Source organism: Ursus americanus, chromosome 23 (assembly GCF_024610735.1).
Source record: "Ursus americanus isolate L20-20 chromosome 23, mUrsAme1.1.p, whole genome shotgun sequence".
NCBI classification, from domain to species: domain Eukaryota; kingdom Metazoa; phylum Chordata; class Mammalia; order Carnivora; family Ursidae; genus Ursus; species Ursus americanus.
The window spans coordinates 4,930,866-5,042,168 of NC_142149.1; the positions used below are offsets into that span (position 1 = coordinate 4,930,866).

At 56.2% G+C, this 111,303-nt stretch overlaps 6 protein-coding genes, 1 long non-coding RNA gene and 1 other non-coding gene across 18 annotated transcripts; 4 read left to right on the forward strand and 4 right to left on the reverse strand.

Moving 5' to 3' along the window:
- Positions 1–18,428: 18,428 nt before the first annotated feature.
- Positions 18,429–33,949, forward strand: ST6GALNAC2 (ST6 N-acetylgalactosaminide alpha-2,6-sialyltransferase 2). 2 transcript variants are annotated; one of them, XM_045814019.2, is made up of 9 exons: positions 18,438–18,655; positions 22,503–22,563; positions 26,089–26,263; positions 26,900–27,068; positions 27,511–27,649; positions 29,001–29,104; positions 30,871–30,954; positions 32,037–32,136; positions 33,150–33,949. In XM_045814019.2, exons 1-9 carry the CDS (start codon positions 18,531–18,533, stop codon positions 33,315–33,317), a joined length of 1,125 nt encoding a protein of 374 aa, XP_045669975.1. In that variant the 5' UTR covers positions 18,438–18,530; the 3' UTR covers positions 33,318–33,949. The 2 variants fall into 2 exon arrangements, with proteins under 2 accessions (XP_045669976.2, XP_045669975.1); XM_045814020.2 differs by lacking the exons at positions 30,871–30,954; positions 32,037–32,136; positions 33,150–33,949 and adding an exon at positions 29,241–29,690 and having other exon boundaries at positions 18,429–18,655.
- Positions 29,810–30,870, forward strand: LOC123802969 (testis-specific serine/proline-rich protein). Its single transcript, XM_045814021.2, has one exon. The coding sequence runs from the start codon at positions 30,001–30,003 to the stop codon at positions 30,868–30,870; it is 870 nt and encodes a 289-aa protein (XP_045669977.1). The 5' UTR covers positions 29,810–30,000.
- Positions 33,950–35,303: 1,354 nt separating the features above from the next.
- Positions 35,304–39,906, reverse strand: LOC123802970 (uncharacterized). 6 transcript variants are annotated; one of them, XR_006782723.2, is made up of 7 exons: positions 39,832–39,906; positions 39,252–39,334; positions 37,204–37,305; positions 37,029–37,071; positions 36,439–36,585; positions 36,123–36,222; positions 35,304–35,722 (listed from the first exon to the last, which is right to left on the reverse strand). It is a non-coding gene; the product is annotated as an uncharacterized LOC123802970 (long non-coding RNA). The 6 variants fall into 6 exon arrangements; XR_006782721.2 differs by lacking the exon at positions 36,123–36,222; XR_006782719.2 differs by having other exon boundaries at positions 35,304–36,222.
- LOC123803269 (small nucleolar RNA R38) lies at positions 37,420–37,501 on the reverse strand. The gene has a single exon (XR_006782804.1). It is a non-coding gene; the product is annotated as a small nucleolar RNA R38 (small nucleolar RNA).
- A 3,696-nt stretch (positions 39,907–43,602) lies between the features above and the next one.
- Positions 43,603–54,384, reverse strand: PRCD (photoreceptor disc component). Of its 2 annotated transcripts, XM_087854071.1 has the most exons (4): positions 54,219–54,384; positions 53,876–53,944; positions 51,281–51,373; positions 43,603–46,834 (listed from the first exon to the last, which is right to left on the reverse strand). In XM_087854071.1, exons 1-4 carry the CDS (start codon positions 54,290–54,292, stop codon positions 46,720–46,722), a joined length of 351 nt encoding a protein of 116 aa, XP_087710197.1. In that variant the 5' UTR covers positions 54,293–54,384; the 3' UTR covers positions 43,603–46,719. The 2 variants fall into 2 exon arrangements, 1 of the variants encoding a protein (XP_087710197.1); XR_015721235.1 differs by lacking the exons at positions 53,876–53,944; positions 54,219–54,384 and adding an exon at positions 51,771–52,029.
- A 2,265-nt stretch (positions 54,385–56,649) lies between these two features.
- Positions 56,650–66,255, forward strand: CYGB (cytoglobin). 2 transcript variants are annotated; one of them, XM_045814435.2, is made up of 4 exons: positions 56,650–56,970; positions 61,752–61,983; positions 62,300–62,473; positions 64,902–66,255. In XM_045814435.2, the coding sequence occupies exons 1-3, from the start codon at positions 56,828–56,830 to the stop codon at positions 62,465–62,467; spliced, it is 543 nt and encodes a 180-aa protein (XP_045670391.1). In that variant the 5' UTR covers positions 56,650–56,827; the 3' UTR covers positions 62,468–62,473; positions 64,902–66,255. The 2 variants fall into 2 exon arrangements, with proteins under 2 accessions (XP_045670391.1, XP_045670390.1); XM_045814434.2 differs by having other exon boundaries at positions 56,733–56,970; positions 62,300–62,463.
- Positions 66,256–75,805: 9,550 nt separating this feature from the next.
- Positions 75,806–100,543, forward strand: RHBDF2 (rhomboid 5 homolog 2). 3 transcript variants are annotated; one of them, XM_045814271.2, is made up of 19 exons: positions 75,806–76,092; positions 87,922–88,111; positions 91,015–91,179; positions 91,928–92,055; positions 92,571–92,766; positions 92,857–93,060; positions 94,031–94,159; positions 94,519–94,637; positions 94,775–94,969; positions 95,958–96,069; positions 96,288–96,362; positions 96,534–96,695; positions 97,044–97,153; positions 97,306–97,369; positions 97,479–97,573; positions 97,809–97,884; positions 98,032–98,132; positions 98,331–98,484; positions 99,178–100,543. In XM_045814271.2, the coding sequence occupies exons 3-19, from the start codon at positions 91,036–91,038 to the stop codon at positions 99,595–99,597; spliced, it is 2,484 nt and encodes an 827-aa protein (XP_045670227.2). In that variant the 5' UTR covers positions 75,806–76,092; positions 87,922–88,111; positions 91,015–91,035; the 3' UTR covers positions 99,598–100,543. The 3 variants fall into 3 exon arrangements, with proteins under 3 accessions (XP_045670227.2, XP_045670228.2, XP_045670229.2); XM_045814272.2 differs by lacking the exon at positions 75,806–76,092 and adding an exon at positions 76,686–76,773; XM_045814273.2 differs by lacking the exon at positions 75,806–76,092 and adding an exon at positions 84,212–84,649.
- A 728-nt stretch (positions 100,544–101,271) lies between these two features.
- On the reverse strand, positions 101,272–102,557 carry AANAT (aralkylamine N-acetyltransferase). The gene is made up of 3 exons (XM_045813952.2): positions 102,380–102,557; positions 101,940–102,094; positions 101,272–101,577 (listed from the first exon to the last, which is right to left on the reverse strand). The coding sequence occupies exons 1-3, from the start codon at positions 102,540–102,542 to the stop codon at positions 101,272–101,274; spliced, it is 624 nt and encodes a 207-aa protein (XP_045669908.2). The 5' UTR covers positions 102,543–102,557.
- Positions 102,558–111,303: the final 8,746 nt, after the last annotated feature.

A 111,303-nucleotide genomic window follows, 5' to 3' on the forward strand; every position in this document is an offset into this window, starting at 1 on the left:
GGCTCAGGGCGTGATCCCAGCGTTATGGGATCGAGCCCCACATCAGGTTCCTCCGCTATGAGCCTGCTTCTTCCTCTCCCACTCCCCCTGCTTGTGTTCCCTCTCTCGCTGGTTGTCTGTATCTCTGTCGAATAAATAAATAAAATCTTTAAAAAAAAATCAACTGAGTAAATTTGAAGATCTAATTGGCTTTATTTAACAACCATGAATGGGGAAGCATCTCCTCTGACAAATAGAAAGGATCTCCCAGGAACTATACAAAATAAAGGCTCTTACAGGTGGAAGATGGCTGGGGGAGGGGCAGTTTCTAACAAAAGTGTGGATTGTTTCAGGAAAAGTCATCTTCCTTTGGGGGAAGCGAGGGGTCTATCATGCAGACCACCTCATGAGTGCTGATGGGTAATTCCAGATTGACTGGTTAAAGGCCACAATCCCAAAGGCTAAAACTGCAATTACATTAGATATTAAGTCTTGGTTTGCTGACATGTGGTTTAGCGCAAATGACTGTATCTTGAGCCTGTTGTCTCTTTTTCCCTTTAACAGACACTTAATCCTCAAAAAATATTAAAGTCAGCAAGGATGGGGGAAAAATGGAATACAAAGATAAGCAACTGAAAAAAAAATGGACAAAGTGGTAAACTCTTAAAAAGAAAGGAAAGGAAAAGAAATGGAACCTAATTGTATTAAAATGTTATTTATAACCACACAGATGCGGTGGGGGGCACAGGACTATATTTCAACTCAATGTCCTCAGAATAAAGACAAAAAGAATTGCAAATAAATACTGAATTCTGCTTGGTAGGTTTGTTTTACATGGTGCTGTGGCTTAGTACTTCCGAAACCACTTTTGGTGTATTATAGGATTAAGTGAATAGGTAAATATATTAAGGATAATGGAAACCAATTTTCTCATTATCAGAAAAGAAAGTTATATATCCAAAATGAAACGCAACAGCACTTCACTTATTTCAGTGCTACAGGTCAGCTGATCTGTGACCCACAGCAGACCTCTTCTCTTCTTCTGGGAAGATTACCTGACAGTTTTAAAGGATTCTAATATCTTGGGGGCGCCTGGGGGGCTCAGTCAGTTAAGTGTCCAACTCTTTTTTTTTTTTAAATGGGATGATCGAATTTCTTTCTTTTCTTTTTTTTTTTTTTTTTTTTTTTTAAAGATTTTTATTTATTTATTCGACAGAGATAGAGACAGCCAGCGAGAGAGGGAACACAAGCAGGGGGAGTGGGAGAGAAAGAAGCAGGCTCATAGCGGAAGAGCCTGATGTGGGGCTCGATCCCGTAGCGCCGGGATCACGCCCTGAGCCAAAGGCAGACGCCCAACCGCTGTGCCACCCAGGCGCCCCTCTTTTTTTTTTTTTTTTAAGATTTTATTTATTTATTCGACAGAGATAGAGACAGCCAGCGAGAGAGGGAACACAAGCAGGAGGAGTGGGAGAGGAAGAAGCAGGCTCATAGCGGAGGAGCCTGATGTGGGGCTCGATCCCACAACGCCAGGATCACGCCCTGAGCCGAAGGCAGACGCTTAACCGCTGTGCCACCCAGGCGCCCCAAGTGTCCAACTCTTGATTTCAGCTCAGGTCATGATCTCAGATTCCTGAGATGGAGCCCCACGTTGGGCTCTGCGCTGTGTGTGGGACCTGCTTGGGATTCTCTCTCCCTCGCCCCCTGCCCCCCGCCCCCCGCACATGCTCGTGCAGGCGCTCTCTCGCTCTCTCAGGAAGGAAGGAAGGAAGGAAGGAAGGAAGGAAGGAAGGAAGGAAGGAAGGAGAGAAGAAAGGAAGAAAGGAAGAAAGAAAGAAAAGAAGGAATTCTTGACATGCCTTTGGGGCAAAAGAAGGTGTTTTTATTAAGCACGGGACAGGACCCATGGGCAGAGAGAGCAGCACTGGGGTTGTGAGGAATGGCTGATTATATGCTTTTTAATTAGTGGGGGTTAGGGATAGCATGAGTCTTTAAGGAATTTAGAGCAAGGCTTCCAGGACCTTGAGGGGCTAGCTGCTGTTAAGATAATGTTCCTGATGATGCGGGAAAGAACCTTAGGGTTCAAAGCCAACAGCCAAGAAAGAATCTTGGAGATGTCTCCGGTGCAAAAAAGGTGCTTTTATTAAAGCATGGGGACAGGACCCTTGGGCAGAAAGAGCTGCCCTGGGGTCATGAGGAGAGGCCCATTATATACTTCCAAGTTGGGAGGCAGTTAGGGATAGCATAAATCTCTAAGAAATTTTGGAAGCAAGGTTTCCAGGACCTTGAGGGGGGCTAGCCATTGTTGGGAAAATGTCATTTATTACCGTCTAATAAAATCTTAGTCATGAGACCCTTCAGATGTATATCGGTGGGTCATATGCTTGGGGGGGTTAGAGATAAAGGAAATTTCCAAAGGAATTTTTATACATTAAAGTAGACTTACAGGATGGGGAGGAGGGGGTCAGGCTAGGATTACCTTTTGCCCTTGGCAAATTATTAACATCAAGGCAGCTGAGTCGCTAGACGAAGGTCACTCTGCCTGCTTCAAGGACTGGTCAAGGCGCTGTAGATAGCAAGGAAGCTTAATAATTTTTCTTCTGCCTTTGTTTCCCACGTAACGAGACCCTTCAGATGTGTATCAGTGGGCCATATGTCTGGAGGATGACATATGCTAACATACATCTTGGGGGGTGGGAAGGGAGTAGAGAAAGAAAGTTTCAAAGGGATTTTTATTGCTTTTTTTTTTTTTTAAGTAGGCTCCACACCCAGCGTGGGGCTCAAACTCATGACCCTGAGATCAAGAGTCACATGCTCTACTGACTGAGCCAGCCAGGCACCCCTCAAAGGGATTTTTAAAGAAGACTTACGGGACCCTGGAGGTCAGGCTAGGTCTCCTTTGCCTCCAGCATAGTATTTACGTGAAGGCAGTTGAGCTCCCGGAGGAAGGTCACTCTGCCGCCTCAAGTACTTGTCAATGGGCTGCAAATTGTAAGGAGATTTAACTGTTCTGCATTTCTTTTGCCTTTGTTCCCACATCCCTAGTATGAGAAGATGCGGGAGAGATGTGAACACGCGTATAGATAAGTATGAACACGGGAGTTCATGTAAAAACGGCTGTATGTTCTGTTACAGCTCAAAGTGGGGCTGAGAATCGTGACCACTGTTCCCTTCTCTATTTGGAAAACAGAACTTCTCTTGTTTTGTTCTTTAAAAAGGAAATGAAAGTTATATGTATGGAAAGGGGCAAGACGACAGTGATCAACGAACCTCGTATGTTGGACTGGAATTGGAGGCGTCAGTACGCACGTGTGAGGTGAGATACAGTGTTATACGTAAGGGGACATGTATATGTGCCCCCCCACATGCATGCACACGTGCACACACACACACACTTTCCTCGCTCTCTCAGCTGTGAGGGCCGAGAAGCAATGACACTCCGGTAACAATGACCACATGCAGGGACTGGATCATGGGTTCCTTTTTTTTTTTTTTTTTTAAGATTTTATTTATTTATTCGACAGAGATAGAGACAGCCAGAGAGAGAGGGAACACAAGCAGGGGGAGTGGGAGAGGAAGAAGCAGGCTCATAGCGGAGGAGCCTGACGTGGGACTCGATCCCAGAACGCCAGGATCACGCCCTGAGCCGAAGGCAGACGCTTAACCGCTGTGCCACCCAGGCGCCCCTGGATCATGGGTTCCTAAACAGTGTTTTCCACAAGAAGGAACCAGGGCCTTTTGGGAAAATGGCTGCTTCCACAGCTGGGGTAAGGAAGGACAAAATGAACCTGGAACATCATATGATCTCAGAAAGTAAGAAGTGCTTAAACTGTGGGGAACGCATCAAAAGACCATAGAAACCAGCCTGAAGGAGCTCCCCCTGGCTACACACAGGACAATCTGAGACTGAAAACAAATAACGATAAGGGATTTTTTTTTTTTTTTAAGTAAGCTCTATGCCCAACTCAGGCTTGAACTCACGACCCTGAGATTGAGAACCACGTCCTCTACTGACTGAGTCAACCAGGCGCCCCAAAACAAATAATGATAATAACGAATTTCAATACATTCAATAAAACAGGAATCAGCGGGTCTATAGCGCTATAAAGAAGCAAATAATGGGGGAGAAAGAAATGCTTTCTCTTACAGTAGAATCCTACCCGAGTGGGGGGTGGCTGAGCTGAGCGGGTTCAGCTGTGGAGGGCGTGGGAAACTTCACCACCCAGAGCCAGCCTTTGGAAGGGAAGTCTCTGATGGTCACCGTTGCTTCAGCCCTCCCAGTGCGGCCGAGAGACGGCAGGGCGCTCTGCAACGTTTTGCTCATTGCAATGACCATGATGGAGACATGAGAAAATGCTTGCAAAATGAGTACAGGAGAGAGCCTTCTAATCTTCCCATAGATTGCAGTGGATTATCTGCTTTATAGAGCCCCCCCTTTTTTTAAAAGATTTTATTTATTTATTTGACAGAGAGAAAGAGCCAGGGAGAGAGGGAACACAAGCAAGGGGGAGTGGGAGAGGAAGAGTCAGGCTCCCAGCAGAGGAGCCCAATGTGGGCTTTATAGAGCCCCCCCTTTTTTTAAAAGATTTTATTTATTTATTTGACAGAGAGAAAGAGCCAGGGAGAGAGGGAACACAAGCAGGGGGAGTGGGAGAGGAAGAGTCAGGCTCCCAGCAGAGGAGCCCGATGTGGGGCTCGATCCCAGAACGCCGGGATCACGCCCTGAGCCGAAGGCAGACACCCAACGACTGAGCCACCCAGGTACCCCTTTATAGAACCCTCCTACAACTAAACAGCTATATCCTGGATGGACAACGTCTTTTTTTTTTTTTAAGATTTTATTTATTCATTTGAGAAAGAGACAGAGAGAGCAAAAGCAGGGGGAGAGGCAGAGGGAGAGGGAGAAGCAGACTCCCCAGTGAACTGGGAGCCAGACATGGGGCTCCATCCCAGGACCTGGAGATCATGACCTGAGCCGAAGGGAGATGCTTAACCATCTGAACCACCCAGGTGCCCCACAGACAACATCTTTGTAAGGCATTGCTGGGCTCATAGTGAGGGAGGTCTCCATTCCTATGCTACCCATGCTGCTCCTCCCACCTCCCTCAAATCTGAGCTGAAACCAGAGCTGGGAATAGAAAGCGTCCAGCTTTCTGAGAAATACAGACTTGCTTCAAGGACAAATGTCAAGAACAAGACTGCAATCTATAGAAAGACTAAGCCTTGAGCCAGTAGCTGGGGTTGGGGGTCTGAACCTGACATTCTTGTATGAAGGTGAGACCTTAGAAGGCTACCAGCTGAAGCAAATACAAATCCTCTTTGGTAACAGTCACCTCAAATTTCGGCCCCCAGGATTCCCTTACATTAAGATCAACAAAGCCCAAGTCTCCTCTCTCCCAAGGATTTCTGGAGGATATCGGAGTAAGCAGATACAGAATATAAGGTGCATATGTACAAAATCTTTAAAGGAATTTTAAAAGGTAATTCCCAAAAAAAGTAAGCAAGAGACTGTAAAAATGATCAGACTGATTTGATTAAGAACTAAATGGAACCTTCTAGAAATTAAAAAAAAAGAAAAGATCATTAGAGAAAATAACTCCACAAATGAGTGAAACAGCAGATTATAACAGTTCAAGAGAAGAATTAGGGGTGCCAGGCCATACAGCACGCGACTCTTGATCTCCAGGTCATGAGTTCAAGCCCCATGTTGGACGTAGAGCTTACTTAAGAAAATAACAATCAGGGGCGCCTGGGTGGCACAGCAGTTAAGCATCTGCCTTCGGCTCAGGGCGTGAGCCCGGCGTTCTGGGATCGAGCCCCACATCAGGCTCCTCCACTATGAGCCTGCTTCTCCCTCTCCCACTCCCCCTGCTTGTGTTCCCTCTCTCGCTGGCTGTCTCTATCTCTGTCAAATAAATAAATAAAATCTTTAAAAAAAAAAAAGATGATCCTGGGGCCCCGGCCGGCTCAGTCAGTGGACCATGGGACTCTTGATCTCAGGGTCGTGACCTCGAACACCACGTTGGGTAGAGAGATTACTTAAATAAAGAAAAAGAGTCTTCAGGTCACTTGGGGGGCTCAGTTGCTTGAACACCTGACTCTCGATCTCAGCTCAGGTCTTTATCTCAGGGTCATGAGTTCAGGCCCCATGTTGAGCTCTGCACTGGGCATGGAGCCTACTTAAAGTAAAAAAAAAAAAAAAAAAAATCTGAAAAAAAAAAGATTATTCTACATTTCAGGTAGGAAGGGGGGAAGAAACAAGCAAAAACCATGATCATTTACCGTTCGTCAGCTACAGTCCTTTGTATGACCTGTGTGTCCACGGAACACACAAGCCCGTGGGAAGGGGGAATAAGGCACATGCTTCTGAGAAATGTTAACAGTCTTAAGCCTGGAAAAAAGGTGAAGTCTCTTTATCTAGCATTTCTTTTTTTTTTTTTTTAAGATTGTATTTATTTATTTATTTGACAGAGAGATAGCCAGCGAGAGAGGGAACACAAGCAGGGGGAGTGGGAGAGGGAGAAGCAGGCTCCCAGCGGAGGAGCCCAGTGTGGGACTCGATCCCGGAACGCCGGGATCACGCCCTGAGCGGAAGGCAGAGGCTTAACGACTGTGCCACCCAGGCGCCCTATCTAGCATTTCTGATGCAATCATTGAGCAATCTCCTGATGGACAGTCAGAAGCAGAATTCTGACCAGGCGTGAATAACAGACTATTGTAGGGGACCCACCCAAATCCCCTGCCCAGGACCAGTTGGGCCACGCCCAGGCTGTTGGCGGACACCTGTGCCCTTCTCTGGAGGATCACCCTTGGCACATGGGACCCTTTTTATCTGACAAGCTTGGGACCCTCCACCCCATTCCTGGAGGCCAGTGCCTCACTGAGGGAGTACAAAGGCCTGCCCCCGGCTTAGGTCGGGACAATTCTGCGGTGTCATCTACACTTGGGTCCCCACGTCTAGACTTTACCTGAGACCTCATCTTGATTTTCCCTTTCCTCTCCTTCTTCCAGTTATTTCCTGAAGAGCCTCTACTGATAAACCACATGCCCCCAAATCCCTGCCTCAGGCTCTGCTTCTGGGAAGCCAACCAGAGACAGAGCCCTTTCTGGGCAGTCTGGAACCCGCACAGCTGACTCTAATTCTGGGGAGAGGTCTAACACCTTTAAGCAGAGATTACTTTGTTATAACCGCTCTTACAATATTATCTGGTCGCTCTTTCTTGCTATAATGACTCTCAACCAGAAATACATTTCGAATTGGCTTCCTTTTTTAAATTTTTTAATTTTTAATTTTTTAATTTTTTAAAAGATTTTATTTTATTTATTTGACAGAGAGAGAGAGACAGCCAGCAAGAGAGAGAACACAAGCAGGGGGAGTGGGAGAGGAAGAAGCACGCTCCCAGTGGAAGAGCCTGATGTGGGGCTCAATCCCAGAACTCCAGGATCAGCCCTGAGCGGAAGGCAGACAGACGCTTAACGACTGAGCCACCCAGGTGCCCCAGCTTCCTTTTTTTTTTAAAGATTTTATTTATGTATTAGAGAGAGAGCATGCATGCAAGCAGGGGGAGGGGCACGGGGAGAGGGAAAGAATCTCAAGCAAACTCCCCACTGAGCATAGAGTCCCACTCAGACTGGACCCTGAGATAGTGACCTGAGCGGAAATCAAGACTTGGACGCCTCACCAGCTGAGCCACCTGGGTGCCCCTCGAACTGGCTTTCTTGAAAGCCTAGGTCTCTCACAAATTTAAATTAAATGTTGACAGGAACACGCGGCTTCACGAGAGAAGTTGTCATGTAAATACCCCCAAGTTCACACTTCCAAACCCTAAGCCTCTTCCCACCAGGCGTGAACCGGGCAGGACTCAAAGCCTGGGCCAAGAATGGAGCTGTTTCCCAATGGGTGGAGCCACGGTTTGTCCTTTCAAGGGTGCAGCTCACGGTCCTGCACAAATCCCAGTCTCCCCCGCTCCCCGGTCTTTCTGGAACCCCCCGCCCCGCCCAATGTAACGCTCTTCCTCCTTCTCATCTTTCCTCGGGCTCATGTTGCTAAGTCAATAGATTTAGGGGATTTGAAAGGTGAAGCTACAGCCCTTAGCACTGCACACGATCTTCTACTTTGTCCACTCTGTTCCACCCCGTTGCTACAGGGATCAAGAGAGATTAGGAAGCAGGATGGAGGTTCCTGCTAGTGAAGGGAGGCATGAGGTTTACCTAGGAGAGGATGGTGGCTATGGGGGCTTCTCCCCATGGACGGCCTCACACATCCTGTTGACCTGCACAGAAAGGAAAGGTTCACGTCACACTTGTTTCCCAGGAGGAAAGTACCCCTTACCACACTTGAGGATTTGTACTTATCCACAAAATGGTTTGCAAATCAGTTCATACTAAAACATGGCAGTCTCGGGGCGCCCGGGGGCTCCGTCGGTGCAGCGTCTGCCTTCGGCTCAGGTCATGATCCCTGGGTCCTGGGATGAGTCCCACGTCGGGCCCCCCGCTCAGTGGGGAGTCTGCTTCTCCCTCTCCCTCTTCCCACCCAGCCCCACCCCCCCACCCCTGCTCGTGTTCTCCCTCTCTCTTCTTTCAAATAAATAAATAAAATCTTAAAAAAACAAAACCCAAACACCATGGCATTCTCTGGATCATCACCGTCTGGGCAGTCACACACAGGGCAGCGGCGTGCTGGCTGCCTGGGGACCGGGAAACCACAGGCTTGCTTTTGTCTTTCTTTTCTTTTCTTTTCTTTTCTTTTCTTTTCTTTTCTTTTCTTTTCTTTTCTTTTCTTTTCTCTTTTCTTTTTCTTTCTTTCTTTCTTTCTTTCTCTCTCTCTCTTTCTTTCTTTCTCTTTTTGCCATGACCCCCCCCTTCACTCACACTCACACACACACACTCACACACACACACACTCACACACACACAATCTCAGCACATAGCACACGCAGGGTGATGCATGACAGTTTCCACCATTAGCGGACGGTAACTGCAGGGAAAAACAAGGCCCGGCATGCCCTCTCACTCCGTGTGGGCACCGCTCCTTCCGAATGAAAGACAAACTTGGCAGAGCCAAAGCCGTGTCACAGACGGGGAAGTTCTCGCCCCCGGATGCCTCGGACTCATCTAGGGCTGCTTGCCGTCTTGGGGCAGCCCCAACCTGCAGCGACTGTCGGTATCTCAGAGTTACGGGCCAATGCAATCAGAAAAGTCACTTCAGGTGATACGATTGGGGCCCGAAAGAGAGGCTCGGCGAAGAGGCATTTGGGGCGAGGGAACAGGGAGGTTTCTGACTCGACCGACGCGATTTCGCCGAGCTGAACATCGTCCACCAGAGCGCGGGGCTGGGTGCAGACGCAGGTGAGCTCCCGCTGCGGGCATGGATGAACTTGGAGATACGCGCAGGAGCCCCTTCCCTCTGCCCTCCTGTCTCCCAGCCTCCAGTGGGGCAACGCGAGGGTCCATGTTCGGGGAACTCTCTCTTCCTTTTAAGTAGCCTGTTCTGGCCCTTGGGAGCTTCTTGGTCCCTGGAACTTCAGAGTGTGGCCGGGAGGGGCCTCCGTGCCCGGCTCTGCGGAGCCCTTCTCACCTGCAAACCCCGCTCCCTTGCTGTCAGGTCCGAAACCCTTTATCATTTACCCTCAAGGCACCTTTGCGCCGTCTTTTCCGGGGGTCGGCTTCTCCCCGGGATCTCTCCCCCACGCCTGTCGGCTTTATAAGTCACAGCTTAAAAATAGGTGCGTTTTTTGTTTTGTTTTTGTTTTGTTTTGTTTACCCTGTGTAAATTATTTGGATTTCAACAGAGACTACCTTCTTTTTTCAGATTGTCTAGTGAATTTTTAAATTTAAAAATCATGGGTTTGGGGTTTTGTTTTTCATCCCAGAATTTTTTTAAAAGTTGTTTAAAGTTGTTTAAAGCTATTCTAATTAAACCTCCCGGAAAGGATTCGTGTTTCCCTGGAGTTCGAGCTCCCATCAGCCCCTCCCTCCCTCGACGGCAGTGGGTGGCACTGGCGGTTCAACCGGACCTTCCTCCCTGGCTTGTGCAATCCTTCTTCCGAACGAGCCACTCTCCTTTGGCTTGCTTGGAGCTCTGTATTTTCTCAGCGACCAGGCCAGGCGTCGAGGATCTGAGAAGTGAGGTAAGAATAAGTTTCCACATTTGTGGGCAAGATCTGAACAAACAGCATAGCACAAGCCCTGTCTTGAAGCCCGGGCAGGAAGTGCTCACAGCTCGAGGGGCTCTCAGCAGCTCTACCCCAGCGCGGCTGCCTGGGAAGCTGCCCTCCAGTCCTTCCAAAATCTGAAGGTTTAAAGGCTCATGATTTTATGGACCAGCAACTGGGGCTGGGGTCAGCTTCCCTCCGCTCTGGCCCGGGGTGACCCATGCAGGTGCCAACATCCAGGGGCTGGACTGGGGCTGTGGTCTATGATGGCCTCACTCCCTCTGGGAAGTCCTGGCGGCTCTGGCTCCTGGCTGGGCGTCTCCATCCTCTTCCATGCAGCCTCTCATCCTCGAGGAGGCTAGAGCGAGCTCCTGGACCCGGTGGCAGAGGACCCAAGAGGACAGAAACAGAAGCAACGAGGTCACCTGAGGCCGATTGTCAGAAGGCACACAACGTCATTTGGGCCACATTCTATTAGCCAAAGAAAGTCACAAGCCCAATCTGGAGTCAAGGCATGGGAAAATAGACTTGGCCTCTTGCTGGGAGGGGGGTGTGAGTTCTAGGATGGCAGGACCTGTGGCAGCCATCTCTGCTGGCCCCACGCCTGGTGACACAGGTTCGCACGCCTAACACTGCTCTCACTGTCCAGGGCCTGGCGGGCTGGGCAGACACAAAGCTTCAAGAAGGGCCTATTCTTTCTCACTGTCTGGCGTCAGTCCCCAGCAGTCCACACAGGGCATGACAGCCCACGTTTGCATGGTGCTTCCTCCATTTCTCGAACTGCAGGCATATTTAGTGAGTGTAGCAATCTTTATTGGGACTATTGTCATTCCCATGTTACAAATGAGGACACTGAGGCATAAGGAAAAAGTTTAGGGAACTTGTCCCAGCCCACACAGCAGAACTGAGGTTGTGGCTTTGCAAGCCACCCTCTGGAGCGTTCTACTCCATCACCTTCTGAAGGTCTGCGTCCCAGGCACGCAGAGTATCCTCTTCCTTGACACTCCTCCCTCCTTCCTCGCCTAATCCCAGGAATTCTGGAGGATAGGGGCTGGAGCACACATCCCTGCCTCTCTCTCCCCAGCTACACTCTGAAGTCACAGAGCAGCCAGGGAGGCCAGCAGGTGGAGGCTTGGCGAGGACATCCGAACCCCAGGGTTCGCTGGGGAAGGAAGCAGCTAAGCATTGGGCTGGTTTCAGGGCTGAGGTGCCGACCGACCGTCACCAGGGACCAGCAGCAGAGAGAACTTGACTGATCTTGCACTCTGGGAGAAAGTGCAGCCCACAGGGCTTCCCCAAGAGGACTCAGCTGGGGGGCGGGGGGTGATGGAGCAGGCATGCGCAGTTTCAAGGTACTGACTAAAGGCCACAGGTTCCCACTTCCCTCACCACGCACCTCCGTAAACACACACAATTTCAACATATTCTCATGTACTGAGCCCAGCTAACAGAGGGCACGCTCACAATGAATACAGCGAAGTCATGTTGCTAGGCAGCTGAGACGGTGGCCAAATCTTGCCGCTGGAACTGTCCTTTAGGGACAACTGTGTCTCGGCTACCAGGTATTTGCCAACACTCCCGTGGACTTTTATATTAATCACATCAGCAGCTAGCTGAGTGCAAGGGGAATTTGGGAGGACAAGATGGGAGGCAGGGAGGTGAATTAGAAGACAATTATAATCCATATGGCTATTGGCCACTTACAATCGAGGTGGAAAAATTAGTGCGGATTTGCAAAATATTCAGCATCAAGATGGCAAATGGGTTTGATATGGATTCCAAACTAATAAAAAAGATTCACTGCAGGGGCGCCTGGCTGGCTCAGTCGGTGAAGCGTCTGCCTTGGGCTCAGGTCATGATCTCGGGGTCCTGGGATGGAGCCCCATGGCAAGCTGCCGGCTCAGTGGGGAGCCTGCTTCTCCTTCTCCCTCTGCCCCTCCCCCACAACTCATGTTTTTGCTTGCTCTGCTCTGTCTCTCAAATTAAAAAAAAATTTCTTAAAAGTCACTGTGAACAGTTTTAAGCATCACAGACAGAAAAATAATCACCATGATCTATTTTGAAATAGTTAAAATAATTTTTTAATTAAATTAAAATTAAATAAATTAAATTAAAATTAAATAAATACAATATTATGGCAGCACAATGAAGAATAACGATAAAATGGGGCACTTGGCTGGCTCAGTCTGTACGGCATCCGAGTCTTGATCCCAAGGTCATGAGTTCAAGCTCCACTTTGGACGTGGAGCCTACTTAAAAAAAAAAAAAAAAAAGATGAATGTTTAAAAAAAAAGATTAATGACAAAATCATTTTAAGTTCTGTAATTTTCACATTTTGGTTTCCTATTGTTACCAAGACCAATTATAATTGCACAAAATTTTATCAGTTGCACTGTGTGATACAAGTGGGTAAATTAGCTATTGTTAAAACTAATTTCTCATTTCATATAAAATAACATTTTTTTTCAAGAAATTGACATTTTCAAGAGGTTGAAAAAAAAAACCTTCTCATTAATGGGTCTATAGAAAAATATTAAAAAAGAAATCTTTTAACTCTTGAAAAGCATTAGGCTCTAATTGTTTGAGTCACAAATGCTAATCCACAGTCTGACTGATCCGGAACATCCCAGCTGATTCAAAATGCGGCCATCAAATGGGCTTTCTTTTTGAGAGCTCGGTCCCACTCAGCTTCAAGTCAGTGCCTCCGTTTGTCTTTTTATAAATTCTTGAAATACAACTGGGACAATTTTCATCATGGCTTTTTTTTTTTCATAAAACAGTTAATCATCTCAAAGTGCTTTTGATTGAAATGACAAAACCAGCCTCTGATACGTAATTAGAATATCTAATAAATTTTGATTAGAAACTTGCTTGAAATTCATGCCACTTCAGAGACTGAAAAAATAAAAATTGATTTTAGTAAAAACATATTTTTACAAAGATGCTTACACAGGATTGTTTCAGAACACAGAGTACTTAAAGTTTTGAGGTGTTCCTGGTTTTATAAAGCCATAATCCATCCACATCTTAAGTGTAAAGTATGTAAATACACTTTTCAAGATTTTTTCAAGATTTTTATTTCTTTGTCAGAGAGAGAGTGGGCACGCACACAAGCAGGGGGAGAAGCAGACTCCCTGCTGAGCAAGAAGCCCGATTTGGGACTTGATCCCAGGACCCTGGGATCAGTGACCTGAGCCAAAGGCAGACGCTTCACCAACTGAACCACCCAGGCGTCCCTACTTTCCAAATTTTAATTCAACTTAATGATGACCTTGTGTCTCTAAAAAAAACTAAGGATATTTCACATGTAGACAAAAGAAAAAAAATAACATCTTATTTTTGAAAATTTCAAACATACACAAAAGTAGAAGAGTATAAGGAACTCCCACTGCACAGCTCATATGAGTAAAAATCAATGTAATTATTAATATAATTATCAACTCACAGCCAATCCTCATCATCTGCAGCCCCCATGCCCTCCTCACTTACAGCTCAGATTGGATTATTTTAAGCAAGTCCCAGGCACCACTGTTCATATGAACTGCGACTATTTCAGTGTGTTTTACTAACAGGTAAGAACTCTTTAAAAATCACCACAATACTATTATCACATCTAAAAAAGTGAACAATTCCTTAGACTCACCAAATATCCAGTTTGTATTTCAAATTTCTTTGAATCAACAATAGAATTTTAAGATAACAAATCAACGATGAAGCCAACATTAAGTCAAAAAGCATTGCAAGAGGGGTGTGTGGGTGTCGCAGTGAAGCGTGATCTCGTGTTCAGGTCGTGATCTCGGGGTGGTGAGATGGAGCCCCATGTCCGGCTCCGTGCTCAGCGTGGAGTCTGCTTGAGAGTCTCTCCCTCTCCCTTGGCCCCTCCCACTCCTTCTCTCTCTCTCTCTCTCTCTCTCAAATAAATAAATAAATCCTTTCAAAAAATCATTGCAAGATTAAAGTCACATATAGACTGAAAGTGAGAGATGGAAAAGCATTTGCCATGAAATGGAAATGAGAAAAAGAAGTCAGGCTAGAAATACTTAGGTTGGACAAAATACTTCTTTTTTTTTAAGGTTTTATTTATTTATTTGATAGAAAGAGAGAGCACAAGCAGGGGGAGCGGCAGGCAGAGGGAGAGGGAGAAGCAGGCTCCCCGCCGAGCAGGGAGCCCCAGGCAGGGCTCGATCCCAGCACCCTGGGATCATGACCTGAGCCGAAGGCAGACGCTTCACTGACTGAGCCGCCCAGGTGCCCCTCAGACAAAATGGACTTTAAACAGACTGTATTGGGGCGCCTGGGCGGCTCTGTCGGTTGGGCATCCAAATTTTGGTTTTGGCTCAGGTCATGTTTTCAGTGTCCTGGGAGTGAGCCCCATGTCCGGCTCTGCACTCAGCCGGGAGTCTGCTAGAGATTCTCTCTCCCTCTCCCTCTGCTTCTCCCCCTGCTCGCACATGCTCTCTAAAATGGATAAATAAATCTTTAAAAAAAATAAAAACAAATATAACAAAGACTATAACAAGAGACAAAGAAGGACCTTATATAACAAAGAAGGGATCGACCCAGCAAGAGGATGTAACGATTGCATAAACCATCGTAAGAGCCTGACTTCCGGGGTGCCTGGCTAAGTCCATAGAGCATGCAACTCTTGATCTTGGGGTCATGAGTTCAAGCCCTACATTTGGCCTAGAGCTTACTTAAAAGAAGAAGAAGAAGGAGAAGGAGAAGAAGGATTTCAGCATGACAATATGAGGAACTGCGCAGACCCAGTCTCCGGTACGGGTAAAATGTATGAAAAGACAACCATTTACGGTATCTAGAAGTGGTCCTAAGGGCATCCACAAGTGAAGAAACATCTATTCAGGAAAATCCACTACAATTCTAGAAGCGCATGTGGTATTTGAGCCCAAACTGTTCCCTCTGTCCCTACCGTCACTCCAGATTGGTGCAGCCAAGAACACAGGGCCCCTCTCCCCTCAGCTCCGTGTCAGAGGGTTTCTTCCAGGGAGGAACGGGACATCAGCATCCTGCACCAGCCCCCTGCTGCTGAGGCTAAGTTCTGGGCGAGTGTGGCCAAGAGGTGGGGACTCCCTTCTTCTGTTCCACCCCCACTCGTGGAAATGGAGACTCTGCTTTGAGCGTGATGTCATGTTGAGCGTGGCGGTCCCCTGCCCTGGCTTGTGAAGGTGGCGGTTTCACACCAGGAGAGGCAAGCTGCCTCCCATCCTTCACATGTTCAACGCCTAAATGTGTCACTCAGAGAGAAGCACACCATTGTCCCCACCCCAGCTCCCGAGCCCTGGCTCAGAGATTTGGCGGGGGGACAGAAGCAGGCTATACCATACAGAGGTCCTCATTTCTTCCCAAAGGAACTGACTTTCTCTGCAAAGAGGGTGGAGAAGCTCAAGCCCAAGGGCGCTCTCAGAAACAGTGCAGGTTGTGTGAAAGGGAACTAACCGGGAGGAGACTGGTAGATGTGATGAAGGTACCCGTTCAGGTGTAAGCCTGCTGGTTTGCAGGACAGCACCAGGGAGAGCGACGCCTGAATAGGTACCCTAGCCTCAGATGCCACTCCTCTGGAGGAGCGGGAGTCTATCGAGCAACTTCTGCCCCAGGGCGTTATTGTAAACCATAGAGCCATCGTCGGATGGCAACGCATGGAGCTTAACAGCTGGATATGGTCAGGGAAAGCCGTGTAGCGAACTCAGCCCAGGTCGCTGCCAACCTAGGGTGACATACACCCCAAACCACACTTCCCTGCGGGGCAACATCAAAGGTTTAACACTTCATGGGAGTCGGGGGGCAGGGTGGGGGGAGACTTCACTAAAATACACCAGCCAGTCATTAAATAAGCAAATAAGCCTGAGATGGGGAGTGGGGGTCCGGTGCCCAGAGCTGCTACAATGTATTATCTAAAATGTTCTGTTTCCAGCAAAAACGTATGAGACAAGCAAAGCAGGAAAACAGGACTCTCCTCTCACACTAGAAAAAGACGGCCGAGGGGACTGCCTGTGACCGTGGCCGGATGTTGGATTTAACAAAGACCTAAAGTAACTACAAGGACACTGTCAAATTCAAATTCAGAGGGCGATGTAGCAGCATTAGAATGGAAAACGTCTGTTCCCTCGGGAATGGAGAAGGCCCGTGGTGGCGTCAACGAAGGGACAGTTTCAGGGGTGCGGCAGGTAACCACAGAGACAGCATGGACTTTCCCTAGCCAGAGCGGAGCAGGAGGATGGCTGGAGTTAACCAAGGACCAGGAAATGGCAGGTGGAGAGAGCCCGGCTGAAGCTGAACGTGCCGTGGCACCATTCGACTCTGGAAGGAGATACTCCCGGCAGCTGTCAGCCAGGCCAGGGCGCGGGTAGCAGGGAGGAGGGCACGCCGCACAGACAGATCTCAGAGCGTGAACCCAGGTGAGGGTTTTGCTGGGCAGAAAGCCAGAAACACAGGGGAATCAGGGTTATGATGAGAGAGTAGCTCAGATGATGACCCCCAGGGGTCATAATCTTTCCTGCCTGGACAGGAAATAAAGTTTCGGGGCTGACATGCTGGGAGACACACAGGGGCAGAGAGATGGAGGCCGGGTGAAGTTGTAGATGAGGAATGAGAATGCTGGGTGGACGGATGGGAGGCCTTGGTCCGAGCGGGGTTTTAAAGGCATAGGAAGTAGACTGGAGTCATTAACACAGGGGGTGGGGGCCAGCTCCCACACAGGAGAGGAACCCCCCCCCCAACACACACACCTTAAGGCTGGAGTGCAGACAGGTGGAGGCTGGGCTGTGGTGGGAGCCAAGTTTATGGGTTTAAAGATGGAAAGTTGGAGAAATGAATAGTTGGCATTGAATGACACTTTAGCCCAGATGGACCTAACAGATATATACAGAACATTCCATCCAAAAACAGGGGAATACACATTCTTTTCAAGTGCACAGGGCACATTCTCCAGGATAGATCACACGTAAGCCCACAGAACAAGTCTCAGTAAACTTGGAAAGATTGGAAAAAAAAAAGAGAGAGAGAAATTATTAGTGATTCCCTTTTTCTCCATGAAGTAGGAGAGGCATTTAGTTAGGGCAAGGGTGGACATGGGATTCGCAGGCTCAGAGAGAGGGCTGATGTTTTATTAACCCCTGAAGAAAGGGGGTAAGGTGCTGATCAAGGGATAAGTAACATCTACAGGGATTTTGATGAGTAACACCCACGAAGATGGAACCGGAAGCCTGGAAACCACTGATTCTGAGTAGTGTCTGTCAGGAGGGTAGCAAGGTGCAGGTCACTCTGCGGCAGTCTTGGCGCGAAGGGAAGAACCAACCATCCCACCGTGGGAGCCTCCTGGGAGGCCCACAGAGGAGGACGGGAAGGAGCTGAACCTAAATGACCCATCCCGCAGGCCCAGGCCCCGGCCTCCGGGAAGTCTCGCAGTGGGACACACCCCCAGTTGCTGCACCCAGACTTGCTCGCACAGGTGAAGAACAGGTGAGGGCAGAACGTTCCTGGAAGGGACCGGCTCCCTCTCATCCTTGAAGTTCCTGACAGCTGGGGGCTGGGGTATTTCACAGGCTTTCGAGGTCTAAGACCCCGGACGCTGCCTGCTGGAGAGTACACCGTCCCACCTACTGCTCACTCCCTCGAGGGCTCTGCTTCAAGAGCCCAGGGGCCAGAGGTGCCCCGCCCTTCTAGGTGACCCCCTACCTGGTGACACCAGAGGCCCTGCCAGACGGTTCAGGTGGTCTTTCTGCCGCTGAGAGCTCCAGGCAGGCCTGGGTTTGTAAACGGAATGCAATGTGATTGAGGGCCCTGGCGGCCCAGGACGGTTACCGAACGAGGGGCGGAGTGGTCTCAGCTCCCCCCACCCATGCCAACCCGGCGGGAGCCCTATCTACCCCCTCGCCTGCCACCTCCAACCCAGGGTGGGCTCGGGCCCCTCATTTCGCCCCTCATTCGCCCCAAAGCCCCGGGCGCGGGCGGGGAGCGAGCACTGCGCGGCCCACCCGGCAGGTGGCGGCGTCTCCCAGCGCCCCGCCCCCCTCGCCAGGCCCCCCGGTCGGTGCGTGCCTGCCCTTGACCGCCCGGGGAACAGCGCCCAGCCCAAACCCCGGCCACGGGTGCCCGCCGCGCACGTGCCCGGGGCAGACGGCAGCGCCGGAGGGGCGCGGGCTGGTCCGCGAGCCGGGGGGCGACACGCCCGCCCCCGGGACCCGCCAACGCGGCCCCCGAGGGTGCTGCGAGTCCGGGCAGGAGGGGAGCGGCAGGGCGGGGAGGCGCCGCGGGGGCTGGAGGAGGGCAGGGCCGGGGTGGGGGGGGCAGGGCGGCCGCCTCTGGGAGGCCGGCCCGGCCCACCCGGGCCTCTCCCCTCCGCCCGGGACGGCGGCGGACGGGGCGCCCGCGGGCCAGGGCTGCATGGGGCTCCCGCGCGGCCAGCTCCTCTGGCTGCTGCTCCTGCTCGCGGCCGCCTGCTCGGGGATCCTCTTCAGTCTGTACTCCTCGGCAGTGGCGCGGTACCCGGGGCCCCGGTCCGGAGCCAGGTAGGGGCTGCGGCGCGGTCCGACCAGGGGGTGGCTCCGGAGACGCGCAGGGGACGCGCGGGGCGCCCAGCCCGTGCCCCTCAGTCCACCGGCCGCGTCGGCCTCCCTGGGGTGGCTCGCAGCGGGGACTCGGGCCGCGGCCCTTTGTCCCCAGAGCCTCCACCCGGGCGACCAACCTGCGCCGCCCGGGCCCCACAGCCTCTGCCGGGGTCCGAGAGGGACCTCGCCCCTTGCGCACCGGCCACCCGCTCCCCCCCAAAGCCTCGTGGGTTCATTCCCTCCGGCCGCGATTCGAAACACTTTCTGTTGTCCAGATTTGGCTGGGTCGTCTGAGTCAGATAAAAACAGCCCCGTTTTTGTCAGGAACTCTCCCTCCCTAACGTCACGTTTCTCTGACTCTGCTTTTGAGGGGAGGGACCCAAGACTCCGGGTTCCAACTTTGCCGGGATCCTCAGCTCGACTGCGGCGGGTCGCCTTTCCCGCCCGCTCCGTGTGTGCCCTCCCCGCGCCCGGCTCCCCGCTCTTGCCCACGCGCTGTTTGCTCTGTTCGTTTTGATAAGCGCCGTGTGGGCGCGATCCGGCGAAGCCGCGGACTCCCCCCGGCACCGGGGCAGATCCTGGGCTCCATCCAGGTTCCCCTCCTCGAGCCTCGTTCTGGCTCCCCTCCCTCCCGCTCGCCCAGCGCACCTTCCTTGCATTTGTGCCCTGCGAGGATAAGCCAACGAGCCTGTGTGTGATAGGAGATGGTGCCAGTTTTACTGAGGAAGCCTCAAAAGAATTTGGTTTTCCGCCTGGGAGGCGGATCGAGCTGTGCGGGAGTCTGGATTTGGGAGGCCGCAAGGGCCCCCACAGGCTCCCCCACCGGCCTCGGGACCTGCTCTCCTTCGGAGCGCTTTCCCAACTGCGGGCTCCTCGCCAAACCTTGCTCCAGGCATAACAGGATGAAAGGAAAGCTAGTTATCTGTTCTCAGGAAACGTGGTCAAAAGGCATCTAAAGTTGCAAAACAATCCGAAACACCTGCAACTCATTATGAGCCCGGCGCCTCTGGAACAAAGGTGCTCTAGGCCCTGGTGCCGAGGTCCTTGTCTCCTCGTAGTCAGAAATTGCATAAGGCGAGGCACTGAAAGGTGGAGGATGTTAAGAAAGAGAATCCTTTGTAAATTGTATGTAAGGATGTTTTGAAACACGTTTCAACATCCTGTGAAAGTATCTAATAAACTTTAAATATGAGGTTGTTGAATTTCCATTATGCCTCAACAAAGTTTGTAGAAGTCTTTCATCTTTTAAAAAGCGAGTACAAGCCAAGAACTTGTCCGTTTTCTTGTTGTTCCCCTGATGTTTGCGATGTAGCTGAACCCCCGGGGTTGGCCTGGAGGGCCTCCCTGTAGGAGGTGGGCATTTAGCGTGGGGAGAGGCTGGGTGGGAAGTCCAGCGGTCTGGGGCAGCGGGGAGCAGGCTATGTGACCCCCTTCCCACCTGGGGTGGGAAAGCGGATGGCCTGGCCAGCTGGAGAGCCCGGGGAGGGGTGGGGGCAGCATTGGGACCTGGTCTTACCGCACCTGAGTGCTCTCATTGCAGGCTAGAGAGTGGAACCCAGCCCAGGGATTTACCCACGGCAGAAGAATCTGGGTCAGGAGTTACCAGGCATTGGGCTATCTAGACTTGTGTTTAAAAAAACAAAACAAAAAGTCTTTTTTATGGGTGGGGGAGGGGGCCGTGGTGAGGATAGCTATAGGCCACCGCTTAGCTGCCAGTATCTGTTGTCAACATTATTTTGTAAAAGAAAGGACATCCGAGGGCCCAGAATTTCTAAGCAAATGGTCCAAATTGCGGAGATTTTGTTTTATGAGCAATGGGCTGCGGTGGTCCCTCCTTATCTGCTGTTCGGCTTGTCACGCCAGGTCTGGGAGCAGATGAGCCTCCCCTGACAGAGGTCAGCAGGGAGCCTAATGATAAGTCACAATGCAGCCATCACCCGCCCTCCATCTAGTCACCTGGCCTATTTTATCATCGCCCACTGTCACAAGAAGGGTGATATTTACAGAGTAAGATATTTGCAGAGACCACACTCAGGTGGTATTGTTATGATCGTCCTGTTATAGATTATTGTCGTTGTCTCTTACTGTGCCTCATTTATAAGTTACGCATGCATGTAGAGGAAAAAACAGTGTGTGTACAGGGTTCAGTATATCCATGTTTCAGCAACCACTGCGGGTCTTGGAGCTCCCCCCGCCCCCCAGGATAGGGGAGGTCTACTCTACAAGGTCCTTATCTGTTCTCAGGCCGGTGAAACTTCCGGAAGGGGCACAGGTGGGCTGGCTCCCTTCCCCACTCCTTCCAGGCTCTCCGGGAAGGTGTGGCTAGAAGCCTTGGGATTCCCAAGAAGGAGGGCTGGGAGAAGTCGCTGAGCACGAGGGGCGCTCTGGAGATAACAGGACTCCCTGAGGCTGGGGTGCTCAGCGCAGCAAAACAGAACTGGGGTGGGGGGCTCTGCAGCCCCTTCCCTGACACTCTATCCCTCCTGTCTCCAAGCTACCCTGGCCGGCAGCTCCCTCATCTGGTTCTCAAGCCTGGCTCACAGTAGAATCACCTGGGGAGGAGGCCTAGACCAGTCAGATCAGAACTGCAGGGGGGGTGGTGAGGCCCTGGGCGCAGGTGTTTTTCAAAAGCTCCCTGGGGGTTTTCACCGCCCCTGAGGCTGAGTACTGGGGTCCCAGTTCCTCTTCAAAGGAGGTCCTGTTGTGCTGAGGAGAGGAACTACAGGATGGGGGGGAGGAGAAGGTGGCCATCTGAGGGGGAAAGGGAGGGATGGGGGAAGGGATCATCCCTGCTTTTCCCCGTCTGCCCCTCCATGGTCCTATGGAAACACGCTCCCTTGTGGCCCAGCTGGCTCCGCACGTCAGAAGCAAGTAACAAGAGGCCTTTGTTTCCTTGCAAACTACCTGCTGATGCAAAATCCTCCCCACCTGCTTCCTTGTGTGTGTGTGGGGGGGGGGGGACAGGAGTCTAGGAGAAGCCTGACACCCTTTTGAATAGGCAAAGGCCCCTATTCCTTCTATTCTGTTTGCTCCCTCCCCTGATGCAGGGGTGGCCTGGGCGGTGGGAGGAGGACTGAAGCAGTAACATCAGCCCCATCCTCTCTCCCGAAGGGACACTGTCACAGTGGTTGTCACAACAAGGTCCTTTCCCTTCTTCCTTTAGGGAGCAATAGCTAACATTTAGCGGACACTTTTTGTACAAGATAATATTGAGTCTCTGTGTGGACCCTCCCAGCAATTGGAGATGTGATATGATGAACAATGATAATTAATCACTTGATTATATCTGCTGTCCAGATGCAGACACTGAGGCTCTGAGAAGTGACTTCCCTACATCACGGGATGCAAACCTAGGGAATGAGGCTTCAGACCTGTGTCCTCCACGGGGAGGAGCCGGGGCAGCAGGACGACAGACCCCAAGGGGAAGGGGGTCCACATCATCTGGGACCACCGCCTGCCTCCCGGGCCTTGGCAGGGAGCTCCCTCAGATGGCAGCAGGGGGCTGGCAAGCTTGCCTGGTGTATGTTTTCATCCTTGAACCGGATCTCACTGTTCCGTAAACGCCACATTTCTGCCGCTTGCCTTGGGATTTCTTGGATTTCCGGGTTTAGAGAGCTGAGCAAAACATAATAATGTGACAATATTTTTTTCCTAAAGAGGGAGACAAGGGCAAAAATCAGAGCCTGGTAAGATCGCAGGAATGCCATCTTTAACTTTGACAGGATCTGTCAGCCCCTGGAGCTAAGAGTCAGCCAGAAGGTTCCGAGGCACAGGTCCAACCCCTGCTTTCCTTCTGCTTCTCCCCCAGGAATGCCACATCGTCTCGAGCATTTGTCGGACACAAGGCATCAAATGCTGGAACGAGAAAGGTATGATGGTCGACTATTCCGGCAGTTTCGAGCATCTCCAAGTTAGTGGGGAGGAGGGGACAAAGAAGAGAAACGAGAACATTCTCATGAGACTGCTGCACGGGAGCTCTCTGGGTCCCCAAACGAAGCTTCCAGCTGAGCAGTCAGCCAGACCCAGTCACCAGGGTTCCCTGTACCCCAGGAGCAGAGATGGGGTGTAGCCAGGGGAAGAGTTCTTGGGAAGTCTTGTAATATATCTTTAAAAGGCCTGTGAATTTGACATTCTACTCAAAATGCCTTTTTTTTTTAAAGATTTTTTTTTTAAAAGATTTTATTTATTTATTCGACAGAGATAGAGGCAGCCAGCGAGAGAGGGAACACAAGCAGGGGGAGTGGGAGAGGAAGAAGCAGGCTCACAGTGGAGGAGCCCGATGTGGGGCTCGATCCCACAACGCCGGGATCACGCCCTGAGCTGAAGGCAGACGCCTAACCTCTGAACCACCCAGGCGCCCCTAAGATTTTGTTTTTAAGTAATCTCTACACTCACCGTAGGGCTCAAACTCATGACCCTGGGATCAAGAGTCCCACGCTCCTCGGACTGAGCCGGCCAGGTGCCCCTCAAAATGCCTTCTTACTATAAAATGCACACATTTTTTTTTTTTAAGATTTTATTTATTTATTCAACAGAGACAGAGACAGCCAGCGAGAGAGGGAACACAAGCAGGGGGAGTGGGAGAGGAAGAAGCAGGCTCATAGCGGAGGAGCCTGATGTGGGGCTCGATCCCATAACGCCGGGATCACGCCCTGAGCCGAAGGCAGACGCTTAATGACTGTGCCACCCAGGCACCCCAAAATGCACACATTTAAACTGCTCTCCATGGAGGAAACAAGCAAGCCTTGGAGAAATGCTCCATGCTTGCCCAGGGGGTTGAGAACCTTCTAGGCTCTGCTCCATCACGAATCATGCTGCCTCGAACACTTCACGCATGTTCTCTCACGAAAACCACACGGCATTCCTGTCGTGTAGCTTTTACAGATGGACACAGTGAGGCACAGAGAGGTCAGGTCCCAGCTCATTCGGGTTTAAGAGTTGCGATCACGCCCAAGAGACCAACCTGGGACTTGTTAGCTGAGGCCTCGGGGGAAAAGATTCCACGGCATGTAGAACGTCGTGACAGCTGAGCAGTTATGAGACGGAGCAAGTAGCCCTGGGCAGGTGACGGGGGTCCCCGTCCTGAGAACAGAGGCAGGGTGGACATGGCCTGCACGGCCAAAGAGAAGCCTCAAGCATATGCTTATGGGTCATCTTTAAGTTTCCTAAAGCCCTGTGCACCTTGAACTGCTTGATGCAAACTGACATATCCCCACTGGGTTTAAAAAAAAAAAAAAAGGATTTGAGGTGGCTTTTGGATACATATAATAGGCAAAAATATAAAATAGAATAAAAGGAAGCACACGCTGGCCAAAGGAAAAATAAAGGTAGAATAAGACAATGTCATGTAAAGACATGCATGAAAGATGGGCCACAGGTATAAGGGATAAGCCATCTATCTGGCTCTGAGCTTCCTGGTGGCCACAGTGAAGAAGGAAATTTGCCATTGTATCCATGAGATAATAGCAAGCTAGCTGCCCAAGTGAAGCACAGCCTTTCCCAATTCAAAGACTGAAGAGTTTTCTCCTGGCACCTCTTATAGAAGGCCCTGGAAAACATCCCAAAGATGAACTGAGAGGTAGTGAAGTTAGTAGTCAGTTCTGCTGCAATGCTTGCTTTGAAAAGGTGAATTTGTTCCAATAAGCTTGGTATCTTAGGAAACAATTTGAGCATAACACACACTTTGTGTTTGCTTATGGGTGACTCTGTCGGTGAGAACGCTACGGTTAAATGCAGAGAACCGCACCCAACCCAAAGGAGCCACAGAGGAATACACAGAAGGCGCGCGCGCCCTTCAGATGCGCCCTTCATTGCGTTGGAGCCCTCTTTCCACTACTTCACAGTAACTCAGAGCTGCCACCTTCTGATGCCCACTCGCACAAGCGAACAAGTCTTCTCCAAGGTCAAGGGCCGTGTGCTCAGTAGAACGTCGTAGATCTTTTTTTTTTTTTTTTTTAAGATTTTATTTATTTATTCGACAGAGATAGAGACAGCCAGCGAGAGAGGGAACACAAGCAGGGGGAGTGGGAGAGGAAGAAGCAGGCTCATAGCGGAGGAGCCTGATGCGGGGCTCGATCCCATAATGCCAGGATCACGCTCTGAGCCGAAGGCAGACGCCCAACGACTGCGCCACCCAGGCGCCCCGAACATCGTAGATCTTAACCAGGGGATGTGTGAGACCGTGCCCCCAACTTTGTTAGGCCCCTTGTTTGACCGCTTGTCCATCACTGACAAAGCTTCTGAGTATCGTGCCACTCCTCCCATTTCCCCAAAAGCCCCGTGGCTTTGACTGCACCCGTTCTGCATAGTGTGATGGTTTTCAGGCAGCCATAGGTAACGTTATAGCAGAAATTACTGTCCAGCTCTTTCCCGCATTGGTCAAACCAGCAGCCTAACAACGAGCCCCCTTCAGGGGGAAGGGTAGCCCCAGCCAGGCCGAAGGCAGAGCGGGATTCGGACATTGGGGGTTGCAGGCAGGTGGGGTGGGAGCCTCTTCAGTACCCTCCTTCCAGGTCCCTGCATGCAGAGGCCCTGTAGAGTTTCCTAAGGGCTTCTGAAACAACAAATTAGCACAAACCGGGGTGTTGAAAATAAGAGAAATTGATTTTCTCACAGTTCTGGACTCCAGAAATCCGAAATCAAGAGGTCAGCAGGGCCACCATCCTGAAAGTTCCAGGGAAGAATCCTTCCAGTTTCTGGTGGCTCCAGAGGGTCTTGGCTTATGGCCGGGCCACTCCAGTCTCTGTGTCTGTCTTCACATGGCTTTATAAGGACACCAGTCGTTTCATTAGGGCTCACCCTAAACTAGTATGACGTCATCCTAATCAATTACATCTGCGAAGACCGTATTCCCAAATAAGGTCACACTCTGAGGTTCTGGGCAGACAGAAGGGTGGGGGGGACACTAGTCAACCCAGTACAGGTACCACCTGGACGAAAGTGACCACAAGCTTCCCAGCAGCCTGTCCCACACAAATCTTACAGTTAGGACGGCCAGAGCTAGGATTTGGATCTAGGCTGATGGATTCCAAAGCCCAGGCTGGAGTTCCTCCGCCAAGGGGCAGGCAGATCTTACCCATTCGGTGGGCAAACGCCCCAAAGTTTCCCTAAGTGTGAAGTGAAGGACTAGGAGGCCAGAGCCATCAGGCCCTGGATAGGTGGCATCCCGGAGAGAAAGGGCTGGGCAGGGTCAGTCCAGAAAGCTCTCTGACCCCCACCATGCTGCTGTGCCGTACGCCGGCTCATCTGACAGGTCTGGGGGTGGACCAAGTCTAGAGGGGAAAAGCAGATCTTCCCTCCCAACCCTGCTGCCGGGTCTGCAGGCTCCTAGGACGGTTCCCATCAGCCACAGCCCCCAGATAATGGAGCTCGGCATTCTTATCTCCTGCCCACAGAGCCTGCACTGCCAACACCCACTTTATTTGGCCATCCAGAAGCACCCCCACTTCCGCGCCCTGTTCAATCTCTCCACTCCAGTGCTGCTCTCGGGGGCCCTCTTCACTCAGGAGCTCTGGGACAGACTGAGCCAGCACAAAGCCCCCTATGGCTGGCAGGGGCTCTCCCGCCAAGGTAATCTGAAGCGGCTGCTTCCGGCCCAGCCCTCTGGCCCCAGATAATTCCTTCCTCCTGTTTTTGGCCCAGGTGCCAGCCCTGCCCTCGCAGCACCTTATGGGGACCCCCCCCACTCCCCCACTCCTTTCCTCCCAGAAAGGTCTCAGGGCTCGACTCCCCCAGTATGTGACTGCTGCCATACCTACCAGCCCCTACAAGCCCCAGGGGTCAGGAAAGGGCCTTGTCGTGCCCGCTGGCCAGCGCTCACCTCCCGGGGCCAGTGTCCAAAGGTGGCCGAGAACAGGGGCTGGGGGCCCTCAGACAGCCTGCGCATGGCTCCCGCTGCGGAAACCGCCCAGAGCCCCCCATGTTCAGTCTGCCCCCCACCCCGCATGCCTCAGATGACTTTATTGTGGAACACAGTCTTGAGAGGACTAGTTTCTCGAGTTCTTGAGGTGACTGGGGTACAGCCAAATCCTCTCCCCCCACTTCAGGCTGCATGGCCTAACTGACATGTTGCACTCCCCCCGCCCTCCGTGCCTTGGATGGGGCCGGTGTCAGGCCTCTGGCGGGTGGTGTGCCGGACAGTCTCGGGACAGCCCCGACCCACGTGACAGCCCCGTCACGGCGCCCTGCCTTCTCTGGCACCCACAGACATCAGCTCCACCCTGAGCCTCCTGAATGGCTCCGAGAGCTCCAAGCTGCTGGCCGCCTCCAGGAAGCCACTTTCCAAGTGCATTCGGTGTGCCGTGGTGGGGAACGGAGGCATTCTGAATGGTTCCCGCCAGGGCCTGCACATCGATGCCCATGACTACGTGTTCAGGTATGCGGTGCGGGAGCCAGGGAGGAGGAGGGGGCCGCGCTGGGAAGAGAGCTAGTCCCCAGCCAGCCCCTGGGGAGCACTCCCAGGGAGGATCACGGGCCGGGGCAGCCCCGGCCTTAGGCAGCTCCGCCGTCGGGACGGGCAGGCGGGTCTGGACAAAGGCGTACATGCAGACAGACCCTGAAGATGGGAGCGTGGGTGCCGCATGCCAGTGGGGAGGGAGCACCCAGAGCCAGATGTGCCCATTTCACAGGCCATCCCTTGAGGCCTGGAGGAGTGGGGATGGGCTGGATGGGGCTGGCCACCAGCACTGGTGCTGCCCTGGGAAGGGGCACAGTCTGCACAGAGGCCTGGGGGCAGGCGCGGCAGAACCCCAGGGATGGAAATACAAACACAGTGTGGTGTGACCATCGGGAGGCTGACGGGCCTCTGTTTGGACCAGACTCAACGGGGCTGTGATCAAAGGCTTCGAGAAGGATGTGGGCACCAAGACCTCCTTCTACGGTTTCACTGTGAACACAATGAAGAACTCCCTCATCTCCTATGGGAACTTCGGCTTCACCTCCGTGCCAAAAGGCCAGGTGAGGCTTCTGACGGGCCTGCCACTGTCGCCGACGGTCGGTGCCACTGTTCTCAGAATCCCCTCTGGGAGGCGAACCATCACCCCAGTCCAGTAGATGGAGAGCTTGTGCCAGGGTCCTGGGTATGTGTGAGGGGGCCACTGAGGAGGGGGATCTGGGCAGGGACACCCCCAAAGTTTCTGGCAGCACAGGACTGCCCTGGAGTAGAGCACGAACAGCTAATACTTACTGGAAGCTTACGGGGTGCCAGGCTCTTTACGTGATGCCACGTCCACCCCATTTCACTGGTGCGGAGACTGAGGCTGGGTGCCCTTCCTTCAGCAAGGACTCCCACCCCAGAGCTCACGCAGCGTGTCTGTCCAAGACCACCGCGCAGCTAAAGTCAGAAACCTCCAGGCCCTTCTGGGGCTGGCACTAGGGCTGCCACCCGTTTCCCTGAGCTGCCTTCCCGATCCCACAGCAGCCTGTGAGGGAGGCTGGAGTTCGAAGGCACGGAGCCGCGCGCCCAGCCAGGGAGCAGGGGAGCTGGAATTCAAGGCCTCCTACTGCCTCGGGCTTCTTCAGTCACAGTCGGTTGCAGGAACACTGCTCCTCCCTTTGAGAGCCGTCTGGGTGCCACATAAAGAGGGGATCCCAGGATAAGGGCTCTGTGGTGCTCCATAGGACTGGGCTGAGTTTCTAGAAGCTTCCTCCTCTGAGCAGGAATTCGGGAGTGTCCTAGCCGCAGCAGGACCTCTCTTAGCTCATGACAGAACAAAATAAGCAGACTTCTGGCCACACTACCTGTATGAGTTATCACTACGTTAATAAATTACCCCAGACTTAGTGGCTTTAAACAACAAACATTTATTATCTTACGGTTTCAGTGGGTCAGGAATTCGGGAACAGCTTAGCAGAATGCTCTCAGCTCAGGATCTGGGGTGTCTGCCAAGATCAACAGGGGCTACAGGCACTTGAAGGCTTGATGGGGGCCAGAGTTGAGACGGCGCCTCTCTCGGCTACTAGAGTGTTCTCAGGTCGTGGCAGCTAACTTCCCCCAGCGCGGGGGAGGGGGGGTGTCCCAGGGAGCTTTATGGCCTCGTCTCCAAGGTCACACGCCATCCCTTCCACTTCCCTCTATTCATGAGTCGGTCAAGGGGATGGCGAGTAAGCCTCACATCTTGAAGAGTTACCGGAAGATCTGTGACCACGGAGTACCACCATGGTACCTGCGAGTGGGGGTTACAGGCAGAAGCAGAAATTCTCCCGTGAGGACCGGAGGCAGGACTGGGTGGAGGGCTGAGCCGGAGCTGGACGTGGTCTTATGCGGGGGGCCGGGGGGACTGGCTCAGTGTCTCTGTTGCCCCAACAGGACCTGCGCTATATCTTCATCCCCTCTGACATCCGGGACTATGTGATGCTGAGATCCGCCATTCTGGGTGTGCCTGTCCCTGAGGGCCCTGATAAAGGGGACAGGTGAGCAGCCGAGCGGGTGTGGGGTACGGGGGTGCTGGGCCCATTGTCAAGTAGGGAAAGTGGGTGAGGACAGCAAGAAAATCCCCAAGAATTCAACAGACTGTTGGGGAATTATGTTCTTTTTTCCTACCCCCAGAGAAGCCCAGGTAACCCTCCTGGTCCCCGGGAACCTGCCTGTGAGGTGGGCTGCAGCCCCAAAGGGCCGCTTTTCCGAGCAGAGAGACAGACCTGACTCCTCAGCTGCGGGCTGCTGTCCCCATAACCCACGCAGCCCCCCGCCCCCCGCCGGCAGCACTGGCCAGCCACACTTGTCCGCTCCTGACTCTGTGGGCCTACTGAGCACACTGCGTCTGGAAGTGAAGTGCGGGGGCTGGTATCCATGCCACTCCCCCTGGTGGGCACCCTCCCAGGGCTGTGCCCGTGAAATGGAGAGCAGGTGACATGGGCCCAGTGTCCTGCAAAGAGAGAACAAAGGGCACTCTGTTTTCTCCCCCACCTTCCTGGGCAGCAGGCCGCTGTCCAGCTCTTTTGAACCATGTCCTGGCCTCAGCCAAACCTCCCTGTGGTGCTGAGACAATTTCTTGTCCCAAAGTCAAGTCCTTAGAAATCATGCCACCTCGGCAGCCACGAAGAACAGCGTCCCCATCTCAGGGCTCCCGGACCATGCCGCCCACCCCGAAAGAGCAGACTCGGAGGTCCTTAGGGGCTAAGCCCTCAAAGGTCAGGCCCACTTACTCTGGCCACCCCGCACCCCTCCCCCCCCGTGACGATCCAACAATCGCTCGTGACGCTGCGGCTGGTCATGAGGGTGGGCTTTGTGACACGGGTGGGACTGGGCTCTTGGGGGGGCTGGCTCAGAGACATCAATTGGGTGGTCGTAAGCCTCCCCAACACCAATGAGCTCCCCCTCCCATACCCCCAATCCGTCCCCTACCCAGTCCCCCTCCCAGTCCCGGTCCAACCACATCGCCCCTTCCAACCAGCAGGCCTACTCCAGCTCCGGTGGCTCAGCCCCTTCTCCATCCCCCACCCGGGGGTCTTCCTCCCGGCCCCCCTCCCACCCTGCCACCCCATCTGCCTCACAGCCCTCTTCCCGGGCTTCCTCCCTGAACCCCAGCCCTCATATCCAACATGTGCCCCGAGGGTCTTCCCAAAACCCCACCCCACCCACTTCCAAATCTCCTTCCCAATCTGGCTTGAAATCCCTCTCTCGAAACTCCTCCCAAACTCCTCCTGTGCCTATCCCCCGGTCCCCTGCCCACAGCCCCGCCACCTCGGCCTCCTACATTGGGCCCATTCGTGGCATCCCCTCCTACATCGCCCCCTATGTGCCCCGCTTCCTGAAGGAACCCCCCTTCTTCCAGCCCCCCACTGCACCCCTGCCCCAGAACCAGTGCTTCCCCTGCTCCTTCCCCTGCCCAGCCCGGGAGCCCCCTCCTATCCCTGAGTCTCTCTACTTCCCCCTGCTCCCACCTCCTCCCCACCACCCCCGGGTCAACTGCTCCTACCCGACTCCTCCCGCCCTGTTCACACCCCCCTCCTCGCTCACCTACACCCCGCCCACCGACGTCCTGGTGAGCGGGAAGCCACACGTGGTGCCCACAGTGCTGCCGGCCACCTTCTACACGCCCTTCTCCCGCTACTACACCCAGCCCCGCCCATACCGCACGCACCGCCGCAGGCCCAGTGCCTTTCCCCTCACCTCGCTCCCCAACTTGCCATACGACGGCCCAGGTCGCTCTGTCCACTTCTTTCATGGGTCCTAGGCCTCAGACCTATTTCGGACCAGAAGCCTCTGCCAGGAAATTCAAGCTACTACATCCAGACTTCATCAGCTACCTGAGGGAGAGGTAGGTGTGTGCTGGGGGGGAGGGTGTGGGTGCACAAAGAACAGCTTCCCCCCTCCATCCCCCCTGCACATCAACCCATCCCTGCAGGCCCTTTATGGCCTAAACACAGGCAGTCCAAGGTGACCACAGGGAGGAACCTGGGACTAACAGCCCGATCTCACCCCCTCCTTCCCTCCCTCAGTCCCTCTCCCCTACCAGTGGTTCCGATGGGGGGGGGGCGGTGTCCCCTGCCCCTCTCTGGAGACATTCTGCTTGTCACTAGGTAAGCACCACTAGCAAGTAGAGACAGGGAAGCTGTTGAGCACCCTACGATACGCAGAACGCCACTGCAACGAAGAATTATTTGGGCCAATACATCATAGTGTTGTGGCTGGGAAGCCCTGCTGTCGCCCCCCGGCCGGCATCCCCAGAGAGCAGGTGCAGGTGGCGAGTGGATCTGGGGAGGCAGACTGGAGCCAGCGCTCAGCCCCATTCAGCAGGGGGAGAAGCAGGCTCAGAGAGGCTAGGCGGCTTGTCTGGCAAAGCTTCGATGTGAATCCGGGCTGAGGTCAGGCCTGTGGCCGCCATACTGCGGCCTCACGTCTGGATTCTCAGAGTGTGCACACACGCTTTTCTCACCAATGACTCCAGGCCCAGGACCGGGGTGCCCCGCCCCTCATGTCCCTCATAAGGGAGTCCTGCTGGGCTGAAGTCCGGGGAAAGAAAGAAACATAGGGCTCAGGCTAAACAGGCCACCTGTCCCCTACTGTGGTTACTTAGCCCAGGGGTGAAGGCAGGGTGTTGCAGGGAGGACAGGGGAGTCAGGCTGGGTTCACGCTTCCAGAGTGGGAGAGGGAAGGATTACAGCTGTGGTTCTTCTGCACCGGTCTGCTCCTCTTTCTCACCCCACTCTGTCACCCAGACTTCTGCATTTGCTTCATTTGGGTTTTTTCCTAAATGGGGGATGACTGCACTAGAAGAGCCCGGAAGTTCTGAACGGTTTTCTAGGTGATCTGAACTGGGAGCTGGAAAGCGTGAGGGCACAACCATCGAGTGAGACCTATGCCTCTTTCTTGAGTTTTGATGCCGCTTTTCATCTCCAGGTTTTTGAAATCGAAGTTGATTAACACAAATTTTAGAGACCTCTATATGCCTAGTACTGGGGCGCTCATGCTGCTGACGGCTTTGCACACCTGCGACCAGGTAAGAAGCTTTCCCTTTCAGGAGCCCACAGCAGCAGAGGACGGGTGTGGGTGGAACCTCATTTGATCCAGGATAACCCCAAAGGAGGTCTGTCACCCCCGGGCCTGGGACTCGGCCTCTCCCCTGTGGGGAAGGGATTCTCCAGCTGCAAGAGCAAAGGCTGGCCTCTGGAAGGGGCGGGAGGGGGTGCCACTCCTGAGCTAACTCCATGCGGGCTCTGCAGGGACCTTTCCAGGACAGGTGCTGGGCCGGCCTTGCCTTCCTCCAGCAGCCACCTGCCGGGCACCTCTGTCCCTTCACCCTTGTGGTATTTAAGGCACAAGTTATCACACTGTTCTTGTGAAAGCAAAATCGCAACAGGAGTGGATAAGGATATCCTTTTAGGAGCACATTCTAGAACTGAGCTGGGCAGGAGGTTTAGCCTTCCACACACAACCTTTGAAATCACTGCCTGGGACGTTGCCAGTGCTGCCCCCAGGAACCCAGCAGAGGCTGAGAAGCAGTTTTCAAAGGGCAGTGACCCACACTAAAGCCAGCACAAGAGCTGGAGGCCAAGGGCCGCTCCACGACGCTGCTCTATTCCTTTTCCCTGTTTCTTTAAAGCAGCAGCCTCTTGACCGTGCTCCCGTTAGAACGAGCCACAAGTAGTAGTGGGTGTTTGTCTCCACCTCGAGCTTAACTATGGAGATCACGGCTTTGATCCCGAATCATAGACCTGACTTTAAAACCCAGCCTGGCCACTCCCTAGCTCCTGACTGAAAACATGTCTGGTTACCTCTCTGAGCGCTTCCCCACGTGTACAACGGGGATATGCCTGAGATTATCGTACGGCTGAGAGAACTGTACAAGAGCGCAGTGCCTGCTGTGAGCACGAGCTCCAACTGCAGTTTATCTGTGTCCTGGACACGGCATCTGAGGAAGGTGGGGGGGGGGCCCTTCCCGAGTCACATTCCTTCACAAATCCGTCTGCACAGAGCTCAGTAAAGGCTAACTCGGTGACTATCCTTGTCCAGGTTAGTGCCTATGGATTCATCACAAGCAACTACTGGAAATTTTCTGACCACTATTTCGAGCGAATAAAGACACCACTGATATTCTATGTCAACCACGACCTGTCCCTGGAAGCCACCCTGTGGAAGGACCTGCACAAGGCTGGCATCCTTCGATTGTACCAGCGTTGACAAGCCCTTTGCTCTCGCACAGCCATGGACCTGTGGCCCTGGCCCCTCACGTGACCTAAGTGGCCTCTGGTCTTTTCAGCCTCTGAGAAGGGCTCCAGCTCCCCTCCACCCACCCCTTCTTCTCTAGAGAACATTAAGAGGTGGATCTGTGACTGTCACTGAAGCTTGTTCATTGTGGGACACCCCATCTTGTTCTTGGTTTCTCCAAGGAAACTCCCGTCTGGGTTGGAGACAGACATCCCGACCTTGGGTGAAGAAAAGACTGCTCTGCTGGATGTTTTAAAACTGCAGGTGACACAAGAAGAGATTGTGACCCTCACCAGCAAAGGGCAAACACACTTCAGAGCAGAGGCTCTCAAAGCCAGCAGTCGGTACTGAACTTGAGGATGCGGGTGCAGCGACTGCAGACATCGCCAGGGACCAGGGTCAAGCAGCAACGCGGTGCACACACTCCCCAGCCAGACCCTCCCACACGCATGTTCCGGCTCCCAGCGACTCCACGACAACGGACTCTAACTCACGCCTAAACCACCTGAGGACATGACCACTTTCCTTCTGCCCCATGATGAAGCGGGAGCACAAAAGACCGAATGTAATTTGAACTAGGTACTTGCATAAATGATGGGATGACCCTTGTGTCTTTTGTGTGTGTCGGGGAGGGGGCTGCGGTGGTACACCGTGGTCTAGCAGGCAGACCACTCAGAAAATTCAAGAACCTCGGGCCAGCCCTGGTAATTTGACAGGGGTCAACTGCAGAGGGCTGCTGGCCTGAGGAAGTCCCACTGGATGGATTAGCACCTGGCCACTGAAAAGAGGACACGATCAGGTAATGAACGCTCAGCTTCATGTCGTGGCTTCAGTAAATCCGGACTTAGCTGACAGGCAGTTTCACTTTAGACAGAGCACAGGGGCTTCTATTGGAAGGGTTAAGTCTCAACTAACCAAGTCATCACCATTATAGCCCTTAAGCCCTGGGGTTTACTGGCCTCATGACTAGTAGCTCAACGGCCTAATCGGCTCTACTGTGCAAGAGCCTTCTCGAGCTGGCACTGATCACCATGGGCTAATTCGCCGAGGCCCAGGACCTGGCCTCTGGCTCCATGGTTTTGGAAGGCAGGTCCTGTCAGCATGTTTAACAAGAGCGGTGAACTGTCACCAGAATCAAAATTCTATTTGAGAAATCAGGTATGTGATAGACCTGGGCTTTCATGACGGAGGCAGCTCCTGGAAACATCCCCTTCCTGCGGCTGTCGAGCAGTTTAGACTGGAGGGGAGTAGCAAGCAGACAAGCCTCTCCCTTTAGCTTGGCAACATCAAACTGTCCCTTGGTCTCAAGGACAGCAGTGTCCCAAGTATGTTTCTCTGGATAGAATTATGGTCCGGGAAGAACACCGTCAAACGTGGGAAACCTGGTACCCAGTGCCAGTCCATTGTGCCATCTGATAGTGACCTTTACTAGTAAAGAAAGCCAATTGTCCTGGTAAGCCAGCATAGCCTAAGTCAGGACGCCTAGCCCCCTTGTGTCCAGGACACTTTACCTGTCCCTGTTCCCTTCACATCTGTAGCTATCAGAACCTGTCCATCCGTTAGATTTGAGAAATGGTAACGTGACGTTTGTAGGTAGTAACCCATTAAGAGGGGCAGAAAATCAATTTAGTGGGAAACTTATATCTGACTGCATCTTGTGAAACTTGAGGGACCCCGGTGGCTCAGGCTGTTGACTGTCCCACTCTTAGGGAGAGAAAGGAGACTCCCCACTGAACACAGGGCCCAGAAGTGTCTGACTGGATGTGATTTCAGCTGGTGATCTCAGGGTTATGAAAGCGAACCCCCCACCGAGCGTGGAGTCCGCTTGTGACTTTCCTTCTGCCCTCTAAAAAAACCAACAGTATTCTGTGAAACCTTCATTTATAGAAGAACGTGTTGGCTTAGTCACAGAGTAAAATCCCAGTATGAGGGTCTCAACATGAAATCCAGTTACAAAAATCCATTTTTAAAAACTTTTATTTGTGCTTCAAAATTTAAGCCCAAGATACATTAACTTCATAGGAAATGCACTCAGAAACCTCTTTCTCAGCGGAGCACCTGCCTCCCCTCGGTCTCCCCCAAACAGAGCACGTACACATTAATCATTCTTCGCTCACAATCACCGGCTTCTTGCCAATACACCAGTTACCCCCAGATCATCTCAACGGCGGCATTCTGGATGTTCTTAGTTATGCCCTGACCTGACTAACCGCCAGGTAGTTTTCAGGATAAACTGCCACTCAAATTCTTTGGCTCCTTTTTGAAAACCAAGTCCTAAGAATTCTTAAATCATTCTCCCTTTGGGGGATTACTTTACAGGCATTAACAATTAGCAACAGAGGCCGTGCTGCTCCACCTGGCATCGCTGAAGAGAGAACCTGCAAGACCAAAGGAGAGTCCTTTGATGGATCAGCCAGCAGGGGGTTCAAAACTGAAAGCCAAATTTAAAGAAAAGGCAATCAGAGCAGCACTCATTCTAACCCAACATTAGGCCCATGCTGTTGAGGGGACCATCGGGCACAGACCGCTTCAAAACCTGAGCCTGCCCTCAAGAGCCAAGGCTCAAAGCGAGCAGGGTCTGGCAAGGGGCCAGGGAGGAACCACCACGAAGCACTGGGGACATTCTCATTCAACCACTTTGTGGAGGTAAAACTTCTGAAGTCAAACCTAAAGGTCTCCGTGAGTCCCGTGGAGCAGTCAGATCTACTTGCAGCAACGATAACGCAAGAAGTCGACTTCCCCACTCGCTAACACACCCTTTTACTTTGTTTTACTTACTTTGTTTTACTCACAGGCTGTAAGCTGCTGGGGCTAGTCTTCAGGCTTATTAAATCGCACCCCAAATTTAGCTTCCTTGGTAACTGAACAATTATGTGACCTTAAATACAAAAAGCCCATACATACCTCCCAGTTTCAACAGAAAAAGGCAATCTGCCCACTCCAAGCCTGGCATTTAAATGGGAACAAAGCCAGGCACCCTCCCGGCCCAATACCATGGGCTACTTTCTTGTTCACAGGCCACCCTACTCAGCCCTCAGCCACCCCGGGAGCAGCCCCACGCCAATCATGTTGTCCAGACACAATCTGAGCTCACCCTAGGAGGGCTCCCTGGTGGTGTAGACAAAGCACGTGGAAACCGAACAGCTCTGCTGGTGCCACGGCAGCCCTTCTTTCCTGAATGTCACAATGAGGTGCCGAGGCAGGTCACAGTCCTGCCACAGCTGGCAGACTTCCGACATTCCTGTCGGTTTCAAAGAGTGCATTCACTTCCTTGAAATATGGGACAAGCACTCTTTCACATTCCACAGTAAGAACATGACCCCAAACTGGGCTACGTGCCCATTTCTGCCCCCTCTTATATCCTGTACCCTCAGGACCATTGATCAAGGGGCCTAGAGCACGACAGGGCAGCCACACCATCGGTTTTCAAGTTGCAGAGGGATATGCACTCGACTGGGGTTTCAGCAGGGTGGACACAATTCCCTCTAGAGTCCATTCAATGTGATCCCTGATAAAGCCTGAGCTTTTAAGAGCCAAACCCCAGTGCCTCAGAATAGATTGTTTCCCCTCAGCTGAGATGTTCAGACAGGGATAACTAACCATCACAGGCGTGTGGGGCTTTCTGGGGACACGAAAGATGGAAACGAAGACTACAAGCAACAGGGGAGGAGTTCTCTCACTTACTTCAGGCAAAGCAGATCAGTTCTGCCTCCCACACTGCAGACATCTAGCAAAGAAAACAAACCCATGTTAAAATCTCCCTGCCACTCAGCACAATCCTAAACCCGGGGCAGGAGCAGCAAAACAAACACCCCCCCCCCCCCGCCGCCGCCCATCTACTTGGAAGGGTTCTACTTACACACACAAGTCTCCGCTTTGGGCCCAGGGCAGCCAGCTCATCGCTGCCACCTGCTTCTGCAGGATCCTTTTCTATTCTCAGAAACCAAGGCTGAGACTGTACCTGGCCAGGAGAAATTGCAAAACAAAAAAAAATCTACTCAAGATACACACACGTAACTCTCAAGTAGCTCACTTTCAAATCTGGCCTAAATTTTCTAAAAAGCGAACTTGGGAACTGAGTTTCAGACATCCGTATTCCACAGAAAGGCCTTTCTTTGCCTTCAGACAGGGATAACTTTAGATCATCATGGACTCAGCCCCCGCCAATCGGCCAGCCCATAGGGCTGACACTTGTAGCACAGGAAGACCACTCTGTCCTTACAAAATTCTGCTTTACTTCGCTCGTAAGAATTCTCAACCTCGTCTACTTTATTAAAATAACTTTCCTTCAAAGGTAAAAACTGCTGATACCTAGTGCCTAGATGTACCCAGAATCCCAACTTGACGGACGCTCCCCGCCCTTTTAAAGACAGAGTCTACCTCGGCACAACGTGCCTGATAGCTGAGTACGTATGGGGTGTACACTCCGGCGTCAGCAGAATGTGTGGTTACCCCTTCGGGGCATCCCCAAGGGGAACATGCTGCCAGGAGACACCATCACACAAGGTCACTTCTCCTTCATTTGCCTCTGCATACAAAATGACCCACAGAGCTAGATCAGTTTTTTAAGTAGAGGATTATAGATCTGCCCCAGGAGCTACTTGTAAATAGCCACTGCTATAATCCTGCTATAATAAAAATCCCCAGGCTACAAGTAGATCAGGTCATCTAACTGTTCCTATATGCCTGCCCTTGGGATGGCCACACAACTCCTGGGCCTCCCTCCAGGGTCATTCTCATCCATGGCTGGAGGTGTACTTCTAACACCCTGTAGGTGCCCTGGATGTATAGCCAGGTCTGGAAAGCAGTAACCCTATTTTACAAAGAAATAAGGTGGGGTTAACAGGCTGGGACTAGAGCCCAGATCTCTCAAGTTAGTCTAAAACAAAGTTTCAACCTCAGCTCTCACATCCTGGGTGGGGAGGTCTTTGTGGTGGGGGCTGAGTTGTGGATTGTAGGACACTTAGCAGCACCCATCAGATCCCATTAGCACGCTCCACCCCAGTGGAGAACGACTGGGTTAATCTTAATTCAATTATTTTTCAATGAAACTGAAAAAAGATAATTTGCCACAAAATTTGCCCTATTTTTATGGTTCTTTAAAAAACAAGAAACAGCTGTATAACTCTAAGCCTCAGTTTGTTTACTCAGTAGCAAAGGAGAAAATATCTACTCCACTTAAGATTGTTGTAACAAATATTGTTTGGGAGACTGCTTGGCAAGGAGGCTAGCAGAGTTCCACACTCCTTCCCTTACCTGGGCAGGAACAATTCTGGGAGACTCACATCCTTGAAATCTGACAGACAGACACTAAAGGGACCCTAATCTCTGCAATTCTGCCAAAGAGCTAAAAAACTCTTCCCACAGAATTTTCATCAAAAAAAAATCCTTACACTCAACATCTTAAGATGAGGGTTTTCACGTGACTTTTTTCAAAGTCTACAGTCAACACCTTTAATCTCTAAGGGAAATGTGGGTAATATACTTCATTCTAATAGAAATGATGTCAAGATGTTATTCTCAAGATTGATATTTAAAGAGCTGAGCCTCAAGGCATCAGAACTCTTCACAAAAGATGTCCTTTCAGACAAGGATAACTTTAATCATCCACAAATATTTCTAAATCCCAGCCAGCCAAAACCCATTTCCTAAGTCTCCCTTCCGGGCAACCCTTTTGATTCCAAACAGTGACACCTAGTGGCCCCAAATCACACTGGCACAGACCCTGCTCACTTCCGGATTCTGGGTCCATTTTTCTCACCCTAACTAGATTTATGCATCCACGAGTTCATAAAACTAAACTTAAGACCAGAATAAAGTGAGGCGGGCGTATGTGGCAGGCCTTCCCACCATCTCGACTTTCTCACTTCTGGTGACCACCCAGGTCCTACTGGCACCCATTCTTACTCATTTCAGGGATCCATTCGTTACTTCCAAGCTTCAGCCTGCAGGTCTGGTGCTCTCTGTCTTCGCAGATGCCAAAGAAAAGCCTGTGGGGAATGAAAAACTGAGCTTGTAAGGTGGGTTGTGGAATTACGGCCTTCCAAAATCGACAACCCCATTTACGACTACCTATAGGATTAAATAAAAACTACTGATTAGGGCCGTCCTCAAGGCACTCCGGGAGGGACTTGACTTGGACGTTAACACTTGATTTAAGAACTGGCACCCGCAGCCTGCCCCGTGGGCGGGCCTCGGAAGACCCGCAGGGCGCACGGTGGTTGTGCGACGCACGAGGCTGCACAGGCTGGAAGACGCTTTCCCCGCCCCAGGAGGGGGACCTTTGACTCCAAAGGAGGGTCTGAGCGCTCTCCCTTCAATCATCAACACTCGCGCCGTTCAGTGATCCAGTATTTCAACTAAGCCTCCCAACCACCCTACGAGGGAGACCGGTTTATCGTCACCGTTCCGCCTCTGAGGAACGGGAGGCCGAATGCACTAGCTCCGGCTCCAGTAAGCCCTCGTTTCCCCACCTCCACAGCCTTACCACAGCCAAAGGCCCGAGACTGCTTGTCCCGTTTGGTCCTGCCAGAAGCCGCCATGCCTCCCAGCCGCGCGGCCTGCATCGAAAAGAAGGTGGAGCCGCGCCTGCGCACACGTGTTCTCAGCAGTCTCGCGAGAGCTCTCGCGATGTTGAGAAAGGGCTCATGGGAAATGTAGTGCAAACAACCGCCGCTGGGAACGGCCGCATCCTCAGCGCAGCTCTGGAGTTGGGGGTAAAATGGTGGCCGCCACTAGGGACAGTAGAGAGCCCGGGGTGGGAGGACTGATCTCGGAAGAAAACGAAAATGGACGGTTGCTTCAGCTATACTCATTTATCTGCTGAGTCCACAGATAGTCCCTGGCCGAGACTGGGGTGGCGCAGAAAGTTCAAGGGGGCCTCACGAAGGGAACGGATGAGGAAACCGAGCCCTGGCCGGATTGCATTCTTAATTGTTCCGCAGATTTCACTTGGGGCGGGGAGGGGTCATCTGGGTGGTGGGTAGCGTTAGAGAAAGGGCGGAAGATTCCCGGGGGACTGTCAGGCGTCCCGCTCCGCTGCCCTTCAAGTTGGGGCGAGGGCGGAGAGGCCCGGGCGGCAGGGGGCGCCCGCGAGCTGCGTCTCCGAACGACTCTGCGCCTACCCGCCGGTGGCTTTAATTCCCACCAGGGAAAAAATAAACTCAGAGAAGAGCAGGGGATGGTGTGTAGCAACCACCGCTCCTTCTGACCGTTATTCTTCAGGCAAACACTCACTAGTCAGAGCCAGAATTTACACCTATTTGGAAACTAGTTTAAATTTGCAAGACCGGAAAGCCTTTTCTGCATTAGCCTCCCCCCATTCTCATCAACCTTTTAGCGATGATCTCAGTGGCATTTAGTCTGGATTGTGTTATTCTGTATGTGGTCATAGGTCCCAGGTGCTTATTACCAATGCCACATTTGTTTATGTTTGCCTACCTTAATTTGATTGTAAGCTCTTCAAGGCAGGAGACGTCTGTCTCTCTTTTTTAAAGATTTATTTATTTATTTTAGAGCGCGCACAGCAGGAGGAGGGAATCTCAAGCCGACTCCCTGTTGATCGCGGAGCCCACCCCAGGGCTCCATGCCACTACTCCTCATGAACTGAGGGGAAATCAAGAGTCCACCCAGGTGCCCCAGGAATCATCTCTTTTAATTATTTTTATTTTCTTTTTAATTCCGTCATAGTGCCTGGTTGGTATTCTGCTGCCTCTGCTCGCAGACCATACTCAACAGATAATCATGGACTCACTTAGCAGTAACTTCTATCTTGTAAAATTGGCCCTTAAGTTTCTCTGTCTTGAAGACACTGTTTTGTGTAAACCCGAAAGGGGGAATGGGTTCTCTCCCTGTACACCAAGTTCCTTTCATTTCAGACTTGGAGAGGGAGTTTTTTGTTTTGTTAAGATTTTATTTATTTATTTGAGAGAGAGAGGGAGAGGGAGGGCACCTAAGGAGAGGGAGAAGCAGACTCCCCACTGAACAGGGAGCCCGATGCAGGGCTCCATCCCAGGACCCTGAGATCATGACCTGACCTGAAGGCAGATGCTTCGCCGACTGAGCCACCCAGGCGCCCTTGGAGAGGGAGTTTAAGTGTGGAAGTTCCAAAAGCTGCGGGTATGCAGACGAGCGACCCACTGCAGGTGAACAATAGCGAGAGTGGATACCTCGTAGTGCTATGTGCCGTCCACTCGTGGAGCACGGGACATGCCTTGATTGGTTTAATGTGCACCGCGGCCCTGTGAAGGGCACCATCACTACCCTCATTTCACAGATGAGGGAATGCAAGCATTGAGCGATGAAGTAACTTTCCCAAATTCACGCAAGTGGTGATTGCTGGAGTTGGGGTGTGAGCCCAGCCCACAGAGTCCGTGCTTTCACCACTAAGCTGTACTGCACCGTGTGTATCTATACGTCAGTCTTATTATAGGGCTTCTGGTTGCAGGAGAGAGGAGCAAAGAGGGGTTTTGTGCATTTGCAGGGGTGGTTAGGGATGAAATCACTAGGGGGAATGATGGGCACCTATTCCGTGGTTTTGAGCCACTTTATGGCAGGAAGGGTGAGGAGGAGAGGCTGCAGGGGCTGATGGGTGCAAGACTGTGGGGCTCTGGGCTCTAGCAAGGCCGTCTTGAGTCCTGGACTGGTTGCCACCTCGTGCGTCCACAGTGTAGACTTCACACCCGACAGGACACAGCAGAAGAGCAGCAGGCTCCCAGCAGATGGGGTGTCGCGGGCGCTGGGCAGCAGCCAAGAGGCCAGAGCAAAATGCAATGAGAGGGCTTGTGCCTGTGCCCCTGTTGGGCACGCTGCCTGGGCAGGCCAGAAATCCATGGGAAAGATGGGGCGCCTGGGCAGCTCAGGCGGCTAAGCGTCTCCCTTCAGCTCAGGTCATGATCTCAGGGTTCTGGGATGGAGCCCCAAATTGGGCTCCTTGCTCAGCAGGGAGTCTGCTTCTCCATCTCCCTCTGCCCCTCCCCTCCTGCTCCTGTGTGCACGCACTTGTGCTCTCGCTCTCTCTCCCTCAAATAAAAAATCTTAAAAAAAAAAAAAATCAGTGGGAAAGATGACAAAGAACGCACCAGATTTCTGAATGAGCAGGCAGGGGTTCAGAGCTGTCAAGACCAAAGCGTTAAATGTTGTGATTTCTTTCTTTTATTTTTAAGTAGGATCCACACCCAACATTGGGCTTGAACTCACGAGATGAAGAGTCTCGTGCTCCACTGACTAAGCCAGCCAGGCGCCCCGAGGTCTGGGATGCTTGAGTTTTACGTGCAGGGGAATTACGATGTAGCCGTTATTCAAGGCTAGTATGGATCTGTGTTTACTGATATGGGCAGAATCACACAGTCTAGTGGTCAGCGACAGAAGTAGAACACAGGCTGAGCAGGGCCAAGGTCCTCGGTGCGGTTCAAGGGCCTTGGCTCTGAGCACAGAGGTGAATCTAGTCATTTGGCCGGCTGTGTTCGGGTGGTTAAGCTCATTGGTTTCCATGCACTGATAGGATTTCAGATATGGTATCTGAAACCCACATTAACAGGAAACCGGGATATTTGGAATATTGAGGTTAATTTCTTAACCTGGAAAGGAAGCTCTACTCTCATTAATAAGAACAGGAAAGTGGGTAGGGATATCCCAAGCAGTTGGCTGCTTGCATCGGAACAGTTGACCGGTGATTCACAGGGGGTTCATCTCCGTGGCAGCCCACAGCCGCTCTTCCTCTGTCTCACAAACAGAACAAAGCTACCGGCTTACTCTGTCCTCACTGGAGGCAGGCTCCTCCCCAGCCCTAAGGGCGAATCTTGATGAGTCTGCACCAGACCCTTAGGATCAATCTGTTCCTTCTGCCAGGAATTCAGAAAAGGGTTTGTGATGCAATCATGCCAAGTTTGGGAAAACTTTTCTTGTTTTTTAAAAACAACAGCTTCTCTTCTGGCTTTGGCATGCTGTGAAGATAGTATGCTTGAGGCGGTGGCAGCCTTCTTGCATCCGTGAGGCTTGGTCCAAAGCCAGAGCCTAAGGTCTGACGTGGCAGAGCGGAAACGAAGGAAAGAGAGTCTTCATGATGAACTGCCGAAATACCAGTCCTGGAGCCCCGTGCCTTCAGACCTTTTGTTTTGACTCAGAGACACGTATTTTTAATATTTTAACATTTCTGAATGCGAGGAGCGTCTTACAAGCAAAGGCATGTTAGTTTCAGTAAAACACAGAATGAGAGGGTTTTTTTTTTTTAAAACATTTATTTATTTTAGAGACGGGAGAAGGGGTGGAAGGAGAGGGAGAGAGAATCCCAAGCAGACTCCCCGCTGAGTGCAGACCCCCCCCCAACTCTGGGCTCAGACGACCCTGAGATCATGATCCCAGCCAAAACCAAGAGTCGGGTGCTTAACCGACTGCACCACCAGGTGCCCCAGAATGTGAGATTTAAAAAAGAAATCTCCTTACTATTTGAAGCACCCTAAGTTGGGTGTTCTGTTAGAGTCACAGTCATCCTAAATGATACGATCCACATGTCCCAAATCCTTTTCGTGTCATTATAATTCTGAAAGAACAGGTCATGGTAAAATAAAACGAATGAGCTGACATGGGCACGTCACCTTTCTGAAAACACAGAAGCTACTGTCTATTAAGTATTTGCTCCCGGCCAGGCTCTGCTCGAAGCACCTTCCTTTTAAAAACCAACGTACTGAGGCCGGACTGACATACAAAAAAGCTGTAGCGGCTCAGACTAGATGGGTCTGAGCACATCGCACGTACTGTCCCTTCGTTCTCCCATCTGCCCTCTTACGATCACCCCCCTTTTGCAACCAAAGAAGCCAAAGGGCAGCAAGGTGAAAGTGATCAGTAAGTGGGAGCATTGAGATCTGACCTCAGACAGTCCAGCCTCAAAGCCTGTGATGCTCACCGCTGTGCAGAGTTTCCCGGAAGAACACACGATGACAGTGGGACACATTTTGCTTCACTCCGGCGCCTGACTTCAGCCAGCCAGAAAGCCCAGCATAAAAGCACGAAGGGTTTTGTTTTCTTCCCCCCGCCCCCCGCCCCGGGATTTCTCAGGACCACAAAAGCTTGCTACAAATGGTGTTCAGCAGAAACCTGGGATCGTGGAACACGGCTTTAACCTTCTGGAGTAGGAGAAATGTCCCAAGGCATAGCCCATTTGCTGAGAAGCGGCGACCTTGGCATTGCACGGGGTGGTTCCCTGTGTTTGGCCTGCTCTGCAGAGCTGTTGCCTCTTGTAAAATTATTGCTTAATGGGTTCTTCAAAAATAAGTGAATGTGAAGAACACATAATATCCTGTTGACCTCTTCTGCTCGTTTCGGGACACGTCGCTCCACTCCCAGGAACCCTGCCTTCCCACGAGTGTTGCCCAGCCTTTGCTCATATTGTTTGCTCCCTTTGCCTTGAAATTTCCTACGCCTCCTCCCCTCCTCTGCTGAGCAAATTCCAGCTCCTATGTCAATACTTCCTCGGCAAAGTCTCACCTGCGAAGGCGCCGGGGTCCCGAGCTCTCGGCTGGGTGTTCTGCCGCAGGCTGGTGAAGCCCACGCTCAGCGCCCAGGCAGGCTCGGAGCGGGTCCCAGCCCAGCTGATTCTAGCCGAGTAACGCTGCACGACCACCGCCCCTCCGTCCCAGCCTCTCTTCTTATCTGGACGTTTAGAACCGCGCACGCACAGCACCTCCACGGGCCCGGCACGAGGGAGCACTTCATACACAGAACCCTTGTTATTTGAGCACACTTCTTAGGGGACTCACTGTCTTCTGATGATTTGTTTTCACATCTGGCTTTTCCACTAGACTGTGAGCAAGACAAGAATCAGGTCTTCATTCTTGGTTTTGTTTTTTTTTTTTTAAACTCTTCCCGTCATCTGTATTGAGGTATAATTTACATACAATAAAATGCATGCATTTCACATATACGACTCCATAGTCCAATCAGTGATAGGCCCATCTAACCACAACCCGAGTCAGGATTTAGAACATCTCTGTCACCCTGAGGGGCACCTTCCTGCTATTTCCCAGTGTCCATATCCAGCCCTGGCCCCAGGCAACCACTGATCTGCTTTCTGCCATTACAGATTAGTTCTGCCTGTTCTAGAAACTCCTTTAATTGGATTCGTACAGTAGGTGCTTTTCGGGGTCTGGCTTCTCTCAGTGCCCCATGTTGTGGTTCACACAGTGGCTCATTTCCTTTTAATTGCTGAATAGTACTCTGCAGTGTGAATACGCTGCCCCCTTTCCTACCCCCTCACCCATGGACGGTATTTGGGTTGTTTCCAGTTTGGAGCCATTATTAATAACACTGCCGCGAACTTCTCTGTACAAATCTTTGCGTGGACCTATGGGTTCGTTCCTCTTGGATAACTGCCTAAGAAACTGCCAGACTAGTTTCCCAGCAGTGTATTAGTACAGGGCTACGGTTGTTCACCAACGCCTCTTACGGTCTGTCTGTCAGCCTTTCTGGGGAGTGTGCAGTATGTCTCGTTGTGGTTTTCATTCACATTTCCTTGATAACTTAGGATGTCGTGTATCTTTTTAGGGGTTTATTGGCCATATGTATACTTTCTTCCGAAGTGTCTATTAAAATCCTCCCCCCTTTTTGTTGAGCTGTCTTCCTATTACTGAGTTGTAAAAGTTCTTTATATATTCTGGATACTGGTCCTTTCTCAGATTTTTGCTTGGCAGATATTTTCTTCCAGGCTTTCCAAGAATTTCGATAAAGTCCAATTTATCTTTTTCTTTTATGGTTACTGCTTTTTGTATTCTCTCAAAAGGACTCTTCTTTCTCCACCCATCACCTTCGTGGCGTCTGTTTTGGGGACCCCATTGATCTGTGCGTCTATCCTTGGGAACGGCACGCTGTCCTGAGCTCTGGTCTCGTCTCCTCACCTGAACGAGACCACTGTAGTCTGCTGGGGTTCCCCGCCCCACGCCACAGGCAGGGACCTGTGTGAGGCAGACGCTGAGGGGGCCAGGGGTCACCATCTTGTGTGGTGCCTGTTGTCAAATGTCTGTTCTTCTATCTTGCCCAGTTTTCTGGTTCTTTGTGGCAGGAAGCCTTACTTCATTTCTGTACCCACAGGGGCTCCACCCACGCTTGCCAAGGGGGCGAGTCACTGTCAGCACCTCTAAACACAGTCCATTGTAGCCTGTTTCGCCCGGGAGAATCTGGAAGGGCCCCCAGAGGTCAAATGGTCCATCCCCTTCATTTTACCAGACCACTCTTCTTCTGAGGGTAGTCAACGGGTCCCACCCATCCTCAGCACCAGCCCACTTGGGTTCCACATTGCCGGTTAAATGGGAGACTGAGGTCCAGAGAAGGAAAGGTCATGTGACCAGGCAGCAGCCGAGCGGGCACACCCGGGCTTCCTTGGCTAGGATCTTTCTGTTGTTCTTGCTGGCAGGTCAGGCACCATCCCTTCCATCGCCGTCTGACTCCAGCACCTACCACAGAGTGTGTCTGTCGTCTCAGGCTCCCGATACACGCACCTTAAATAAATGACCAAGGAAGAAATGAAATCATTTCTTTGAAATGCTCCGTTCTCCTGGCTTCTGCAAACGTTATTAAACCTGTGTGTGCCCGTGTGTGTGTGTGTGTGTGTGTGCATTCGCATGGACACAGGACCGGGGCCATTCCTATCCAGGCCCAGAGGCCATAATCTATCAGAAAATCTTTATATTTGGTTTTAATTTTCTCAGCCACCCTCTCATCTTAATTCCCACTAGGGGGCACGTGTATCCCACAGAGAGGGTCCCTGGTCGTCCTTAGGTACAAGGACTGGTTTCCAGCTGAAGTCAGCAGGTCCCTCTTGGAGCCACCTCCTTGAAACCCTGCACCCTCCCCCTGTAAAAACAAACAACAAAGCCTTCCTCCTCAAGCTGCCCCCCTCCGGCTGGGCTGCTGGCTACCACCCTCTCCTACCCCCAGGGCTCTGCCCCTGAGAGCCGAGTGACCATGGCGACAAGCTCGATGATGTCTGTCACCCCGGCTAGGGGCCACTGCTTCCTCCCTGAGGGGCAGGACAGATCGTGGAAAGGCAGCTCTCCTCACCCCCCTCAGTCGGCAGGCCAGGACTGGCCTTTCGGGTCCCAGAGTCTGGTCTGGCCTCGAATGTCAGTTCCTGCAGCGTGAGCAGCGGGAAAATCAGCGGGCGGGGTCCACAGCTCTCATTCCTGAGCCCTGGTGGACCGGTCACACCCAGGACGTCCTCGAGCCCCAGCTCTAGACTCAAGTCCTCTGTGCCCCGACACCTTCCCAGGCTTTGGCACCGCATTGCCCGCGCACACGTCCTGGCTTCACTACTCGCTGTGGGTGACCTTGAGCAAGCTCTGCGAACTTGACTCTCCTTATTGGGTAAATGAGGATGACGACAGTTCCTGCCCCATCAATGCGACAATGCGTATAAGTAAAGCACTTGGCACAGCCCTAGCACAGAAGCGTTTGAGACACATTAGCCATTATTAATAATATTAGTAGTATCATTATATGACTGTAAACCTTGGCCATTTCCCTTCTTTCGAGGCTCATGAAGAAGCGTTCCTTCCCTCTAGCTCAAGGTCTCAGGCTTCTTCCTAACTGAGGTCCCGCAAAGGGTCCCTTGGGAACCCGTGGGACCAGTCCTTGTGCCGCGACGCCCGCCTCATCTTGGACCAGGGCCTCTGCTAGACGCCCGCGCCCGGGACCATCCTGCCCGCATCCCCACAACCACACGTTTGGGCTGGGTGGGGGTACTCCCCGTGGTGGCATCTGCCCCCTAGGGTGACATAGGACAGCGGCGGCTGATGCAGCTGCTCTGTCTGCTTTCCCTGCTCCCCCCCCGACCCCCACGCCCACCCCCACCATCTCATTTGCTCTCTGGCCATGTTCCAATCTCCAGGAGAGACTGGCAGCTACCCCGAGTCTCAGCCACAAAAGTAACAGACAACAGCACCTCCCTGCTCCCGGCTGCCGCCCTTGGCCACCCTGCCGCTCAGAGCAGCCTTTTCCCTGTCACTCAGGCTCCAAGCAGCAGAGACATTAGCATTCAGACAGAGGAGGGAAAAACATCAGGGCCATCACCTCCTGTCTTCTCTAGGAGCTGAGATCCGTGCGGGGAAGCAGAGCCAGTTGGAGGGAAGGTGTCCGGGTCAGGCTTCCCACTGGAGGTTGGGACAGGGTTGCAGGCACCCAGAGGCAACAGTGGTGTGCCTGGTCCAGTCCGCGGGGCTGCCAGGTCCTACCAGGTGCCCAGTGCTGGGCTGGGCTCTGGCTTGTTTCAGAACTGCCCATCGCCCCGTTGTTGTGCATGTGGAAAGACAGGGCAGGAAGGGCCACGGGGTGAGGGGGGGAAGGGCTAGCTGTTCTGAACCTACTCTTGTCGCAAAGTGACGTGTTATTCAGTAGTTAACACCGTCCCCCGGGCTCAGATATACTGAGCGCTTACTAAGGGCGCTAAGCACTTTAGACACGTTATCTAATTTAACCCTTACAACAACTCCGACAGGTTTGCTGTTATCCTCCTCTTAGGAGAAACCCCAGGGAGGGACGTTCAGTAACAGCCCAAGGCCACAGAACTGGGAGGTGATGGTGGAGTCAGGATTCAGATCCGGTGCTCTGAGCCCGGACTCCTCGCTCTTAGATTCTGCGTTCATATTTCCTGAGAGCCAGCACCCCCCAGGCTAGGGATGCACCAGCTCTCAGTCTCTCTGCTGTCTCTCTGGTTGCCCTTAATCCCTTTCCTCCTATTATGGTCAGTCTGCCAAGCCCCTGGGCTTTCCTGCTCCCATTCCCAAGCAGCAGCTCTTTCCAAGGAAGTGGGGTGGGGGGAAGGATGCAGCCTCTTGGCGACATTGGGTGCACCCCCTACGAAGGGAGCTAGTGGCTGAGGAAGGAGCGCCCCGGCCCCGGCCCCAGCAGCCTTCTCTAGAGGAGCGCTAGGCTGAGGGTGGGCACTCCCCGCAGCAGGAGAGGAGCTGCAAATGTGCAGGGCGTGCAGAGAGCCCAGGGGTGGGAGAGCCCCGGGGAATAAGAGAGAGCGTGGGCTGGGTGTGTGGGGAAGGTGTAAACACAATCTGCTCCCACCGAAGCCAGCCTGCTCCCTGGGGGAGAGGGCCCCTCCCTCCCAGCCCACATGGTACCCCAGCTGGTAGGGCCCGGGCAGCCGCCAAGGCCAGCCAACACACTCCCCCCATCCCCTCGCCTTCCCCCCCTTCATCGGGGACCGATGCCTGGAGGAGCCACCATCCCCTGAGAACAGCACCGCGAAGGGGTGTCACTTTGTGGAGGTGTGTCTGGGCCGGCCGCCAGCTCCTGTCCAGCCAGGTGACCTTGGCCTGACAATTCCTCAGACCAGTGCAAGGAGACAGGCCACCTGGAAATGGCAGAGAGCAGAGCCGAGGCCGAAGTGACAGGAACATGGCAAATAGATTAGAGGATGAACACACAGGTAGGCTCGGAGACGCAGACTGGAGCCCCAGGAGTGGTGCCCTCTGGCCCTCAGTTTGACAGCCCTGTCACCAGGAAGGCCGTTGCCACACAGGAGGAAGACAGGCTGACAGGAGCTGAGACAGGTGGTCACGAACTTCTGGCCCGTGTCAAGTGGGCAGTGGTGCTCTGCCGTGGTTCCGGCCCAGAGCTCCTTCCCCTGGCGGGACCCTTCCTCTGCCTCCACCCCACCCTACTTCTAGAAGCTTCCACAGCACCGCCAGTCTCCCTGCACGATCAGCAGCCTCTCCCCCATGGCTTCAGTGTGGGTCCCTACTGTCTGCGGCATCTCACCCTTTCCTTCCCTCCTTCAGATGTGAAGTCAAGGCGACGACGGAAGGGCTGCTGTCTAAAGAACTCCCCGTCTCCTGCTGCCTGATGGCAGGGGCCAGCCAGACGGAGACCTCCCCCCCCGCCCGCCCAGCCGTGGGGGCTGGATGGCGAGGAAGGGGGGCTGCACGTGCGGGAGGGGGCGGGGGGGGGCTTTGCAAGATGAATGGCTTCCAGACAGTCGGGAGCAGCTGCCTGCCAGTCTGTGCCTGGATCCCAGGGAGCAGAAGCGGAAATCTGCTTTGATCTCTGCTCTGGATCGGGCAGGATTGTGAAGAGAGAAATGGCAGAGCAGCTGGGGGCAGAGGAGGCCGCCGCGGTGCTGAGCAGTCAGCGCATTGACAAAACAAGTGTCATGCTTCTTCCCTTCCCACATGCTACTGCCCCTTTGGAACACACGCACGCATGCACACACGCGTGCCCGGAAGACACATTCGGGAGACAGGCTGGGAGATGCTTCGCTCCAGCTGCAGGCAGACATGTCACAGATCCAGCTGGCATTTCTTGCTGATAATTTCAGCAGAGCGGCCAGTGACAGGGGGAGTTCTGGGGACCGGGGAGAGGCACGTGCCACAGGAAGTGAGTGCCACCCTGGCACCCCGATGCCACACAGCCTAGGACCACAAGCTTTGGGGCTGCCAGGCCAGGGGAACCCCTCTTCTCACAGAGCAGCTGCAAACTTCCAGGAGAGACGACTGGGCCCTGGTGGTTAAGAGTGTGGGCAGCTCTGTGGCCTCCGTGCGAGGCTGGGGGGGAGTCCCCGTTAACTAGCTGGATGACACTGGACAAATTCATTAGCCTCTCTGTGTTTCCTCATTTCCAAAATGTGGGTAATAATATGCCCAGGCTCCTTGGGTTATTGCAAGGATTAAGTTAGGGAATGAATGAAAAGCCCTATCAGCAATTCCTGGGCTCGGCCCTGGGGCTCCCCGCTCCCTACCTGCTCCTCCTCTAGCCTGGGCTGCTGGGGCTGCCCCACAGTAGACCCCACCGGGTGCCTCTCTGGGCCTGCCTCGGATCATCATCAGGACCTCAGAGGAAGGGAGCCCAGCCCAGAGCAATGAGCGTCAGGAGGCCCCACCACCAGCGCCGGGGGCAAAGTGAGGACAGGTGGGTCCAGGTGCTCAAAGGGAGGGGTCTACCTTCTCGATGGCTGCTTTTCCCCATTCTCCTGCTTGCTGCTGCTGCTTCCACCACAGCATCCTTTGTGGGTGGGGGGCAAGCCAGGATGTAAACTAAAACGGAAAACCAAACCAGATTGGCACTTCCTCCCGTGCCAAGGCAGGGGCTTGCATTGCAGAATGGATGTTCCAGAATACCACCTTTCCCTCAGAAGTCCGTGGGAACTACCCTCGGGCCCCCAGCATGACCACCACCTCATCCCCAGGCCCAGAAAATGCTGTCGAGATCACACGTCATTCCCTTGAAACTAGTCCTTGCTCCGTGGCTGGGACCATAACAGGTTCAAGGTAGGAGCTGATGAAGTCCACCCCCCCTTATGCTCACCCTCCACCGATGACCACAGAGCTGAAGCCGGCCTGCTTTGCTCCCACGCGGCCAGGCCTTGCAGAGTCTTCCTTCCTGGTCCCCAGCCCAGCCCTCTACCCTCCAAGGCTCACAGCCCTGCCCTACCTGCCTCGGCCAGCTGGTCTCAGTTCCTGGGGCTGAGCTCCGCCTGAAGAGGGGAGGACTTACTGCAGAGGCTCTTTCTCCCTAAACAGAAAAGCATGAGAGTCAGAGGATCGAAGGAGATGTCCTTCCCGAGCTTCCAGACTTCCTCTTCCTTCCGCCCCAGGCCTAGCGAGTCACCCCACTAATGAGGGGTAGGGGCAGCTGGGAAATCAGCTGGAATTTGTGACTGTGGAATCGGAGAGCAGAAATTTCACCCAGGCCAGCCTGTCAAGGCGGGAGGTGTTAGCCGCTTGGCTGATTTTTCCAGTTAACTGGGTCCCGAGGAGTTAACAGGAAACTGCTTCCTTCTGGCTAGACCACACGAGGCCAGGCCAGATAGTCCAGATGCGGCTCTCTCCTCCTGATGGGGGTCTGGGCCCATTTCATGTGGAAGAGACAGACTGCCTGAAGTCAGGGACCTGTCTGTCCCCATCGGCCACAAATCGGATGGATGACCTTGAGCAAGTCACTTAGGCCTCCCTCCCCATCCCTCAGTTTCCTCCACCATTAACGGGAGATAGAAACATTTGTCTTGCCAACCCTCTGGGACTGTTACAACCTCCAAGCGAGTTAATACAGGAGACATGCCAGGGGAAGACTAGAACACTGGTCAAGAGCCAAGCGACAGCAGGAGAATAGCCAGCGTTTACTGAACACCTACTTCAGGCCAAGCGCTTTATGCAGATCTCACCTTGAACCTTACAAACACCCTGCACGGTCTGTTGCTAATCCTAGTTTACATATAAATAAAAAGATCAGGTAACTTTCCCCAAGTCTCTCAGTCAGTAAGTGGGGAAGTGGGGAGTCAGGACGGGGACTCTGGCTGTACACCCCCAGACCCAAACTCAACCTGGAGGACCAGACATTGGAGGGCCTGCTCTGCGTGCGGCCCGGGACTCACCATTTCCCCTGGCAGCCCAGTTCACCAGCAGGACTCCTTGGGCACTAGTGTGACCATCTCAGCTAGCCTAGACGCCAAGGAAGGCCACGGCAGAAATGCCTGTTGCCAACACGTGCCCAGGGCTGCCCAGTAGGCCGTCTGACATTCAGAGCCTGAGGAACCCCAGCACCGAGGAGGAGTTAGGGGCCGTGCGCGGACAGAGACTCCCGTTCTCGTGCCTTGCTGGCCTCCGTGTGGCTGAGGGGCACTGCAGGGAGGGTCCCACACCCCAACAGAAAGAGACGGTGGGGTGTCCCAGCAGGCGAGCGTGCTGAGTGCTTAGCCATCTGAGCCCTGTGGGGAGACTCCCTCCGGCTGGGGCCCCCCGAACCCAAGGGCATCATGTTCTCTGTTTCACTAGGAGTGAGAGAAGGCTAGCAGATCTTTTGCAGGAGAGAATGTCACTTCTCACAGGACTCCCACACTAGGTGGGCCCAGAGGCACAAAAGAACATGCAAAACAGTACGTTCTTAATAAATATTCGTCGATTTTTCCATGTTTTGTTGGGCGCAGGAGCCCCTATCATCAAAGAACACTGGTCACCTAGGGAAGGAAAAATCCAGAAGTTCCCCAAACTTCACCCCTTGTAAAGGCCACATGGTCTCAGCCTAGGGAAGAGTTAACTTTCTGGCCACTGGAGACAGCGTCCTGCCCGCAGGAGCTGCCCAGCCAATGGCACTCGGTGCTGATGATGTCATGCTCGTCCTGAGCCTCCTATTGGGGACTGGATGGCGAATCCTGCCAGCTGCTCCGGCAGAGGAGCCGCTGAGGCTGAGCGGGGGCAGCGGGAGCGGGGGAAGGGAAGGCGAGCCAAGCAACCAGCGCGGCTTCTGCCCCATCCCTCTCTCCAGTGCCCCTGCGCCTTCCGATAGGACCCTGGGGACCACCCCACAAGGCAGAGCAGCTGTGGTCCAGGGGAGAGGCTGGGGGCTCCCACTGCCACCCGGAGAAAACATTCAGCCTGCCCACCAGGCGCACAGGGGACAGGGTGGCTGGGGCGAGGGGCCAGCCTCCAGCGGGCACCCACACGCTCCTGTACGTCCCCAGGCATGGACAGGGACAGGGAGAGCGTCAGCTTCCTCGGACGCACCCTCCCTCCTCCACCCCTGACTCTCCTCTGCCTTACCTGCCTGAGGACTGGAGGTCTGTTTCCAGTCCGCTGCCCATACCGGCCCCGTCTGCTCCGCTGGGCTCTCTGCGGGCGGGAGGAACAGGCAGCAAGAGCTGTGGGCAGCGCCCAGGCCCAGACCCACCTGTCCTGCGGGACCTAGCCACGTTGGGCTGGGGTCCTGGGGGCCTCAGTGAAGAGCTGTAAGCTCCCCCTGCTCTCAAGGACTCCCTGCAAATCCGCCCCCCACAGCCTCCCAGGAGGCCCAGGCAGCCCCAGCCCACCTTCAGCTTGGCTCCCGCCCGGCAGAGTAGTTTCTCCCCCCTCCCCACCCAAGCCCACGGCCCAGTCAGTTTCTCACGGTTGGACCCGGTTGGCGAACCGGCGGCGCCAGAGCATGGCCAAGGTGCTGAGCAGGAAGAGGGTGGTGCACATGGCTCAGCGCCCCCATCCCCTCCCGGACTGGGTCTGCAGAAGAAGGCCAGAATGGCCCTGCCAGCTCTCACAAGCCACTGCAGTCTGTCCTGAGGTTCCTGCTGGCACGGGATTAGGAGGCTCAAGCTGATTAGTGGGGTCAGCAGACCTGACCTTGTGCAGACTGATTAACCTCGCTGGGCCCAGGTTGTCCCCCGCAGTGGCAGGATAAATCAAGCTGTCTGTTCTGGATGTCGATGTGACTGAGACCTGGGCCTGACCCCCAAGGGGCTTCTAGTCTAGACACATGCCCTGGCCAGTTACATGAAAGACCACAATAGAGAGACGTAGGTGTTGGAAATCACCTGCAGGGCACTTTGGAAGCCGCAAGCCTCAGGGAACACTTGGAAGAAGAGCTGGGGACATCAGGATTTGCAGGTGCTCAAGGAGGGTTGGGTCCCCAGGCAGAAGATTCTGCTGGGGGCTGCAGACGTGAAAGCACAGGACATGTCACAATGATGTCATGGGGAGGCATGGGGAGGGGAGGGGAGGAAGGGGGAAGAATATTAGATGATGAAGCCATAAAGACAAGGGAGGCCAGGGAGTGAAGGGTTGGCTAAGCCATTCAGTTCCCCCTTCTGGACAATCCTCTCCAGATGTTACTGATGACATACCCCCTTCCTTAAGAGACTGAATTGAAGTGTGCCTCGTGAAATAGGGACACGCACCCGCCTCTACAGTATACGCTGTACTCCTGGGCAGATACAGTCCTGCACCATGAACACACATAAGACTTGTAAAGGATGAGGTAAGACTAAACAGAAAGATTTCTCCTGCTTGCTTGCCCAGTGGAAACCTCCGGGCAGCCACTTGGAAGGGCACCGCTCTGGGGTTGCGTGTCTGATCAGAGGGCTTCAGGGAGGTGGGCGGGGGCGGAGTGCCCTGTCCTGGCCCAGGCAACCTGTGGTGCAGGCATGGGTCTGAGCATCCACCCTCTTCTATTCCCCAGAAGAAGGCACTAGATTTTCCTTCCCTCAAAGGAGATGGAGGCAGCATCAAGGGGGCTCCCGCCCAGGATTGCAGGGAGGTACCCAAATCCTGAGCTCCAGGGAGGACCAGAGCTGGGGCACCACCTGGGCTCTCTACTGTGAAATATGATTTTCAACATACCTACACCAAGGCTTAAGAGGAGAGCCCACCTCTCCTAATACTTGCAGTGGGACACAAAGTCTTGAGAAGGGCGGGATCACCAAGGAGAACTGGACACTGGCCTCGGGCTGGGGCTGGGAGTCAGAGGTGGGACCCTGCTGTCCCAGGTCTGAACAGTTGCTATGCAGGGTGGGGACCCTCTGGCTCTGAGGTCCAGCCCCCACCTCCAGTTCCGCAGCGCTTACACCTGGAGAAGCAGGGCCAGCGGGACAAGAATTTGTCCTCCTCCGTTCGCGGAACCGCTGCCTAATCGCAGCCTTGGCAGCTGAGATGTCTCCAGGGCCTGGGCCTCCCCAAGATTTCTTGACACCTTCCCCCCAGGACCTCTTTGCCCGGCCGGCTGCCTCTCCTATGGACTTTCCTCCACCAGGGCCGGAATTCGGGGCAGCGCCTGTTTTTTGCCTGCCTGTGTCATTAATAAGCCACCCAGGGACTTTTTTCCGACGCCATGTGCATGTACCGAGTGGGGGGGGGGCTGGCCGGAAGGAAAGGGGGCCGGAGGCCTCCGGCGCTGAGGTTCGACAGCCGGCCCCCATCCCAGTAGCCGGGGATTCCAATAGGGAATTGGAGCAGGGAGGTGACCCCAGTCCTAAAGCCCCCGGAGCCTGGGGTCCGGAGCTCTGAGAGAGCTCTTGGGAGAAGCCGGGAGTGAGCGTGAGCTCAGCCGGGACCCCCGCACCAACCGCGGGGCTGCGTCCGCCCCCTCGGGCGGGCGGCCACGCCGCAAACGCCTGGGAGTGTTTGACTTTGAGTCAGTTCCCCGCCGCGTGAAGGGTGCACACACGCACACGGCCCGACACCGCCCGCAGCGGGAGCCGGGACACGGTGCCCCCCCGACCCGCGCCCGCCCGGGCGCACTCCTGTGCGGCCCGCACAGCGGGGCGCCGCGTGACCGCCCCCTCCCCCCGAAGCCCCCCAGCACTCCCACCACACCTACGCCCCAGCCCCGCCCGGCGGTCAAGGTCCGCGGTGGCCTGGAGGGCGCCAGCCGCGTCGCCCCCACCCCGCCCAGCCTTCACCTTGCCGGAATTGGCTCACCGACGCGGGGTTGGGGGTTCGGAGCGGTTTTATTTTTTTGAATATTTTTCCAGCAGACCACATCCCCGCCCCCCGCTCGCGGTCCCCCGCCCCCCGCACATATACCCTGCACACACACACACACACACACACACACACACACACACACCCGGCGCGCACAGACAGACACGCTCCCTCCCTCCGGCGCGCTCTACCCCTCGCTCGCCAGCCCGCCCGCCCGCCGCGCACGCAGCCGGCCCCGGCTCCCCGCGCCCGGCGCCCCGCGCCCCGCCGCCGCCGAGCGAAGCCGGGCTGGGCTTGCAGCTGCTCATGGAGAAAGTGCCGGGCGAGATGGAGATTGAGCGCAGGGAGCGGAGCGAGGAGCTGTCCGAGGCGGAGAGGAAGGCGGTGCAGGCTACGTGGGCCCGGCTCTATGCCAACTGCGAGGACGTGGGGGTGGCCATCCTGGTGAGGTAGGTGTCACTCCGGCCCGGCCGAGCCCGGGGGAGGGAGGGCGGTAGCGGCTCCGGGCAGGGGCGGGTTCGGCCCGGGTCCGAGCTCCGGCGCCACCTTTCCAGCTGAAATTGGGGCCGGGCCTGCCCGGGTGCAGGCAGTGTGGGGCGCCTTGGGGCGGGCGAAGCCCTGGCTGAGCCAGTCCTGGCTCTGGGCGTGGGGCTAGGAACTAAGAGCCAGACACAGAAGGAGGGCACCTCGGTCCCCCTCCTCTCCCGGGCTTCAGAACTCCTGGCTCAGCCAGGCATGCCTTCCTCACCAGCGGCCCCAGCCACCCAACCCAACTGTCACAGACACATTTCAATGTGTGTGCTTCAACTGGGGACTCCCCATTTTAAAGGCAGGAAAACTGAGGCTCAGCCAAGAAGGGCGACAAAGAGGAGCAGACCCCTCTCCAGCTCAGCCCCTTTCTGTGTTCAAAGCCTCTTGGAAGGCTAGAGCCAGGGGCCAGAGAATAGAGGTCAGAAGGAGGAGGCCACTGGGGTCCGCTTTCCCAGCTGGCCCCTTCCTGCCCCTGGGCGGGCAGGGAGCTCCCAGGTGAGGCACAGGTGAGTAGAGAAGCAAATGGTCCCTGGGGTTCAATGCCTGCTGAGCTGAGGAGGGAAAGGAAGAAGTGTCAGGAGTCAGGGCTCCACCCTGGAACCAACACTTGAGGAGGAAAGGCCGTGTGTCTTGCGCTCAGGGGTTACTTGGGTCCCACGAGCCCCCAAAGTGACACTCTTTTACACATCTGCACACTGGTGGACACATTCCGTTGCTCTATAGTTAATGTCCCCAACCCCCACGAGCTGGTAACTGACTACAGCCACAGAATGATGCTCTCTTCCCACACACGCTGGTCCCTGGGGCCCCAGACCCACACTCACCACCCACCCTCTGTCAGCGGCAGAGGAGGGCGGCCGGGTCTCCGGACAGAGCGGGGCAGCCTTATTCTTTGGAGATGGGGTAAGCCCTTGCTTGTGGAAGGGAGAGTTGAGCTGCACGCCTGTCTCCCAGTCCTGGCCCCCAGCTCTGGCTCCTCTGTCTCCCTGATTCTCTCTCCTTTCTGCCTCCCCCGAGCCTGGGACCTACCCAGCTCCATATCGATATGCCCTGATGCCAACTTGGAAACAGATTTTGGAGGAAAAAGAGCAAGAAGCACTCTTGAGTTGGAGGAGGCTTCCTGAGGAAGGCAGCTCTTTGGGCAGCCCCGAGACCCAGAAACATCGCCGGGGGGGCGATGGTGGGGAGGCTAAGAGGGGGTTTCAGATCCTGAAGCCATCAGATATTCTGAGACAGCCCTGCACGTGGGAGCACCCACACCAGCACAGGTGGGTAGTGGAGTCCCATATGCGCCCGACTGCAGTCCCGGAGGGCAGCTCGTGGCCGTGTGTGTCGGCACACGCGAGCCCACCAGGCCTCAGGATGCACCCCGGTGCGCACATGGGTCACCGAGAGGAAGGGAGGTGGAGTCCTTGGAGATTTGCTGTCCCGACACCCTGCCATTTGTCAGGGAGGACGTGGAGGAGATGTGTCCAAGATCCAGCTCCTGGGGTACCACCCAGCCTCCGCGGGAATGGGGGGTGCAGAGGAAGGAACTGAACACTAAGGCCACGGCTGTTTCTGTCAGGATGTCAGGAGAGTCTGACATCTTGACAAGATCTTTCTCTCTGTGCCCCTGCAGTTCCCCATTCCTGACTCTTAGGGAGGCTGGGTTTGGGCGGGTGGCGGGGGCGGGGGGCATTTACCAATGTGCTCAGTGAGAGTTCCATAATGAATCCGAGAAGGCCTGAGATAGCAGGTAGGTCTGGCCTGCTGGTCAGCCCAGGCCACACTCCACCGGACCGACCTCTGTGTTGATGGGAGCCCAGGGCTGGCTCAGCTCCTCCCAGCCAGACCCCAGCCCCACCAGCCTCCCCTCCTGGGTCTCTTCCTGCTCCCTGCCTTCTGACCTGCCAGGTGGGGGAGGCTTGGTTAAAGGGGGGAAAGGGCAAGATCGGGTGTCCCAAAGGCCCCTCCCCAGATCCTGTGCCCCTCGGTTCTGTCACACCCCCCTCCCCAACTCACGCATATCCACAAGGACAGGCCCCAGTGAGAGCCTGAGACACTAGTCCTCTGGCCCATAGCTCCCACGTCCTCTCTCCCTGCTGGGCTAAAGCCAGCCAGTGCGCTCTAACCCCCCCCACCCCCAGGAGTTCACAGCTAGGAAGGTGGTGGCAGCAGCGGGCTGTGGTGGTGGTGGTGGTGGTGGAGAAGCTGTCTTGTCTTCGTCTTCCTTCGGGTCTGAGCCAGACCCCACACCTGCACTCCAACCAAGAGGGAACACCCATGCTCCGGGAAGCCTCCCCTCCCGGTTGTAACTCTGCCTCCCCCCTCACACTCAGACGAGCCTATTTCAGGCTCTGCTGGAAGCCCAGATGCCTCTGGGAGCTGAGAAACTCCCCAAGGCTGGCTGCCGAGGCTTCTCCCTGGCAGGCGGCACAGGCCCGGACCGGGAGCGTGGCAAGTGCCTGTGGAGCGGCCAGGGACAGAGGCCAGGATGAAGGAGCAGAGCACGCGGACCCCAGACTCCCCCAGTGCAGCAGTGGGCCTCCGTGGGACTGTCACTCCTCCGGGCCATCGCCTGGCCCTGGGTGTTGGGGCAGGAGACTCACTGAGTCCCAGGCCCCCGTCTCCCTGGCATAGCAGTCTCTCCAAGGCAGGATGGGGGGCGGGGGAGAGTCCCTCCTTCCCGGCCCTGCCACCCGCTCCGCAGGGCAGCTTTGGGCATCGATTCCTAAAACAGAACGTGGAGATAAAAACAGTCCCAACCTCAGGAAGCTGTTGCAGGATTCATGAGACCCCCTAGTAAGTGCTCAGTAGGTCTTCCCTTTAGCTCCTCATCGGTAAAGTGGGTATAATGCCTGCTTTGTCGTAACAATTCAATGAAATTACAAGTGGAGATGTTTTGCACATGGCAGCGCACCAGGCAAACAGCGATCATGGTTTTTACGGCACTGTGAGACGCCCAGAGCTTAAGCTACTTATTTAAGTCCAGACTGGGTTCGTCACATTTGTCCTTCATACAGGGCCCCTCCAGAACAACCCAATGTATTTTCGGACTCATTGCCTCATTTGTCCTCACCAGTATATCTGTGAAGTACCGAGCGGGAGGAACCCCTCTCACACTTGTGCAGACAGGAGGTTGTGAAATGGTTTGCCCAAGGTCACCCTTGGTCTCCACATGGACCGTGTCCTGGTCACTCCCCGGCCAGCAGCAGCTTTGTCGCCTGAAGGGATGGCCGGGGCCAGTTGCTCTCTCTGCATCTGTTCCAGCTCTCTGGCCAAAGGGCTGGTTTGGCCCATTATTAGTTTTCTCTGATCACAAAGGGGGGCACCTCAGACACCTGACAAACAGGTTGTCCCAAGACGTTCCATGCATGTTCTGAAGTTCTGATCGAATCTCTGCCTGCACCTCCCGCAACGTCTAGCTCTGGCTGGGAGAGGGAGTGCAAAGGTCATGAACGTCATCCTGCAGACCACAGGGCCCTGGGCTGAGGTGGTGGGTCAGAGGGTGTGTGAGAGCCAGGCCCCGCTCTTGGGCTGTGGGACCCAGTCCAACAGGCAGAAAGGGAAGAAGCAGTCAAAGGTGGTGGGGGGAACCCCTAATGGCCTTAAGGGGAAAGCAGTCACCCCAGGCTGGCCTGGGCGCTCAGGGGAGGCAAGTCCAACCTGAGAAAGAGTGAGGAAGACATCCCACCCACTGCGTGGAAAGAAAGAAAGGCTGGCCGGCTCAAGGAGTGTTTTACCAGCTAGAGGAAGGTGGCTGAGTTGGGACAGTTTGTAGGAAGCCTAGAATCCCTGCTTAAGGATTTTGACTTTGTCCAGTAGGCAATGGGGGGCCACTGAATGTTTTTGAGAATGAGAGTGACCTAATGAAAGTGATATCTGGGGGGGGGGGGGATTAGACAATCTCAGATCAACTGGAGAGAGGAGGAGAGAGCTAAAAAGACCTGCGGTCTGCCCCAGGATGTGCACAGGCTTCTTGGAGAAGCAAGATGTGCAGATGTGACGTAATGACAGAACCACACTAGGAGGGTAAGACCGGTCTGTAGCTCTAATTAAATCAGCCAATCAACATGTGCTACAGGCTGAGGAGGGAACAGACGGAGCCGGCAGGAGGACTGAGTCGCATTTCTTCCCTCCTTGCACTGGGTGACCTGAGCTGGGTCACTCGGGCTTTACTTTGCAAAGAGAGCGCTAACTTGATGGCGATAAAGGCTGGCATTTACTGAGCACCCCGTGTTCACACTGTGCTGAGGACCCCACCCGTGGTTTCTCAGTTCATCCTCATGGCAAGCTGGGAACAACCATGCCCATTGCATGGATGAGGATACTGAGCCTCAGAAAAGCAAAGTCTCTTGCCCAAGGTCGCACTGGCCCGAGATTCTAGAACTAGAGCTCCTACCCTCTCTGCTGGGACTGGAGCAGGGCTGGAAGGGTATGTAGGGTTTGGAAAGAAAGCCAGAGCAAGAAAGACAGAAGCCTGGGAGACAGAGCTGACAGTCTATGCAAGTGTGGCCGACGGAAATGGCCAGGACCTGGGTGGGGGGCTGCATGTAAGCCAGCTCGGCCAGAGGGGAGGTCTGTGTCTGAGGGACAGCTACACAAGGTGGTGAAAACACTTCTGGGTCCTGCCCCTCCAATCTGCACCCCCATCAACCTGGCCGCCTCTGGTGGGCCACGGCAGCCCCTGCTGCAGCGCTCACCCCCCTCCCCCCAGGTTCTTCGTGAACTTCCCGTCGGCCAAGCAGTACTTCAGCCAGTTCAAGCACATGACGGAGCCCCTGGAGATGGAGCGGAGCCCCCAGCTGCGGAAACACGCCTGCCGGGTCATGGGGGCCCTCAACACTGTGGTGGAAAACCTACACGACCCCGAGAAGGTATCCTCTGTGCTGGCCCTCGTGGGCAAAGCCCATGCCCTCAAGCATAAGGTGGAGCCCGTGTACTTCAAGGTATGTGGCTGGGTGGGCGTGGCCAGTCCACCACGGCCCTGCTGTGCTCTGGGAGCACTCCTGGGGCAACAGCGGTGACCACTGGACCGCCCAGCCTCTTCCCCCAGCGTGGCTGTGACAGGAAGGGGCGGCAGGATCGGGTGGGGGCTGGGTCTTGAAGCTGTCTGGTCCCCCAAGCTGCCAGGCTGTCATGTCGTGAATGATCCCCTTGGCCAAACTCTGGATAGAAGGGGTGCTGGGGGTCCTGGAGGTCTCGGGGGTGGGGCAGGGCACCCAGGCCCAGGAGTTTACTTTCCCCTCCTCCCTTTGCCCCCAGATCCTCTCTGGGGTGATTCTGGAGGTGATCGCCGAGGAATTTGCCAATGACTTCCCACCGGAGACGCAGAGAGCCTGGGCCAAGCTGCGTGGCCTCATCTACAGCCACGTGACCGCTGCCTACAAGGAAGTGGGCTGGGTACAGCAGGTCCCCAACGCCACCACGTGAGGAGGGGTGAGGGTGGGCCGGGCAGCCTCCCTGCCGTGTCCTCCCCTGCCCCCTGGTCTCCCACCTCTCCTGGGGCACAGGAGCTGAGTGCTGGGGTGGGAACACTTCCGGAGGCTGGGTCTGGGGTTTGACACGTTGAAGAACAGACACAATGGGAAAGGGCCGGGCCCCTACTACAGGCTGCTCAGAGCAGTGAGCCCCACACAAATTCTTCTAGAACAAGAGAGCACTCAGAGCCCCCCAAGCCCAAGGTCGCCCAGGGCAGAGAGGCTCTAAAAGGTTCCTGGCGGGAAGGCTAGCTCATTGGGCCCAGAGGCAGGCCAGGCTAAGTCCCGCCACTTCCTCCCTGGGTACCAATCACATGGGGCTGTTTTTCATCTCATGCCGACCAGTGCTCCGTCCTGCCTCTGCCTCAGTAGGGCTGGAGCCAGGAGAATCACGAGGATGTGTGCACACAGACGCACATGCCCCAGCCCACCAGGGGCCTGTGTGGGTATCACTACCACACATGCCATCAGCGGTGTTTACTTCTAGACTCACCCTGGAGGCCAGGTTCCCAGTTCTGGGGTGAGGGCCGGGGAGATGGGCTCGAGGAGGGTGGCCAGCCTCAGTGACTCCAGCTCACTCAGAGCACGAGGGGAGGGCTGGCCCCCAGACATGGTGGCTGGGAACACTCCGGCCTGCCTGGGCCCCCAAGGGGCAGGCAGCTCTGGGAGCTCAATGGAGGGGCGGAGGCAGAGCCGGAGTAGGAAGGAGGGAGAGGAGCGTAGGCGGGAATGGGAAGCAGGGGTCAGCCAGCGGCTCAGGACACGCGTTGTAGAGAAACATTCCCAGCAGTTTCCCATGGAAAAGGCGCGTCTCCTCCCTGGGCTCCAAGCTGGCCCATGGAGCCTGCCGGACCTCCGGCTCACAGGGCCTCCGGGCCCAGCTCTGGAGGAGGTCCCCTGAGGGCGACCTGGGGAGGCTGGGCCTTCTGACCTTTCTGCTGCTGACCACACCGGCCCCAGCTTGCTCTGGCCCCCTTCCCCCACATCGGCACCACCCCAGGAGAATAGAAACCTCGGGAACTTCTGGCTACAGCCAGGCAGGGACTCCAGATGTGCACAGCTGGGCCCCCGCCTGCCCCAGATCCCCGGGGGGACGGGAAGCAGGCAGAAGATCTTTACCTGCCAGAGGAGGTGCTGGCAGAGCCGGGAGAGCTGCCGGAAGTGGACAGAAGGGCCAGAGAGGGTCAATGGGGGGAAGGGGCTTGCCCTCCCACGCCTCTCCCCGGGCCAGCTCAGCTCTGGCTGCCAGAGATGAGTTTTGTTTACAGCCAGGAGACAAGACTTCCTGCTTCTAGAGAAAAGGGCTTTTTTACAGGGGCCTAGAGGGACTGGAGAGGGAGCAGGAGAGAGAGCTGGCCAGCGCCAAGTCCCAGTGAATCAGAAACACATGGACAGCGTTTCCCGACATGAAGCCCTGTCCCCTCCCCTGTCTTGCCCCAGCGGGACCCCTGGGACTTACATCTCACCAAATCCCAAACATTAAGAAGCCACCAGAATTTCAGTCTGCCCATTTGTGCTCCTGGTGGAGTGAATGGGCTGGATACAGAGGGGACTGGCTGCAGCCCTGCACCCATCTGGGCCTGGGCTCCTCGAATTTGGGTCTCCCCCCTGCCCACGGCCATGAAGTCATGGGGATTATCACCTCGTCCCTTTGCACATTTGGGCCCCCACCCCAGTCTCCTGAGGGCACGGGTGTGGACCCCAAGAAGGCGTGTCTTCCTGAGCCCAGGGCCTATAGACCCAACCTACTGCCAAGGTCCAAATGGGTTCAGATGGTGGGAGGGCATTACAGAGCAGAGTTCTAGAAGGCCTCTGTCTGGCTTCTCTTATCAGGGAAGCAGTGGTGGGCCAGAGGCCACTGTTTATTGAACTGTCTCTGCTTAAGGGTGTGTGTGCTTTTTTTTTTTTTTTTTGTGGGTGGGGAGTCGGGAGATTAGGGGGCATGATGGTGAGTGCAAAGGGGCTGTGTGTGCAGAGAATGCCTATGGGTCGCAAGAAGGGTACCCAGACAGGCCAACCAGAGAGGACACAGGTCTCAGAATTAATAGAAAAAGAGCTGATGTTTGAAAGGTTCTTTGCAGTTTGTGAAATGCGTTCACACAGTTGATCGTACTCCATTCTCAGACCTTAGTCACATGTTGGAGAGAAAGATCTGGGGTTCAGGTGGGCCACCTGGTTTGTCTGAGGTCACACAGCAGGTTCCTAGCCAAAGGGGGCTAGAACTTGGGTCTAGTGGGCTGCTTCCAGCTGCAGCGGGCTAGGTCTCCTGGCAGATAGTGTCCTGCTTTGTCGTCATCCCCTGACCCCTCTCCCCTAACCCCCACATTCCCTGGCCCCACCCCGTGCCCCTTGTAACCTCTTATCTCCATCTCCTATCTCGTCCACAGCCCACCGGCCACGCTGCCCTCTTCGGGGCCATAGGACCCCCTCTCTCCTCCCCCCTCCCAGGCAGCACCTTGAGCAGAAGGCCGAGTTCTGAAGACTCTCCTTGACCCTCCATTTCTGGGTGCCAAGGAAGCTGGAGGAATCCCTGACTCGTCTTCCCAGAAAGAGGCAGCCTCTGCCATGGCCACAGTCCCCACTGGAGCCGCCAGGAGGCGGCGCTGGCTGCCTGGATGCTGACCCCAGCTCAGTGGCCTGTGGGGGTGGGGGACGCTTCCTCCTTGAAGAGCTGGGCCCACTCTTCTTAGCTTTTCTACTCTCTGTCAGAGACCTAGCTGAGCAGCTGGCCGGGGTCTGGGGCAGGTCTGAGTCTCTGCAGACATAAGCTAGCCCCGTTTCTATCTGCCCGACCAGCATGAGGGTCCCCCACATCCCCTATCTAAAGCATCACGCATACTCATCTACCATATATACAGATATATTCTATATACAATCTATATAAAAAAATATATATATATATACATACATATCTATACTGTGTATCTACGGGGCCCAGAGGCACATACGAAGCCTTGGTTTTGCCCATCTGTGTGGGGGGCAGGGAGGGGTCCTGGTCATGCTTCTGGGCAGAGGACAGAGTATTCTGGCGGAGATGGGGGTCCCACCTCAGCACAGAGAGAATCTACGCCTGTGGGCAGGGTGAGGGGTGACCCGAGGGCCTGGGTGGGCAGGGTGGGGGTGACCCAGCTTGCCGGCAGAGTTCAGCCCATTCTCTGACCAGCTCCACACATTCCTGCTTTCCACTTCTAAGTAAAAAGGATTTGGCTCCCCCCCATCCCCCCCCCACCAAAGGATGTGGCTCCCTGACTTGCTCTAGCATGGGCAAGGGCAGACAGAGGGGCCAGCAGTGTGGGACTGGAGGACTGCACTGGGGGAGGGGCCCTGGTACAGAAACCTCGAATGCCAGCCCCATCTGCCTTTGCTGCTAGGAGCCCAGCGGGAGTGGGGCTCCACGCTGCTGTCAGTGATGACAGGCCAGATGCCTCCACCCCATCCTGGAGCTCTGCGGGCCAAGGGCCGACCGCCTTCTCTCCCTCCCTCCCGCCCCCCGCCCGGCTGCTGGCTGGCAGTCGGTCTTGTCCACCCATCTGGGTCAGAGTTGCTGGGGACCGCCCCCCATGTGTGCCCCTTCGTCACGTGTGCCATCCTCAAGGATGTCTGGCTAGTGTGGCTTCTGTGCCTGTGTCCCCTCCTGTCCCCTCCTCGTGCAGCCATGCGTGTAACTGCCTGTCCTTTTGTAGTTTCTGATGTTTGTAACCAGACCCAGCCGTGTCATTAAACAGACTCGCTCTTCCCGCGTCTGCGCCACTCATTCTGTCTTTTCCTGCCAGCTGCCGCTCGCCTCTGCCTCCCCTCTTTAGCTCAGGGCTCAAGCCTTTTCTTGAGAGCCACCCAAGGGCCCCCTCACCTGTGCCTCAGCCGTGGCTGGCCGTGGCTCCTCGGGGTTGGGGCTTACAACCGGAGTGGACGCCCTGGCCTGTTCACGCAGAAACACCGGGCTAGAGACTGGAAGCTGGGCTGGGGGGAGGGGGCTGGGGGGGGCAGGGAGGGTGTTTGTGCTTGTTTTTAAAAAGTCAAGGGGCTTTTAATCTTTTGGTCTGGAAATCTCCTCCCTGGGGAGGATAGGAAGGTGGGGGAGGAATCAGGGAGAGATGTTCAGGAAAATGGGCCCTGCTGGTCTGATGCTTCAGGGAGAGCGCCCGGGATTGGGCACCCACCTGCCAGACCTGAGCACTGGGCATCCCACATGGTGAGGGGAGCGAAGTTTCCAGAAGCGCCCGGCCGAGGGTGTTTGAGAAAGGAAGTCTGCTTGTACCACCTGAAACCTCCAGCACCTTCCCTGAGCTCTCAACTGCCAGACCCCCTTCCCAAGCCCTGGGTCCCGCACCCCCCAGCCTCAGGCCAGCCTGCCCCGCCCCCACGTGCAATGGAGGCCCTAGCCAGAGCATCAACGTCCCAAGGAGGGACCAGGAGGTCACCACACCCGGGCGGGCCACAGGAGAAGCAGGAAGCAGCCTCCGCTCTGGGGAGGACTCCGGGCTGCCTGGGAAGATTCAGTGGACGTGCGGGCAGTCTCGGCTCTCAGACCGTGAACTCCTCGGATGCCGGCTACACCTTCAGCTCCTGGGCCTGCACAGCAGAGGTGCTCAAGAGAAATCCAAAGAATAAATGAATACCACTCATAGAAAGCAAGCCCAGCACCTGGGGCCAAGAGGGAGCTGTGTGAACGAGGCATAAGCGCACAGTGGAGAGGACAGCAACTTCTCGGCCTTTCCACGGAGGCGGTGCTGCAGGATAGAGCGCTGGACTCTGGAGCCAGACTGCCTTCTAACGCTGTGTGACTTTGGGCAAGTCGTTTAGGCTTTCTGAGCTGCACGGTCACCTCTAATTTAAAATAGGAGCGAAAAATAATAAAGTAAAATAAATAAAATAGGAGTGAACAAGGCAGGTATCAGGAGGAGGAGGAGGAAAGCCAGCCACAGTACTGGGGACGTGGGCATGCTCCAGACAGAGTGACTTGACTGTCAGGCCATCGGAAGCAGCAAATAGAGGGAGGAGAAAGGGTGGGCTGGCCAAGACCAGTCTTGAGAGAGGAGGGGCAGAGATGGAAAGAGGAAGGCAGTGAATGAAGGAGGGAAATGCAGGAAGCAGGGCAAAGGACAGGGAGATGGAAGGGGGTGGGGGAGGGGGCTGCCCCCATCCTAGGCTGGTGGCCCGGGTGAGCTCAGGCTGAGCTGGAGCCAGAGGGCTGGGGACTGCAGGAGCTGTGAGAGGAAAGGGGGCATCTGTAGGCGGGGTGGGAGGAGCCTCTGGGAAGAAAGACACCCCCCTTCAATTTAGCTGGCTTAATGGCAAAGGAGCCTCTCAAGCGGGCAAAACTGGAATCATTCTGGAATGTGGCCCTTGGGAAAGTTTATCTCTGCTCCCCACCCTCCGACAGGGGATACAGGCAATTATCGACTCCCCCAGTCCTGGGCCAGAGATGCTGCTGGGTGGGGATGGGGTGGGGGAGGGACAAGTCCGACCATGGCCAGCTGGGCAGGGTCCACGTGTCCCCAGTGGGCTATCCCCAGGGTGGGGGAGCAAGGTCTGGGCTTTCGTGCTTTACACTCAGGGATAGCCTTGTCGCTGAAAAGCTAAGCAACTGGGCCAGGTCCCCCTGGCTTGCTTGGGCTGTGAGTGATGGGGTGTCAGGAATGGGGGCTGCCCAGGCTGCGGCTCCTCCCTGGCCAAGCTGTCCGGGCCATGCAGCCCCACAGCGCCCCCTGCTGGCCCCTGGGCGGGACCCTCAATGGGAGGCTGAGGACCGTGCCAGCAGCCACCTTCCCTTCCTCCTTCCCTTACCTGTGGGCCCACCTTCCCTCCTCGCTTTCAAGGACGTATCCTGAGGCAAAAAGGGGAAATATGAGCCCCCATACCTATTTATGAAGATATCCTCCCATATTCTGAACCAAGGAAAAAGTTAAGAGATGCTCTATTTAAAAACCAGACTGTATATGAGCGCCATGCCCGGGTTGTTGGTTCCACTCTGTCAACACTTACAAACTCGCTCATTTCTGGCGGCTCCCGCTGTCCCTCAGCTTGTGCCATCACTCCAACCTCCGCCTCGTGGCCACACGGCCTTCTCCGAGTCGGCCTAAACCCAAGATGATCTCATCTCGAGATCTTGAACTCAATTACATACTCAAAGGCCTTTCTCCAATAAGGCAGGTCCCCAGTGGACATGAATTTGGGGGCCTCCACTCAGCCTGCTACGCCCGTAAAGGGAGGAAGGAGCCACGGAACAAGCAGGGACCCACCGTGACCGCGCGCCCACAGCCTGCTGCTGCTCCTATCAACCAGACGCTGGCGGGGCCTTGCTGGTCTGGCCGGGCCCTGCTCCAGGAACTGTCCATCCTGCGGGGAGGAAGCACTTGGTAACGAATGTATGAACAGTGGGGTCATTTCAGACCAGTGAGGACAGAGTCTTGGGGGCAGGAGGGAGCACCTCTAGGTGGGCCTCTTCTGTTCTCCTCCAACACCCTCAGAGATGCACCTCATAACCCCATTTTATGACCCAAGAGCTGGAAGCAGTTAATGACTGGCCCACAGTCACGGGGCAAAGCAGGAACCCCAGGCTGACCCCACGGTCTGAGCCCCGCGCCCCAACTCCTACCATTAGCAGAGAGATGCAGAGTGAAACACACAGAGCAGAAAAAAAGGAGTCCTCACCCCTGGCTTGGCCTCCTAGCCACTCTCCTGCTTTCACAGTCTGTCTCTACTCAGCACCGGGCAGTGCTCTCTCCAATCTTGTCGGCCCCAGCACAGACCTTCCAATGGCCGCCAGGTCCCAGATAGCCCTCTGGGGTCTAGAAGGCCCTAACTATAAAAGGAGCAGCTGATACTGGGGGAGGTTGATGAAGCCCAGAAGGGAGCTGGGATCTGAGACTGTGGGGAGAGGTGGCAAGGCCCCACAGAGGTTCAGGGAGAGAGTGTGTCTGCAGACCTAATGTTCTGTTTCTCATTCCTGAACCGAGATCAGGGCTGATGGTGGGGGCCCAGGTGTTCCGAGGGGGAGGAGTGGTGAGATCCAGGCTCTGCATTCACTTCTACGTCCCCTCTGGGCGTAGAAAAGACTTCGGGAGCCTGAGGAAGAAAAGTTCCTCTGAAGAGCTTTTGTGGAGCACCTGGGTGGCTCAGTCGGCAAAGCGTCTGCCTTCGGCTCAGGTCATGATGCCGGGGTCCAGGAATCAGGCCCCTATCAGTCTCCCTGCTTGGTGGGGATCCTGCTTCTCCTCCTTCTGCCCCTCACTCACGCTCTCTCTCAAAGAAAGAAATAAAATCTTAAAAATAAAAAAAAGAACAGCTTTTTCATTTCTCGGGACAGAGGGCGGGCAGCACTATTTCAGACTGGTGTCCAGAGACCCGTGCTGGTCCGGACTCCCCCTGCCTTACTGCGTGACCCTGGGCTAAGCCCCAGTTACGGCAGCCCAAGACGCGGCCAGGGGACCGCTGGGGCCCACGGGCTCTCGAACTGTTCCTTTTTGTGCTGAGCCCAGAGTCTCCCCTGGGAGTTATTTCCAGGCGCCCCAAGGATCTGAAAGCCTAGAGGTGACTGGCACCTGCCCCGCAAGTGCAGCAGAGAAAGTGCCTGGGGAGCCCGAGACAGCTTGTTGGTGGCAGCAAGCAAGGAAGCTTTCAGAGATTAATAGCATCATGTAAAAAAGACTCTGGAAGGGACTTCCACTGGCCAAACTGGAGTAGGCTCTGTGCCCAGCATGGAGCCCAACGCAGAGCTTGTGTTTGCAACCCTGAGATCAAGACCTGAGCTGAAATCAAGAGTACAACCAGCATTCTTCTGTAAAGCAGAGCGTTCCTTCCCCCAAAGTGGGGCTATTTGGTTACTTTGAAACACAGTTCCTACTGATAATACAGGATAGATGCTTGAGATTTTCCCTTTCTTCACCCTCCCCCTTTCTAAAAAGTAATCTCTACACCCAATGTGGTGCTTGAACTCACAACCCTGAGATCAAGAGTCACACGTTCTACCGACGGAGCCAGCCAGGCACCCGCCACCAATTTTCAAAGTAAGATACTGGTTTAACAAATGCCCCTCGGTCGGGGGGGGGGGGTCCCAAGAGTTTCTCTGATTTCTTCCATGTAAGTTTCTCAGGAGCACACGACTTTTCATGATTCCCGTGTATTTCAATCATCTACAATCATTTTTCTTTTCTTTTCTTTTTTAAAAAGATTTATTTATTTATTTATTTATTTATTTGAGAGAGAGAGAGAGAGAGCATGATCAGAGGAAGGGGCAGAGAGAGAGGGAGAGAATCTCCAGGGGACTCAAGCGTGGAGTCTCAAGGCTCAATCCCATGACCCCAAGATCATGACTTTAGCCAAAATTGAGTCTGACACCTAACTGAGCCACCCAGGAGCCCCTACAATCATTTTTCTTTTTGATGCTCAGACTGTTTCAGTTTGGCCAGTGGGAGTCCCTTCCAGTTGGTTCCTGGGCCCTTTTTACATGATGCTATTAATCTCTGAAAGTTTCCTTGCTTTCTGCCACAAACAAGATGTCTCAGGCTCCCCAGGCACTTTCTCTGCCCCAGACCCAGAGCCCACTGTTTCTCAGGGGAGCCCTGGTTCCTTTGGTGGTGCCTTCTGTTTAGACACTGAGATCTGGACGCTAGGGGTCATCATAGTTGTAATTTGCCTTTTCTCCCAATTATTGGTGGGCTTGGGGATCAGGTATATTCACTGACCATTTTCACTAATACTTTGAATGATCTGTTCTTATTCTTTATCCAATATTCCTCTTATGTTATAATTTTTTAAAGTTTTTTAAAGATTTTATTTATTGGAGAGAGAGAGCAGAGAGAGAGAGAGCGCGAGAGCACGAGAGAGGGGAGGAGGGGCAAAAGGAGAAGCAGGCTCCCCAGTGAGCAGGGAGCCCAATGCGGGGCTCGATCCCAGGACACTTAACCGACTGAGCCACCCAGGTGTCCCTTAAAGATTTTATTTTTAAGTAATTTCTACACCCAATGTGGGGCTCGAACTCACAACCCGAGATCAAGCGTCACATGCTTCCCTGACTGAGCCAGCCAGGTGCCCCTCTTATTTTGTAATTTTAAAATTGATGGGTAGGACCTCTTTTTTAGTTTCTGGATATTGATCCTTTGTCAGTTACAACTACTGGAAGTCGTTTCTCCCATTTGCTTGGCTTCTCACTTTGTGGAGGGCATCTGTTATGGTACAGATGTCTACAGCTTTCATATCATCAGATCTGTCAATCTTTTTGTTTATGGCTTCTGGATGGTGCTTCTAGGGTGGGGGGTCTTCCTAGGGAGGCCTCAGCTCCTCAAGGTTAACTAAATTGCCTGCTAAATTATAACTCATCAAACAGCCAGTTAGGATGCCCCAGAGGAGGTCTGATAGTGGATCAAGAGCAGCAGGTGCAAGGAGCAGACTGCTGGGAGGGAAGCAGAGATTTCAAGGTCACCATGGGGAGAGGAGACAGCACCAGGAAGAGATGGAGCTGAAAAGCATCTTAGGGCCCCAAGAGCCTGACCACATCAGCCTCTGGACACTGGACGCCCCAACGTTTCATCTGGGTGGTAGGAAGCTCTTAGGGTACCTGGGGTCTTGTAGCTCATGAGCACCCAAATAGAGGGTCTCTGGTGCCCCTTCCTGAGCGTGACCTTCTTAAAGGAGGGCGGGATGGCAGAGCGAATTTACATAGGCTTTTGCATCTTACTAATGCCGATAAGCCCTCTTAAGAGTGAGCTTGTGGCCTTAATGGCTGTGGTATTCAGGTGGGGCTGCCAGGTTTTCTGGTGAGAAAGCAGGCAGAGGGAGCAAAGATGAATCATGCCTTCTCCAGGTTCCCTAGACCAGGTGGGGCTCGTTGGTGAAGTACCCCTTATCACCACTAGGTGGCAGCTCTGCACCGTCAATACCAGCTGCCAGGGCCCAACCAGATACTGGCTCCCTTCTCTCAAAAATCCCTCAACTTCACCTGCCCAAGCTCTCTTTCTTGACTTTGCCCCACCTAGAGCCCGTGGGTGGGGAGGTAAACCCAGAACATAAATGGAGAGGACATCTGAGGCCCTGGGTCAGCCAAATTCTGGACAGAGGGGATGACTTTCTGATCCCTCTTCTTCACTCAGGTCCCCAGCCTCTTTCCCTTACCTCTGACCTGGACCTTTGCAGTCGCCTCTTCCGTAGCCGGGCTACCTTTGCCAAACCTGTCTGTCCGAAGCACAGACAGAATGATGCTTCTGAAATACGGGTATGGTCCACGATGGCTGGAAAGAAAATGGGCCTTGGGTGCAGTAACCAGCTCTGCTCTCCAGCAGCTGTGTGGCCTTGGGCACAGCCCTAAACCTCTCTGAACCTCGACAAGAAAGTCAGCATCTCTTCATTCAATAGAGCTTCATTATGTGTTCTAAATTTCTTTGAATCTCAGCTAATAAAGAGACCCCTAATATTTGACTCCCCTGGACAAACAGAGGGACATCCTTCAAAGGTATATTATCAGAACCTTTTTGAGTTTGCTAACTTATGACTTCAGATCCCTTTGCCCTTTTCTTCTGGGGGTCACAATGTCTCACCTTCTTGATCTGAATGTTGTGACGGGGTCTCGGGATTGCTCGGACATGAAAGAAAGCCTATCATTCTCCTGTGTTGGGAAGCTGGTCGTGGTTGCTCTCTTCCCCAGCCTTCCTGCAAAGCAGTGTTTACAAAGGACAAAGGGTTCTCATTTTAAAACTCTGAGCGTGTGGTCTTTATTCCACAAAGCCTGTTTCCTCATCTATAAAGCTTGGCTTGCCTACCCTGCAGGATTGCGGTCAAGATTAAAAATGTAACCATGTTTATGAAAGCACTTTTCAAAGAGTAAAATAGTAGATGCAATTTTCCAGTTTAAAAACACCCCACTGCTTACGGAAGAATAAAAACACCTCTCCTGACCTAGCAGAGCCTCCAGCACACGCCTCCTGCCTCCCCACACTTGTTGCCCATCAGCCTCCCAGCACGTCCTGGGATGCAGCCAAACCAGTGTCCAGAAGCTCCCGACCATAACCAGGGATTCCTCACTCCTGTGTCTTTGTTCTTGTCCTTCCCACCAGCAATTCCTTTCCTCATCCCTCCCTGTCAAGACCCTCCTGACACCTTTAGGCTAATTTTGTTTAAAGATTTTATTTATTTATTCAAGAGAGCGAGAAAGAGGGGAGTGCGGGGGTGGGGGAGCTGCAGAGGGAGAAGCAGACTCCTCGCTGAGCAGGAAGCCCGATGTGGGGCTCGATCCCAGGACCCTGGGATCATAACCTGAGCCGAAGGCAGACGCTTCCCCTCCTGAGCCACGCAGGCGCCCCCCCCCAAGCTAATTTTAGAAAAGGTTTAGACTGTGTTTTCTGTAAGTGATAAAAGTAATACAGGCACATGGTATGAAATGAAAAGCAAGTGTCCGACCCGCTCCTCTCCACTACTCTCCCATGCAGGGTCACCCCACACACGCACTTCCGGAATGTTTGTGGATCTACCAGAAAACGCATGGAGGTTCTCGTTAAATGCAGGTAAATGGAGTTATGTTGCACATGCATCTTTGTTCTTTTCACTTCACGTATCCCGGATGTATTCCGCACCAGCACACAGGGTTGCCTAACTGCTTTTAACAACTGTGTAACGTGACCGCAAACTCTACCCCTGGTCTGTTTGACGCCCTTCCACCCTCCGGCGGCACAGGGGTCTGGAGCTGCCGCCAAGGCCACGATCAGCATCCCTGCACCTTCATCGGTGGGCAGTGTGCTGTGTTCCTGGGGGACAAATCCCTGACGTCCATCACCACCCTGAGTCCCTCTCCTCCTGGGGGCTCCTACAGTTTTCCTTGGCATGCCAGGGCTGACCCCATGGCTCAGGTTTCTGGAGCATTGCTGGAGTCTAAAGTCAGATTGTGACTTGGCTCAAACCCCAGCTGCTCCACTTCATCCTCCGCTGCCTCGGTCTTCCCATCCCTAAACTGGAGATGATCATAGCGGTACTGCTGCTGAGTTGTCACAAGAGTTGAGATAACACATTACAGCCCTTCCATCAGGCTGCCCTCACCCTTCCTCTTATAGCCGCTGTGTACTTCCACCTCCACACTGAGCCCCAGCTCTTTGCACACAGGCCCTGGTATTGTTCCTCTCTGTGCCCACAGCCCCCAGGGATGTGGTGGGTGCACAATAAGTGGTCCTTGCATTTGCTCCTGGGGAGCAACCCTCCAGCTTTGGCCCTTTCCCCACCCCCAAATCCTGGGGGATGGGGAGGAGGAGGGATGCCTTCCTCTGGATAACCCCCAGCAGTCGGGAGCCCCTCCTCCTCTTTTCACTTCTTAACCTCCCACCCCCATTCCACTCAGGAGCTCTGTAAGGGGCCAGGGTCTTGGCCGTCCCCTGAGACCAACAGGACTGCCTGATTCTGGTCCCACAGGTCCAGACCCCTCCCCCCAAACAGAGTCTCCCTTCAAACTCTGCTCCTCCAGGCAAAGGTGGAAGGGCAAGATAAGAGCCTCCGGGGCTGAGAAAGGGGCATGCAGACCTTGGAGTTCCTCCCAGCTCCACTGGCCACAGTTTTGTCTAGGCCAAAGGGGGAGGCCAAGCCAAGTCCTCTTCCTGCTGAGGAGGAAGAAGAGTCCACCTGGGGAGCGAGACTTGGGCCGAGGGGCCGGCCGGAAGGGCAGAAGGATGGAGTGGCCCAGTGCCAGCAGGGGTTAGCCGGCACACCACACTGGGCACCCACCCAGTCCACACCCAGCCCACACCCACCCTGGAGGGAATTGGGCGGATCCTGTCATTGCCTTTAGGAGGGTGGAGATTCACCAATTTTGGCCGTGGCCACAGCGCTGTTGCAGGTAGGACCCCACAAGTATGGGTGCCTGAGGGGCAAGGGAGAGCAACCCCAGGGGAGCCGCTTAGCTAGGGAGAGGCTGGACCACAGGGAGATCAAGAATCAGAGGCCAGCTTCTCTGGGCTGAGAGGGAGTAGAAATTGGCTCAGAACTGATGAGAAATGGGGTCCTGGTGTGACGATAGGAACAGTAGTCCCCACAGTAACCATAGCAGCTGTCAGCAGCTGTTAGCACATGCCAGGTGCCCCCCAGGGGCTGCTTCCAAGAGGCAGTGCTGATAATGACGCCCATTTACAGATGAGGAAGCAAGGCTGAGGGAGGTTGCAGGATTTGTCCAAGGCCACACAGATAGCAGGCGGCAGGGTCAGGATCTGAGCTTAGGGCCTCCGGCTGTTGGCCCCCACCCTTATGATAATAACCCCACTAGTTAACACTTGGTGGTGCAGCCTTTCACAGGTTCTGTTCGCTGCATCCCCACTGCCAACCACGTGAGAAGCCCGGGCAGGCTTTGCAACTTTGCAAATTAAAAACAGGCTCAGAGGGGCCGGGGCCAGGGCCTGGGCCGAGGGCCCGTGTCCTGGAGGCGGGCCCCACCGAATCTCCAGATCCTGAGCGCTTTCTTCTCCTGCTACAGGCGCCCGCGTGAGCCGAGGTTCTGCCCCATCAGGAAGGGTGTGTGTCGCCGGGCCAGAGACAACGTGAGTTTTCACTGGGTGGCCCTTAAGGAGATGGCCGTGACTCCTCCAGAGACCCCGGCCACCCACGCAGGTACCCAGCGCGGGCTTCTCCCAGGGACCCGCACTCCTGCCCCGGGCGGCGGGGGGATGGGGGCGGGGGAAGTTGAGCCAGACTGGGCCTAGGAGGGCGCCTCCGTCCCCAGGAAGATGAGGAGGGCCAAGATCAGAGGCTTTCCTGAGGCGGGAGCGGCGGCAGGATTTGGAGTAATTGAGATGCTCCAAATGCGTTTCAAGGAACTTACGGACTAAAGGTTCGAGGAAGAGGCCTACTTGGCCTTAGAATGAGGGAGCTGGCGGGAGCGGATGGGAGGTGGTCGTCATCGGAGTGACTTTTCTGGGGGGGGCGGTGACGTGATGTCAGTGCAGACCTAGGTCATGCGCTTTGTCCGGGAAGGAGAGGACGGCGCCCGGAAGGCACCACCTCCGGCGGAAAACAGGGTTCTGCCCAGGTGGGAACCCCCCCCGACCCCCCAGGGAGTGGAGCCCCCAGCGACCCGCGCAAGTCCGGGGCGCCTCGGCGTTCCGCGCCTTCCTGAGCCCTGGCCCCGCCCCCCGGGCCCGGGCCCGCCCCCCGCCGCCCGGCCCCGCCCCCGCCGCCCGCGCGCAGGTAGGGAAGAGGCGGAGCGCCGGGGCCCCGCCCCCAAGAGCCACCGCCCAGCCGCCGGCCCGCGCCGCTCGGAGCTGCGTCCAGGGGACGTGGGGCCGCAGGGAGGTGAGCGCGGGGCAAAGGGCGGAGCTCGGCACGCGGCTGCAGGGCCACAGGCGCCATAGGGGTCCGCGGGGTCGGGCCCGAGCCTCGCCTGGGGCGGCGGTGCGCGGCGGGCGAGGGTGTCCGCCCTGCCGGAGCGCTCGGGCCCCACGTGGGCCGCGCCGGAGGCCAGAGGTCGGGGCTGGACTCGGACGGGGCTGCTGGACCGGGTCTGCCGGTCCCTGGGGCTCGGCTGGGACAAGACGCCGAAGGGGTCCCTTGGCCACGGGTCCCCAGATGTGGGGAGGGCACGACGACTGGGCAGAAGTTTAAGGCCCCGGGAGGAAGAGAGGGGACTGGCAGGGGACAGGACCGCGCGGTCCCGCCTTCCTCCCAGAAGCGCCTGGAACTCAGACCCTTCCCTCCCCTTTAAACTCCGGGGCGAAGTTTGTGCTTTCAGCCTCCCCAGGGTGGAAATAGGTGCGGGAGAGTGGAGTCACAGCTTGGAGCTCAGAAATTGGACCCAGAAGTCCTGACTTCTGGACTGAAGGCCTTGGGAAGGTTAGGTTAAGGTTAGAAGGGGTTATGTCTGCTAGACGTACTTTCCCATCCCAGGGCAGAGGGGAAGCCGAGGTCTCAGTCCCTGCCTAATCTGGTGGAACACTAAGCGGGGAAAGCCGAAGGGTTGGAGCTCCTGGGAGGGTGTGTCTGAACGGGGGCGGCGGGGGGGGGGGGGGAAGGCCTGCCAAAGACCCCACACGTGCACTGGCTGCTGGTGCCCAAGTGGCTAGATTTAGGACCCCATGTTGGTGACATTGGCCCGTAAGAAGATGAGCCCAGCCTCTCTGTTGCGGTGCACTCTGTCGGTAGGGCGGAGGGAAGAGTGACGCTTGTTTTAGAGCCGCGGTTCTCAACCAGGGCACCTGTTTTTGGTGCCAGGAGATACTTGACAATGTCTGGAGACAGTTTGGTTGTCACAGCTCAGGCGAAGGAGGGGAGTGCTGTTGTTATTGGCGTCTGGTGCGTACAGGCCAGGGATGCCGCAAAAACATCTTACAGTGCCCAGGACGGCTTCCCACCACAAAGAATGAGGCAGCCAAAAATGTCAGTGCCCGGGGTGGGTTCAAAGACCCTGGAGCCGCACCTGCTCCATCAGGTTACTTCTCATTGACTTCCCCTGCTTGCCTTAGTTTCCCCCAGGGGTTAGGGGAGGAACAAAATAAACTTAAATGAGATAAGAAGTGCGAGGGCAGTTATTCCCCTAGCAATAGGCTTCCTTTGCCATAAACCTGCCTCTTCCCTGCTCAAACCACAGTCTCTGCCAGCAGGTCTGGGTGCTGTGGGGGAGGAGCTGAGTCCCAGGGGCTGGGAACAGGGCCCTCTCACAGCTCAGGCCCGGAGTGCTTCACCCGTAAGGCAGCCTCCCATGCAGGCTGAGCCAGGGCAGCCCTGGAGCTCAAATATCCCCCTGGGTGGGGGGAAAGGGGGAGCTCTGTTCTCATAGATTTTCCCAAAGCTGGATTGCTGAGACAGGCATGGACTCCTGGTGCCATGTGACCTGCTGGAATTTTCCTTCCTAAACTGACACCTAACTCTTCCAGTTACGTACACCAGGAAAATAACATCCAAGGACTAACAGGCTTCTAATTCCCTGTGGCTCCCCCAAATTGCTTCCCTCCTGGAAAAAAAAAAAATCCTCTGTGGCTGTGGGAACCCTGGGTTAGACAAGAGACCCCACTGTAGGCCCCGCTGCTGACAGAGCAAGGCACCCCTGCTCCTGGTGTTAGCCAAGCGCCAGGCCAGGGGGACCCCAGCAGGGACGACTCTGGTTTGCGTTGGGCTTAGGAACATTGGCCCAGTACTCGGGGGGTGGAAGTGGGGGGCTGTTCTAGAGGGGTGGGATGGAGTGAAGCAGCTGTCCGTCCCCAGGAGCCCAGGCCACCACTGCCCTCCCTTCCTGTTTCCTGACAGTGTCCATTGCCCCCATCCTGTTCACTTCTGGACCCTGGCCTCCTGGCCTGGGAACTCTGGCAAGGCAAGAAGAGCAGGTGGCAGTTCCTGGTCGGTGTTTTTGTTTGCTTTTAACTTTAAAGGGCTGGAGTGACACCCCATCCTTTTGTTGAACAAAAAACTGTAATAGTGGCCTCCATCTTCGGTGTGTCTCTCATGGCACAAAGCAGCACTCAAAACCAGTGTTCAGTTGTTCAGGAATTAAGCGGCAGAGCCTGATACTGAGCCTGGGCTGTGGTTCCCAGGCCCGGCCTCAGAACCTTGTGCCTGCCTGCTGCTAAGCCACCAGCCAACTCCTGTCTGGTTCGCTCTCCTGCGAGCTACAGCTGTACGTGGTGTAAGACACACACACACACACACACACAGCCCAGGAGGGGACTCCTGTTCCTCTCAGAGGAGGAATTACTCATACCACAAATACATCACGGAGGCCACCGGGGTCTCGGTCTGGCTCTTCCTCTCTGGTGGTGTTTTTCCTGGTGGCCAGAGCTCTTCACAGCGTTTCTGTCAACTTGGGGTACTCTGTGCTAGATGAGAGAGCAGATACGAGCAGGAAGGAGTCAGGGGGTGTGTCTGTGCGTGCACGGACCTGTTTGTGTGCGGGTGACTTGAATGAGGGCACCTGGCTAGCTCAGGAGAGCATGTGACTTGATCTTGGGGTCATAAGTTTGAACCCCATTATCGGGTATAGAGATTACTTAAGTAAGATTAAAAAAAAAAACACCTTAAACAAAAACAGGTGAAAGGAATGACCCCTTGGTGCTTCTCTTTGGTTCAGAATGCGTGTTGGCAGGAGTGGGGTGGCCTCGGCCTCCTGCCTGTCCCATGCTGCCACATCTGGGGAGATGACCTCTCCGGGCTGCCTCCTCCATGTCTACACATCTCCTCGGGTCTGAAGCACCCACTCTGGAGCAGTCTTCAGTGTTGTCCTGGCCACCCATGGGGATTTCCAGAGTGAGCTCACACATTTGCTCCCAGTTTCCTATCCAGCTGAGCCAGGCTGGGGGAGGACTGGCGGGGTCACCAGCGCCCTCTGGGAGTGCGGCTAACCTCGCGGGTGGTGGCCAGGTTGGGGAGGTGCCCGGGCGAGGCCGGCTCTCAGGACATAGGCTAGGAGGAGTTGCCCCACCTGGCCCATCCCTGGGGGAAAACAAGGGCTTTTCCCCCACAGCCCATAAAGTTTCTGTTGCTTCCCTATGGGAGTTAGATCTGAGTGTAAAGAAAGATTCATCGACTCATCTTCAGGGACGTACGAGAGCCACAGTAGTCACATTCCGTCATTGCGTAAACTTATCCAGGGACCCAGACACAAGTCATTTGTTTGTAGTTCAGAAGCTGCCAGAGGCATGTTGTGGGGGTGGGGTGCCAGGAGAGTGGTTGGAGCTAAGTGGGCAGTGCCAGTCAGGGATGCGGGCCAGGAGGGTGGGAGGACGGTAGGAGGGTGATTCCCAGCATGGGGAGCCAAGGAGTGAGGCCCGGAAGCTGGCAGCCACGGTGGCCCATGAGGTAGTGTCAGTAGAATGACGGTCACTTGTGGTCCGTGCCGCAGTCTCCTCAGCTATCCTGTGGGGTAGCAGTAGTCCGTCGGGACCGGTTGCTGAGAGGGTTCCAGGGGTAATGCATGGGAAGTCTTGGGCCCGGAGTCTGAGGTAGGAGCTGTCAGGATAATGACATCATGCCTGCTGTTAGGAGCGTGTCTGTGTGCCCTTGGCACAGGCTCATGGTGATGACAGGGGCCTTGCCTCGTGAGCTGTTGGGAGGGCTCGCTGAGAGCATGTCGAAGAATAGCAGTGCTATCATTACTCTGCAGAAGTGGCCCAGTCTGGGATGGGGACCCCTGCCACACGGAGGCTGAGGGGACTGAGGGTGGGCTTGGCCGTGGGAGGGGAGCCTCAGGCCAGGACGTGCTGATTCCACCCAGCCAGGGCTTTTCCCTGTCTGCCTGCATGTATGTCATGAGGAGGGCTGAGGGGGTCATGGAGGCGGGGACCCTCAGCTCTGCTCCCTCTGGCCAGGCCCGTGGGGCCAGGAACGGGGTAAGCCATTCGGAGCCTTGGTTTTCTCGTCTGCTTCCCACATGTGGCCCCAGAGCCTGTGCCAAGAGCATCGTCAGGTGGTCCACCCCCTGACAGCCAGAAGCATCTCTTCCCTCTCCAGACGGCCCTCCCCAGGTCAGGCCTCCAGGGTGGCCTTCAGAAGGCCTGGAGCAGGAGATAGGGGACCCACTGGGGGATGGGGCAGGAACAGAACTTGGAACTGAAATATGGCCTGATTCCTTGCTCTCGCCTTGTCAGCCACTGGTGATAATGAGATACGGACAGACGGCATGAGAGAATGTTTGAGAAAGCCCTACTACCTAAGTGCCAGGTGATGTCATTTCTGCCTAGGGGACTAGGAGGAGCTCACGAGGCTCCGAGGCCCACGCCTAAACTCATCCCCAGCACCTTGGTCACCAACCCAGGCCCATATTTTGGCCACTTTGCCTCACCAGTTCCGGGGTGGCAGAAGGCACCACCCCTTCCCAACAGTGGGACGTGGGACCGGTGACTTGATGTGTCTGAGCCTCAATTTCCCTACTTGTCAAATAGAGGATCTGTTACCTCCCGGGCCCTCGGCTCCGATAGACTAGGGAGCAGCGGTCAGCCAGGAATGAAAGAGGCTGCCAATTAGTGGCCGTTGATTGTGTGCCGGGCCCTGTACATTCATAACCTCATGTCATCTCTGCTTAATCGGCGGGTTTGAGGGGACATCACCCCATTTCACAGCAGAGGAAACCGAGGCTCCGAAGTGGTAACTTGCCCAAAGTCTCCCAGCAGGTAAGTGGCCAAGTGAGGGTTTGAGTCCTGTCTTTGTCCCCCCCCCCCCATAGCCCTCCTCGTTCCTCAACGAGAGAATCCATGCTGCCCCGAAGTGAGGCAGGGGGCTGCGGCAAGTAGGGATTTACAGAGCCCTACACCCCCAGATGGGCCCATGTCCAAGTGCCCTGAAGCTCAGTCGTCATTGGGGCTGGGGCCAGCCTCTCCTGGGGAAGCAGCAAGCTCCGGGGCAGGGTTCTGGGAAGTCAGGTTTATTAGCTCCTTAATGACTATTTACAAGCTGAAAATTGTTTGCCTGGCATGCTCCCTCCCAGCTGTGGGGCCAGCCTGGGCCTCCAGAAGTGAGGGGCACCCAGAGCCCCAGCCTGAGTGGATCAAGATGAAGGACCCCAGGCAGCCCAGGGCCTGACTTCTGGCTGAGTGACCCTGGGTTGGGTGCTTACCTCTCCGTAGCTATGGTAAACCTTCGTCCCTCAGCTGCGTGCACACGCACGGTGAGCCCTAGCTAATGGTGACAAAGCCACCCAGATTTCAGACTCCTGGGGGGCTACGTAGCATCTTCTAGCATAAACAGACTAGGGTCAGAGACGTTAAGTGGCTTGCCTAAGAGTTCACAGCATTTAGGGTTGGACCCAGACCTGTTTCCCTCAGCTGGACAGTGCTTTCACTGTCTAGAGACAGGCCACAAGGAACTGGGTGGAAATTAGGTGGACCCCACCCTTGCAAGCCCAAGACAGAGCCCTGCTCTGTGTACTGAGTGTGGTCATGTCTGGAAACCGCCCGTCACCCCGCGGTGTCAGGAGCTTCCAGCAGGAGTGAAGTGGGCCTCCCCTGCTCCCTAACCGATGTTGTACTCCATCCTTCTCCCAAGCACCAAGCCTGTGCTAGGCCTCTGCGAGTGCCAAGGACCAGTGAAAACTCAGTTCCCAGGGCGCCCGGGCGGCTCAGTTGGGGGAGCGTGTGGCTCTTGATCTCAGGGTTGTGAGTTCCAGCCCCACACTGGGTGCAGAGATGACCAAAATAATAAATAAACTTGAAAAAAAAATGCCGGTATCTCAAGATTCTAGGAGAGGCAAGTCCTCTTGCGTGTTTGGAGCAAAGCCAGTTGGTGTCAAGCTCAGGTCGACATGGTGTCCAATGGCTCATGCTCCCTCTCCAGGAGCCTTCCCGTGCCCCGTATCAGCCCCAGAAAGGACCAGGGCCTTCTGGACCTCCAGCGCCACCTCTGACTCCTCCCCTTCACAGCGATGTTCAGGGAGCAGCAGAACCGGGACAGAACATGTCTCCTTCCCAGAGGTGGCTGGGCTGTTGGGCAGGGCCCCCCTAGGACCAGTCCCTGTGGTCCCTTCCCTCTGTTGTCCGCAAGCAGCAGTTGGCCCCCAGGCTCTGGGAGCTGCTGCTTTCCTGGGGTGTGGGAGGGCACCTGCATCCCGGCTCAGCCGCTATCCCCTTCTGTGCTTCTACAGTCAGCTTCTGGAGTCCAGAAAGTTCCAGAGGTCCCTCTGGGAGGGCACCTGGGGGGCAGGGTCCAGCACTGTGTCCAGCTGGGGACACCTGGTGGCATTTAGTGCTGCCTGCCCCTGTAACCCAGCTCAGCCAGCTTCCTGGACCCAGGGCCCCCGCAGAGGATGGGGCATTCACATCTCTGCCCGCCCCAGGGGTGTGTGGTCCCGAGAAAGCCTGGTGGGTGGTACAAAGGGGTGTTGGGGTCTGCAGCACTCTAAGAACTTGGCACGCCCCCCCACACTCCCACATGCTCCTACCCTGGGCCTGGAGCCCAGCACCCACTTCCCATGTCTGTGGTCGGCTGTGCCACCCAAGCCACCCTAACTGGGTCACTGGGAGTCCAACACCTGGGGTCTGATGGGGAAAAGCCAGTGGGTCATCAAGCCCCTGAACCTGCTTCCCCCTCCCCATTCTTTATCTTCTGAACTGAGTTTGAGCAAAGCCCTTCAAGGTGTTGGGGTGGAGAAATAGGGGCTCTACCTGTGGGAGGGGCGCAAACCCGCAGGTGCCTTTCGTTTCCCTCTTCATCGCGGGGCCGACGCGCAGCCTCCCGGCACAGCAGCGCCATTGTGTCCGTGGACTTGCATCTCTGGGGAAGTGGGTGCTCGCTGGGAGGGAAGGACAGGGATGGGGACCCACTGGCTTCTCTAACTCTGACCAGCAAGCAAGTGAGAGTTCGTAGCCTCCGAGGGGGGACGCAGTGTCCCCTTCCCTTTCTGTCTTTGCATTTTCTCGTCCTAAGTCTGTCCCCAGACCCTTGGCATCTGCTTGGCACTTCCCTGCCCTTGGCTCCGGCCCCCTGCACTTGGCAGGGCAGCGAGGTGCTGGGGTGAGTCAGGGGCCATCGGGACGCATGTGTCCGGTTGGGAGACCAGGTTAGATGACAGCCTTTACATAAGCTGCCTCTTCCGGGTCTCGAGGGGAGCTGGAGCAACTTCCCCGAGGTCAGCAGAACTCGGGGTTTTGCTGGGGGTTGCACAGTGGGCGAGGGCCAGCTTCCTCTCTGCAGCTTTCTAAAAACGCCCTGGTTCCCAGAAGGCTGTGGGGAGGGGCCAGCCAGTTTCAGTTTCTGTGTCAGGGAAGCAGGGGAGAGAGGCCACTTCCTTGCTCCTGGCTGTCACCCTGTCATCCTGTGATTCATCAGGGGACAGACAGGTTCCCAGCAGCCCCAGGCCGTCTTCCTTCCCTCCACACTGCCCACTCACCACAGCTCCAAGCCCGGGCCAGGGGGCAGTTTATTTCCTGGGTTCGGGGGACCTGTGTGCCCCCCACCCCCAACAAGGGGAGGTCCCCTTGAATTCCTGATCGAATCTAGTGGTTAGTAGTGGTCTGCCTCTTTGCTGGACGGGATGCTTGTTACCCCTTGTCCAAGGGCCCCTTCCTTCCCTTTGTCCTCAGTTCTGGCCGCACAGGCTAAGCCCTGATGTCAGTGGCCTCCTGTTTCCGTCTGGAACTGTAGCTGTTGCCCACGCCCGGCCCTGGTTCGTGAAGTCCTCTGAGCCTGGGAATCGCAGAGACCCCATCTGCCATCAGCAAGACCAGCGGAGCCTTCTGTTGGTGGCCCGCAGGTGGGGAGGGAGAGAAGGGACTGGAGCCCGCCCCCTGGGGGCAGGTGGGGAGGGGACAGCGGGGGGGGGGGGCAGCAGGCTTGAAGGGAGGGGACGCTTCCCCAGCACCCTGCCTGAGTGCACCCTGGTAGAGCTGTGTCGGGGGACCTCTCTGGCCGAGGCCTTGTTTACTGCCGCTGTGTTTAGCTGGCAGTGCCCAGCCCCAGCCTTTGGGGGGAAACCAGATCCTGAGTCTGCGTTTCTGTCCTATGTGCCTGATCCTGGCTGCTCTTAGCCGGGTTACACCGCTGGTCCCCGGGGAGGGGGGTTGTACAGACGTGTCAACCCATGGGTACCTCAGGATGATTTGAACTCTGCACTTTTTCTTTGAGTCTTCCCCACCCGCACCCCATGATGGACCCCACCCTAAGTCCCCTCCCTCTACCAGGCCCAGCTGCTCTGGGCTGGGGCCGAAAGCCTTTCTCTGGGGAAGGCCCCACTGAGGCCAGGATCCAGCTTGGGCAGGTGGCATTGGCCTTGCTGGGTGGGGCAGGCTTTCAGTCCTTCCACACAAGGCCCCCCTCCCCAGCCCACAGTCTGGGTGCTGCGGTAGCCCTGGGGTCGTAGAGCAGCGGATGTGACTGTGGGCCAGGAGGAAGCCTTGTCCCAGGATGTCACAATTTCCTCTACAATGAGCAAGCATTTCTGGGGCGTGGGAGATATGTGTTGGGTGGGGTGCTCCCAAAGGTCCAGCACTTTTTTCCGTCTGGGTTCCTCCATGCCCTAGACTTGGGTTCTGTACACCCCCCCCCCCGCCATACTGCCAACCCTACCCTCTGCCCCCTACCACCCCCAAGGAAGGAACTGGGCTTCTGGTATACCTGCCTACCATTTCTGCACAAGTTGGGGGCAGTCTCAGGAGCAGGCTCTCCCCTCTTTGGTGGAGAGGGGCTGTGGGAAAGTGGTGTTTTATACTAAACTGTGGGCTTCCTGGGTCTCAAAGCTGGGCTATCACTTTGTCCAACTCCCTTGCTTAACAGAGAAGGAAACCGAGGCCAGGGGGTAAAGCTGGCTACAGGCCAGAACTCGGCATTGCCCAGGAAGGTGGTGAAAATAGATCTGTTAGATACCATGCTCCTCCCCAGGAAGGTGTGTCCCCAGCCCTGCCTTTGCTCTCCGGGGCCCAGCCACTTCTCCCTGTGGCCCCCAGAAGTGCCCTGGGGCCAGTCCAGTCTCCCCAGTGTCAGGATGTTGGCACAGATGCCAGCAACACAGCAGGGCCCAGGCCGGGGAGTCCAGGCTGTGAGTGGGGAGAGGGGAACAGGAGGTCCGGGGGGGCTCATCCTGGGACTGCATCTGCTGTCCTTGGCCCACAGTGGTCACGGAGCCACAGCAGGGTGGAGGGCACTTCATGGAGCCTTCCAGAATAGGCCACTCACTTCGTGGGCTGAGTGTAGGACTGGGGGGGATAGTTTTTGTCCAGGGTCCGTGTGGACTGACAGTCTGCAACCATGCTTATGCCCCCCCCCCCCCCCCGCCTCCCATCCCGTTAGCCATTAGTGGGAGCTAACCTCCAGATTTGGTGCTACTCTGCTAGGGATACCTGCACACAGGCAGGTGAGAAAGCAGTTGATTCTGTCTGGTGGTGACAGGGCAGTCTTCCTGGAGGAGGTGACATTTCACCTGCCATTGCCCAGGTGGATGAGGTGGAGCCCAGCGTGCCAGTGCAGGGCCTCAGATGAGGAAGTATGGGCTGGGGACCTGCAGGGCATGTGTGTCTGCGGGGGGTGGAGACAGGTTCTGAAGGGCACTGGGTGCTTACTCTGAGAGAGAGTGATCAGCACTGAGCTCCAGGAGGAGCCTATGTGCTCGGTGACCTCACCCAGCCTCAGACTCGGCAGCTCTCCCCTCCCAGCCTTCCTCCACCGCCTGCCTCCTTCCCTCCTCAGTGCAGGACAGTGCCTGCCTGGTGCCCTCTCACTGCACCCTGGTCCCAAAGGAGACCAGACTGGAGAACTTTCCATCCAGGGGCCCAGGGGAGGCTGTTGCCTTGGAACTGCCCCCAGAGCAGAGGCAGAGTGGCATCTGAGGAGCCAGCCGGCCCAGCACTGAGGCCCATCTGCCCGTGATCTCTGAGGGGCCTTGTTACCCGCTGCCGGCCTGCGCTGAGCTGTGGGGTCAGGACTCCCAGCACTTGGGGTAGAAGGAAGGCTGCCCGAGTCTGTCGGGCAAACCCTCAAGCAGAAAGCTCGGGCCCCCAGCTCTGCCTCACATCCCTCTCGGGCGCCCCCCCACACCCGAAGTTCCTCTCTCCCGTGGCTGGAAGTCTTTGCCGTACAGACCTGCCCCCAGCCTCCGGTTTGCCCCGCGACAGCCCCTTGGACCCTTTGGGTAACCCTAGGCCTCTGAGAAACAGAGGTTGCCAAGTGCTGTTGAGTAAAACTAAGTTTCCCTCCGGACTGGGCTGTCCTGTGTCACCCTGATAGAGGGCTGTCCGGCCCCCAGCGTGCCCTAGCTTCGGTGGCAGGGGGCGGGGGTGGCTTCCATCTCCTGAAGAGACCCAGCTGTTCCCCTTCCTGGCTGTGTGAGCGTTGGCAGGTTACTTAATCCCTCTGAACCTCCCTCCATTCCCATCCATAAAATGGGAGCGATGGCAGATGTCTACTTTGAAGGGGGTTTTGGGGACAAAGTGGGATGACGCGCGTGGAGGCGTGGCCTGTCCTGCGCCAGCAGCCTTCGGGGTTCTGCTCAAGGAGGACCTCCTAACGGGGAGTGCCACCGAGTTACTCGGTCTCACATGCTGAGCTTTATGTTGTGTGCATCTGACTGCAATAAATCGTTTAAAGAGCCAGTACAACAAAGAAACACTTCTAAGTCATTTGAACGTGGCCTTAAATATCTGCCTTTCTCTATTCGAAAGGAAACCTTAATCAGAAGACAGCCAACACTTTGTTTTTAAGTTAAATGTTTCTCATGAAGTTATGTTGAAACAGGAAAAAAAAAAAAAGTAGAGACCGTCCTGATTTGGGGTTCCCAGCCCAGAGTGGGGGTCTGCAGGTGATTTTTTTAGGTAAATGCTCTGAGGCTAGAGCCCCTGGCTGCCTGGCAGTGTGAGTGCCCAGCCCATCACAAGGGGTCCTTACTCCAGGTGGGGAAAACAGATCTCTTCATCCCTCACCCAGGAGGCCAGTGGAATCATCCCCATTTTACAGACGCAGAGACTGAGGTCAGGAAGATTGAAAGGTGCGTTGTTCCCAGCACGGCTGCTTGAGCCTGCCCTTCCTTCCCTATAGGCTGTGTGCACCAAGGGAGCGGCCCTGTTTGGCCTGGAAGCCTCTATCTTGGCATCTGTCCACCTCTGCACGGAGCTGAAGCTTGACCGACCCCGGAGCATCTGCACGGAGTGAGGGAAGGACTAGAACATGCTCTGAAGATCTCTGCAACAAGACCCAGGAAGCAGTGAGCTCAGTCCGAACTCTGAAGGTAGGAATCTGGGTAGCCCAGCGGGCTGGACCCAAGGCACCAGCCACTTTGCTTGCTTGGTTTTTTTCCAGCAATACATACCGATATTACCTGTGGGCCAGTACTCTGCTGGAGGTGAAGTTGCAACCGTGAATAAGGCAGGGAGAGGCAGGTGACCCGGGTAAAGCGATGGAGAGACTTGAAGCGGGGGCGGGGCGGGGGGGAGGGTGGCTGCTCCGGCAGTCAGGGAGGGCTCCCTGGAGGAGGTGGCACGCAAGCTGGAACCAGCATGATAGGAAGATGCTACCTGCTGCACTGTGTGATGATCTGATAAGGAGATGGAGGGACAAACACAGGCAGAGGCCTAATGTTTATGGAGCATCTGCCTGAGACTTTTTTGACAGCTTCGTTGAGCTCTAATTCATATTTAATCCATTTAATCCACATAAACTACATCCATTTAAAGCGTACAATTCAGTGGTTTTTAGTATATTCATAGGTCTGTGCAACCGTCACCACGGGCAGCTTCAGAACGTTTCCATCACTTCAGAGTGAGACCCACCCTTTAGCTGCTGTCTCCCCCCCACCCCCGCCCCAGCCAGAAGCAACAACTCATCTTTCTGTTGTGGGCTTTCTAGAGTGTGTGGTCTTTTGTGTCTGGCTTCTTTCGCTTCACAGAACATCCTTAAGGTTCAGCCGTGCTGGACCCCGTGTCGGTGTTGCATTCCTGTTTGTGGCTGACTCAGTCCCAGTGTGTGCACGGAACATCTTTGGTGTAGCCGTTGGCCTATCGTTGGGCCTCTGGGTTGTTTCCACCTCTTGTTTCTGATGAACATGCTGCTGTGAACATTCCAGAACAAGTTTCCGTGTGCACACACTGCCCGAGCGTCTCATTTGACGCTCAGGGCACCTCTCTTGGGGGAGGTCTTTCCCCCGTTACCAGGCGAGGATGTGGGTGACTCGTGGTCAAGTGCAGGTCAAGGCCAGACCACCCAGCTGCCGCGTGTGCTTTTGACCACAGCCCCTCGGTGCCTCCTAGCAGAGCTTAGCAGGTGCCAGACAGGGAGGGCCCAGAGTGGCCAGGTCAGGGGCGAGGAGGACACAAAGCCACTCGGGGCCCAGAGGCCCCAGTGAGAAGCGTGGACTTGAAGTGAGAACGGGAAATCCTGGGACAGTGTTGAGTGGAGAATATCGTGGTGTGATTGGTGCTTTTAAAAGGTGATGTCTGTTGCTGCGTGGCAGGTGGTCACGAGGGTGGGGGCTTGAGGGGGAGCAGGTGGAGTGGTCGGGAGGCCGCTAGGATCCCTCAGGTGAGAGAAGAGGGTGGCTCTGGGGGGCCGGGTAAAGATGGAGGGGACGACAGACGGACCCGGGTCACGTGGGGCTGCTGTGTCACCCTTCCAGCACACGGTGGTCCCACGCGCCCTTACCTGGAGGGCTCCCATGTGACTCTCCCCGGGTCTGCACACACCCGGGGTCAGCACTGTGTTGGCAGATGGATGTGGAGTCCCTGGTCTTATGCTAGGGGAAGAGAAACCAGACCTGCTGCAGCAGCTTTGGGAAGTGGGGAGAGGAAATAGCTAAGGATTTGGGCCAGAAAAAGAGCAGAGTGAGCGAGGAAGGGAGAATAGGACAGGCAGAGTGTTGATTCTGGTGGAATCAGAGGGGAAGCGTTGTGGGGGGCACAAGCAAGTGTGGACAAGCCCCAGATTTGGGGGGGGGCGGGGAGGGTCGTAAATTGCCACCTGGTCTTGGCAGGGCCATTTCACAGGATCCACTGAAATGCAAGATGTACTTACACTTCAACCCAGCAGTTCCGCTTCTAGAAGTTTGTCTTGGGATAGCTCTGGGACACGCACACGGTCTAGGCAAGGTGTTGGTTAACACTGGACAGGAGTCCCAAATGCCGAAAACACCCTAAACAGCCATCAGTCTGGGATTAATTAAATCCTGGTGCATTCCATTCCATGAAAGCTTTGCAGTCGTCAAGAAACATAAGGTCGGGGCGCCTGGATGGCTCAGTCGGTGGGGCATCCGGCTCTTGATCTCCACCCCACGTTTTGCTCCAGAGCCTACTAAAAAAAAGAAAAAGGGTAAGGCAGGTCTGTCCGTATGCACTGATGTGCGCCCTACGCTAGAAAAGGTACGGTGTGAGCGTGTGAAATTTTAGGTACGTGTATCCTTTTCCGGGTGCAAAGAGGCTCTTTCCTGGGAGACGGGCTGACAGGCAGACTAGGAGTTCACTTTCGGCTTTGTAATCACCTGAGCCTTTTTGTGTTTTGTTTTTGCAATGAGCGTAGACCCCTTTTATCATTGGGATTAACTTTTTGCCTCCATGGAAAGAAAATAGTACCAAACAGCTGGCAGTTTCAGTTACCTTTGAAAAAGGAACCAGGCACCCAGGGGACAGGAGCCAGCATGGTGGCTTTCCCATCTATCTGGTAATGAGGCCGAGCCGCCACTTCCTCGTGAGAAACCCAGGGATGACTGCTCAGAGACCACCTGCTCTCTGCACAGCTGTGGACCTCTCGTTTTGGGCTAGGGCACCGGCTTACCCTGGAGCCTTCTTGCCCTCCCCCAAGCCCTGCCCCAAGGTCAGAGAAGCTGCCAAGTTCACTGCAGCTCTGTCCTTTGCCCTCCGGCTCCTTCCTGGGTGTGGTCCTTGCCGGAAGCCGAGAGACCACCAATGGTAGCAGGTGGACAGGTGGGGATTCCCTAGGCCCCCGAGGGCCTGGAATGCAAACAAAGGACAGAAATAGACCTGCTTGCCTAACCCCACCCAGTTCAGGTTGAGTCTCTGCCACACGGTTTGGACCCCCGAGTTAGGCCGGACCGAATCTCTGCAGGTTGTTCTCAGCCCGGGCCCCCGGGTGCTGTCTCGCCACCAGTCTACACACTCGTGCCCCTCTCCGTTTCCATTCCAGCCGCCCTGCCCCCGGCCCACCATGGCGTCCGCTGACAAGAATGGTGAGAGCGTCTCCTCTGTGTCCAGCAGCCGCCTGCAGAGCCGGAAGCCGCCCAACCTGTCCATCACCATCCCGCCCCCCGAGACCCCAGCCCCTGGCGAGCAGACCAGCATGCTGCCCCAGGTAAGCGGGCAGCCTGGAGGCTCGCTGCCCAGCCACAGGCGACAGCTGTGCCCACACAACACTGAGCGGAGGAGGCCCCTTCTGCCTGAGACCCCGCTGCCTGTGTCACCCCTGACTTAGGCCTGCGCCCCCTCCTCCCTGGCCGCAGACGTCACAGGGAGCGGGCTCTGAGCGCAGGAGCTGCGTCTCCTGGTGGTCGGTGGCCGTCTCCTGGTGGTCGGTGGCCGGGGAGACGGGAAGCACAGTTCTCGAGAAAGGCTCCCAGTTCCACCAGGATCGGCTGTTTCTATTACCTGCCTGGGGCCCCCGAGGGGCTGTCAGACTTGGGGGAAGGGACCCCGCGTGCTGGGCAGCAGCAGCCTGACCCCACAGCGCCTGGCTGCCATGGAGAATGGAAATGAAGACAGGCTAGAGCAATGCTCCATAAAGGGCTTATTGAGAGCAGCCTTGAAACAGTGTCCCGGGGCATAAAGGGGTGCTGTGTCGGCGCCACCCACTCACCCCGGGGGCTGGTTTGCATATGGGGAGCCCGGGGCGAGTGCTGTGGACGGAGTTAGGAAATCACGCTAGGGCTCGTTGAAGACCGTAAAGACTGAGTGACTTTACAGTCGGAAGAAAAGCAGCTCAGGCGTGTAAATAAGGGGTGAGGTGTGTTCTCGGGGTTCTGGCAGAGGGAGCCAAAGAAGAGTGAGCCCAGGATCTGGGCTCCACCCAGTCCCAGCCTGTCCCCCCGCCCTGCCTCCCACAGAGGCCCAGGAACCCAGCCTACGTGAAGAGCGTCAGCCTCCAGGAGCCACGGGGACGATGGCAGGAGGGCAGCTCCGAGAAGCGCCCTGGCTTCCGCCGCCAGGCCTCCCTATCCCAGAGCATCCGCAAGTGAGCACCCTTCCCCCGCCCCCCGCTCCTGCCCCCAGTGGCCCTGGGGACCTTCCCTGGGCCTGGCCCCCCGTGTCCCCTTCCTCGAGTAGGCAGGCCTTCGTGAGCAGCCCTCCCTGCAGGGCTGGAACGTGCGTGTTACGGGGGGAAACAGAGGCCCAAGGGGGATGTGTGCCTTGTAGAAAGTCACAGTGTGGAGGCTGGGGGTTCAAGGAGCAGGGGCTGGGGGGAGGCACTGGCCCTCGGCTGGCTCCCAGAAGCCTGCCCAGCCCAGCTTCAGCCCTGGACTCTGTTCCACCCCTCTCGTCTGGTCACTGGGTCCCAACCCAGGGGCAAGAGTGGGAGCCGATCTGCCCCTTCCACTGCATGCACACGTGCCCTGTCCCCTCCCGCCCCCTCCCGCGTCCCCTGCCCTGCGCACATCCCCCGGCACCCCGCACGAGCGCATGCCCTGTCCCATCGTGGCTGTCGTGGGCCCCGTGCTCGCGGCCATGGCTGTGTGCGTGCTCCCGCAGGGGCACGGCCCAGTGGTTCGGGGTCAGCGGCGACTGGGAGGCGAAGCGGCAGCACTGGCAGCTGCGGAGCTTGCACCACTGCAGCGTGCGCTACGGCCGCCTCAAGGCCTCGTGCCAGCGCGACCTGGAGCTCCCCAGCCAGGAGGCGCCTTCCTTCCAGGGCACCGAGTCTCCGAAACCCTGCAAGATGCCCAAGGTGGGCTCCGCTGGGGGGCCGGGAGTGGCCGGTGACTGAGCCCCGGGCCGACGGCTCTGCTCCCTCACTCCCTCCCTCCTTTCCTTCCAGATCGTGGATCCCCTGGCCCGAGGACGGGCGTTCCGCCACCCGGATGAGGTGGACAGGCCCCATGCGCCACACCCACCGCTGACGCCGGGGGTCCTGTCCCTCACCTCCTTCACCAGTGTCCGCTCTGGCTATTCCCACCTGCCCCGCCGCAAGAGGATGTCTGTGGCCCACATGAGCTTTCAGGCCGCTGCCGCCCTCCTCAAGGTCGAGATGCCTCCCCGCCTCTGCCCAGCCCCCACCGTCCGACCCTCCCTCTCCCCACAGCATCCCCCCGAGGGCTCACCCGGGTACGTCCTTCTGTGCCGAGGGTGGTGGATGCACCGGGTTACCTGGCAGAGAGAGGGGCCCTGCAGCCCAGGAGCCTGGCCCATGGCCTTCCAGCCCCAGTGTTCCGTCGTTTGGGAAGCCGGTGTCTGCACCGACACGAGCTGGGAAAGCAGGAAGTGACACGTGCAGGCAGCACCCTGCACCCAAGTTCACTCAGCCCCTATGATGTGCTGGGCATGCGTTCTGCAGAGTGAAGTGAGCCAGTGTCACTGCCCTGGAAGGGCTCCCAGCCCTGGGGGCACAGATGTCACTACTCGGTGTGATGAGCGCTGGGGCCTACGTGGGAAAGGGGCTGATGTCAGAACAGGTGCTTGGGCTGAGCCCAGGAAAATAAGGAAAAGTTCCCCCCGGGAAGGAAGGAAAGGAATAGTATTCTCAGCAGAGGGAAGGGCCCGCGCAAAGGCCTGGAGGTAGAGGGGGCCTGGCACGTTTGGGGAGCAGCACGTGGTTTGATGTGGTTTTAGTGAGGGGTGCTTATAGGAGGAGTGGCCAGAGATTGGGGTCAGAGAGGCGGACGGGGGCCTGCTGTGCTGTGCCAGGAAGCTGGAGCTGGGGGAAATGGCCCAAATTTGGGGTGTAAGCGTACAGAAGGAGTGGTGGGGAGCTAGCTGCCCTAGCCAGAGGGCAGGAGGTCAGCCAGGTGAGGATAACCGAAAATCTTGGAGGAGCCATGGGTTCGGGGTTATGGAAGCTTCGTGGCCTTTTCCCGCAGACACTCCATGCTCTGGGCAGGGTCCCGTCTCCCAAGGTGCTGCCCGGGGAGGAGGGGTTTGACAATTCCTTTGGAAGGGGCGGGGGTAGTGGCGCCTGACCTGGGCCTGATGCCCGGGCCTCTGCCCTGTCACAGGGGCGCTCAGTGCTGGACGCCGCGGGACAGCGGTGCCGGGCGGTCAAACGCAGCTTTGCCTACCCCAGCTTCGTGGAGGAGGATGTGGTCGATGGGGCAGACACATTTGACTCCTCATTTTTTAGTAAGGCAAGCATGGGGTGTGGGCCTCAGGGACAGGGTGCGGGGTGGCCTGGGAGTTAGGAGAGGTGACCTGACCTTGATCGTACTCTGCCAGGAGCCCCTGAGAGATCCAAAGGCCCCTTGGTGGGATGGGATGTGCCACCTCGTGGAACTCCTGGGCCCCTGTCTCCCTGTCGAGGACCTGGCAGGGCAGGGTTCCGGCCGGGAGAGCCACCGTGTGGCTGACAGGCACGTGCCTTCCACTTCCCTCCCAAAGATCCTGTCTGGCTTTGTTCTGTCCTTGAGTGGAGGTACTGGGAGCAGTATTTGGGACAGTGACTCCTCACACTTTCTTTTCCTGTGACCCCCGCTCCACCCCACCCCAGGAAGAAATGAGCTCCATGCCCGATGATGTGTTTGAGTCTCCCCCCCTCTCGGCCAGCTACTTCCGGGGGATCCCACGCTCGGCCTCCCCGGTCTCCCCCGATGGGGTGCAGACCCCTCTGTGAGTCCTGGGCATCCTTCCCCCGGGGGCAGGGCGGCGGCCCAGCAGGGAAGGGCTCTGGGACTGCCAAGTCCCTCCTGAGCCCCCTTCTGGGATGCGTGGGGAGGGGCCGCAGGCTGAGAGCCATCCCCCACCAGGAAGGAGTCCAGCCGAGCCCCAGCCCCAGGGGCCAGGCGCGGCAAGCGCATCGCCTCCAAGGTGAGGCACTTCGCCTTCGACCGGAAGAGGCGGCACTACGGCCTGGGCGTCGTGGGCCACTGGCTGAACCGCAGCTACCGTCGAAGCATCAGCAGCGCCGTGCAGCGGCAGCTGGAGAGCTTCGACAGCCACCGGTGAGCGTCTGCGCTGGGGCTCCCCGCTCCGACGGTGGGCTGGGACGGTGGGCTGGGACGGCCGGCTGGGCCGAGAAGCCCTCCAGAGGGCCTGGGGACTTCCTGACCCCCCAGGACCCTGTCCTGCAGCACCCCCTAATGCAGCAGGTGTTTAGGGAGCGGCTCCTGTGGGAGAGGGGAGAGGGGAGGGGGGACGAGTCCTCAGGGTGGCCCTACGAGCGTGCGTGTCACCCGGGAAGGATTCCGGGAAGGATCCCCGGGCGCTTGCTGCCTCTTCACCCTCCACGCTCTCTTGGCCTGTGTCCTTAGCCCGGCTCCCAACAGCGGTCAACAAGCGTTCATTGTGCGCCAGCACACAGGCCCTGGCACAGCTCCAACGGGAGGGACAGGGAGGGCAGGGTGGGCCAGAGGGACAGTTAGAAGCTCTGAGTGAGGGGACCGTGGGGGGGAACCAGAGGATTGGGGAGGGGCAGTTCTCACAGTGTGTCACGAGCAGTGACCCGATCGACCTCAAACCCAAGATCAAAAAATGCATAACAAGTGTCGCAAGTGTCCCCGGGGACAGAGTGAGTGGACGGCTGGCCGGGAGGGCTGCGGCCAGCATGAGCAGGAGTTAGCCGGCAGAGAGGTGTGAAGAGCATCTCTGGCAAAGGAAATGCCGTGTGCGAAGGCCCCGGGGCTGCAGGGATCGTGGTTTGTTCCAGGAGCTGTAAGAGGAGAAGGGGGGGGCACAGTAAGTCCCCCCTCCAGCCAGCAGCAGGGGGTGATGTCAGACTTTATTCCAAGGGGAGCAGGAAGCCATCTAAGGGTTTAAGCTGGGAGAAAGACATGTGGGGGTGCGTTCTCACAGTCACTGTGGTGAAGGGTGATTTGGAGGGGAATAGAAGGGGTGGGGAGAGAGCAAGCGAGAGCTGATGGGGGCTGGGCTCAGCGGGCTGAGGGCTGGGATGTGGGCTCGGCTCTGCTGACCCGGGGCCTCTGTCCCCAGGCCCTACTTCACCTACTGGCTGACCTTCGTCCACGTCATCATCACGCTGCTGGTGATTTGCACGTACGGCATTGCACCTGTAGGCTTTGCCCAGCACATCACCACTCAGCTGGTGAGTCAGGCTAAGGAAGGGGTGCTCCCTTCTAGGGGTCCCAGCCTCTCCTGAGAGGCGTCAGTGCCATCAGCCACGGAATCCCTCCCGTGGCCACAGCCTGGCCCATGCAAGAGGGTGCTCTGGGCTCACCATAGCTCTGCCTCTCAGCCCCACCCTGGGGGCCCTACCCTGGGACGGAGAAACCCCTGACCCCCCCCCCCCCGCCTCTGCACCAGGTGCTCAGGAACAAAGGTGTGTATGAAAGCGTGAAGTACATCCAGCAGGAGAACTTCTGGATCGGCCCCAGCTCGGTGAGGGGCCCAGGGGGATGGGGCGGCATCTCATCAGGGAACGCTGGGGCCCTGTCGCCCCCCACTGGGGAGGGGTCAGCTGGCCTAGGAGCCCCCCTTATCAGGGACCTTCAGGGGAAATTCAACAGAGTGGCCGGCTCTGGGCCCAGGCTCACTCTTCCCCTCCCCCAGATTGATTTGATCCACCTGGGAGCCAAGTTCTCCCCCTGCATCCGGAGGGACCAGCAGATCAAGCAGCTGGTGCTTCGGGAGCGAGACCTGGAGCGGGACTCGGGCTGCTGTGTCCAGAATGACCACTCGGGCTGCATCCAGACCCAGCGGAAGGACTGCTCGGTGGGGCCAGGCCCTCCAACCCCTGCCAGCCCCACTCTGGTCCTGTGCACCGTCTTTACTTGCCCCAGCATAGGGGAGGGGCCCTCGAGGACAGTGACCACATCCCCTCCCTCCTTCCTGGCCCCACATACCCCTGTACGTGGCCCTGCACAGAGAGTGCTGACCTCCCCAGCCCGGAGACGGGAAGGAAGTGACGTTCCCAAGAGGAACTGAGCGGGGGGGTGGAGGTCTGGGAGATGGGCCTGAGCCCTGGGGACCAGGGGAAGAGCCCCTGACTAGAGGGTCCCTTGCCCACTGTAATGGGGATGGCATTATGCGAGCCGCAGCCAACCCTCCTCTGTCCTCCAGGAGACTTTGGCCACTTTTGTCAAGTGGCAGGATGATACGGGGCCCCCCATGGACAAGTCTGATCTGGGCCAGAAGCGGACGTCAGGGGCAGTGTGTCACCAAGACCCCAGGTACAGTCTCAGGGTGGCCCCCAGCTGGGCTGTGAGAAGCTGGGGTTGAGCATCCTGTCTGGGCCTCCCCCCGGGCATGTTAGGGGGTGGGTGTGGTGGGCTGGGGGTGGGCCATAGCTCCTCATTGTGCCCCCTCTGATCTCTGCCTCCAGAACCTGTGAGGAGCCGGCCTCCAGCGGTGCCCACATCTGGCCCGATGACATCACCAAGTGGCCAGTGAGTGTCCGGGGTGGAGAATGGTCTAGGAAGGGCAGGGAGAATGGTCTAGGAAGGGGTGCCTGCTGCCGCTCGGGCCCAACCCGGTGTGGGCATCCCCCCCCTGCAGATCTGCACCGAGCAGGCCAAGAGTAACCGCACCGGCTTCCTGCACATGGACTGCCAGATCAAGGGCCGCCCCTGCTGCATTGGCACCAAGGGCAGGTAAGCCAGCCCCGGCGCTCTGCCTGAGCTCCCCGCCAGAGCTGCCCGTGCTGCTGTTGCCACCTGCCACCCGGGCTAGTGTCCTCCCTCCCCCGCGCTGGGGTCGCCCATGGTGTGAGCAGGAGGAAGGGGAGCCTGCCCCGGAGCTGGGGTCCCCGCAGAGGGGCACCCCTTCTGCCAGTGGGCAGGGGTCCTCGGGGCTGTGACGTATCCCTTTGCCTCCCTGTCCCCCTAGCTGTGAGATCACCACCCGGGAATACTGTGAATTCATGCACGGCTATTTCCATGAAGAGGCAACACTCTGCTCCCAGGTGAGGCAGGGCCCCCGGTGAGTGCGGCACCGTGCTGGAGCTGGCCTCGTGCCTCCCCTCCTGCAGGTGTCTGGCTCTGCCCCCCAGCCCACGCCCACGTCGGGCCGGCGGGGTCGCAGGCACCGACTGCCACATGCTTGCCCTCAGGTGCACTGCCTGGACAAGGTGTGTGGGCTGCTGCCCTTCCTCAACCCCGAGGTCCCGGATCAGTTCTACAGGCTCTGGCTGTCTCTGTTCCTCCACGCTGGGTAAAAGGCTCCTCGCTGCCCGCCCCTCCCACCCCCCACCCCTGTGCGGTCCGCCCCCCTGCCCCCGGGCCCAAGGAGGAGGACTCCCGGGCCAGGGCACAGCCGGTTCGGCCTGCCAGACCCCACGGCTCCTGAAGGCCTGGCTGGCAGCCGGGGGCAGGTATGGGACGGCTGACGCCTGCTGTGCCCCCTCCCCAGCGTGGTGCACTGCTTGGTGTCTGTGGTCTTCCAAATGACCATCCTGCGGGACCTGGAGAAGCTGGCCGGCTGGCACCGCATCGCCATCATCTTTGTCCTCAGCGGCATCACCGGCAACCTCGCCAGCGCCATCTTCCTCCCATACCGGGCGGAGGTAGGGACTCGGGGGACGGGCAGGGAGGGCCTGCTGCTCCCGCGCTCCACCACCCCCCCCCCCGCCCCCAGAGCTGCTGAGGGACACACAGCCCCTCCCGGGCCAGGCTCGACAGCAGATGGACGGCTTAGCCGTGGGCTTACTGGCTGATCCGCTAATCCCCGGGAGCAAGGGAACAGCGAGGCCAGTGCGTCATGCTCGGGCATCACCTCCAGAAAGACACCCCAGACCCTGTCCGTCACTGCGTTCCCCTTCTCTGCTTCATTTCTCTTCGTGACCGTGACCCTTGCCTGCCTACCCGCATGTCACATAGCTGTGGGTTGAGCTGTGTGAAATCTCCAACGTGCACACGTTCGTGACCCACAGAGACAGTGACAGTTTCTCGATCAGTTCAACCCCACGCCCTCTGCTCGCTCGGGGTCTGCCGTCCCGCCGTGTGCAGCCTCGCGTAGGCCTGTCCGTCCTGCTCACTGCACAGACCGCACACTGGGCACGCAGTCGGTCCTCCGTGCTGGCAGAGAGCGTGGGTGCAACAGGCCCCGCTTTGGTCCAGGAGCCTCGGCGGCCAGGTCCCCACCCCTGGGAGGAGCCCACCCGTAGGAGGACCGGGGTCCCCGTGCTGCAGCCCGGCTGTGCCCCGGCTTCCCCCCGGCACCCAGGAGTGACACCGCTCCCCACCCCTCTCTGCCCCAGGTGGGCCCGGCGGGGTCGCAGTTCGGCCTCCTCGCCTGCCTCTTCGTGGAGCTGTTCCAGAGCTGGCAGCTGCTGGAGCGGCCCTGGAAGGCCTTCCTGAACCTGTCGGCCATCGTGCTCTTCCTCTTCGTCTGCGGCCTCCTGCCCTGGATCGACAACATTGCCCACATCTTCGGCTTCCTCAGCGGGCTGCTGCTGGCCTTCGCCTTCCTGCCCTACATCACCTTCGGCACCAGCGACAAGTACCGCAAGCGGGCCCTCATCCTGGTCTCGCTGCTGGTCTTCGCCGGCCTCTTCGCCTCGCTGGTCATCTGGCTCTGCGTCTACCCCGTCAACTGGCCCTGGATCGAGTACCTCACCTGCTTCCCCTTCACCAGCCGCTTCTGCGAGAAGTACGAGCTGGACCAGGTGCTGCACTGACCCCCGCCCGGCGGGGCTGGGCGCCGCGGCAGCCCATAGAACACGGATGGCGCCAGGCCCGGGCCTGGGACCGGCTGCCTGTCTGCGGGGCGCCCCACCCTGCACTCCAGAGACCCGCGGCCGGGAGCCCCGGCCCTCCCTCCACCAGGCCACTCTGACTCCGCCGTGACAGTCACAAAGGCGGGTTCCTCGGGGGAGCGAGGCCGCCCTTCCTCAGTCTGGGGGACCCTCCGAGCGTGCGCTTCTCCACAACGCAGGGACTCGGGCCCCGGCTTCCCGCCTCTTCCCTGACAGCAGGACCCCTGCGGAGGGGTGAGCTGCTCTCCTTCCCAGGGTCCTCCCCCTGCTGGTGCCTGCCTCCCTGCCACGCACACACCCCATTACTGTGGGTGTGCCTTCACTGGGACGTGGCCAGGGTTCCCGCCAGGTTCCCACCCCTGCCTCACCACGGCCTCACCACCCTGCCCTATGAGCCCGTGCCCCTCATTCAGCAGTGGCCTGGTGAGCCTGCCCTTAATGCTCCTGGACCAGACTTGTGGGAAAGGCTTTGCCATGGGCTGGGGCAAAGAAAGAGCATGGAGACATAGCGAGGCTGGGAAGCCGAGGGCCTCCCCTTGATCATTGCGAACAGAGGTTGTCCCCTCTCTGTCTGTCCGGCCCTCCCTTTGAGTCAGTGTTCTGCCTTCTGGGGCTGGCTCTGAGAAGGCTGGCCCTACCCCACTCTGCCTCACCTCTGCCCCAGTGGGGCCGGGGGCTGGGCCACCTCAAGGACCTGCTCCCGGGGGTTGCCTAAGGCTGAGTCAGGCCCATTTTTTACTGGTTTATATCATGGTTCTAATTTTTAAAAGTAACGCTAACTTTATATGAATGATGTCTCAAATGTATTAAATGCTATTCTGTACAAGTATCATGTTTTGACCTGAGGGGCTCTGGCAGAGTGAAAGCTGGGACTTTTTGTTGGTGGGGGGTCAGCCATGAGCTCAGGGGCAGGGCCTGGACCCAAAGGGATGGTGGAAAACTCGTGGGGGATTTGATTGGACCAGAAACCAGGTTTGGGGTCCCATGGAAAGCCTCAGGGGGTCCCTTGAGAGGGCTGGGTCAAATCCTTGGACCCCAGGAACAGCGAGGGGCGGGCTGCCCTGCCAGAGACAGTGGGGGGGAGGCATAGCCTTCGTCCTTCACTGTGCTTCACCCGCTACCTCACCCCGCACAGAAAGCCACCTGAGAGCTTATGCAGCACAACTACTTTATTAGAGGGAAGGGGACCCAGGGTGTCTGAGGCCAGGGGTGGGGGGCACATGGGGGGAGCTGGGAGGCACCCCCTGCACTTCCCTGCTCCTAGCTACCCCCATTCCAGGGCTGAGGACAAGATGGGGAATCCCTGAGGCTGGGGAGAATAAGGGCCTTCCGAGCACCAGGCACCGTGAGGACGAGGAGGCTGCCTGCCCGGAGGGCCCACCACGGGTTCCCGAGAGTGAGCGTGTCACCAGGCGGGTCGCAGGACACCTCCTGCTGTCCCCAGTTACCAACCCAGCCCCACCTCCGGCACAGTTTGGCATGCAGCCCGGGCTGGGGAGAGAAGGGGACGCTGGGAGCCCCCAGCCCGCCTCCCCGCAGCCCCAGCACGTGGCTGTGGGCACCGAGGGGCGGCAGCCGGGTCGGGGGGCGCCGGGTTCAGCAGCCGCTGTTCCGCCGCAGGGAGGCGTGGCCCCGCGTGGAGCACTGCAGCTCCGTGAAGGTGAACGAGCCCAGCGTGAAGGCGCACGGGCCCACGAGGCTGAAGCCGAACCTCTGGTAGAAGGGCACCAGTCTGTCCTCACACATGAGCACGGCCCGGCGCACGTCCGGCTGGCCGCCCAGGTGGTGCAGGTAGCGCCACATCAACACGGAGCCCTTGCCCTGCCGCCGGCAAGCGTGGTGCACGGCCAGCACGTGCAGGTGGGCGGTGCGGCCCCTGGGCCGGTGCAGCGTCAGCGACTCCTGGGAACCGGCAGGGACGTGAGTCCAGACCCGCTTCTGCCCATCCCTGCCTCCCACCCAAGCTACCCCCACCCAGCCGAGAGCAAGTGTCTCCTGAGTGCCTCCAAACGGGGCTCCCTTCCCACCCGTGGAGGGCCCCAAATTGGGAACTCTACCCTCCACCCCATGGAGGGCCCTTCATGAAGGCCTTTGAGCCCCGAAGAGGTGAGTCTTTTTGACCCCGCAGAGGACCAGAGGAAGAAATTCCAGCCCCTGGGCTCCTCTGCCTCCCTCTGAGCAAGAGAAGCCAGGGCTTGGGGGTGGCAGCCTCCCTTCCAGAGGCTTTCCAGCGGCTGAGCGTCCCAGCCCCATCCTGCCCTCACCTGAGTGAGTCTCTCCTGGTCCCAAAGCGAGCCGATGATGAAGGCCACGAGGCGGCCTTCCTGGAACCAGCCCAGGGACAGCTCTGGACACAGGGTCAGGAAGTGCTTGACCTCATCCAGATACAAGGGGCAGATGCCCAAGACAGAGATGAAGGCTGCAGGGGGAGGCGTGGCGGGTGACGTCACTGGCCGCTGGCCACCGCGCACCAGGCATCTGCTCAGAAGCCCGGGTGGGTTCTCCCACCCACCCACCCGACGGCCGCCTCTCCCGCAAGAAAACAGGATTCAGGGCCGTTCCTGTGCCCGCTTTCCTGAACACACGTGCATGCACACAGAAATACACCTCCAATCTGCTCCCACCAGGGACGACTCCTCCCCACGGGGCAGCTGCAGGGCGGGGGGGAGGTCGGCACCCAGACCCTTGGCGGGGCCCCGCTCACCTTCGCGCTCGATCTCAAACACGCTGGTGGCATCCTCCGGAGTGAGGCAGCGGAACTCACTGGCAGGAAGCGTGTGGCGCCGCGGGCGGCCTGGGGTCTCTGGGATCCCAGGCCGCAGGTCCGAGGCCTTGGGCTCCAGGCCGTGTGCGCTCTGTGTGGCCATCTTGGCTGCCGGTGCCTCCTTGGGATGCCCCAACTTCAGAAGTGGTCTTCGTCGCCTAAAAGGGCCCTCCAGCACCTATCGCAGAGGAGTGAGGGTCAGGGGTACGGCCCTCATCTCCAATAGGGGCAGGCCAGGGGGAGGGTGCACCTTGCCTCTTTTGTAGAGGGACCTGGGGTTGGGCGAGTCCCGGTGCGGATTCTGGGGGCTATAAATGTTGGTGCCCTCTCCCCACCGCTCCCTCTCAGCCAGAAGCACCCGCGGAGCAGCCCTTCCAATCCTCCGATCCTGGCCTCACTGCCCTCCAGGTACCTCTAAGTCCCAGGAGGCGATGGACGGGGTGGGCAGGGCTCCATGGAATGGGAGGCACCCCAACACTGCTGCCCAAGGTGGGAGGGGTGACCACTGCCCACGTCCGACACAGCGATGCGAGGGGTGGGTCGGTCTGTCTCACCTGCCCAGGAGGGGCCTTGCCAGTTCTTTGGGCGTAGGGTGCGGTGGCTGCGGCGTTTTAGGCAACTTCCGCCGTCGGCCCTGGAGAAAAAGACCCTTAATCGAAGTGGGTCCTCCAGGAGCTTTCACGTTGACTCTGATGGCCTCACATTGGACCACGCACACATGAGGGCATCGGGAGGATGGGGGAGTCTGAGGAGGTAGGGGGGAGTGGGCCTGGAGGGCATCTGACGGTGCCCCTATGGCACTCTGTATGTCTCTCCCACGATGCTCTTGCAGATTCTTCATATTTGCCTTGCCCTCCCTCCTCCACCTTTTCTCCCCTGGCCCAGAAGCCCCGAGCAGGGTAGCTTCTGCTCCTAAAGCCGGGAGCCGGGGGTGGGAGGATGGGGGGGCCACTTATGAGGACTCTGAGCAGGGGCCCAATGTCTCCACCGCAGAGCCACTCACCCTGGAGGTCGTCTGCTGGCGCAGGGGCCCGGGCAATCTGGGACTCCAGGCTGCCGGGCGGCAGCAGGTGTCACTGGGGAGCATGTGATGTTCTCCCAGATTTATAATCCCCGCCCCGCCTCCGTGTTACCCCAGCAGGACAAAGCCAGCAGGGCTGGGCCGCTGCCTGCCCTGTCCCCCCCGATGAGGGTCAGACATCAGAGTGACACTGGATGCTCAGGGGATTACAGGGATTGATCGAGGGCCCAGAATCTGGGCGAAGAGCACAGGGCTAAACCTCAGGGGTCTGGCTCTAATCCCTGTTGTGGCTCTGCCTGCCCGACCGAGCATTCACCCTTTGTGCTCCAGAGGCTTGGACACACTTACCTCTGGGGGTCCTTCCAGCTCCTGCAGCCCCAAAACACTACCTACCGACCGTTGGTAGCCCTTGCTATGAGCTGAGCCTCAGGTAAGAACATCCTTTCATCCACGTGAGAGCCCCGCCCCGTGAGTAGTAACCCCATTTTACAGAGGACACTGAGGCTCAGAGAGGCTGAATTACCTGCTTAGAGACCCCCAGCAAGTCGTTGGGGGCACCGCCGGTGTGCCTCCAGGCACACACTGTTACCACCAGGGCTGTTAGGCCCCGTGGATTTTCCAAGTGGCCAGGACACGTCTTCACGGTTCCACCGATCAGATGGTATCCTCAAGTCAGGGTCTACCAAAGTGGGGGGAGCCAGGGAGCGGCCCATCGGCCTTGGGAGGGAGTGCCCAAATCTGGCTCTGGGATGTGCCGTCTACCGAGCCAGTGAGACTGGAGAGGCAGGCAGTATTCAGACCTTGCTATGTAGACAGAGGCAAGCCACTGATCATCGGACAAACCCCTCTACATCCTGCCCTCATAAATGACCTCCTCCATGGATGTAACCTCTTTCCAGAGCGCTCTGGAGAAAGTCCCCAGATCCAAAAGTGAGAGTCAAATCCCTCTGCATTCCAGCTGGTCCCCCTGTAGCAGAAACCAACCCAAACAAGCAAGAGGCCCTCTGCGACTCATGCCCTCCTCCCATCCCCTGGTACCCGCCTGGTCTCCCACACCTGCCATTACCCTGAGGTACTTAAATAACCCCAAGGGGGTGTGGCCACCACCTTGGAAGACTTCGCAGTACCTGCGAGAGCTGGACTCACGCCCTGGGGCCCGCAGTCCCCACTTGAACAGCAATAGAACTAGAAGGTTCCCCAACTAGAAACAACCCAAATGGCCATCAGCGGTAAGGAACTACAGAACAGACCCAAAATGGAGCGCATCCCACCGTGAGAGCCAACGACCTCGAGGACCCTCAGCAACGCGGCAGGGAATGAAAGTGGCCCCCAAACCAGAGTGGTTCCGAGTCCACGGATTCTGTCCTAATCTGTGCGTTGGAGGTAGTGGCTGCCCAAGGGGGCTTCTGGGGTTCTGGTAATATAACATGCAGTGCTTTTATTTTATTTTTTTAAAGATTTTATGTATTTGAGAGACAGAGCTTGAGGGGTGGAGGAGGCAGAGGGAGAGGGAGAAGCAAGCTCCCCTCTGAGCAGGGAGCCCGATGCAGGGCTGGATCCCAGGACCCTGAGATCATGACCTGAGCCGAAGGCAGACGCTTCACCGACTGAGCCCCCCAGGCGCCCCCAACATTCAGTTCTGAAATTGAAGGACGGAGGTGCTGGCAACTCCTGAGGCTGCCGATTCGTGCACTTTTGCGCATGTCTGTTCTACTTGAAGTTTCCTTAACTATTCCGGAGATTGTTCACCGAATGGGTCCACTCCACAATTCCTTGATTGCCAGTGACCCTGGCTCCACCCCATGGCCAAGGCCGCCCCCAGCGCCATATCAGCAGCTGCTGTGAGTTCTCCCTTGGGAACCTCGAGCCCCAGTTGATGCCTCCCGCTCTTCCTTCTTAACCCCTCCAGGCCCTCGGACCCGCAGACTGCCTTGGCTTCTCTTCTTTCCCTCCAGCCCACACCCCTCCCGCAGCCCTTAGCTCCTCCCTTGCCAGCACCCACGCCTGCCCTCCTGCCGCACGAGCCCCTGCCCTCTCAGGGCCCGGCTTCTACACCCGCGCAGCAGTGCTAATGCCCTGCCCAGCCAACTGCAGAAGGAGCGCCTGCTCTTGCCCAGGATTCCGGAGCTCTGCCCACATGGCTCTGCCATGGGGGTGACCCCAGCCCAGCCCAGATGCCCACCGCACCCACACTGCTATCTGTGGGGTCCCCTCCTCCCAGGGCCTCTCTGCTGTCTGAGGCCCAGCAGAACCGCCAGAGCTTACCATGCCTCCCACCCCAGCCATTACCAAGCCCCTTCCTGTCTTTGCCCTTCTGGGAGCCTACGACTGACCTCTCAGGACTGACCAGAAGACCTCCCTCAGGCTTGACTTTGGGGCCTGGTTAGGGGGGACATGTCCCGGACCTGGGCTGGGCACCTCTGCCTCCCACCTCAAGGTCTCAGGAAAAGGCCTTCTTGGTCCTTCTTAGACCCTGTGGCTCCACTGCGCCCCCTCATGGCCTGTCGGAGAAGAGCAGGCTATTGAATCTGCCTCACTTGATTGACCACCCGAACGGCCCTGTTCTTTCTGGAAAACACCTCTAGACAGGTGAACTTTGGAGAACAAGACAAGACATTATACTAAACGTGGCTAAACTGGGGAATCTGACCCCCTCATGGGGGGCAAGGGAAGGGAAGGGAGGGTGATCTATCCTGGTCAACTGGAAGAACATGACAAAGCACCATCAACGATGGGAGGAAAAGAGAGAGATGAGGGGCACATGGGGGTGACGAGGACAGAGAGAAGGACGCCCTCTACAGTGAAATTAGGAGAAGCATCAAGGGGCACCTGGGTGGCTCGGTCGTGGAGCACATGACTCTTGATCTTGGGGCTGTAAATTCAAGCCCCACAATGGATGTAGAGATTGCTTAAAAATAAAATCTTTTTTAAAATAAGATTTATTTATTTATTTTAGAGAGAGAGAAAGAGCACGAGTGGGGGAGGGGCAGAGAGAGAGAGACAAGCAGACTCCCTGCTGAGCAGGGAGCCTGACACAGGGCTTGACCCCAGGACCCTGAGATCATGACCTGAGCCAAAACCAAGAGTCAGATGCTTAACCGATTGAGCCCCACAAATGCAATCCTTAAAAAAAAAAAAGTCAAACACCAACATTGAGAGCGACTGCATGTGTCTCTAGTGCCAGCCTTGCTGAGGGATAAACTGCTGAGGCATTTCAGGGCACTAACTGGGTCCTGACACCAGGGCATCCTCCCCCGGGGGCTGTCATCAAATTCATCTGAACAACAGAGTGGCCTTAGGAGATGTACCTACCTTGTGAATGAGGTTGCCAGACTTAGCAAATAAAAATGCAGGAAGCCCTGTGAAATTCAAATTTCAGGTAAACAATTTTTTTTAAGATTTTATTTTATTTATTTTATTTATTTATTTGACAGCAAGAGAGACAGCCAGCGAGAGAGGGAACACAAGCAGGAGGAGTGGGAAAGGGAGAAGCAGGCTCCCAGGGGAGCAGGGAGCCCAATGTGGGGCTTGATCCCAGGATCCCAGGATCACGCCCTGAGCCAAAGGCAGACGCTTAACGACCGAGCCACCCAGGCGCCCCTAAAGATTTTATTTGTAAGTCATCTCTACACCCAACGTGGGGCTCAAACTCACCACCCCGAGATCAAGAGTTGCATGCTCCCCCGACAGAGCCAGCCAGGCGCCCCACAAATAATTTTGTAAGTATAAGTCTTTGGGACATACTTTTACTAAAAAATTGTTTATCCAAAATTCTGATTTCTACCTCAAACTAATGCAACATTATATGTCAACTCTATTCAGATTTATTTTTTTTAATTTTTTAAAAGATTTTATTTATTTATTCAACAGAGATAAAGACAGCCAGTGAGAGAGGGAACACAAGCAGGGGGAGTGGGAGAGGAAGAAGCAGGCTCATAGCGAAGGAGCCTGATGTGGGGCTCGATCCCATAACGCCGGGATCACGCCCTGAGCCAAAGGCAGACGCTTAACCGCTGTGCCACCCAGGCGCCCCTCTATTCAGATTTAAAAAGAAATTTTTAGGGGCACCTGGCCGGCTCAGTCAGTAGAGCATGTGACTCTTGATCTCTGGGTCATGAGTTTGAGCCCCACACTAGTGTGGAGTTTTTTCTTTTTTTTAAGTGCACATTCTCGGGGCGCCTGGGTAGCGCAGTCATTAAGCGTCTGCCTTCGGCTCAGGGTCCCAGCGTTCTGGGATCGAGTCCCACATCGGGCTCCTCCGCTGGGAGCCTGCTTCTTCCTCTCCCACTCCCCTGCTGTGTTCCCTCTCTCACTGTCTCTCTGTCACATAAATAAATAAAATCTTTTTTTAAAAAAAAAAAGTGCACATTCTCTGAACTGTAATTTGGCATCCTATCCTATTTCTCCTCCTTGTAGGGAAAGAGTGTGCCCCGCTAGCCACGTGCGCAGAGCAGAGGTTCACACCTACGTAGGCTTTGCAAGTGGAGTCTTTGGCAGAACTCTAGCGTGTAAAACAGACCAAGAGCCCCCCACCCCGGGGCTGGAACTGTTGCCAATGACAGGAAGGCTCTGCCAAGATGTGGTTGGGACACTATGGGTCCCACCAGGGGCCCCTGGAGGGAATGGACTTTCCTCAGAGGCACAGACTCATCTTCGAGCGCCCTCTGCCCCCGGTGGCCCTTGGACACCATCTCCCGGAGCAGGTTCTGAGGCTCTGTCCAGGCTCAGGGTGCAGGAGGAGAGTACCATCTATCTGAGAGGCATCACAGGGGACATCGCAGGCGCTCCCACAGCAGGACCAGAGGTGAGCTGTGTATCTGATTAGAGTCGGTGTAACCAATGTCCCGCATGGGGCCATCGGCTCGGGGTGCTTCGTGTTGGAGCCCCTATTGATACAGTTTTGCTCTTTAGCCAGTCTTCTCCTTCCAGCGCCAGCTCCCTGGAAAGGGTTCTGCAATAACCACTGCTCCCCAGCTCTGATTCTGCCCATTGGCCTCCCTACCACACTTCTTCTTCCAGCAAGGCTCCCCTTAGGGGTGCTACCATCACTCCCTCCGGTCTGGCCTCCCAGTCCACCAGACAGGTCCACGCATGTCTGAACGATGGCTGCGGGCTGGGCTCCAGTTCTCTCCCACAAAGCTCTTTGGTCCCAAACAAACCACGGGCTGTGGCTTGGCTCCTGCTTCAGGGCTCCAGAACATTCTATGATAGTTTAGAGCCAAGTTGTGCAGAACACACAGAGATCCCCTCCAGAAGGCTGTGTTACCTAACCCCCCACCTGTCTCAGCACAGCCTCACCTCTGACCTGGCTGAGCCCCTATCCCACTAAGGATCTGAAGCAGCGAGGATGAGAGGCATAGAGGTGGCTGTCCTCATGATTGAGTAGACAACGGAGGTCTCAGTATAGGAAGAGTGTTCCGAGGGGCTGCATGTCACCACGGGAAAGCTAAGGGATGTCTACTCTAAGGGGGGGAAGGAGACATTAGCAGGAAGAAGGGTGAGGATCAAGACATGTCCCAGAATCCAAGGGATGGGGTGGTCAGCAGTGTCAAATGCAGCCAGAATGGAGAAGAGATCTCAGATGCTCTTAACAAGGAGGCCCCTGGTGGCCTTTAAGCCTTTTAGGAGAGAGGGGTGGGTAGGGAGGCCAGATGCAGGGGAGCAGCCTCATGGTGACAGAGCAGAGGTCACGGCAGAGCGGAGGTCATCTGTTAAAGATACACCGACCCATTGGCATGGTTGGGGCCTGGAGACGACTCCCCACATCCCCCATGTTATCCCTCCCTCCCCCACTCCCCTGCCACCTGCGTTGGCACCCAGCCTGCAGCCACTCGGGCAACCTGCATATCCTGGCCCGGTGTGGCAGTGAGCATCCCCCTGGGCCCGGGCCCTCTGGGAGCTTCCCATGTGGGGCTGCACCTGCTTTTCTCTCCTCCCCTCAATGTGACAACTGCCCGGTTCCCACTGCAGGGCCCAGGCGAGCCCACCTGGAGGAGACAAAGAGGTAGGCCCTGAGACACAGGGCCCAGAGACACTCTGATGATGTTTCTGAGACCCCAATTTTCCACGCAGAGCCGCTGAAAGGCCGAAACGGGCAGGGAAGGCAGCTCTCTGTTATGGCGTCTGTGCGACCAGTTGTGTTTTTGGGTGGTTTTGAGGGTGACTTGTCTCTCAACTCCTTCCCAGGACCTAAAGTCTGCCCTGCACACCTGGCACTGAGCACATTTTGCCTAATTGTATTTACCTTTTCAACCTTCGTCTGTTACAGGCAGGTTCCCCGGGAGACAGAGGCCTAGATGCAGGACTGGGTTCAGGAGATTCGCTGGGGAGCCCTCTCAGGGGCAGCCCCTGTTGGGGAGCCGGGGAAGCAGCCTCGGGCAGAGGGGAAGGCAGCTGAGATGATGAGGTTGCCACCGAGGCCTCAGCCCATCTCATGGGAGCCAGGAAGCCCTGCAGAGACGCCCAGCCTGAGGCAGGGGGCAGACCTGTCTGCCCTGCATTGACCTTGGTTGAGGCAGCTTCCTGAGCTGAGGGCAATCCTGCCAGCCAAGGGGAGGGTGCTCTGGCTCCCTTTCGCCAAGCTGCCAAGAGCGCCCTAGCGGAATGCTAGCACCGACTTCCGGGGGCCTTGCCAGGGTGATAAATCCTGTGGCGGGGAAGAGTGTTCCCAGAACAACACACTTGCCTGTCTGACTTAATGTTCTGCCTCTCTTGACCCAGTATCCTTGACTCCAGTCCCACATTCTCCCAACTCCTGTCGGCACCATTGGCCGGGACCTGCAGCCCCTTCCTGGTACAGCCTTTTTCTCCCTGCCGGTGGCCCAGCACTCTACCAGGCAAGTCAAGTTGTCATTTAGACCCAGCTCTTGATCTGGTGCGAAGAGGGGAGACGGCGTAGATCCTTGGGGTGGGGGGAGGGTTGGCACCTGTCTCACGGGGAGGAGTTTTATCTTCCACCAAGGAGAAAGCACTAACCTCTCACAGGCAGGAGGGGGCCACATAGGAGGGGGCCACGGCTGTGAGGGTCCAGAAGGCTCAAGGGGAAGCTGGTGCTTTGAGATTTTTTAGTCCAGCGACCCCGATCCCCCCAGATGTCTCAGAGTTGCCCCTCTTCCCAGTTAGGGTTCTCCTTGGCATAGCCGACTCACTAAGGTTGGGGATTCAACCACTTCTAGGGCCCTGCTTCCCCTATTAAGTCCGGAACCTTCTCTATTTTTCTCTGTCCCTTTAACTTCAGGAGGTGAGTTTCTTTACGTGCTGCCAAGGAGACCCTCTGGCTTTGATACCGAGCCTTCGATTGGTGACCTATCACCCACCGCTTTTCACTGTCTTTCTCCAGTGCGACTGCCCCCAACAACAGTCATGCCCCAACAACATAGTCCTTATAATGACCTCTCTCCCCTACGGTACACGGGCCCGAGATTGTTCACCGCCACCCCAGTTCCTTCCACTGGTTCACTGCCCACAAGCGTTGTAATGATTGCACACTGTAGTGTGCTGGGCCCAGAATATTACACGTCCCACTACTGGTGGGGATCCAGCTCTAGAATCCCATTTAGAGTCTGTTCCCCAGCACCACACTCGGCACCGATGGATATGGGTCAGATTCCCCAGGAAATAGACTTAAAGACTCAGATCTGCACGAAGACGTCTACTGGAAGTGCCATCAGGGAGCAAGGTCAGCAGAGGTGGGCAGAGGGCGTTTAACCGTGATGAGCAGTTCCAGCGGAGACCTCAGCTGATCCCAGGAGAATCTCTGAAGCTGGGGCGCCCCTTCCCAGCTATCTTGAATGGAGGTGAGAGGGCCAGGCTTTGTTCCTCCTTAAGGAGAGTCACTGGATGG

What these genes read in the sequence shown, in the direction of transcription:
- ST6GALNAC2 (XM_045814019.2), top strand. Translation starts at nt 18,531, where the DNA reads ATGGGGCTCCCGCGCGGCCAGCTCCTCTGGCTGCTGCTCCTGCTCGCG. An exon ending in CAAATGCTGGAACGAGAAAG is followed by an intron (nt 22,564 to 26,088) that starts GTATGATGGTCG and finishes TCCTGCCCACAG; the next exon opens with AGCCTGCACTGCCAACACCC. An exon ending in CTTTGCACACCTGCGACCAG is followed by an intron (nt 32,137 to 33,149) that starts GTAAGAAGCTTT and finishes ATCCTTGTCCAG; the next exon opens with GTTAGTGCCTATGGATTCAT.
- LOC123802969 (XM_045814021.2), top strand. Translation starts at nt 30,001, where the DNA reads ATGAGCTCCCCCTCCCATACCCCCAATCCGTCCCCTACCCAGTCCCCC.
- PRCD (XM_087854071.1), bottom strand. Translation starts at nt 54,292, where the DNA reads ATGTGCACCACCCTCTTCCTGCTCAGCACCTTGGCCATGCTCTGGCGC. An exon ending in GACCTCCAGTCCTCAGGCAG is followed by an intron (nt 51,374 to 53,875) that starts GTAAGGCAGAGG and finishes TTTCCGTTTTAG; the next exon opens with TTTACATCCTGGCTTGCCCC. An exon ending in GAAAAGCAGCCATCGAGAAG is followed by an intron (nt 46,835 to 51,280) that starts GTAGACCCCTCC and finishes CATTTATTTAAG; the next exon opens with GTGCGTGTATCGGGAGCCTG.
- CYGB (XM_045814434.2), top strand. Translation starts at nt 56,828, where the DNA reads ATGGAGAAAGTGCCGGGCGAGATGGAGATTGAGCGCAGGGAGCGGAGC. An exon ending in TGGAGCCCGTGTACTTCAAG is followed by an intron (nt 61,984 to 62,299) that starts GTATGTGGCTGG and finishes CTTTGCCCCCAG; the next exon opens with ATCCTCTCTGGGGTGATTCT. An exon ending in CAGGTCCCCAACGCCACCAC is followed by an intron (nt 62,464 to 64,901) that starts GTGAGGAGGGGT and finishes TCTCGTCCACAG; the next exon opens with CCCACCGGCCACGCTGCCCT.
- RHBDF2 (XM_045814271.2), top strand. Translation starts at nt 91,036, where the DNA reads ATGGCGTCCGCTGACAAGAATGGTGAGAGCGTCTCCTCTGTGTCCAGC. An exon ending in AACCCTGCAAGATGCCCAAG is followed by an intron (nt 92,767 to 92,856) that starts GTGGGCTCCGCT and finishes CTTTCCTTCCAG; the next exon opens with ATCGTGGATCCCCTGGCCCG. An exon ending in ATGACATCACCAAGTGGCCA is followed by an intron (nt 97,370 to 97,478) that starts GTGAGTGTCCGG and finishes CCCCCCCTGCAG; the next exon opens with ATCTGCACCGAGCAGGCCAA.
- AANAT (XM_045813952.2), bottom strand. Translation starts at nt 102,542, where the DNA reads ATGGCCACACAGAGCGCACACGGCCTGGAGCCCAAGGCCTCGGACCTG. An exon ending in GTTTGAGATCGAGCGCGAAG is followed by an intron (nt 102,095 to 102,379) that starts GTGAGCGGGGCC and finishes CTCCCCCTGCAG; the next exon opens with CCTTCATCTCTGTCTTGGGC. An exon ending in ACCAGGAGAGACTCACTCAG is followed by an intron (nt 101,578 to 101,939) that starts GTGAGGGCAGGA and finishes GCCGGTTCCCAG; the next exon opens with GAGTCGCTGACGCTGCACCG.